Source organism: Gymnoscopelus microlampas, assembly GCF_963454915.1.
Source record: "Gymnoscopelus microlampas genome assembly, chromosome: 5".
Classification (NCBI taxonomy): domain Eukaryota; kingdom Metazoa; phylum Chordata; class Actinopteri; order Myctophiformes; family Myctophidae; genus Gymnoscopelus; species Gymnoscopelus microlampas.
The window spans coordinates 25,207,053-25,351,231 of record NC_139942.1 but is presented as its reverse complement, the minus strand read 5'-3'; the positions used below and the strand labels follow the sequence as shown (position 1 = coordinate 25,351,231).

Sequence of the window (144,179 nt, the reverse complement as noted above, 5' to 3'; positions counted from 1 at the left end):
TACACAGGACCTTAATGGAAACAAGCCCTGGGCTTATTTGGGTTATCCTTTTAGCATTCTTTTGTATAAATCTGTGCCATGCCTTTTTTTGGCAAACTGTTAATAAAGTATTCAATCAATCAATCAAAAAACCTGTCAAAAAAAGTTGGTATGGTAACACAAGTAAAGAAATGCAATAGGCTACTTACACTGCTTTACATCAGGGATTCTCAAACATTTCAGGCCGCGACCCCCCCAAATAATCCTATTTGAATTGAACTGGGGACCCCCCACCGGAATTGTACTGAAGGAGTTGAGGCATTACATTTAGTTTGACTCGGTTCCACAGATAATTATTGTGAAAATAGTTGCTCTACATCCTCACAACGGCGCCTCGCAAACGCAATTGGCGTTGTGAGCATGTAGATCAACTATTTTCACAGATTTCACATAAAATGTATACCTCTGCTGTCGGGCAGAAACCAGATAACTCCAAAATGTTAATTTTTCAGGAAATGACAGAAACAAAACAAAGTTGAGTTAGGATGTTTTGTTCATCATTGATAAGAACAGCTGAATGGACCTCCAAGCTCACAATGAGGTTGGAGGTCAACTCCACCCCCCTTTGGTGGAGTTAGCTGGTTTAGCAGAACGTTTGAGGATCCAATGGTGTTAGCTGGTTTTGTCAGAAGCGCTTTTTAATACTTTTCATTGGTTCAATATTTTTTAAACAACACACAGACGTAAAGGGTGTTCAATTCCTTGCCTTACCTTTACTTGACCAGCAGATGGCGCTCATTCACTAGGTCAGTTTCAAACATAAGGCCAATGTAGACCAGCCTAGCTAGTCCATTGTAAGTCCACTGATATTTATATTTTTTCAATAAACAAATTATGCAAGGTTTGATTAAAGACTGCAAGACAGATTTAAAGAGCTGTTTGCAAAGTAAGCTCTTAGATTTATTTATACCGGGCCCACCCAAAGTTTAGCTTTGACAGGTGAACATTACAGGTTGTCTCAAGTGGTGGAAATGTTGCAGAACAATCTATTCAGAATGCTTGTGTTATGGGTTACTATTTAGATACACTTGACATCTTTGTGTTACCAAGCTTGCTGATATCGTCTCTGTCGGGTGGAAACCTCATATGTCCAAAACTGTTACTTTTCAGGATTAAGATTCAAAAATAGCAAAAGTAGCAGATCTATAAGCTCAAAACACGTCGCTTCGTGCCGCGTATCAAGCTTGTAGATCTGTTACTTTTGATGCATTTGTGTGACGCTGTAGTATGACCAAGTAGGACATTAATTTACGAAAAAACACAAAAAGTAAAAAAAAATAGGTTTTCCGACAACAATGAAATACTTGCATTAGTTCCTAATTTGTGTGTTCTGCACGTAGTATGAGTCCCATTTTGTCTTTTGTTGTTTTTTGAATAATGACTTATTCTCTTCAAATACACTGAAATGACAGTTCAAATAGCCACACAATCAGTCTTGGTCAGGTCAGGGTACCTCCCACTTCCTCCCATAGTCCCTACAGACATAAGAAGTGTGTGTGTGTGTGTGTGTGTGTGTGTGTGTGTGTGTGTGTGTGTGTGTGTGTGTGTGCGTGCGTGCGTGCGTGCGTGCGTGCGTGCGTGCGTGCGTGCGTGCGTGCGTGCGTGCGTGCGCACGCGCACATCTACCTACATGTTTGTATGTGTGTGCAAGCCTTGTGCACCCGTGCATGCAACATTTGTGCTAGTGCATAATATGGACTTGTATGTGCACGGTCATTGGTGCATGTGTGCAACCACATGTGAAGATCTGATTGATGACGCCCCCAGCTACTCATCAAATCAAGAGGACAAACAACTATATCAGCAGCTAACATGAGGAAATCACCGTCATTTGCCATACCACAAGTCTTTCAGGATCCACCACCACTTCAATAGAGAGCTAAAGCCAAGTTTCCGTACTTTCAGATAAGGATAATAGGGCTGGGCAATTAACCAAAAATAAATCGAAACCACAATTTTGAACCTCTAACCGACTTAATCTTGCATGTAGGTTAATCAAATAATTGAGAAGCAGTGTTTTTGTGACAATGTTTTTAAATCTTATAAGTCTTATATCAACGAATCGATACGGAAAAATAGAACATTTCTAATATCATATAACCGACTAAATCGATGAGTCCACTTAAGCACTATTTTACATGGTTGTACAATGGTGACGTGAGGATCAAAGCCAATAAGCAGTGATAAAATGGTGCTTGAGGCTCTGGAGTTTGGACAAATATTGGTAATTTGGAAATACCAATAAATATTTTGTGAAGTAAACAGCTTTAAAGTTTTATTACATGTTTCTTACAGATTCAAGAGGACCGCTCTAAGATAGCATTTTAAAAAATAAATCATCAAACAACAAAACACATCAAACAATAAAAAGGTTTCTATTACTTCTGGTGAAACTTGTATGCTCTTGGGAGGAACAACATCTGGTGCCTTACTGCCTTTGCGTGTGACTCACAGGTTGTGTGAGTGTCCTCCCATTTCTTAAATTGCAGCGATTTGTGTTTGTATACAGGCTCTGGATCATTGGACTGGTCCCTTCTCTCAGTAGTCGGTTGCATTCTCTTTGAGTGGCCTCCTCTCTCCTCGCCTCCAGAGTAGGGAAGGAATAAGTTGTTCTGATATATGCTATGTATTAAAAATAAAATGTTCCTTAAACATTAAGACAAGTCCTTATTTCCATCGACTTATATCATTTGACGGCCTTGCTGCCTTGGCATTTGGCCTTTGTGCCCCAAAACAATACACAACACCAAAGGCCCCTAAACTGGTGAAATTCCAGGCTTGCCCTGTACTGAATAGGATTACAATTTGCTTGGAATCTCCAGCCACTTGCAGAATAATCTGAAGCATGACTTATAGCTGTGTGTATCGGTGGCTTCCTTGACCTTTTACCTTATTCAGTAGTGTTGATCAAATTACTCTACCCGCTCAGTTGCTGAGCACATACAGTATACTATCTTATTCTAAGGTTAGGTGTCCAAAATCAATCCAAGATACTTGAAAAATACTAGAAAGAATGTTTACTTTTGTATTGTCTATTTATCTTGCATGCCTTCTCTTATGTTCTCATTTTGTTTCTATCACTCTCATTCTGAAGCCTGATTTATTATCGTACAATGGAGTCACACACCGAAAATAGCCCATCTACAAGCTCGCAATGCAACACGTTTTGAGCTCAAAAGAGACCTGTTTTGTGGGGGGTTTTATGGCGCGTACAGTACCACATATTGTAGGCTTTGATGCCTGACAGTGTGTCCCGGGTTCGCTTGGGAATAGTTTAAGACTCTCATCAACCAGCCATGCACCACATCATCACCACTGCTTTGTGTTCTTGTAAAGCCTGAGCTCACACCAAATGTGACAGCATGCGACAATGTGAAAGGCAGTCATTCATTTCCAATTATAGCTGGGACTTGCTGTTGCAAATGTGAAAATGTAACGTGTTGTTAGCATGCATATCAGTTATTTTTGGAAAGCGTCACCCTCACACAATGGAGCGCTTAAAGACATAATGAAATGACTTTTTTGCTTGCTTCATTTTGAAGAGTTCCTCTGAAACTAAGGTGTGTTGTGCCTCAACCAATCACAAGCTCAGCCGACTGCCCTGTCCCCTCAGGCTATGGGATTGAGCCCATAGAGCAGGTGTTTGTGTGCAGCGCGAGGCAGAGAGAGAGGCATTGCTGAGGCACGTTTATGTTACTTCATTGCCTATTTCTCACCTCAGATGTTTTCAAACACATATTTTAATGTACTGTTTATGTTTAAAATGAGTGATGTTATCTTGAGTTAGATAAAGACAGCCCAAGACTGTCTCCCAGGTGCGTGTGGAAGAAGTTGAGCTATGGGAATCACACAGGTGAATGAAATCATGATGATTCATATTAATTCATGAGGCCTTGCAAATGTAATCATCATGAAAACGTTTGCGTTTGACAGGAACTAATTAAGATAAAACTTTAAGGGATTTTTATCATAAAAACACAAACAAATATTATAAGTATGTACATTTATAAGTATGTCCTCATTATAACTCAGTTATGCTCCAAAAGTGTGAAAAACATATTTTTCATTTCAATAGGTCTTGATGTCTTAGTAGGCCTATTTCTAGTAGGCCTAATGGCCATGGCTTTTTGAGAGGGTTCTTCCTTGTGCTGTCTTCCTCGAAAGCAGGAAATAAAACGTGACGGTCGGTTTGTTTGTGAAACAAGAGCCTCATGCTGTCTGTCTGTGAGCGTCCAAAACAGCGTCTGTGAATATCGCCATGTGGGAACGCGGTGAGAGGGTTTATGAAGGCCTCTTAAAGTGTCTTCACTGGCGTCCAATGGCGGTAATTTATCTCCTCTGCAATGTGAAGCTGCCTTACCTTCACTGAAGAAGAAACTAGCCCAACATCTGGAGCAGGTGTGTGTGTGTGTGTGTGTGTGTGTGTGTGTGTGTGTGTGTGTGTGTGTGTGTGTGTGTGTGTGTGAGACACTGTGTGTGTGTGGGGGCGTGGGCGTGTGCATGTGCGTGCGTGCATGCGTAGACCATTACGGTAAAAAACAAAAAACAAAACATGTAGCCTGGATTTATACTTATTTGTGCGCTGCTGTCGCACACCCAAAATAGCTGACCTACAAGCTCACAAACGGGCACGCAATTAAACTCAGTATAACCCTAGGGTTAAAATTGGCATTTATAAATGTTCCATCCCAAAATGTTGGTGTCCTCACAATTATAGCAATACAATATGTGAACACAGATGCATGGACGAACCTCTCTCCCGACACAGAGACGATACTTTCCCTCCTACACAGCTACAGTGTTTTACATTGAACAATCCCTCTCTCTCTCTCTCTCTCTCTCTTCCCCACACACTTTCTCTTTTACACACATTACACACGCAGGGACAAGACGTACTGTAAACACACGTCTGGCACTGCTGGTACTGGTGTGTGCATGTGTGTGTGTGCGTGTGTGTGTGAGAGAGAGAGAGGGAGGGGGCTAGTTAAGGATGATTTATATCCGGTCAGGGGATTCACAGGGCTGAATTCAGTTCAACTCTTTTCCCAGAGACACCGGAAGCTCTAGCTGCCTGCTACCAGGAATTCTCATCCCCCTCAAACACACACACACACACGCACACGCACACGCAAACTCACACTCACACTCACACTCACACACAGACAGACAGACAGACAGACACACACACACACACATGCGCACACTCACTCACTCACTCATGTAAGGACACACATTTCATGATTTGTTTCAGCCTTCTAATGCCTGATTTATACTATGGTTGTGCGGCGTCATGTTGCGCACCGAAAACAGCCGGTCTACAAGCATACAAAGCGGCGCAAGAGCTTGTAGATCGGAAATTCCCGGTGTGTGCGACACTAGTGGGCAACTCAGTATAAATCACCCCATAGTATAGCAGATGAGTGGAGCTGACCATCGGGGGGCAATGCAATGAAAGCCTGAACGTTTTCGCAATCATCAAGTACTATATGGTTGACCGGAGTCCCTCAGGGCTGTACGTTTTTCTATACTTTATGTTTTCTGTTATTGTGGGGAAAGCTTTCGCTGAAAATAGCCGATCGACAAGCTCACAACGTGTAACGCTGCAACGCGTTGTGAGCTTGTCGATCAGCTATTTTCCTGTAAAAACTTTCCCCACCATACCGATGCTGGGATTTAAGTGGTTAAAGTTAATTTTTCAGGCTATACTTTCCTGTGATGGACTATCTTGCCATACAATCACGTCCTAGTCCGGTTCTCTATAGATCAGTGGCTCTAAAAGTGGGGTTCGGGGACCACCAGCGGTCCTTGAAGGGTGTTTTGAATTTTAGTTGACCCTCCATGTGGTCCGAAGAGTCTCTATCTCTGACTGAGGGTGGTGAGTGATGGCTCAGTTGAGTGATGAGCTCGGAGAAAACGATGACGCCAGGCGGTAGGTATCACACGACAAGTTGCATCGTGTATCATATCGTGCACAGACGTCATCTGATAAAGTAGTTGATGTTGATGGTCATCAAGTGTAACAGCTAGTGTGTGCTTGCGCAGATGAGAGTGATTCAACACATGCACTGTATGTACTGGGTCAAGCAGATAAATGTCAGTCCTACAATCCTATAATCATAACAAAGGGGTTCCAGGGGGTTCCAGCTAAATTTGTAAATTTAGCATCAATATCAGTTGACGACCACTTTAACCCTATATGCATTGGCTATTTGAAAATAACTGATCTGCAATCTGTAGATCTGCCAATTTCATAAAATCATAAATTCTTTGGAAAAGGAATATCATTGAAACAGGAAACCCCCATACAAGTTTTGTATTTTTAACAACACAAATCCTGTATGGGGGTTCCCTGGCACAGAATATTTTTAGATGGGGGGTTCCGTGGCCAAACACATACATTTGATATCAAAAGGTTTGAGAACCACAGCTCTAGACGTTACTAAATATGAATTTTCTGCAACTTAACTGTTTGGACTTCAAACTGTTCAATTCATCAAAAACATTCTGCGTCAGTGGCTCAGGAGGTAGAACGGCCATCTTGGAATTGGAAGGTCCCCGGTTAGATCCCTGGCTCGATCTGCCTGGCTGCATGTCAAAGTGTCCTAGAGCAAGACGCAAGGCACCATCCACAGGTTGGTATCAGTACCTACATGTTGTTTTTGGCAACACCATCAGTGGTGGAAAAAGTACTCACATTTCTTACTTAGGTAAAAGTATCAATACTGGAATGTAGAAATACTCTGTTACAAGTAAAAGTCCGGAATTCAACATTTACTTAAGTACAAAAGTTCTGTTACTCAAGTTTTCAAATGTATAAAAATATTTTGAAAATAGCCGATCGACAAGCTCACAATGTGTCGCATTGCGGCACATTGTGAGCTTGTAGATCGGCTAGGCCTATTTTCAAATGGCCGAAATGTATATAGGGTTGAAGTGGTTAATGGATGTTTTGTAAAAAATAAAAACAAAAAGTAACTAGGAACCAAAGTTTGCAAATAATTGGAGTGGTTTATTGGAGTGGAGTAAAAGTATAATATTTGCCCTTGAGATGTAGCGGAGTAGAAGTAAAAGTATTGAAAATTTGAAATACTTTTAGTAAATGTACTTAGTTACTTTACACCTCTGAACACCATGGACATATTTGGTATTACCCAGGGGGCAAAGGGTACCCCCCTGCATTTGCCCTGCCATAAAAGGTTGGCCACCAGAAATAATATCTATGACCCAGTAGGATCACAACCTATATGGACAACCCGGTCAATCTTTTGCTGGAAATACAATATGGCCGCCTCAATATTGGCCCCTATCAGAAAATAGCTTTGGCGATAACTTTTAAACCAGATGGGCTAGAAATGCAAACTTGGTGTCTATTTCATGGTTTCAGAGCATGAGAAACTCAATGGAATACTTATTTTATATGATTAGGTGTGTCTGGACCTTTACTTTGCATATTTCCAAGATGGACGCCACCCGAAAATTAGTTTTACTATGACTTTTACAGTGACAGCTAACTGTTATGGCAAAAAGTCTGCTTTTTAAGCAATATGAACACATTTGGTCAGTTTGAGCTTTCATTTCTATGTTGTCAATATGGCTACAGTCATAAATAATGTATGGTATTACATTTTTGCTCAGATTCTATCTATAGTTGTGGAGATGATTGCAGTGAAAAATCTGAGAAAAAGCCCACAATGTATCTTATGTATCATTTTAATAAACTAACTACAATATAAACAGACACATGCACACTCCAAGACTTGCCAAAAACTTCAACTTTAGGGCTATACAAATTAACATAGTGGTATGCATTCAAGTAACATAACAAAATATAGACTACTTAGTGACAAACAGAGTAAAAGCGGATTTGAGGTTGCCTACAAAAGGTTCATTTTGACCTCTATGGTGCTGTCTTGCCTGCTTCTAAAGCCAATGATACTATGGTACAATGCTATTCACTGTCACTGTTGACACGTGTTGCACTGATCCTGCTGCATCGTGTCTCCAGTCCCTGGCAACGGCATCCTAAGTAGCATGGAATTTCCTTCTTTGCACAGGAACAGTTTTTCTGGCAGCCTTTGATACAGCTGCATGATATTGCCTTGTTCATTGACACTGGCCAGGCTGGCTCGGTAGATGCAAGGGGGACTGCATTGCTATCCAGGCGAGGCGTCCAGAGATGGCAGTCCTAGGAGAGCAGCTGCTGCTTTTTCAGGAATCATTGAATGGGCAACCAACTGCAGTCCTCTGGGCAACCTTCCTGGAGATGTCAGATATTCTCCAAAGGTTTATCTACTACGATCGGGAAGGTGACTGGACAGGACATCTCTGTGAATCAGCAAGAATGCTACCCTACCTCACTGCAGCAGGCCACTACAAGTAGGGGCAGCAATCTTTACCTCTGTATTTGGCTGAGATGAAGAAACTACCAGAAACAGCTTCAGAGGTACATGAAGCACTGATGGCAGGTGTATTTGTTGGCAGACGAGCAGATGGCAGCCACAACAGTGTTGCTCTTGACATGCTACTGGAGCAGACCTATAATGCTGATGCCAAGGAAGCAAGTGGTCTGGATGGATTACACTCAGCCCTGCTGCCCGGACAAAACGGGTCTACACAAAACCACTCACTGCAGCTGTCTCTGCAGAGCTCAAGTCTATGCTCCACCTCCACTCCTCCATCCCACACCATGAGTCTGGTCAGAGTCGTGTAACCCGGGATGCAGAGATGGTAGTAAAGGTCATGGCAGCAGTGGAGACTAACCCATTTACAGTGAGCACATCATCCATGATCAACATATCTACAGGACAGTGTGCTGATTCCACAGTCAAGGACGACTTGATGAGTGTGAAAGAACTGGGTCTGAAGGCACTATGTGAATCACTGTCCAGTGATCAGAAGAAGGCAAGCATAATGAAGCTTAACACTTTCCACACTCAAAACACAAAATCCAAAAAATCGAAGGGGAAAACCTCAGCACCTGGCAAGAGCAATGAAATTACTGCCCTCCTGCGCATGACCCAAATCATAGCCAGTGGTGGAGAACTCAACCTTGTTGACTTTATAGGCATCCACGAGTGCAGTGACTTCCCCCCCTTCCCTCTTCCAGGAAGATGGCAGGATGAGAACAGGTACCAAGGCAAGCCTTGTGAAGGTCCTGAAAGAGGAGACCAGAGTTGCATGCATCCCTGACCTGCCTACAGAAGACAGAAAAACAGCAGTAGTTATTGATGCCATGTATGCCATACGCCATTGGTCGTTCCTGAAAGGTGAAGCATTTGGAACAATCGCTGAACGATACCAACGTCTGCTGTTGAATGATGTGCCTGCTGGCACAGAGATCATTCACTTCTGTTGTGACCGGTACAGTGGACCTAGTCTTAAGACAGCTGAGCAAGAACACAGATATGCTCGACCAAAACCTTCCAAAGAATATGAAGTCAGTATGCATTACACAGCTCCAGATCCTCGGGAGTTTTTTGCTGTGTCAGCTAACAAGGCAAACCTATTGAGTTTCCTCTGTGACGAATGTTGTGAAAATGAGAAACTTAAGTCGGCCCTTGGTCCAACACATCTTTACCTGGATGGGGGGTTTAAAGAAGAGACAATGAGTGTGGTGATCAAGGAGGGGTCTATTGAAGATGTCCCTGCACTAGAATCCACACAACAGGAGGCTGATACAAGAATAATACTCCACACCCTGTACAGTGTCCAGAATGACAAAGTTGACAGAGTTGTCATCCATGCCAATGACACAGATATCATCATCATGTGCCTTTACTATAAAGCAACCCATCTCAGATGCCTTCCAGAGCTGTGGGTGAGAACAGAGCAAAATTCATACCTTCCTATCCATCAAATGGTATCAGCACTGGGGCTCGCACAGTGTCGTGCCCTGCCCTTTATCCATAGTTTAAGTGGCAGAGATACCACCAGCTATCCCTTCTTCACTGGGAAGAAGGCATGGTTCAAGGCCAGCATGTGTCTGGATCTCCCTGCACTTGAGGAGTTTGGTGAAAACTCTTCTGATTCCCTCTCAGATGATGTCATCAATCAGGCACAAGACCTCACAATTGCTGTATATACATCCAAAGCGGACCACCCGGAGGATTTTGACCTGAGTAAGCTTAGAGTGTACAAGTTCCTCAATGATAGATCAACCCTCTTAAAGCTGCTGCCCCTGACAGAGAATGCCTGCACCTGAGAAGAGCTGCTCTAGCAACCATAATAGATAAATGTGCACACATCGCCAAGCCGGATATTCCCTCTTTCGCAGAGTATGGATGGTCTCTCAGTGCTAGCAATGCAGTCCCCCTTGCATCTACCGAGCCAGCCTGGCCTGTGTCAACGAACAAGGCAATATCATGCAGCTGTATCAAAGGCTGCCAGAAAAACTGTTCCTGTGCAAAGAAGGAAATTCCATGCTACTTAGGATGCCGTTGCCAGGGACTGGAGACACGAAGCAGCAGGATCAGTGCAACACGTGACAACAGTGACAGTGAATAGCATTGTACCATAGTATCATTGGCTTTAGAAGCAGGCAAGACAGCACCATAGAGGTCAAAATGAACCTTTTGTAGGCAACCTCAAATCCGCTTTTACTCTGTTTGTCACTAAGTAGTCTATATTTTGTTATGTTAATTGAATGCAAACCACTATGTTAATTTGTATAGCCCTAAAGTTGAAGTTTTTGGCAAGTCTTGGAGTGTGCATGTGTCTGTTTATATTGTAGTTAGTTTATTAAAATGATACATAAGATACATTGTGGGCTTTTTCTCAGATGTTTCACTGCAATCATCCCCACAACCATAGATAGAATCTGAGCAAAAATGTAATATCATACATTATTTATGACTGCAGCCATATTGACAACATAGAAATGAAAGCTCAAACTGACCAAATGTGTTCATATTGCTTAAAAAGCAGACTTTTTGCCATAACAGTTAGCTGTCACTGTAAAGGTCATAGTAAAACTCATTTTCGGGTGGCGTCCATCTTGGAAATATGCAAAGTAAAGGTCCAGACACACCTAATCATAAAGATAAGTATTCCATTGAGTTTCTCATGCTCTGAAACCATGAAATAGACACCAAGTTTGCATTTCTAGCCCATCTGGTTCAAAAGTTATTGCCAAAGCTATTTTCAGATAGGGGCCAATATTGAGGCGGCCATATTGGATTTCCAGCAAAAAATTGACCGGGTTGTCCATATAGATTGTGATCCTAGAGGGTCATAGATATTATTTCTGGTGGCCAACCTTTTATGGCAGGGCAAATGCAGCACCCTAAAAAAAGGTGGGTTTTGCCCCCTGGGTATATGGCTGTAGCCTACATGTCCTCAGTGGAATGTCAAATCCAATCTTCTCATTGTACAGGAAAAAAATAAGGTAAGGTAAGGGGCACAACAGTGGTGTCAAAGCGTGTGTCAAAGCGTGCGTGCGTGCGTGCGTGCGTGCGTGCGTGTGCGCGCGCGCGCGCTGTTTACTTTTATAATAGTCTCTAAATACACACAACTGTTTCCACACATTTTATACAGCCTGGAGTTATGGTCCTTTGGGGAAATAAGACAGACATTTGCAGAAAGCTGGAAAACCATGCTGGGCTATTTGTTAGTGAATGACTTTACTGTTATTGTGGCAGAGTTATTACTCTTTTACAGCATCAAGCTGTTTTGTATGAAACCATTAAAAAAAAGTTAAGCAGAAAGAAAAATAAAATGACTGTCAACTATGGCTTCTGCTATTTTCTGTATCAGTTTCCATCATGTAAGCGACACTGCTTGATTGCAGCAAATGGGGGGAAAAAAGGCAATCTATGTGTTACAAACATGAAGTTCTTTACAGTTTTATAGCCTTTTAAAAATGTTTTACCCCATAACCACTTAAGGCATATACTGTGCCAAATGAGTATAGCAAAGATAGCAGATCTACAAGCTCACAATGCGTTGCATCGTGACACATTGTGAGCTTGTACTGTAAATCTGTAAATGCTGTAAATCATGCCTAGAATAGTGACCCCGAGGTTTATTTGAGTTTGTTTGACAATAAATGATGGTGGCTAAATCATACAGTTATGGCACACGAGTCGGGGGATTGCGGCACAATACAGTACAATTAATTACACATGTACTGTATGGTACTTACCTGATGGTAATGCTGGGCTTCTTGACAATGCAATTCCATATTTTCTGTTACAATGGTCGTCTGGTGGAAGTTTTATTGGGGTCGGGGGGGGGGGGCTAATCTGCCATGCTTGCATACAGTGTGTGTGGGACTTGTGCATGCGTTTGCGCGCATGCGAGTTTGTGCGTGTATGTGTATGTGTGTGTGTATTCATTTGCGAGTGCATGTCTGCATGTGTGGATATTGGTGCTCGCATCTGCATGAGGAAGTGTCTGTGTGTGTCCATTTGCTTGCATCTGTTTGTGTATCCATGTGTTTGCATTTATGTGTGTGTGTGTGTGTGTGTGTGTGTGTGTGTGTGCATGTGCGTGCGTGCATGTGAGTGAGTGTGTGTATCCACGGGGGGCCCATGGCTCCGATAGGGCCCTGGTCAGTGCTGCAGCTGTGTGTGTTTACACTGAAATGCTCCAGTGGTGATGGAGAAACAGGCAGGGTGGAGCTGTTAACCTCCATCTCACTACGTCTCTGTCGGGTGGAAACCTCATAAGTCCAAAGCTGTTACTTTTCAGGATAGAAATTCAAAAGCATCAAAAGCTTGCAGATCTGCTACTTTTGATGCTTTTGTGTGACGCTGTAGTATGATCAAGTAGGGCGTTAATTTACGAAAAAGCACAAAAAGTTAAAATATGGAGATAAGAGGTTTCTGCCTGACAGCAACGACTAGCTCTGTCTCTGTCTTTCTGTCTGTCTGAATATTTGTACTGTCTGTCTGTCAGTCTGTCTTGTTTTTCTTCCGTGTCTGCCTGTCTGCTTGTCTCTCGGTCACCTTTTTGCATTAATTATCCTCCGTGTAACTGCACACAAATATGAAATATTTCATTCTCTCTCTCACACACACACATGCACGTACACGCACGCACGCACACACACACACACACACACACACACACACATAGACACACACACACACACACACACACACACACTTTCATGCGCACCTTAACCACAAAACCCCTCGCTAGGTGCCGACAGGACCACACATAACGTTTCTCACACAAAATGTTTGGAATGCTATAAACATTTATTTCAGCCGAAAAGACGCGTGTGTGTGTGTGTGTGCGTGCGTGCGTGCGTGCGTGCGTGCGTGCGTGCGTGCGTGCGTGTGTGTGTGTGTGTGCGCGCGCACGTGCATAGTTTTTTTTTTGCTGTGAAAGAAGCAAAGTTTAACTATGCGTGAAGGCCACCAGATAGACGGAGATCAAACATGGCCAAATATTTTGGGTGTGTTGTCCATAAACCAGACAGTTTTATAGCCACAAAGGAGACTGAAGCCATCACAGCTTCAGTCCCTGTTTATCATTGACACATTTCTGCTCAAAATAAGTCCAGAGTGTTAAAGGCGGCAGGTAAAGTCTAAGGTCTAAATGGCATCCTAAATGTAAACTCTAATGTTAAGCTATTTTTTAAGGATTCTACCAGCTCATAGGAACAGTTTACATGCTACAGTATGTTATACACAGTACAAAATAAAAATCACACCCTGTGTGAAGGTAGCGGCGCCTTTGATACATTTTGTCATCGATATGTGTTTATAATGTGTTTATAGCCACGTGTCACGTGAAGCTTGACCAATCACTTTGTTGACGTACGCACCTGACCAATCAGAACGTTGACGCACACGGACAAAGTCAGGTATAGAGCAGGATCCGCTCTATACCTAAAGGTATAGAGCGGCTAGCGCCGCTAAAAATGTATCCACTTGTAACTCAAGAGCATAGATCAGAATGTTTGAATCAAGCTATATGCTTCGATTAAAAACAGGTATTTCTGGGTAGCCGGCCTTATCTACATGGAAATACAGTCTTGGTTGTGGTGATGTCTTGATGATTCGGTCAATACAAATAGAACCAAATCTCCTCTGTGTTGATTTATCCATTTGTAACTCTGAGAGTATACAAATGGAACCAAATGGACCCGTAAGTTCCAAGTTCATACTGAGGATTTGACTATGTAGGCCTACATACTGTGGAGCCATTTCAGTTGAAACCAGGCGGCAATAATTAGCCGCTGGAAATGAGGCCAATGCGCTACTGAAAACACTGCAGTTCACATTAATGGCCTAAAGAGGCCACCGTTTCCCCTCCTGCTGGTTTTAGAAGACGTTTCATGCCATTAAACTCAATGGGTATTTGACCGAACTTTAAGCTTGATTTCATTACCTTAGTGTAAACATTGTCGCTAGTTTATAGTCTTCTTTCAATTATCACGATATGCATTTAAAAATTGATGATAAAACAGGGTATGCTTTTGGGGCTTGTGATTGGGTTATACTGAGTGAAGACCCACCCCTCGCAACCTACCCACCAATAGCACACTGGTTGCATTTGCACTCACTGCCATGTTTCGCTGAACTCGTGGCTTCAAAGCGGGTCTGTAGAAGCCAATGGGTGACGTCATGGCTCCCTTCGTCCTTATTGTTTTCACAGTCTATGGTTGAAAGCGGCGGTTCCATGTGGTTCACTCACTGTGGTCCTGTGATACGGTATGTGTCCTTGATCTAGATAGCATCCTTCACCATAATTACAACATGAACTGCGGCCCCCGCCGCCCCAACCCCCCCACCCTCACCCGCCCCGTAACTCCATTTGAAATTAGCCTGAAGACATGATTGTCGCAAAGAATTAAAGACAATGAAAAAAAAATACAGAACAACTGAATGGAGGTGGGTTGGAGGGGGGGGAGAGAGAGAGAGAGAGAGAGAGAGAGAGAGAGAGAGAGAGAGAGAGAGAGAGAGAGAGAGAGAGAGAGAGAGAGAGAGAGAGAGAGAGAGAGAGAGAGAGAGAGAGAGAGAGAGAGAGAGAGAGAGAGAGAGAGAGAGAGAGAGAGACACAGAGAGAGAGAGAGAGAGACTGGCGCAGTGCCCATGCTTAACTGAAACCAGGATGAGAGATTACAGAGTGGGGCAAATGATGTGTACGCTTGCATACATCTGTGTGTGTGTGTGTGTGTGTGTGTGTGTGTGTGTGTGTGTGTGTGTGTGTGTGTGTGTGTGTGTGTGTGTGTGTGTGTGTGTGTCTGTGTCTGTGTGTGTGTGTGTGTGTGTGTGTGTGTGTGTGTGTGTGTGTGTGTGCGTGCGTGCGTCAGAGTAGCTCTGCCTAAAGTCTAAATACCTGCCTTGTCCAGAGAGATTCCTATTTGGCGGGATTCTGGTTTCCCACAACTGGCTGTGTGTGTGTGTGTGTGTGTGTGTGTGTGTGTGTGTGTGTGTGTGTGTGTGTGTGTGTGTGTGTGTGTGTGTGTGTGTGTGTGTGTGTGTGTGTGTGTGCAAGCGCCTGTCCCACCCATGTTCATGCTGCCAGCTAAAGTGCGGTACTCATCAGCTGACTTTCGGCCTCACACACACACACACACACACACACACACACACACACACACACACACACACACACACACACACACACACACACACGCAAGCGCACACATTCACTATAGACCTCACACAGCGAGCTTCAGCATAGCCAAGTTGCTTCCGATGGCTTACTCACACACACACACACACACACACACACACACACACACACACACACACACACACACACACACACACACACACACACACACACACACACACACACACACACACACACACACACACAGACAAACACACACAACTTGACACTGACAGTATGTGGATAGCGGCCAGTTCACAGGGAAGTGCTGAGGAATTTCTGGATTATAAACAGGGATGAGTGCGTGCGTGTGTGTGTGTGTGTGTGTGTGTGTGTGTGTGTGTGTGTGTGTGTGTGTGCGTGTGCGTGTGTGTGCGTGCGTGTGCGTGCGTGTGTGAGACTTAGTGACAGACCTCGTCTGGAGAATGAAAGAAGCCTGTATTCATCTGCCGAACAAACCACAAATTCTTTCTTCTTTCTCCTTGTCTTTCTGCCTACTACAGTTCTTTCCTTCCAAACATCTTCTGATTTCTGTCAGCCAGCCAGCCAGCCGGCAGGCCAACTTGCTAGCCAACCAGCCTGCCAGACATACAGACAGACAGACAGACAGACATACAGGCGGAAAGGCATACAGACAGACAGACAGACACATACACAGACACAAGGACAGTCAGTCCAAAAGAAAGAGGAACATCCACACAGCCATCAGCCAGGATGTTTTGCTGATTGTACTATGTTCAGTTTGGCATCAACTTTCTCAAAGTTCACTGACATGACGGTCAGTTCAGTGAGTGGACAGTGATGACATACTGTAGTATCCAAGAGGACACTCACACCAAGCTCCCCGTTTACTGGAACAAAAAACGGCCCAGTTTTTCACCCACAGCACAGAAGTCACATCAGCGGTTCTCGAACTTTGTCATTTCATTTCAAGGACCCCTATAACTCTTCAGTGTTACAGATCCGTAAAACAGTGGTTCCCAAACCTTTTCAAGTCAAGGACCCCCAAATTGTGTTCAAAAGAAATCTCAATTATTCAACATTTTTTAAACCCTTTCAAGATTTTTCAAATTTCTAAAATAGCAGATGTACAAGCTCATAGCACAGGCACATACTGCAGACATTCACCACCAGGCATGCCTGATGCTGAAACATTGTGTGAATAAGTGAATTCAATATTGGTGACTTATTTCTCAAAACAATAAATCTAAAACCTTCTATCATTTATTAATTAATTGATATACTTTTTAATCCTTTAGACTTAGTCAATTCAGTGTTCACACCTTCAACTGCTTGGTGAAAATTGAATCTTAGACATCAACTGTGTGTGTAAGTCCCAAATCATACACAACTACTTTTTTTTACGTTTTTTAGACCATTTCTTCCTCGAAAAGAGGGTTGGAAGACAGTCGACATATAATTACATGCTTTTGGAATGTTAGGAAGCTAAGGATTTTCTATTTTGCACTTAACCAAAACGTGATTTCAGCAACATCAGCCTAATTATGGTAGAACATTACATACAGAATACACACACATTAAACTCATATCACATGTGCAGTGGAGCCACACAATGGCCAACCACTTAAGCCTAATTTCTAAATTGTCGTACGGCGGTGTCACACGGCGAAAATAGCCGACCTATAAGCTCACAACGTGTCGCGGCGCGGCGCGTTGTGAGCTTGTAGATCGGCTATTTTCGAAGGACTTTTTAGGAAATGTTTGGGAATGTTTGAAAATGTTCACCCATAATGTCCAAAATTAGGGGCTCCAGGTTGAAAGTGTTTTTTAAAATGTAGGATGGATGCGTGATGCTAATGAACATTGTCACTTCAGTGAACAGTGGCTCAGGTGGTAGAGCAACTGTTGCCAAAATGGAAGGTTTCCCCCGGTTCGATCTCGGCTTCCCCTGGGTTAGCGTCTAAGTAGTCGCGGTATAAGTAGCCAAACAACTATATTCCACAATCTCCGAATGCAATATAGAGTCTGGAACTACACATCCCGAATGCCGAGAACGGAAGCTGTCATCTGAAATATCTTTACATTTTATTATAGTATGTCCATTTCTCATAAGCATCTAGCTATATGCTTTGTTTAATTTTAATTCATATTAGAACACATATGGACAACTGTAACGACGAAACGGAAGCGGGGAGAAGGCGCCAGATCCCCTTTATCCTGCAGACATTCAGAGCTTCCGTTGCTCCAGACTGTGATGGAAGCATTGGAAATTGAGGGAGGCAACACTGGCTCGTGAGACTATAGTGTCTATTAAGTGTCTATTAAGTGTCCTTGAGCAACGGTTTTCTCTGCCGTTGGTGTGTGAATGTACATTGTAAAGCGCTTTGGGTAAAGGCATTATACTATAGGCCTATAGGCACCATTGCTAGGAAAAGTCATTCACCAAACCCATGCTGATATCCATAATGTTTTTTTTTTTGTATGTTTTGATCAATGGCAGCCATCTTATCGTCTCTGTCGGGTGGACACCTCATATATCCAAAACTGTTACTTTTTAGGATTCAAACAGCAAAAGTAGCAGATCTACAAGCTCTAAGTGGATCTGCTACTTTTGAAGCTTTTGTGTGACACTGTAGGGCGTTAACTTATGGAAAAACACCATGAGATAAGAGGTTTTGTACCGGTACTGGCCAAGAACAAACGTATCTATCACCTTGTCAATGCGTTAGACCCCTGGGAGATGGACTGCGCAATACAGTAGCTACCATCAGCTCCCAATACTCACAGCATGCCCTATAGCTGTGCTATTCATATCCGCTGAGTTGTCGGTACCTGGGATCAAACACACATCCATGTGATCCAAAGGGGAGTGCTCTACCAACCCTGACCTGGTCTGAGCTGGACATTACTAACATGTACCAGACATTTTAATTACTGTCCATTCAACTTCTGTGCCTCAGAATTACTGTACTTAATTTTGTTGTCAAAACCATGTCAAATTTAGCTCAAGTATTCTTCAATTCTCCACATGTCACAGATAAACTGCAGTGTAGATCCTGACTGAAATTGGAGGGGAAGATGTGAAACTATAATTTTCGTCTTTGTGTGTGTGTGTGTGTGTGTGTGTGTGTGTGTGTGTGTGTGTGTGTGTGTGTGTGTGTGTGTGTGTGTGTGTGTGTGTGTGTGTGTGTGTGTGTGTGTGTGTGTGTGTGTGTGTGTGTGTGTGTGTGTGTGTGCGTGCAAGTTTTTTGTGTGTGTGTGTGTGTGTGTGTGTATGTCTGTGGCCTCTGTCTGTCTGACTTCATTGACTGTCTGGGAGGTCTAAAAAAACCACACTGGACACACACACACACACACACACACACACACACACACACACACACACACACACACACACACACACACACACACACACACACACACACACACACACACACACACACACACACACACACACACACACACACCGCAGACACCCAGAGAGATCACAAGGCCAGAGACTGTGGACAGACAGACTGCTGAACTCTGTGGTCAAAACACAGTGGAATCCTCCTTCCTCCTCCTCATTCCTTCCCTCTGTCCTTGCTTCCTTCTGCCCTTTCTTCAATCCTCACCTCCTTCCCGAAATCCTTCCTTGCTTTATTTCTAGCTTGTTTCTACTTATAAAATGGCATATTGTTAAGATGGAGACAATGTAGTTTTTTGTAATGTTTTTTTTTGTTTTGTTCGTTTTTTAATCATTTCATTTTCGTCACTTTCAACCTGGCATACCTAATTTGGGCATACGCTGTTTTGAAAAAAGGGCTTAAGTGGTTTGATCCATTTACTGTATGTGATGTGTGATGTAGCTGCAGCAGCATGCAGGTCACAAAAAAATAATGTCAAGTTATTGTTATGTCATTATTATTTGCTAATTGCTCATTTATTTGGTTCCTTCCGTACCTCCCAGCATAACACAACGTTCACATTCCACCTAGACACGCATCTGTGAAAGTAAAATGTGTGGTTTCACATGTATGCATGCAAGCACACACACACACACACTCACACACACACACACACACACACACATGCGCGCGCGCGCGCACGCGAAAGCAACGCATGCAATCACGCAAGCACAAACACACACATGCACGCACACACGCACACGCACACACCCACACACACACACACACACACACACACACACACACACACACACACACACACACACACACACACACACACACACACACACACACACACACACACACACACACACACACACATGCACAACTTCTATCCAGTACTTAACATAAATTGTGGTTGGTAAGAGCAGTTATTTAAGTTGCATATATTTCACTTCTAACGCAGGGAATTTCTCATGGAATGAGTAATGTAAAAGAAATCTCCCATGTTTTCATACAATAAAAAAACCACAAAATACCTCCTTTTACACCACTCCCTTTCATCCTTTCTTATTTTGAAAGTCTCTCATTTCTGTCTGTCTCTCTCTCTCTCTCGTTAGTGGGTGTCAGGCAAACTACCGTACTATACTATACCCCCGCTGTACGACTGAGTCGTACAATGAGCTGAAAACAGCAGATCTGCAAGCTGTGTGAGCTTGTAGATCGGCTTATTTCGGCATTCGACGCTGTTGCACACCGCAATATAAACCAGTAAAACAGTAGACAGATACACAAGCACACAAGGAATGCAGGGAAACAAACAGACTGGCAGACTGAGCCACAGACAGACAGACAGACAGACAGACAGACAGACAGACAGACAGACAGACAAAGAGACAGTGGTGGAAAGTAACTAAGTACATGTACTCAAATACTGTACTTAAGTACAATCCTGAGGTATTTTTTACTTTACTGGAGTATTTCCTGTTTTCAGCACTTTTACTTCTACTCCACTACACCTCAGAGGTAAATATTGTACTTTTACTCCACTACAATTATTTGAAGACTTTAGTTACTTTGCAGATAATTATTATTATATTATAAAATATACAGTAACCACTTCAGCCCTATTTTATACATAGGCTATTTTCAAACATTTGAGTACTTGACAGTAATTGATTACTGTTGGTACTTGAAGTATATTTTGATGCCAATACTTTTGTACTTTCACTCAAGTCAATTTTGAATTCCGGACTTTTACTACCAGAGTATTTCTGCATTGCAGTATCGATACTTTTACATAAGTCAAAAATTCTAGTACTTTTTCCACCACTGCAGAGAGACAGACACACAGACAGACAGATACTGTAGACAGACAGGCATGCATGCATGCAGGCAGCCTGTGCAGTGGCATGCCATCCCCTTGCGGCAGGGAGTTGCCCAGCTTTCCCCACACTGGCTCATCAAAAAGCCAACCCAGATATTTCCTGCCTCTGACACTAGCTTGGCTCTCGCGTCCGTTCCTCCCTCATGTTGGAGGGAAACAAGAAAAGAATTAGTTCAGCTGCGTTCCGCACAAACAGAATGAACTTCAAGGTCTGGTGACGGGATCATTAAGAATCTTTGGGAGAGAAAAAAAGAAAAGAAAGAAAGATATATTCATTTGTCAAACCCTCTGGAAAACATGTCTCCATCAGTGTTGTTTGGGTCAGTGACTCCTAACATTTTGCAGCTGGTGCTACAGAGGCTATTGGTGGACAAACCCCTCTGTTTTCACACATTCATTCCACTGAAACGCTAGCCGCAATGCTGCGAAACCTGGACAAATGAATGGGGCTGATTGTGTGGACCCGTAAGGGTCCATTTTGGTTTTCACTTGTACACGCTCTGGGTCCAATCAACACCGAGGATTTTACTCTGTGTTGTCTCAGGACCAGAAGCTAATTCACATGCTAAGTTCTCACATTCAAACGTTTACAAAAATGTACTGTAGGTTTCTTGTTGTTTTTGCCATTTAACCATTAATTAAAATCACATAGTATAAACAAGAATTATATGTAGACATCCATCCATCTGTCCATCTACACTACGTAATCAGTGATGACTATTTCACTGCTTGAATGTGAATACATTATTTGATCAAGCAAGCAGTCAATTGATCAAAGAACAAACCTACAAACACCGAATGAATGAATGAATGAATGAATGAATGAATGAATGAATGAATGAATGAATGAATGAATGAATGATGCCATTGTATGGTTAGAACAGGAATAGCTTCAGACACGGCTAATACATAGTAAACGTGAGCGGGGTCGGTACTTGGACTGCTCTAGCTTCTTTTCCCCATCTACACAAACTCTCTTTGCCGAAACGCGTTGGCGAATGTTCCCCCCATAGGGATGCTAGTTCAAGGAGACAGGTGTGTGTGTGTGTGTGTGTGTGTGTGTGTGTGTGTGTGTGTGTGTGTGTGTGTGTGTGTGTGTGTGTGTGTGTGTGTGTTTGTCTCTGTCATCGGTGGGCCATGGTGAACGGACCTGTTTAGGTTTCCATAGCAGCGGCGAGGGCCTCAAAGAGCACTGTGACCTGGAAGTGGCACACACACAACCGCAATGTGAGCGTAGTGTGTGTGTGTGTGTGTGTGTGTGTGTGTGCGCGTGTGCGTGTATGTGTGTATGTATTGCGTGTGTGTATACAGTACTGTATGTGCGTGACCACATTTGAATGCGTTTGTGCTCTGATGCCTACCTCCAGGCTCAGAGGGAGGCAGTGGTCTGGGGACTGGTGCCGACAAACACACACACCACACACGCACACACGCGCACGCACTCGCACTCGCACATGCACTCACACACCCTTAACTTGGCTTTGCTCTCTCCCTGGGTGGTCTGAGTTGTGAATGTTTATGATCTAAACCAAGCTAATCCAACTGGCTTGTTTCAGTGAATTGAGAATGATTTACTAGACACTGCTACAGGGCCCAGGCCAGCACGGACCAGGGAATCACAGCCCATCTCACGGCTCAGCTTCAAGTCATTCTGCTACAGTCTGTCTGTCTGTCTGTCTGTCTGGCCGATCTACAAGCGGCACTAAGTTCATATCTGGCCAATGTTTGTCTGCCCATGTGTAAAATTTTGGTTCTTAATTTTTTTCTTTCTATTTCTGTCTTGGTGCCTCACTGTTGAGCTTTCTCTCACTTTCTCTCTCTCTCTCTCTCTCTCTCTCTCTCTCTCTCTCTCTCTCCTCTCTCTCTCTCTCTCTCTTCTCTCTCTCTCTCTCTCTCTCTCTCTCTCTCTCTCTCTCTCTCTCTCTCTCTCTCTCTCTCTCTCTCTCTCTCTCTCTCTCTCTCTCTCTCTCTCTCCCTCTAAGTCGCTCTTATTTAACCCCAAGCTGATGTCTTTATTTGACGGATTGGCCGGGCTTTGGCGACGCAAAATACCAGGGATCAGTGGATTTGCAATTGGCTGTGAAGTCTTTCAGTCTTATTTCCATCTCCTTTCCTTTTTTCCCAATTCACACTAATTTCCCACAGAATGGACAAGGCCAATCTTGATAACCGATTTGATCTCTCTCTCTCTCTCTCTCTCTCTCTCTCTCTCTCTCTCTCTCTCTCTCTCTCTCTCTCTCTCTCTCTCTCTCTCTCTCTCTCTCTCTCCACCTCACACACACTTAAATGCTAATTCACTCCATTGCTTAAGAAATACTGACTCATGTAGAACTCTACTAACTGTACTAACAATAAATACTAACAATGAATACAATTAAAAAGGCCTGTGTGAGTCTTCCCCCTCAAAATACAACTTATACAGCATTCATTTTGTTTCACTATTATTGTGACACCTTATCTCAGAATTGTGTTTCCTTCTTCTTGAAATTGCCTACCTCACATATTTGTGACGAAAAAAACAAACTCTCAGACTCACATTCTGTGATATCAAGTCACAATTTTGTGGAGAGAAAATGAAATCTGAATGCAGAGATATACAGTTGGAATTTGCATGACAAAATACCCCCAAGTGGCAATTAACAAAAGCAGATGACTATGAGAAGATGATGAAGAAGATAAAGAAAGATAAAGATCATGACTTTCTCAGGACTATGAGAAGATGATGAAGAAGATAAAGATCATGACTTTCTCAAGACGATGAAGATGTGGTTGTTCACAGTAAGATTTAACCCTCATGGTTTCAAAGCTCATTGCATTTTAGAGCTTTTTGGTGGTCTTATAATGTCCAAGAACATTTTTTGCCACTAAATTATAATTGACAGAAGCCTTTGAAGAACAAATATTGCAAAAATATTTCAGGCTTTCAAGGGACTTATTAAAATATCTGCCATAATCTGCAAGATAGCGACATTGGTTTTATGTAGTGCAGGATTTGAATGCAAGGCACCAGCGTGCTTGCCAGGAGCAATTTTGGGTTTAGTGTCTTAATGACATTAATAACATTCATCAAATCACACAGATGCTGATTGTTCAAAATTTGTCAAGCGGGGAAAATAAACTGATTTGTACAAAATTCTAAATGGCAGAAAATCGAGTAGAGTATGCCAAAACGTAAGGTTGCTTGTTATATTGTCACCATGAGGCCAATGTAAGTGGATTTCATAACCTGAGTAGTGGATGAGACTTGGGCCTACAGTACTATGTGCCACATTTGGTCATTTTTTGTCTTGTGGTTTCTGACATCCAGATGCTTTTAGGATGATAATAATGATCCTTACAAAAAACACTAGAGTTCCAAAACCTGCAATGCTTGGACCCCTGAGAAAAAAAATAACTAAAATTCTTCCACAGTCAGCATCTTGACTAACAACCCATGCATATTTTTCTTCCTGCCAGACCCCAGATTTGAGTCATCAGTGACACCAATCAACAGAGGTCTTATTCTCCAGTGTAGTGATATGTGGAATGTCTCACTCACGTCACCCCGTTGTAAAGCAGCAGTGGAATAGTAATCTGCCTGAGTGCCGGTGGTATGGGCTGACTTTTATAGTAGCCTCCGCCTCACTGCCAGATCCCCCTGGATTTTTATGACGAGACAGGGATGCCACCTGCGCGCTGACAACACCTTGTAAACAGCATCGGGCAAACAGTGAGGAGAAACAGAGAGGAAATGTCAATGTTTAGTTGTTTTGGTTGGAGCGTAGAATATCTCATTGACAGTGCTTCTTTGAACGTTGGTTTAAAGATACATTTGAGTTCAAGATAAGTTTGGGTTTTGTGTAATTGTTTTTTTTTATGACACAACTCTAGATGTAACCACAAGTATATTACACACATTTTAACAATGTATTCATGTCCACATACGCACGCACGCACGCACGCACGCACGCACGCACGCACGCACGCACGTATGCACACACACACAGACACACAGACACACAGACACACACACAGACACAATGTACATGTACAGTATATGCATAGTGTAAATGCATACACTATGATGACAATATACGCAATTACACATGAACCCTGGTCTTCCGCTAGCCTAAAGGGGATTCCCCTTTGACCAGGGGGAAGATTGATATTAGTCTTTTTGGTCATCAGGCAGGCATAGACTATGAGCCAGTGGTTTTCAAAGTGGGGTTCGGGGACCCCCAGAGGTCCTTGGGGGTCACAAGCTAAATTTGTTAATACAGCATCATAATCATTTTAACCACTTTATCCATTTATATGTTGGCTATTCAAATGTAAAAAAAAAACTGAATTATTATTATTTTTAACACTATAATCTTCTCTTCTGGTGGTCCCTGGCACAAAACATTTTCAGATGGGGGTCCGTGGCCAAATATATATCAATTTAGGGGTCCTTGACATGAACAAGTTTGAGAAGCGCTGCGTGAGAGCCACTCTGCTACACAGATGCACTTCACAATAACCCCATGCCATAATCTCAGACTGTATAACAGGGGGAGAGAAAGGGGTTTTCAGTGACCGTGTCGCTGTGTGTATTTCATGTTAGCGGTGGATGGATTTAGTTTGTATCGTCGCTCGTCCAAACACACGGTGAGCTGGGTGGTCTAATGGACATTTACTCAGCAAGCGTTTCCACAGCCCAGACTCTCAATGGGAACTCTGTGTCAACTTGACCAGAGCGATTCCATTTGAGTGTCACTGAACTCTCACACAGCAACAATGTATAAATCAACAGAATAACAAGGTTTCTGAACGCGAGCCAGGAAATGTTAGCATGTCTCTCTTTCTCTTTCGCTCTCCCCTCTTCCCTGCTGTTCTTTCTCCTTCTCTATTCCTCATCTTTCTCCCTCAATTATAATTCCACCCCTCTGCTCCTTTTCTGGTGTTCCTCTCTCCCTCTCACCATTTTGATGCCACCTCTCTCTCTCTCTCTCTCTCTCTCTCTCTCTCTTCTCTCTCTAACTGTCTTCTGCCCCCACTCTCTCCTCCTGCCAATGTCTTGTTCACTCAGTCATTCTGTAGTCAAGTCAATACGCCAGGCAATCTCATCCTCTGTCCTCCCTCCATTTCTACATTTTCTCTCTCTCTCTCTCTCTCTCTCTCTCTCTCTCTCCCCCTCTCTCTCTCTCTCTCTGTCTCTTCCCTCCCTATACCTCTCTTACTTCCCTCTGTCCTTTCTTTCCCTTCTCCTCTCCTCGCTCTGTTATTGCAGGGTTCCACCGAGCAGCAGTGAGCAGTCAAGCTCATCTCCTGGCCAGAGCAAACAAAACTAAAGCCACATTCCCCGAGTTCAATTTGCTGTTACATCTCAGCTCTGTGAATTGGGAGTTTTCAAGCTTAATGTCTGGAGGAGAGGAGAGCCTGGGTGGCTGTCGGGTGCTAATCTGTTGCTGCACACACACAGGGCTCTGTGTGTGTGTGTGTGTGTGTGTGTGTGTGTGTGTGTGTGTGTGTGTGTGTGTGTGTGTGTGTGTGTGTGTGTGTGTGTGTGTGTGTGTGTGTGTGTGTGTGTGTGTGTGTGTGTGTGTGTGTGTGTGCGCGTGTGCGTGTGTGTGTGTTTGTGTTTGTGTGCGTGCCTGCATGCGTACATGTGTGCATGTTTGTGTGTGTGTGTGTACTGTGGCAAACCGAAACAGGGGAAACAGCTAAGTCAATCCAACACAGGGGACGGGTTCCCAAGTCCATGCTGGGGGAGGTCACAGGGGGGAGTATACAGTATTATCCAGTCCAGGTCTGTGGCCACAGGGTGCGTGGCACTGGTCACACCTGCAGCCCGGTCAGGCAATCAAGGGAGGTCTTTAAAACTCACCAGCTTCCAAGCATAATGGTGAGTCACTTTGAATGAGGGAGCAAGCCGGCAACACCGCTCTCACTTCCACGAAGAGGCTCACCTGGTTTCTCTCTCTCTCCCCATCAAGTCAAACTGAACTCCAACACTAGGGAAAGCCCAAAGCCACCGAGTCGCAAGTGAACAGAAAGGCTCAAGGACAGCGGAGCTCCTCTGAGTTAAGCATTGTCTAGTCTCGCGTAGCCAGACAACTATTACACAGTCTCCAAATGCTCTATATATGGAACTACACTAGCTCTGGTGGTCCATAGCGTTAACTATACACCCCCTGAAAGCCGAAAATCATCTTTCATCTGTTTGTCATTTACATTCACGAAAATATATCTTTATTTTTGAGCGGTGCAACCGCTCCTATAAGAGGGTTTAGGACCCATCCGTGGTGAAAGTTTTTCTTTCCGTCGTGAAAGTTTGTCTTTCGCTGTGACGCCATGCTGTGGAAAACACGCCCATAGGCTAAGCTTTGCAGGACGTGCTGTGATTGGCTAGCGAGACACATGATGAAATTAACTTCAAACTTCGCAGACGCGCTGTGATTGGCTAGCGAGATGCATGATGAAATTAATAATAATGTAAAAAAATCACACCCAGTGTGAAGTGGGCCACCGGCTTCGAATGCTATCAATGCATTGAATGGGAGATTATCACGTTTTATCAGACCATTGAATGGGCGAAGTAGGCGAGCTACCGTCTACCCCGCGATTTGTCAGACCATTCATTGGGCGTAATCAGGAGCTACTGACCTACCGACGGAGGCGGAGCAGTCCCCACAACAATATTTACGATTCTGTCCATATCGGCACATAACTCGAACGGCGCTGAGTAGGCACAGGCGAGCGTCGCACCGCTCCGGACGGCAACTCAGTCGCCTTAGCTCCTTCGGTGGCTCGTCGCGGGGCTCCAGCTCGCCTGAGACTGCGCGCCTCCGTCATGGTCCGAAACCGAAACAACCAAAACCAAAACCGAAACTGAAGTATTTAAGTCATCTCCGTCGGTAGGTCAGTAGCTCCTGATTACGCCCAATGAATGGTCTGATAAATCGCGGGGTAGACAGTAGGTCGCCTACTTCGCCCATTCAATGGTCTGATAGAACGTGATAATCTCCCATTCTATGCATTGATAGCATCCGAATCAGGTGAGTGGGCGGTGTGTGGTCATCACAACATGACTCACTTTAAAAAAAGGATAAATTACTTTTTTTAAAGTCCATACTGCTATTCATAGGGCTGCACATGTGTCATGTGTTTCGCTAGCCAATCACAGTCCTGAATTTGCAAAGTCAGCCAATCACATTACAGTAAGTGGTGATGACACTAGCTGTAATGTGATTGGCTGACTTTGCAAAAGTATCGATTTGCATTAACAATGGCAGGGTTAGGGGGTATACAAATCTTTTGGTCGGTGTCCAAAACTCACTTATAGGGGGCGGCTACACCGCCCCAAAAATGTAAGCACGTCACTTCGCAGCACGTGCTGTGATTGGCTACCGAGATGCATGATGAAATTAATAACTCATAAATATCACCGCTCACTTCACACTGGGTGTGATTTTTGAGCGGTGTAGCCGCTCCTCTAAGTGGGGTTGTTGAGCGGTGTAGCCGCTCCTATAAGTGGGGTTGGGACACCTCATTAGTACACCCTTCGCTGTACTGTGATTGGCTCATAATAGCACACCCCTCTACATTGGTACACCCCTAGCTGTACTGTGATTGGCTGACTCTATTGGCTGACTCTATTCAGCACTGTGATTGGCTAGCGAGACACATGATGAAATTAATAACCTATAAATAGGACTATGCACTTCAAAAAAACATTAAAAAAAAAAAAGTGAGCTTCCATCACTGTGATGACCACACCGCTCACTTCACACTGGGTGTGATATTTAAATATCTTTGTTTAATTCAAAAATTGTGGGAGTCTCCAGTCTGGCTCGAGAGAGTAAGCATCGGCTAAAGGCCAAAGACCCCAGACAGAAAGTCCCAAAAGTACGATCTTTTTTTGATTAGTGGGGTTATAGGGTTAAGCTTAGTTATAGTGTGCGCTGTTATAATGTGCACTTTTGAGCAAGGGGGTCCCCAACTAAATTTGTTGGTACAGCATCACAATAATTTTAACCACTTTTCCCATATTCTATACGTTGGCTATTGAAAAAAATGTCAGATAAACAAGCTTAGCTTGTACGTCTGCTATTTTTGAACATTTGTTTTAAAATGTTGAAAGTATTAAGACATTTATTTTACACAAATCTTCTCTTCTGGGGGTCCCTGGCACAAAACATGTTCAGATAGGGGTCCTCTGCTAAATACATATCAATTTGGGGGTCTTTGACAGGAAAAAGTTTGAGAACCACTGCCCTAGCTTTACACAGTACATGCATGCACATAGGCATGTTGCAATTTATCTACAAGAGCAACCTAAGAGTGAAATGTGAATAGGCAGAGCATGCGCTCTAGTCAATAAACATAAGTCCCATAAGTAGAGTGCCGAGAGAACAATGTAGTGCCTCAAAGAAGCTTGGATGCCATAAACAATGAACCTAGCATCTGTCTAAACAATATGCTATCTACACTAAATCACATTCTTCACATTTGTGGTCGAAAAAAAACAAATCTAAGAAACAAAACACAAGAACAAGTAATCATGTTCATGTGTGTATTTGTACAATATGTGTTTGTGAGTGAGAGAATGCAGAAAGATAGTGTGCGTGTGCGTGTGCGTGTGTGTGTGTGTGTGTGTGAGAGAGAGAGAGAGAGAGAGAGAGAGAGAGAGAGAGAGAGAGAGAGAGAGAGAGAGAGAGAGAGAGAGAGAGAGAGAGAGAGAGAGAGAGAGAGCGAGAGAGATACAAAAACGCCTGTTTCTGAAGCTTCAACTTGCTTCCAAAGTATATTTTTTAACCATTTGATGGTAATTTTAAATGACATAGCAAATAAACACCCATGAAATAATATTGGTAATTAATATTATGGGTCATTTTCGAAGGGGTTTGCGTCTAACTTGCGCATCAAAGGGTTAACAAACTCCCAATGATATTTGGGGAAACCAGTCATGAAGGACAATACATTATCTTTGACTGTATTTGAGTCAATACAAAAGGTGACTACTCAGTCTCCACTTAATATTGAATATTTAAGAAGTAATAATATGTTGTTGAATATGAGTAGGGGGTTCTATTCTATTCTTACACCACATGAAACCTTATTCAGTGGTGGAAAAAGAACTAATTTTTTTTGTGAGTAAAAGTATCAATACTATACTGCAAATACTCTGTTACAAGTAAAAGTCCGGAATTCAAAATGTACTTGAGTAAGAGTAGAACAATATTGGCATCAAAATACTTAAAGTACCAAAAGTAAAAGTACTCATCATGCAGAATGTCCCATTTCACAGGTTTCAAATGTATAAAATGTATACAAATCTTTTGAAAATATCAGATCTACAAGCTCACGTTGCGATGTGACGCGTTGTGAGCTTGTAGATCGGCTATTTTCAAATGGCCAAAATGTATACCGAGCTGAAGCGGTTAATGTATGTCTTGTAATAATAATCCAAATATAAACTAACTAGTAACTAAAAAGTGTTCAAATAATTGTAGTGGAGTAAAAATATAATATTTGTCTCTGAGATGAAGTGGAGTATAGAAGTCAAAGTACAGACAATTGGAAATACTCAAGTAAAGTAAAAATGCCTCAAAATTGTACTTAAGCACAGCACTTGAGTAAATGTACTTAGTTACTTTACACCACTGCTGAAGCCTAATACTTTAGATTAGCGGAGCAGATAAGTGCTACGATCTTTCAATTTATGATAAAAGCGTGAAAATTGGCGTGAGCAGTCTCCATGGGTCACTTGACAAGAATATTGTCTGAGCCATTTATAATTTCAAGATGGCGGCCATTTTTCAAGATGGCCGACACCTTAGTGGGCAGTTAAGTGATATGATGGTTTATTTGGTGATACAAGCATGAAAATTGGCATGAGCAGTCTCTGTGGGTCACTTGACAATGGGCCACCCACATCTATTTGAAATTTCAAGATGGCGGCCATTTTTCAAGATGGCCAACACTTTAGTGGAGCAATTAAGTTATATAATGGTTTATTTGGTGATACAAGCATGAACATTGGCATGAGCAGTCTCTCTGGGTCACTTGACAATAGGCCACCCACAGCTACTTCAAATTTCAAGATGGCGGCCATTTTTCAAGATGGCCAACACTTTAGGGGAGCAATGAAGTTATATAATGGTTTATTTTGTGATACAAGCATTACATTTGGCATGAGCAGTCTCTAAGGGTTGCTTGAGAAGAAAACACTCCCAGCCACTTGAAATTTCTATTTTCAAGATGGTCGCCCCCTGGATCCTCAAAAGATACATTTTCTCATAGAAATGTACGTTTTTTTTTCATTAAGGACGATTATTATTATTATTATTATTATGCTAAAACAGTTGTGTTGATTTGTTGATCATAGATAGATTAGATAAGAGTGAATATCTGCACTACCAGGGCACACTGGTGATATATCACTGCTGTTAAACCTCAGAGTGGGGTTCAATGTCAGCTAATTGAAAGTTAGTATCCCAAATGCTGTCTAATTTACCCCAAAACAGTTATATAGCCGCACCTGAATTGACAGGTTGTGCCAGCGCGGGAGAGCCGAGCCAAGGTTAATGGGGTTTTAATTAACCGGATGGTGTACAGATCGCATGGGATTTAAATAGCATTGGATGAACGATCGGACTAAGTGTTGGGTTAAGGCACAAACTTAGTTGTATCCCATACATCAAAGTGCTTGGTAAAAGGTGGTAAAAGGATAAACCCTCTGCCTCTGCCTATGCTGCAGACATGGCAGAAGCCATCATAACAGTTGTGAAAACTAACTGGGACAGATGTTTCATTTGTCAGCAGGTCACCAAGGAAAAACTCATTCAGCCAAGTTTATTCAACAGAGAGCACGATCGTACTGATCATGATACCATTGCAAGAAATGTTCCATTATTTCATAAGATCAATGCTCTGCCTATCTTACTTAGTCCAACCCGACTAGATGAAGGTGATGGCATAGAAAGCACATTGACAAGAAACAGAGCAACATATCATTCAAGCTGTTCAACAACACAGAGCTGGAAAGGGCCCAAAAGAGAGCATCGACATCTGCTGAAGACACTGAAGATACCAAAGATATCCATGTCAAGAGACTAAGAAGATCTAATGTATGACCGGTCCAGTGATGTCACAACTGTGAACGAGGCCAGGCTTGATCTCATTGCCAGAAAGCAAAGACGATATGACTTGATCCTGCCAACTCAAGCAGCACTCAAAGAGCATGCCAAACGTGCTTCTTATGAGGCTGGATACGTATGGGGACAGGCATTGAAGCGACCTCCACAAATGCCGAGCCCATCTGACTGGGGATGGGTGGAACAGGACGAGAAGTGGAAAGTCTTCTGGACTCCACTTCCACCTATTGCGGAGAGTTGTTGGGAGTTGACCAAATGTGGGTGCACCAAGGCATGTACTGGAAGGTGTAAGTGCTTCAGATATGGACCCAGTTTCACATGCCTATGTAATTGCCCCTGCTAGAACCTATTTGCATGTTTATTTTGCCAGAGTTATTCCCCGTTGTCCTCTGTGTTTTCAAGTGTAGGCCTATGGCTCGGCTTCCCCTCGCCACATCGGCGCATCATGTTTAACTTTGTATCTAGTCTATTACTGTGTAATTTTCAGTTGTTACTTTGTAACATTGCTTCCACTACCTTCCACTGCCATATCTAACAGTGAAGCACATTTTCAGTTTAGTTCCTTAGTATAGTTTGTCATGGTTCCGTGGCTATTGCCATTCAGTGTTAGCCATTGCTCATAATTTTGGAGCACTGTCCGTTCAGCACCACAACTGTGCTTATCAGCACCACAACTGTGTTAATTTATTCATCTTATTTGTTGTTTCCCCACCCCTTAGTATCTATTTTACACATGTAATGGCTGTTAGTTAAAAAAAAATATATATATATTATCCTCCCTTGTGACTGTTACCTTGTCGTGGTAAGGGAGCTTGTGTAAGCCTACCTCAGTGAACCCGGAGAGCTACAGTATGCCGGTGGGAGGCAACTCCTGACAGGTTTTACCAAACTGGACAGCTTGTGGGCGAGGAGTCAGACAAAACACAGTCAAACAACCTCTCTTGACAGAGCTTTTTGAGGAGCCCAATACATTTCTATGAGAAAAGGTATCATTTAAGGATCCACATGGCGGACGGCAGACATCTTGAAATTTCAAGTGGCTGTGGGCGGTTTCTTGTCAAATGACCTTTTGATACGGCTCATGGCAATTTTCATGCTTGTATCACCAACTAAATGATTTCTTAAGCTTAACTGCTCCACTAAGGTGGTGGCCATCTTGAAAAATGGCCGCCATTTTGAAATTTCAAGTAGCTGTGGGTGACTTATTGTCAAATGACCCACAGAGACTGCTCATGCCAATTTCCATACTTGTATCACCAAATGAACCATTATATAACTTAAATGCTCCACTAAAGTGTCGGCCATCTTGAAAAATGGCCGCCATCTTGAAATTTCAAGTAGCTGTGGGTGGCTTATTGTCAAGTGACCCACAGAGACTGCTCATGCCAATTTTCATGCTTGTATCATCAAATAAACCATCATATCACTTAACTGCCCACTAAGGTATCGGCCATCTTGAAAAATGGCCGCCATCTTGAAATTACAAATGGCTCAGACAATATTCTTGTCAAGTGACCCATGGAGACTGCTCATGCCAATTTTCACGCTTTTATCATCAACTGAAAGATTCTGCCAGAAAAAAGCATTTAGCCGCTCCACTAGATGTAGAAAGAACGCTGATACTAGAAGGAACCTAACCTGACGCTGTCAGGTTAGAAGGAACCATCATGTGGACGAACCGGAGCTGAGGTTCCTGCACGGACTTCTTTCACGGGACGCACACAGATGTCATCATACATGCTAACGGTCGCCTGTTGCATATAGACTCATACCTAAATAACTAAACAATAACCGAATACATTTCCTTACCGTATATTCCAGGACGTGCGTGTCTCACATAGAAACCCTGCTGCTGGCTCTCCATCTCCTGTTTGTCGAAGCAGCGGCTGCCGTTCAAGTGCTACTCGTTAGCATAAGTGCTAACAACACAAAGTACATGCGACCAGCAGCGCTGTCATCATTATTCACTGACAACAAGTGACCACAGGATCTGTGCACGTTGACAGGTAGGTTCTGACATTGGTTCTCTCAAAGTGGGCTCCGGGGACCCCCAGGGGTCCTTGAGGGAGTTCCAGGGGTCCCCAGCTAAATGATAGATTAGGCACCAAATGGACTCTTATGGGTCTATAACTCTGAGAGTGTACAAATGGAACCAAATGAACCCTAACGGGTCCATTTGGTTCCAGTTGTTCACTCTCAGAGTTAAATTGACATAGATTTTACAATATAAATTGCGGTCCAAGTGATAGAAATGCCATAAAATGGGGGTCTGTAGCCTAATGCATGTCAAACTGGGGGTCCTTGAAATTAAAATGGTTGAGAATCACTGCTAGAGCCGTAAAAAATCTTCTCTTATGGGGGTCCCTGGCATATCTTTGAAATGGGGGTCCGCGGGCTAATAAGTGTCAATTTGGGGGTCCTTGACATGAAAAAGTTTGAGAACCACTGGGTTATGATACTATAGTCATTCAATATGATGTTATACTCATATAGTCATTCAATATGATGTTATACTCATATAGTCATTCAATATGATGTTCTAATATAGTCATTATATTAGAACTACATTCAACTACATGAAATGTACTCACTCATGCAATATGCTGCTATAATAATAATATAATAGCCATTATATACTGTTGTAATAGTCATTCAATATGCTGTTCTAATATAATCATTATTTTAGAACTACAGTACGCAATATGGTACCATAATAATACAATAGTCATTAAATATTCTGTTCTAATATAATCACTATATTAGAACTACATTAAACTACACAACATGTTGTCATGCCATATGCTGCTATAATGATACTGATATATTTGCCAGCATTAGCCTATATATGGAGATCTCCATAAATGGAGACTATCAACTTGCAAAGTCGTCATAGATACCTGAACGCGTGTCATATATACGGAGTCTGACATCAGCAACTCTGCTCAGATCTCCATATATAGAGATAACCGTCACGTCCAGGACTGACGGCATAGTCCCATATTTGGGCATAACCGACATAGGCCGACCCATGAACCCTAACGGGTCCATTTGGTTCCAGTTGTTCACTCTCAGAGTTAAATTGACATAGATTTTACAATATAAATTGCGGTCCAAGTGATAGAAATGCCATAAAATGGGGGTCTGTAGCCTAATGCATGTCAAACTGGGGGTCCTTGAAATTAAAATGGTTGAGAATCACTGCTAGAGCCGTAAAAAATCTTCTCTTATGGGGGTCCCTGGCATATCTTTGAAATGGGGGTCCGCGGGCTAATAAGTGTCAATTTGGGGGTCCTTGACATGAAAAAGTTTGAGAACCACTGGGTTATGATACTATAGTCATTCAATATGATGTTATACTCATATAGTCATTCAATATGATGTTATACTCATATAGTCATTCAATATGATGTTATACTCATATAGTCATTCAATATGATGTTATACTCATATAGTCATTCAATATGATGTTATACTCATATAGTCATTCAATATGATGTTGTACTCATATAGTCATTCAATATGATGTTATACTCATATAGTCATTCAATATGATGTTATACTCATATAGTCATTCAATATGATGTTATACTCATATAGTCATTCAATAGGATGTTCTAATATAGTCATTATATTAGAACTACATTCAACTACATGAAATGTACTCACTCATGCAATATGCTGCTATAATAATAATAATATAATAGCCATTATATACTGTTGTAATAGTCATTCAATATGCTGTTCTAATATAATCATTATTTTAGAACTACAGTACGCAATATGGTACCATAATAATACAATAGTCATTAAATATTCTGTTCTAATATAATCACTATATTAGAACTACATTAAACTACACAACATGTTGTCATGCCATATGCTGCTATAATGATACTGATATATTTGCCAGCATTAGCCTATATATGGAGATCTCCATAAATGGAGACTATCAACTTGCAAAGTCGTCATAGATACCTGAACGCGTGTCATATATACGGAGTCTGACATCAGCAACTCTGCTCAGATCTCCATATATAGAGATAACCGTCACGTCCAGGACTGACGGCATAGTCCCATATTTGGGCATAACCGACATAGGCCGACCCATATATGGAGATGTCTGACACTACCTGACATCATCATAGGGGCATTAGGGCCACAGCTAGACAGTATAAAAGGCTCGATGTGCCTTAGTTGGACACAGTTCCAGCATCGACCCCGAGCAACATTAACGAACAGAGGAATCATTTGGCCATTTTTGTGTCTAGCACAACTCCAGTCTATACGCTACTTTGCTTTTATGCTTTATACACATGAGAACGATCTAAATGAATAAGCCTACTGGATTAGTTTTATATGAACATAATGTCGAGTGATCTGTAAACGGTCTCGTCTCGTGTATGATCCACATGACCACATAGCAGCAGGACAATGTCAACAACAGCACCAATGTCAACGTCTACAGCAGCTGCAGATCCACTGGCACCTACACCTACACCGTTGTTTAAGAACTGCTGGAGCTGTCGGATCCTCTCCGGAGGCGCTTTGCTTCTGTCCGCCGCATATGTGTACAGTGGAGCCCGCAAAGCGATGGTCCGAGGCGGCCCGACCACCGTGGGGACAGTGTTTCAGATTAGTTTCGCTTTGGCATTGGCTTCCTGGGGAATCGTTGTCATCGCAGACCCAGTAGGAAAATCACACAGGGCTGACGGGAAGACATGAAGATTAGAGTACATCATGAACTGAATAGATAGAACAACCACCAACAAACATCTTTGCAGCTGATTACAGGCCAAGCAGATTCAACACAATCTTGTTCCAGACTGACAGAATGGTGTCCTACAATGACTGTAAATAAACTATGCAATACCAAAAAACAACAACAAAAAAAAAAAACATTAACGAACAGAGAGAGAAGCATCAAGAGATTCCAGTCATAATCGATTCTATAGCCTGACACATATTCTCTTAAGGGCTTTCGGATTTGGACAACGAGCCAGCCGATTAAGGGTTTTTACAGATACAATATAGTCATTCTATTCTATTCAGCAGACAGACGTCATGGAGCTCCAGGCGGTGTTGATGGCAGCAGGTGGGGGTTCCAGGATGATGGACCTGACCTACAACACCCCCAAACCTCTGCTGCCGGTGGGCAACAAGCCTCTCATCTGGTACCCCCTGAACCTTCTGGAGAGAGTGGGCTTTGAAGGTGATTTTTCGCTGTTTTTGCACGACACTGTTGTACAACATATCGTTGCTGTTGGGCAGAAACCTCTTGTCTCCTTATTCTAGCTTTTTGTTTTTTCGTAAATTAATGCCCTATACTTTATCATACTACAGCATCACACAATAGCATACAAAATAGCAGATATTCAAGCTCGAAGCGATCTGCTACTTTTACTATTTTTTTATTTGAAACCTGAAAAGTATGGAGTTTTGGAGATACTGAATGAGGTTTCCACCTGGCAGAGAGGACATTATAAAATAGGGCTTAACTGGTTAATCACACTAATTGAGCAAAAAAAAAAAGCTTCTCAACTATTAATTAGTTGATACAGCCTTTTCTTCATAATACAATGCTATCAATACTACTACTACTACTGCTATTACTTATTCACTCTCGAGTCTCGACTGTCTGTCTCTCTGTTTCTCTCTCTCTCTCTGTATCTCTCTTTTCATTCCATCTGTAATATTTTCTGGGTTTGATTCAGTGGTTTGGTGTTGTGTGTTTGCCAAATTGTCTTTGTTCTTCGTGTCAGTGGTACTGAAACTTCTCAGTGATTGGTAAGGCCACCTGAGGGACCATTTGTGTCCATTTTCTTTTCTCTCTGGAGGTACATTTGGAAGGAATTGAGTAGCTAGGTGCCCCTGTCAATTAGACTGTTAAAGCGTTGTGCGTGCGTGCGTGCGTGCGTGGTGCGTGCGTGCGTGCGTGCCTGTGTGATTGTGTGTGTGTTTGTGTGTGGATTTACACCCCGGTCTAAATCATGTAATAATAGCACAATGTGCATTCGGTCCACAAATGACTAGCCTGTAAAGGGATTTGATACAATGGGCTTGCTTGCCAGTAAACAGGACTGTTTATTAGAGCAGCCCGTAGGTCCGCCTAGACCTAAAGAAAAGCTACCTTCCTATACATTATCATCATGTGTGGCCAGCAGTTTACTGTGTGCAGCCAACTAGCCAAAGCCCTGCAATTAGATTTTACAAGGCTGACACAGCCATAGTGAGCTAAATGCCCAGGAGGAGACACATTTTTATACAGACAAGGGTAATTAAAGCAGTTTTTTTTTTGCTGTTTTTTCTTTTTTGGATTTGTTAAATGTTTTGGCCATTTTTGGGGAGGTAATGCCAGTGCCAACATAATGAAAGGCTGGTCTACACAGTAAACTTCTTCTCAGCATAAAATTGTATCCATTTGTAACTCTGCGTGTGAACAAATGTAACCAAATGGACCTGTAAGGGTTAAGTTAAGTTGACACTTACACTGAGTATTTTTTATTTTGTATGTTCTGATGACGTAGGATTGTGGCTACATTGCATATAGTCAAAAAAAGAGTTCTGTGCCATTTTGTAAACGCACAGCAACAGTACGCATACAGTATGTTTTTATTAGCAGCTTGGCTTCATTATCAGCTTTGCCAAATATGCTAGTCTCCCTCATTTTAGCATTTTTTTCCTGATAGCTCTGTCACTGCTGGGCACACATGTGTTCAATCTACAATCCATACGTTTTAGGAACTCAGGTCTCCCACGTGGGAAACCAAATATTTACCACTCATATACAAGGGGGAATCCCCCCCCCCTAGTCAGGGGAGATATTGGTTTATGAGCTTCAGGCAGTACTATTTGTCAACCAGTGGGTGTCCTATCCAACACCAGGGTCTAAATGTCTCATTAGAAGAGTAGGAGGCCTTATCCAACCACTGCAGATGTGCTGATCATGTTGTTACTCTACCATACAGATTGGTTAACTAGACCCTATAATATATACTTCATTGACCCGGGGTCCCCAGGGGTCTATATTTGGTCCCCTCCTTTTTCCCTCTACTCCAAATCTCTCTGTTGAAAATGGCCGATCTACAATCTCCACTTCACATTATGTTCATGTAAGTGGTCCTTACTAAAGTTTGTTATAAGATGCCACCATTTCTGTCTACTCACTCTGTGAGAGGAGAGCTGTGGACTGTTCAGAAACCTGCCTACTGTGATCATCATCGATAGGCAGGTTTGGTAATGTCAAACAAGATTTCAAATTCATATTTTTTATTAAGCCATTCAATCCAGGAACGCATCTCTGTCATTTTTAGATTACCTTTGGCTATTTTTGAAAAATAAATCATGAAAATGTGTACAAATCTTAACTTAAATCTTTGCTTCTGGGGGTCCCTGGAACATAATATTTTGAGATGGTTGGATAAGGCCTCCTACTCGTCACAATGAGACATTTAGACCCTGGTGTTGGATAGGACACCTACTGGTTGACAAGTAGTACTGCCTGAAGCTCATAACCACTGATATTATAGCAACATACGTTTTTTTTTTTTTTTTAACTGTCAGGCTTTAGAAGCCTTTTGTAGAATCAACCAGAAGCAAAGATTTGAGTTACAAATGTTCACTTTAGAAAAATAAATTGTAGATCTACAAGCTTGTAGCGCGGCACTCAGTGCTCATGTGGTTAATGTTTTTTTTTGTGGTCTCTCCAGAGGTGATAGTAATCACCACTAAGGAGGTGCAGAAGATGATGAGCACAGACCCCAAGATGAAGCTGGACGTGAAGATGAAGCTGGACGTGGTGTGCATCCAGGACGACGCAGACATGGGCACCGCAGACGCTCTGCGGCACATCCAGCAGAAGATCAAGGTGTGTGTGTGTGTGTGTGTGTAGCAGGGTGGCTCAGAGCTTCTGCCCCGGCCAAAGGGGGGATTCCCTGTTAGGCTAGCATGGTTCCCAAACACTAGGTCACTGAGACCCATGTTTGGGTCGTGGAACGATTTTTATGGGTTGTGAGTAAATCATTATTTAAAAAAAAAAAAAAAAAAAAAGAATTATCCATAAATTGAAAAAGTATTTTAAGAACTGTAGTGAAAATAGCCGATCTACAGTACAAGCTCACACCACGTCGCATTGCAAGTTTGGGTTCCGGGGAGACAACAAAATAGCAGAAAAAGTTTGGGAACAAAATGGGCTAGTGGATAAGATGTTTGGCTTGTTTGATGTTGGTGCCCCTTTAAAAATGAATTGCTGAACTGTATGCCGGTACAGGAATTCCAGACAGTCTCAGGCAGATAAGGCCCTTGCACACAGAGTCCAATATCTTCGCACGAACCCCCCCCCCCCCCAAAAAAACATCTATCTATCCATATATTAACAAAATCTCTGTGTGTGTGATCTTGAGAACAAACCGATCGACTTCAAACTCGCCTTGCCTTTCGCCGGTGACCCATGTGAGTGAGAAGTCGGTCGGATCAGCGTCTCTCTGAAAAATATCGATATATCCGCAAATGCATATGGAATACCTGATGTCATTAACACATTGACTGCCATCGGCTAATCTCAGAACGTCCATCGTAGTGCCAAGCAATTTCTTACCTTTTTTGTTTTTTTGATTCCGTCATAGGCCCCGCTAAATCCGTTTAAAATCCGCGTTCATTTGGTTCGACACAAACACGGGACCCGACCGAACAAAACGCTGAAAACCGTGCGGCGATCCGACACTGCATTCTGGAGAACGAGAGGAAAACGCTAAAATGGTGGATGCGGTGAGAAAAACAACAAGCCAGAGATAATGGCGTCCAAAGTTGACCGCTAGACAGGAAACGGAGGCGGGAGAAAAACCGGAAACAGTATTATTTCGTTTCCGGTCCGCCCACTTCGAGACCGGAAGTGCAAAAAAAATCCGGAATCTGCACCTGCACGATTTAACATGGGAAAACTACGGGACTACGGGCTACGGGAACGGCAGTTAACGGTTGGATTTAACGGCCCGTAGGACTACGGGCCTGGCAGTGGATGTGTTAATATGACGTCATTGTACATGATAGACTGGCCTGAACTCCATATTTGGGCATTCCTGACACGGAACTACATATATGGGCATAAAAGGGACAGACAGACAGATACAGAAATCTTCATACATGAGCATGAATGGGAAACAGACAGATAGACAGGTGGGGCATGCATTTCTAACTTGCATCGTTCCCAACTTGCATTGTTCCCAAGTATTTTTCAAGTACAGTAGGCCCGTGCCCACTGGGCACTGCCATCGGGCAAGTGGTTGCAATGGTACATACTGTAATACGGCACCTAGGAAGAAAGCCTTCATGTAGAGCGTCAGTGTGTGTCCGGCTGTCTGTCCGTGTGTCCGGGGATAATTCATTAATCTCACGAATCACTGGATTCACGAGATGAGTGGACTTCCCATCGCTGGACTGATCAGCGCCACATTTCTTATGCATGCTGCCAGTAGGCCAAGGAAGTAAATCCCTTCATATTGTTCACATATTGCGAATATTCATTTTTGTGTGAACGTTTTTCACATGTTATGAATTCATGATCTCACACCCAGTCCCACCGATCCACCCATCAGCCTTTCCCAAATATGGTGTTCCATACTGTAAAAAAAATATGACCTCAGAGAACCACAGGGAAACCACGGCATTATTTCAGCCAAAGCAAGCTAGAGCCCTGCATTTTTTAGAGGCGTTACAAACTGACTGAGCAATAAATTAAAAAGATAAGCCCAGTATACTCACATTATTACATTTTTGACAAAATTACTTATGACAGGCTTAGTTTTTGGGGGTTTCTGAACACTCCATGTTCTATGATAAACTAACCTTTTTTTCTCCCCCAATGGTGTTTATTCCAAGTTGAACACGGCTGGAAATTGTGGTGAATGAATCACTAGTGCTCTAATATCGGTTGAATCAAAAGATAATCATAATAATCTATGAAGTGTTAAAAAAAAACGCATCATCAGCTGGAACTGATCACTTGCCATTTTGGAAGGATATGTGCCATGGGGAAAGGGTGCGATTTCTTTTGGATGACGCAGACCAGTGCACACCAAATTGGATGTGCTTTCGTTGTCCGTCAAATTAAAAACAAAACAAAAACGCACCAGACTCTGTATAAATACCTATTGTAGAACACTGGCTCTTAATGTGGGGTTTCGGGGACTCCCAGGGATTGTTGAGGGCGTTAATAGCGTTTTTTTGGCTATTAAAAAATAGCAGATATACAAGCTCATAGCGCGGCACCGAGTGCCGCGCTATGAGCTTGTAGATCTGCTATTTTTGAAAAATCGTGAAAATGTGTGCAAATATTTGAATATATATATTTTTTAAACATTTGTAACTCAAATCTTTGCTTCTGGGGGTCCCTGGAACAAAATATTTCACAAATGTTCGGTTTAAAAAAAATATATATTCAATGATTTGCACAAATGTTCAAGATTTTATATAGCAGATCTACAAGCTCATAGTGTGGCACGATTTTAAATAGCAGATCTACAAGCTCATAGTGTGGCACGATTTTAAATAGCAGATCTACAAGCTCATAGTGTGGCACGCCAAGTTCAGGCTGAGCCGGTGCATCTGAGGAGCAGGAGGACTAGTCGATAGGAAGAAGGACATGGATCAATGTCAATACATTTTCATCAGGTCATGGTGAGATGTTATCAGGATTGGTTTGCACAAAGCAGTGGGTGTGGGTTTGTGGTGTGGGGGTTTTCTATGGTGTCCAAGTCCTTTCTTTTCATTGAATTTAGATTTCCCCAGACGTATCAGTAGGTAGTGGTGTAGCCATTTACGTAGCTAGGTCCCCGGTTGAATGACGTGGACCCGAAAGAGTCTGTAACTAATGGAGTGTGCAAATGGAACCGAAATGACCCTTACAGCATGATGTGGTTCCATTTGTACACTGTCGGGGTTACATTAACAGTTAAGATTCACTGCTATAGAATATCCTAGCAGTGGAACAGTGGTCAACCAGGGGTGCAGCTTGAGAGGCGATGCCAGGAAAACTCAATCTGCTCCCATCTGCACAACAGCTTTGCTTACTTTCAGTGAGGTCATTTGTTTTTTATTTGGTATTCTCCTTCTTTTTTTTTTTTTTTAAGGAAGGGATAGTCTACAGTGAGGCGGTCATTATTGGAAAATAAACCCACCGGCATGTCAAGGTTTATTTTCCAATAACGACAGCCTCACTGTACATTATCACGCTTATTACACGGTTACACGGCTTCCGCTTCCATTGCAGCGCAAGAAACACGGGGCTGAACACCAGTCTGTTATTGAGAACAGCTATCGGGAAATAACAGATTTCTTGCTGTTTCAGGAAATAACAGATTTATAGCAGGTTATAGCAGGTTATTATTAGACAAATGCTAGGTTCATTGTTTACCTGCTATTCTATAGTTTCAATGTACAGATTGTTATTTTGATAGTAATTATTTAGACTGATGCCATTTTCTTGGTTTATTGAGGCACTACACTGTCTCTGCATTTGATGTACCTTGCTTATTATAAGTCGCTCCGATTAAGAGCATCTGCTAAATGCCTAAATTGTAAACAGACTGTGTGATGCCTCTATTGGCCAATTAGAATCCAGTATTCAACAAAGCAGTATAACACGTTTTGATGTTAATGCTATTGAAAGTGTTTTTTTTTAATTATGTTTATGTATCTAACTTTCATCACTGTGGGACGAACGTGTATTTCCAAAACCGTCTAAATGAAAAGATTAGAACAACGAAAAGCGGTGTTCCATTGTATTATAGTGTGTGTTATCTGGTTAGTGCACGTTATACTAGAACTAGCACGTGCACAGATCTATTTTCGGTGCGCGACCACCGCATACAGTTAACAACAACTCAGGCTTAAGAGAGTATAAAGAGAGAAGGCAAAGTGAGAATAGTGATTGTCAGGAGAGATGGAGGGAGCGTGAAAGAAATAAATGGATGGAGGGGGGGGGGCTGGTGGGGGCGGGGGGGGGGGGGTGTTGGAGGGTTAGAGAGAGAGAGAGGGAGTGACGGAGAGATCCTGTGTGCCGCAGCGCCATCACTGATCCGTGCCTTCCCCTCCCTGGACGGCAGAAGAAGCCGAAGTGCCTCATTTCACCTGCCGAAAACACACCACACATACTGTAGCACGCATGCACACACACACACACACACACACACACACACACACACACACACACACACACACACACACACACACACACACACACACACACACACACACACACACACACACACACACTCACACACAATCTTCCCTACACCGCTGCCGCCAGACCCCCGTCTTGTCCTGCCTGCTGCCTGCTCAACCTTCCATCCCACGCTCCATGTTTCCATCCATCCATCCATCTCTTTCTCTCCTTCTCTCGCTCCCTCCCTCTCTCCCTCCCTCCATCCGTCTCTTTCTCTAAACAGATGAGGTCATGGTGGAGGGCCTATAGCCAGCCTCCTGCCAGTCAGTTTAAACCGGCGTGCACCATTTACACTCATCCTGCACATCTGTTTGCATGTGTGCGTGCGCGCGCACACGCACGCACACACGCACACACACACACACACACACACACACACACACACACACACACACACACACACACACACACACACACACACACACACACACACACACATATGCGTGCGTGCGTGCATATGTGTGTGTGTGTGTGTGTGTACCAGTCTATAGAACGGACCAGTGATACTCACCCCAGAGCGATGTGCGTGCGTACACAGTGTGTGTACAGTACAGTATGTGTTTTTGTGTGTTTGTACGGGTGTGTGCACAGCCAGTCAAAGGAGCGCACCATTGATAACAACCAACCAGAAGGAAGCATTCAGCGGCTTTGGGCCCTGGATGACATACTGTACAGTACAGGACATGGGGGGAATTTAGAGTTGTGTGCGTGAGTGTGCACGTGCAGATAGGTTGTTAACGGCAGATTGCTCTTTTTCGTTCTTTGCTTGAGGTCAAAACGATACTTTAAACCAGTGGTTAAAGTACCATTATACTACGTTGTTGTATCCAAGCCGGATCACAATCGATTGATTTATCATTAAAATAAGCATGTGCTGAAAATGCACACGGCCGCGATTTGCCTTTAAGATTTTCAAGTGGGCCCTGATCCAGAAAAGGTTGAAAACCACCGTGTTAATCATGCCGAGTCCCTCAGGGCTCTATACTAGTATCGTTTCTGTTTTCTGTTGTCGTGGGGAAAGCTTCCGCTGAAAATAGTCGTTCGATAAGCTCACATTGGTCACAACGCGTTGTGAGCTTATCGATTTAGCTATTTTCTGCTAAAGCTTTCCCCACAATACAGATGCTAGGGTTTAACACATTCAAGCCTGGGACGCAACTACAAAAGTCCTCTGAATCCTAACAGTTTTCTGAAAAACGTATGTTGCTAACAGTGGTTCTCAAACTTTTTCATGTCAAGGACCCTCAAAATGATATGTATTTGGCTGCCGACCCCGATTTAAAAAAAATGTGTTCTAAGGACCCCCCAGAAGCAAAGATTTGAGTTAAAAATGTTCGCTTGAAAAAATATATATATTCAAAGATTTTGCACAAATGTTCAAGATTTTAAAAAAATGGCAGATGTACAAGCTCATAGCGTGGCACCGAGTGCCGCGCTATGAGCTTGTAGATCTGCTATTTTTGAATAGCCAAAGTATAAAATAATGGATATAGCTCAAATCTAAAATGACACAGATGCGTTCCCGGATTGAATGGGTAAAGTGGTCGAACAACTTTTGGCCTGTTTTCTAAAAAGCAAATATAGCCGATCTTAACAAGATCACAATGCGATGACGGGTACCACATGGGACAAGTGAGCACAGCCACGTACCACACAGGACGGCGAGTCCCTCGTTCAATACCCGGCTGGCTGGACCATTTGCTACATGTTACTACCCCTCCTCTCTCTCTCTTGTGTTTCCTGTCTCTCTCCATCATATATCTATCAAATAGAGGCGCCGAAAAAAAGCCCAAGAAATAACAACGCCCAGCAGAGTGACGGAAAAGACCAAGCATAAACTAGCAGTAGCACCAGCTTAAAGGAGTAGTTCACCCAAAGAATTACCTATTTCTTACCGCCAGTTATCAAATTATTGGCTTAGGAATGCGATAAAAACTTCTTCTTCATCTTCAGGAATTCAATGCTTCATGGGGTGTGTAATTGATAGAAAATAAGTCATTTATTTGGTGAACTACTCCTTTAAGTTTATCAGGACTCCAAAATTGATAAAAAGTTTAGTTTGTAGCACTTTTTAACCGCACTCTAACTGTTACTCTATTGGGAATTTTAACAACCCTTGTCTACAATTTCTTAATTTGTATAGTAGTGCTAGTGTATATCGTGTATGGACCAATAATGGGGATTTTAAAACTTATGCTAAAAAATTACACCCTGTGTGAAGGTAGCGGCGCCTTTGATACATTTTGTCATCGATATGTGTTTATAATGTGTTTATAGCCATATGTCACGTGAAGCTTGACCAATCAGAACGTTGACGCACACGGACAAAGTCAGGTATAGAGCAGCTAGCGCCGCTAAAAATAACTCAACATAGTACCCTTAATACTGTAATAACACTTACTTATACTTATTAAATATTTGTTGTTACATTAATTCGTTTAATTTCCTCAACATTCAGCTGCAGTGACGACAATAAAGAGATCATCACAAATAACAACAGTAGCAAGTAGAAGGTAAAGAAATTACATTAATCATACTGTAGCACATTGGTTCTCAAAATGGGGTCCGGGGACCCCCAGGGTTCCTTGGGGGGGTCCCTAGCAAAAATCGTGAAAATTAGTGCAAACATTTTGAATATATATATTTTTTAAAGCGAACATTTGTTACTCAAATCTTTGCTCCTGGGGGTCCCAAAATATTTGAGATGGGGGTCCGCAGCCAGATACATGTCATTTTGGGGGTCCTTGACATGGAAAAGTTTGAGAATCACTGCTGTAGCATACTGAGGTTCTTGCGGGTGCTGTGTGCATGGGTCTAAATTCTAAATATATCTAAATATATCCATTTAAGTGTGTGCGCACTGCGCAGAGTATGATGTGTAAAATATCTATATATACTGTGTGCTTTGTTGACATCCATAACATGGATATATGGATGTATGTTTGCACATGAATCTTTTAACCCATTAAGACATGAGGCGATTCTTAAAAAAAATCTAAATCCTAACAGTTTTTGGAAAAAAATATAGAAAAAATAAAATCACTATTTTTCAAAAAATATTTTTGAATAGCCAAAGAAATCTAAAATGACACAGATGCGTTCCAGGTCTTAAACAACCTAGCATGGCCATATGAGTTCAAACTGTAAATGTTTAAGTTGAGATACACACTCACTCTCGTGTTACTATAGTTGTGAGGACATCAATTTTTTTCAGTTTTAGGACGGCAATTATTTTTTAAATACATTTTTTTAAAAGATAATTTTGGGGGCTTTGTACCATTTTATTTATAGTCTTCATTAGAGACAGACAGGAAACAGGCAGAGAGATGGGGAGAGACATGCAGCAAAGATCGTCGGAAACGGGACTTGAACCCGCGATGGCTGTCAAGACTACACCGGAGCCCATGGTGCCCGGACTGCTACGCCAGCCGTCCCGGCCTGGGCGGCAATTTTATGAATGATTTTTTTAACTCTATTTGAACCGAAAATAGTTGATCTACAAGCTCACAACACGTCACGTTGCAACACGTTGAGAGCTGGTCCATCGGCTATTTGTTTTCTGTCCGTATGAAATCAGGCATAACAAAAACCCTAACCTCTAAATGCCTAGTCCTAATCCTAACCCCAACGTGAATCTTTTCCTGATTGTAAGCCTAAAAGAAAAGAAAAAAGATATACTTGTGGAGACATTTGGCCCTCACAAGAATAGTAATACACACACACACACACACACACACACACACACACACACACACACACACACACACACACACACACACACACACACACACACACACACACACACGTACACACACAGAAGGGGGACCAGCTCCAGCATGCTCCCATTGAGAATGCTTGGGTTCCTAATCCTTTGAGCAGCCGGCTAGATTAGAGGCATTGAGTTACACACACACTCCAACGTACACACACTGTAGGGTGATGAGTGAAGAACCCGAGCAATAGCCTGCCAAATCCCTGTGTGGAGATCACTCAAACAAACTGTCACACACACACACACACACACACACACACACACACACACACACACACACACACACACACACACACACGTTTGTATTACTGTACTTGCGAGGACGTCAACATTTTAGGATGGCATTGAAAATAGCCGAAAATGTGCATTTATAAATGAGGTATAACTCTTAACCCCAACCCTAAATCTAACCTCTTAATGTCTAATCCTAACAATGACCCCAACCTGGATCTTTTACTGATTGTATATTCTAAAACTCTGTTTTTTAAAAACCATAAAACAAACAATCATTTCCCTTGTGAGGGCCAGGAAAATTCTCCTCGCAAAGTCTATTTATAAACATTTTACTATGCTTGTGGGGACATATTGTCCTCACAAGTAAAGTAATACAAGTATGCACACGCACACACACACACACACACACACACACACACACACACACACACACACACACACACACACACACACACACACACACGGATACAAACGCACACACGGATACAAACGCACGCACGCATGCCACTTTACACAAATACCCTCCCACAAAGGGATTTGGTGTAACCTATCAAACAAAATACTTACAGGAATTGGTGTGGAGTCTGGGTGTGTTTAGTGGGTCATTTTCCCCTCTAGCCTTTTATTCAGGAGAAAGATTAACAACCGCATTGCTGTGGGGTTTGCCTCAGTCATCAGCTACGGTGACGTTACAATGAAAAAATGGATATGCCCCGAATAATAACTTGCATCTTTCCCCATAAGGGCTTAACTGTTGAATGGAGTGGTTTACATGGACTGTATTGTCTTGCCGTGACTGCTTAAGTCCCTTTGACGTTTTCATTGTCAACCAGGTTTGATCAGCTGGCGTCTTGAGTCGGCGTGGGCTAAAAGAGTAGGTGCACGTGTTTTCAGCAAGCCCAAGAGAAGCCACTAGAACACATGAGCTCACACACGCCCATTCGAAAATAGCCGATCTACAAGCTCACAACGCGTCGATAAGTTGTAAGCTTGAAGATCTTCTATTTATTTATTTTTAATCATGAAAAGAGTGTTTTTCGAAACATTTTAAATACACAAATCTTGTATGGGGGTCCCTGGGCACACAATATTTTCAGATGGGGATCCGCGGACAAATGCATATGCATTTGGGGGTCCTTGAAAAGTTTGAGATCCAACAGGTTTAAACAACATTAGGAAGGTAGCCCAAATAAGCAACTACACATAAGAAACAAGCCCCAAAAAAACTCAACCCGCAAGCCGCAACTACCAATATTTACAAGCAACTTTACAGAAAAAACAAGTCCAACTTGGCAACCCTGGCTTTCAGATTCTCGGATTGAAAAGTGCGTCCAGAGCTGTTCGCCGCTCAAACATTGAAGCCGTTAAGACAAAGAGCGTTTTGGCAGAGCAGGACTGAGAGATCCAACACAAGCTATTTCATGTGAGCGGGACACAGGAGATGCGGTTGAATGAAGACAAGACCCATGCCTTCTCTTTTCCCTCTCTCTGGTACCCCCCTTCCCTTTCTACTCTCTTTCTTTCTGCCTTTTCCTCTAATGTCCTTTGGTGAGGTCCCTGATTCTGGCATAGCCATGATACAGTAGCGTTACACTTTAACCACACACACCCAGAGCATCCCTATTCTTGGCATGTCATAAATCGACCAATCAGGGAACCCATTCGGTAAAAAAAAAGAAGAAAAAAAAAACAATGCCTTTGTTTTTGCCAATGGGGGCACAACCTCCTTTTTTGCATTAAACAGGAACTTGGGTTTGGCTCCTTCCGGGTGCTCCTTTGTTAATTCCTGCTAACAACAACATTGCATGTTTAAAGCAGTAGTGCTGACAGATTCTGCTGTGAGGAGAATCTGTCTTCAGAGATTAATAATAGACACATTCGGTAAAATAGTCTTTAAGCTTCACCGTAAATATATGATCTACAAGCTTGGCTATTTTTGGCAAAGAGATTTGATTGTAGAGGGATAAAAAGGAGGGGCCCAAGTACAGACCCCTGGGTAATCCCGGTGGGATTTAAGGGGTTAAGGACATGTCTTACTTTAAGACAAGGGGTTAGCTGTTACAGGTCCAGTGTCCGTCGTGTGGATCAAATGTGTGACTTTTCAGCTAAGTTCAGATCTTTATTGTCCCACATGGGAAATGTGGCGGTCTAACGGTCTGTAGAAACCAATGGAACAATAGACGGGATGAAAACTAAAATAAAAACGATAGATAATCAGCTATAAACAGTTAAAACAAATGAATACAGTTAACAGACAATCCATAAAAACGCTACCCTAAAAACAAGAACCAAAATGTGATATAAGGAACTATATGTGGAAAGTGCTGATGGAGGCCTTGGGCAGTGTGCAAATAACGTTTCTTTATTGTACATTTCGTTGCTGTCAGGCGGAGACATGGTTTAAAGCCAAATAAAGTCCCCAATCTGTGATTTGTGAAACCATCGGCACAATATGTAGACTTATGTTTTGTTCATATTTATCTAAACCTATTATGTTCTACATTCCAGTTGAAGAAATTGCAGATTGAGGCTTTAACCTTTTTGCTTTTATGAAATATCCGAGACCATTTAGGGTTCTTTTGGACGATGCCTCTGAACACTGTATGCTATAGCTAGTTTGACCAATTCAAACACTCTTTAATCTTATCCATTGCTAGTGTGAACACTTCAATCACTCTTTCATCTTATCTTCAAAAGCTGGAAATAGCAGACCTACAAGCGCACAGTGAGCTTGTAGATCGTCTATTTTCGGTGCGCGACATGATTCCATTGAAGACTTCTGTGGAATCCAAGCGACTGAAATCAGTCGTGGCGACTGAGAACTTAAATCCACGTGGAAAACTCATATCTCCATATTTCAACGTTTTTTGTTTTCATTTTGTAAATCAATGCCTTACCTCATCATACAAGAGTGTCGCACAAAAAGTAGTGAAAACAGCAGATCTACAAGCTCACAACGCGTTGTGAGCTTGTAGATCGGCTGTTTTCACTATTTTTTTTTATGTTCTTAAAATGTATAATAAAAAATGAACGGCTTTGGGACATACAAGGTTCCCACACGACAGCGCCGCTATAAGAAAGGAGTGTTTGTACGCATTGCACCTGGTCATTGCAACCTCTGTCCTGCAGAGAGCAGCTGACATTCCTCATTAAGGGGGCGGTTTGGATTATTGGCACTTCTCCTCGCCCTCTGCCAGGACTCCCCAAAGCTAAAGATTAATGTGGACCGCTGCTCACCGGTTAATCTATGCCAATCACCGTAAACTGCTTTGCTTGATCTGGTTTTGTTTCTTATAACTTTGAGGTTTTTGCCGAAGCAAAACGATCAGTGATCGGACACTCTCCTATTAGAGCTCTAGCTCTAATAGCTCTATATTCTGATAGTACTCATCGACATAGAGTGTTTGTTCAGTAACATGGGTCTCCCTGTCTCTCCTGCTCTTTATTTATTTCTTTTTGGGGGTGTCCCTCTCCAGCTCTTCATTAAACAGAACATTTCGGGGTGCCAATTCTATCCAATCCGGAGAGAGAACTCATGCAGGATACAGATTAAAGGAGAATTCTGGACTACGTTTTTCTTACCTATATATTTATATTTATAAGATATTACTATATCCTAGGAGGTGTTTGTGTGAGATGCGCCACTCTGGAAGTCTCGCAAACCGAGATTTCGCCTTTGATCAGTTTGTAAACACTACGGTGGCCCATTTGGGACAAAAACACTGTGGACAGTTTTTTGTCATTAGGAAAGTCAGATATGGACAAAAAATTATGTATAAAATCGCGATAAAAATACACGATCTAGCGCATGGACCGTCCGCTTGGGTTTTTTAGCTGCGGTGGACTCGGGATGGAGTTATGACATTTTTTCTACTGTACCACTCGTCCTAGGATATATAAGATTACGATTTTTCGCCAGAATACGGATACCTTTCAACCACATGAACCCGAAGTGGGGGCCACCAGGGGTCGCCGGTGGGGGGGCTAATTGGAAATGAGAGAAAATAATAATAATATATTGTTGCTGTCGGGCAGAAACCTCTTATCTCCATGTTTTAACTTTTTGAGTTTTTTTATTAATGCCTGAAGCGACGCGTTTTGAGCTTGTAGATCTGATACTTTTGATGCTTTTGAATTTGAATCCTGAAAAGTAACAGTTTTGGACTACTAATACTGTATGAGGTTTCCACTCAACAGAGACGATATATACGTATTGATAAAATTAAATCATTGTCTCAAAAATGATCAGAAAATATTAGAAAATAGTGATCTTCAAGCTCACAAGCTTTCAGATCTGCTATTTTCACATTTTCATTCTTTATTGTTATAATGTGTTGGGTGTCATTAAAGTCAATGGGGGGGTCTGCAGCCAAAGGCTATAGTTAGTTCAGGGGTCCTTGGCATGGAAACGTTTGGGAACCCCTGCCCTAGCGTCCCTATTGTTGGCATGCTATAATAATAGGCGAATATTAAGCAAAATAATAGCCTATCTACACGGCAGACTCACAACTTGTGGTTATTTCACGCACAACGTTATGAGAGGTCAGAAAGAGGTTACTTAGTTGACACAGAGATTCCATGCAACCTGCAGCTGTAAACAGTAGTTATTATGGATCGGTGTCATCTACCACCGGAATGTGCAAGAGTAAACTCCTATTTGACAGCAGAGAGAGACCACACGCATGTGTTTTTGGGTGTCCTCGTTGTGTGCATACGTGTAACTGTGTGTGTGTGTGTGTGTGTGTGGGTATGTATGTATGTGTGTGGTCCTGACCTGTCCAGCAGAGATCATGGCTGTTGAAAGGCCAGAGTGTCTCTGTCAGTTGACCCTCCAGCTGACTCCACTCTGCTGTCGCCTTTGTGTGTGTGTGTGTGTGTGTGTGTGTGTGTGTGTGCGTGCGCGCGACTGTGCGTGCGACTGTGTGCGCGTGTGTGAGTGTGTGCGCGGGCTCACGAGACTGCATGCGCTGGTTGCATATCTGCTATATCTCTGAATGTGCCCATGTGTTTACGTGTGAACGTGTGCGCGTGAGTGAGTATGCGCGCACGTGAAACAAGACAAGAGGCAGAGAGAGAGAGAGATGCTGGGGTTTGCCAGTGTCAGTTGATCTGATGCAGAACACCTCCCCAGTTGTACCGTGACAGCTTCCTGTCGCCTGGTTAGCAGAGAGTAGACCAGGCTAATGCTGGGGGGGGGTTTAACCCCCCCCACAGGTCAACCTGCGCCCCATCCTCCATCACCCATTAAACCTATCACATGTTCTTCACATCACCCTCCTCCTCCTCCTTCAAATATTAGTTACGATGTAAGGCAGTGGTTCTGAAACGTTTGTGAACATTTTTAACTCAAATCTTTGCTTCTGGGAGTCCCTGCAACCAAATATTTTACAAGATGCTCCCCTTAAAAATATATATATTCAAAGATTTGCACACATTTTCACGATTGTTCAAAGATAGCAGATATACAGTACAAGCTCATAGCGCGGCACTCGGTGCCGCGCTATGAGCTTGTATATCTGCTATTTTTGAATAGCCAAAGAAATCTAAAATGACAGAGATGCATTCCCGGATTGAGTGGGTTAATTTCAAGGACCCCCCATTACTCTGAGAGCGTACAAATGGAACCAAACGGACCCCGGAAAGGTCAGACCTCTGAGGGTCCATTTTGCATAACTGAGGGTCCCTGGACCCCCGCTTTGAATCAGAATCACTTTTATCGTCACATCACAGTTTACAGGTGTAAAAAATAGTGGGCCGAAATATTTTTTTGTGCAAGCCCCCATCGTTTATGTTGTTTCCAGAAAGACACGGGAAAAAATAAGAGGGAGGGATCAAGGGGAAAAAGAAAGAAAGATAAAAAACAACAACAACAAAGGTATCTAGATATATGTACACATAGCATATCCATCTGGAGAACAACTGATGAAAGGAATAGTTCCATTGCACCTTTTTCTTCACATAGATGTGTGTGTGTGTGTGTGTGTGTGTGTGTGTGTGCATTTATTCATACATACATACACACACACACACACACACACACAGACTGTACAGGACGTCCTACTATCTTTTTCTTCTTCTTTCACTCCTTGCCTATTTGAATTCAGCCTTCTGGGGTTAACATTCTGCTAAAAATAGCCGATCTACAAGCTCACAGTGCTTTTCGTTGCAACATGTTAGCATCTATCTGCTGCTTTCGGCAGATATTTAGTGTAGAGCGAAAACAGGAAGGCTTAAGTGGCTAGCCTCTGCCCTTGCTCCCTCTGTTCCCTCTGATCCCTTCCTTACTATCTGGCCTCCTTCCTTCCACCTTTCCATCTTTCTTTCCATCTTTCTTTCCTTCTTTCCTTCCTTCGTTCCTTCTCCCTCTCAGTCTCGGGGGAAAGGTTGTCTCTGTCATTGGGGCTGCTGGTGCTAATGGTGGGATTAGTCTGTCTGCTGACAGCGCACGTCACTGGACAGCCAAATGGACACCCCACACACACACACACACACACACACACACACACACACACACACACACACACACACACACACACACACACACACACACACACACACACACACACACACACACACACACACACACACACACACACACACTTCAGCACATCAATGGAGGCTAGTTAGTAAAATGACTGATGGAGGTTTAGCTCTAGTCTAATTCTGGGTGTAGTGTAAGCGATATCTCAATGGAATTCCCATTATTCTCCTACATGGGCCCAAACGGTCCTTTGGCCTCCATGTTATTACATAGCTGGGATACTGAGAATAGCTGAAGCTATAATGAAGATGGTCCTGGCAGGGTGGGCCGAGGTGTGTGTGTTGTTGAGAGTTTGAACCAGTGTTGCCAGACTTTTGTTTGTTAGACCAGTGGCTCTCAAATGTTTTCATGTCAAGGACCCCCGATATTATACGTATTTGGCCGCGGCACAAAGTGAGCTTGCATATCTGCTATTTTTGAATAGCCAAAGTATAAAATAATGGTAAAAGAATTAAGTGGTTAAAATGATTGTGATGCTATATTAACTACTTTTGCTAGGGACCCCCCTGGAACCCACCCCAAGGACCCCTGGGGTTCTCCGGTGATATATATATATAGCTAAAAAAAATCTAAAATGACAAAAAACGCAACCCGCTATTTGCAACTACCAATATTTGCAAGCGACTTTGCAGGAAAGCAAGTCCAATGTCGCTTATAATAAGTGGACATGGCAACACACTTCCGGCTGTGTCCCCAAAATGTCTTGCAAACAGTGGGAAAGATTATTTGAAGCATACTGACCTCTGTGTCCTCATTAAAACCTGGCGTCCCTATTTTCAGCATGTCATTATAGGCAAACATTTAACCACTTGAACTTTTGTGTCCCTATTCTGGGTGTGTCATAATAGGTGAACATTCGGAAAAGATTGGCGGACATAATACATTCGAGCCCGCAGGCTTGTGTGCTTGTAGATCGGCTATTATTGGCGAAGAGATTTGGTGTAGATGTGATGCGTTGTGAGCTTGTACTTCATACAGTGAAGTATAAAATAGGACTAAAGTGGTTAAATGATTTAGCCGAGTCATCCCCGTTCTCTGATATAATGGCTCTTATGTTTGCACCAGGCTATTTGAAGTAGACTTGGAGACCGATATATCTTCGTAAGGTTTACAGCATTAGTATCATTTAAAGTATGTTTGAATTATCTCCACAGACACTGTAGACAGTGTCCTAAAGTGCTCACATTGTTGTCAAAACAAGTTAAAATGAAGGCCTCAAGTGACACTCCTAGCTTGTCTCTAGAACCCTACATTCACAAAGTCATTTTGTCTTCCTCGATGAGACGACAGACTAATCCGTTAACAAGTCGTTTCAATTGTGCAAGTTCATTTTGGCATCACGACTACACAATTGCTTTTGTTAGATCTAAGTAATAGACAATACCACACAGTTTGGTTCGGCTTTGTTTATGTTCAAAGCGCTAACACGCTAATAGCGTGTTTGTGTGTGCTTGTAGTTTTTCATGCACTATAACATCTTTAGTGTTAATTTAACTCTGCAAGTGTAAAAATGTACCCTCACTGGTCCATTTCCAAATCAAGGCTTCCCATACCAGTGTTAGTTCTGTGTGTTAACCAAATCTTCCATACAGTACAAAAGGGGCCACTGCCAACGCCCCGGCCAGCCATTTAACAATGACCTTTGACATTAGCTACAGTAGGGAGGGGAACGTCCGTGGCGTCTTAAAACAGCTATCTGTTGGCCATGTGTGTGCTCATACTATACAGCCCGTCTCAGTGTGTGTGTGTGTGTGTGTAATGTATGCCATAAACATAGCATGTGTGTCGTGTGTGCGCGCTGCATGCAGAAGCAGCAGCACACAGATGGGTGTCACGGCCTAGCTAGCAGCGCCAGCCAGCCGAAGCGGGGCTCGGGGATGTGGGTGTTTTGGGGCCCCTGGCTCCAGGCCTTCTCCCCCAATGAGCCATGGAGACTGTACAGAACCAACTCCCCCCCCCCCCCCCCCCCCCTTTACTCTCCACCTCATGTCTTTTTCCATTACTCTCCATCGCTTCTCCCTCCCATGTCCTCCTCCCCTCCCATGGTAGCGCTCTCGCTTTCCATCTCCCACCTCAGCACTGATAATGAAGTCACCTGGAGTGTGGAACCCCAAGGACCCCACAAGGTACTGTAGGGTGTGGAGTAGGGATGGATCATGGAAAATTACATGTCACGATTACTGTGGCCCAAGTAATTCATATTAACGATATTATTGTGATAATCAAAATATGCTTAAAACTCGCTCTCTAGCCACTTGCACCTCAGCATCCCTATTCTGGGGGGAGCGTTCGCCCAACAATAGTAGTTCGGCTATTTTTGGGGAAGACATTTGGTGTAGAGTGAAAAAAGAGCGTATGAGCAAGTGTGCTTTTTACACATCCGTTTTTACTTTTAAGTATAGAGGGTTTAAGTGGTAACAAATATGCAGCTCAGCAAAATAATTTGATCCCAGTGTCAATTCAGATCCCAATTTCACAATACATTTAAATCTCTGTGATACAATTATTGTGAGAGTTTTCTTTATCACGATAAACGATAATAACGATTAAACATAAAAATGTTAAATCGAAAAATATCGGTATCGGTTTTTAAAAAATAAAATAATGCACTTTAATAATAAATATGGCAGTGTCATAATGACACTTTTTTGACAAGTTGAAGTCATTCTCTTATTTTGCACAGAGAATGTTTACATTTGGAAAGCCTTGTTGCATTTATGAATGCATCCAGTGGGGCATCACAATAAAATATGTGTTCGTTCCACAACAGGAGATATGTGATGTTGTTTACTGACATTAGTTTTGCTGAAAAAAAGTCTTATGTCCTTGAGAGATGGGACCCTCGATGCAGAGGCTTTAGGGTAGAAGGGCGTGAGGCCGCAGCCAGTGTTGCCAGACTCTGTGAGAGAAACAAGCAACCAGGTCTTGGAAAACCAGCTCAAAACAAGCGACTATGGGCAACGTGAGCACTTTAACATATACATTAGGGGTGTCACGATTCACTTACCTCACGATTCGATTCAAAATCGATTCCTAGGGTGCCGATTCGATTAAAATTGCGATTCTGCGATTAATTGATATTCGATTCGATTCTGCGATTTATTGCGATTTTCTAGGGTGCCGATTCGATTAAAATTGCGATTCTGCGATTTATTGCGATTTTCTAGGGTGCCGATTCGATTAAAATTGCGATTCTGCGATTTATTGCGATTTTCTAGGGTGCCGATTCGATTAAAATTGCGATTCTGCGATTAATTGATATTCGATTCTGCGATTTATTGCGATTTTATTAAAAAAAAAAAAAAATTAAAAAAAAAAAATATATATATATTTTTTTAAAAATCGATTTTAATATTTTGAATCGATTTTTAAAATCGTGGCATTAAGAATCGCGATTTATTCATGAATCGATTTTTTTTGACAGCCCTAATATACATCAGCTATTTGAATATATTTTCAAATAAAATATTGCGGGGAAATTATAATAAGCAGATCTGGCAACCCTGGCCGCAGCAGGGCTGGACAATGGGGAGGTCGGGATTCCTGGAGGTAAAAGGTTTGAGGTGGTGGGTGGGAGAGGTAGAAGGGGGGAGTGAGTGGGAGGTAACAGACATGGGAGCAGCAGATGGGAAGCAGACACGCTCTCAAAACAGAAACAATGACAAAGCCACATAGGATTTATTAAGGGCTTGATACTGTATACTCCGTTGCGCACCGGTCTCATGCACCTCAAAATAGCCGATCTACAAGCTCAACAGCACGCCTGCTATGCGTCGTCAGTTTGTAGATCTTGCTTTTATCCAGCCGCGCAACGGAATATAAATCCAGCTGCTTTAAAAGGTTTAGCAAACTTAAACCCCTACCTGCGTGTGCGTGTGCGTGTGCGTGTTTGATTTGTACGCAAACAAGGCTAAACTTGGAATCAGAAGAGCTAAGGGTTTGTCAAGTAGGTTCATGCCTGACTCTAGTCTCCCCCTCAATCTACTCTCCCACCTTTTTCTTCATCTCTCTCTCTCTCTCTCTCTCTCTTTGTCTCTCTATCTATCCCCCCATCATAAGCTCATTTCTGTTGTGACTGTCGTTAGGCAACACAGCCCATGCCTCTTCACGCATGAGAGCCTTCCTGTGGAACGTCACCATTGTTCTCGTGTGTTCATATTTACTCAGACTGTATGCATACCGGCACGACTGACAGACGCATCCATATGTTTATATGTTGTTGCCACTTTTTGTATTGCTGCTATTTTGGACAGGGCTCCATGGATCTAGCATCTCAACGGGATTTACCTGTATAAATACAAGTCTAATAATCCACACATTGCAAACATAAAGCATAACGCTGCACCTTCTTTTTCTGACTTTCTGTGTGATGTTTTCGACGTGCACTGTAAGTGGTACACGTGTACTGTTCATGGGTGTCTGTGTGTGTTTACTCTCATTGGTTTTAGCATTGGTTGAGGGAAGCCACACTTTTTGGATGTTCCCACGTTGGCAATGAATTAATCTTCACAGCTATAAAATAATCGCAGTTATGACTATATTAATCAAGCAAAAACATTGAAAATGTGGGTTTTTGAAGCAATGCAATAAGCATAACTTTTACCATGTGTCTGTCAGCATTGCATCAACACAGTGTACCCAAATGTGTGCACTCTGCACATAACTTCAAACCCAAACGGGTTGAGCTCTAAACAAGAAGTCAGATATATGCGACGTATTTGTAAAGTGGATAGTCACTTGATGTCATGTTTACACTTTGAGTTGAGATCAAAATGAAACCGCTGGTTATGACTCAAATATAGCCCTTTTCTCATACATGTAATAACAGAGAACTTGAACCGCTTTTGACTTTTCAACCTGGCATCCCTATTTTGGGCATGTCATCATTATAGGCTAAAATAGGCTAAAATAGTTACAAATAGTTCAGAAATAGTGGATAAGCTCACAATGCACCGTGAGCTTGTAGACGGCTAATTTCGTCACAAAACGTGACAAAATATAAAATAGGGTTTAAGTCATTAAACTAAAAAATATAACCTAAATATTAAAATTTTCTTTGGTTTGGTCAAAAAAAAAAGATTTCTCCTCAATACAGCTCTTTCTCTCTCTCTCTCTCTCTCTCTCCCTCCAGACGGATGTGCTGGTGGTCAGCTGTGACCTGATCACGGACGCAGCGCTCCATGAGGTGGTGGATCTGTTCAGAGCCCACAACGCCACCCTGTCCATGCTCATGAGCAAGGCACACGAGTTCACAGAGACAGTTCCTGGTCAGATGGGCAAGAAGAAGTCAGGTAAAAAACAGTCTTCTGGTTGATGGTGTCAACTCATTAGATTGTTGCATCAAAGCAGTATAGCAGAGTTGGGCGATTACACTGCTGGGCCATATGGACAAAATGAAATATCACAACCTTTTACAAAATACCTTCATATCAATGTTGTGACAATAATATCATATTATAACTATGTACATTTTTCTATGAGCATATTTTTTGCTATTTTTGAAAATAAAAATAAAGAAAGAAAAACATTTATTGATATAAAAGTTTTGAAACTTTTTGCAATTTTTTTAAAGTGTATAGGGTTTAAATGATTAAAACCATGAAAAGACTACACTTATGCCATATCACAATATTATGATATCCAAAATCCTAGGTGATATCTTAGTCTCATATCACAATATCAAATCAATATAGTATAATATCCCTGGTTAGCGACTATCTTTAATGTAGCTGTGCAACCGTTTCTAATTCTGTTTTTGTGTTCTCTCCCATGATGCAGCACTGTTATAGGAGATGAGATGTTAACAGTTTCTAACGCTGTGTGTGTGTGTGTGTGTGTGTGTGTGTGTGTGTGTGTGTGTGTGTGTGTGTGTGTGTGTGTGTGTGTGTGTGTGTGTGTGTGTGTGTGTGTGTGTGTGTGTGTGTGTGTGTTTCCTCCCATGCAGCGGAGCAGAGGGACTTTGTGGGTGTGGACGAGTCAGGGAAGAGGCTGCTGTTCATGGCCAACGAGGCTGACCTGGAGGACGGCCTGGTCATCAGAAAGTCCATCCTCAGGAAGTAAGTCAGGAACGTAACAATCCATTTTAACACTGGTTCTCAAACCTTTTCAAAATCAAGGACCCCCAAAATGTACTTGGCCATGGACCCCCATCTGAAAATATATTGTGCCAGGGACACACCCATACAAGATTTGTGTGTTAAAAATATTCCAAATTCATCCAAATTGTTCACGATTTTCAAGTGGCCCATGAATAGGTTTTAAAATGGCTAAACTAATTTTGATGCTATATTAACTACTTTTGCTGGGCACGCCCTGGAACCCCCTCATGGACCCCTGGGGGTCCCCGGACACACTTTGAGAACCACTGCATTATAACATTGATCATTTTAAAATTACTATAATCTATTACTATGTGAATTATAATTCACTATGAGTCTAATCTTTATTATTGTTATAAAGCATTATAAGTATTAACGAGTACTTACAACTATAATTATACAGTGTTATAAGCTAATTATAATGCATTATAAGTACTAGACCGATGGCCAACTTGGGAATGATTCATGTCCGGACCGATGCAAGTTGGGAATGCATGCCCCACCCAGTTACTGTATGTAATATCTGTTATACCCATTGTCAGAGTACATGTTGTCTGTCTGTGTCCCTTTTATGCCCATATATGGAGTTCTGTGTCAGGCATGCCCAAATATGGAGTCTAGGCCAGTCTATGACATCATATTGATGACATCAACGTACTCCATATATGGGAATTTTGGGGAGATCCGTTGATCCAACCGACTTCCCTCTCTCACACCCTCGAGTACTCGCCGATGTGCATGCCGAGTTTGAAGTGACCTCTTACGCCTCATACGGAAGTATGATCACATCTCCCAGATTCTTGCCTCCCTCCACTGGCTCCCTGTTTGTTACAGGATTCAGTTTAAGATCTTAATGTTTGCTTTAAGTCTTTAAATGGGTTGGCACCAATGTACATATCAGAGCTTCTACCCAATGGCCCTACAAGGGTCTTGAGGTCTACTGACCAGTCACTTCTTAAGGTCCCAACAACAAGGCTGAAGGTGGTATAGATCATTGGTATACAGTAGATCATTTTCCGCTGTAGCGCCCAAACTGTGGAATGATCTTCCAACCCATGTTAGAGCGTCTCAAACCTTGCCTGCCGAGAAGTACAAGAGAGTTTTCAAACGTGATTTAACGTTTGAAAACTTGCGTGTACTTGGCTTTCGATGATTCAGACTGAGAGTTGCTGTTTCCACTAGGCAATGTGTCTATTGCGCCCTCTATGTGTCCCCCCCCCCTGTTTATTGTGTATTGTTTTCCTCTTAGTATATATTTTTTGTACATCACTGGGGTTCAACGCTGTTGTTTTAAATGTGCTTTATAAATAAAGTGGATTGGATTGGAAGTTGTCTGTCCCCAAAAAACGTCAGACTCGACGCTGGGCACGGCACTCCCCCGGGTCCTCAGCGACACGCTGACTTTGAAGTCGGTCGGTCGAGCGGTTCTCAAGATGCGTGAACTACAGGCGAACACACAGACAGAGATTTTTTTTGTGCATTTATACTGTAGTGGAATATTTATAATGCGTCACAGACATGGACTTCATATGAAGTGTTACCTTGTTGTTTTTCTAGATAGTTTAAATGCCAATAATAAAATGATATTTCTTTCCACATTGGATAGAAAAGGAGGAGACACAGGCCAGCTGTTTAGTTCATAGCCTCTCATGTGCATATAGCTCAGTCTGTACAAACATATCACGCAATGATGGAATGGAGGTGTCACAACTCATTAGAGACACACTTTATCACTAACTCACAAGAGGGGAAATAGCACATGCAGTATGTGGCTATATGTGGAACTGTTGCACTACACTGTGAAACGAGCGTGTCCAAATGTAACCAAATGGACCCGCAAGGGTCCACTATGTTACATTTGTACACTCTCGGAGTTGCAAATGGACAGATTAACCCATTCAATCCAGGAACATCTGTGTCATTTTAGATTTTAGTTATAACCATTATTTTATACTTCGGCTATTTTTGTTTTAAATATTGAACATTTGTGCAAATCTTTTTTTTTTACTCAAATCTTTGTGTCTGGGGGTCCCTGGAACAAAATATTTCGAGTTTGGGCTCGCGGCCAAATACATATCATTTTTGGAGGTCCTTGACATGAAAAAGATTTAGAACCGCTGATGCCCCCAGAGGCAAAGATTTGAGTTACAAATGTTCGCTTTAGAAAATACATATATTCAAAGATTTGCACACATTTCCAAGATTTAAAAGAAAATAGCAGATCTACAAGCTCATAGCGCGACACTCAGTGCCACGCTATGAGCTTGTAGACCTGCTATTTTTCAATAGCCAAAGAAATCTAAAATGACACAGATGCGTTCCTGGTCTTAAAGGGTTAACACTGAGGACTTTACAGTGTAGCTAAAATGGTAAACCCACATGTAGCATATCTGAAGATGTTAGCATACCTCCATTTCTATTGATGTCATGAAAAAACAATAAAAAACTAAGTGCTAGATTAAAGTCGATAAACGTTTAAGCATGAAGTAAGTTGACTACAAAATCAAAGTGTCGTATACAAATCACAGAGAAAACTCAACCAAATGAAATGATTGAGAAATACATCATCTGCATGCTTTTAGATGAACTAGTGAGGCCAGTTTGTGTTTTTCTGCTGGTCTTTTTGATTGATTGAGTGATTTATTGATGTTTTTATTGACAAAAGGAAAAGAAAAGGAATACATATTCATTTGGGGGGTCCTTGACATGAAAATGTTTCACAACCACTGATCTAAACAACATTAGACAGCAAGCCCAAATAAGCAACTACACTTTAGAAACAAGCCCCCAAAAAAACGCAACCCGCAACCACTAATATTTACAAATGACTTTGCAGAAAAACAAGCCCAAGGTTGCTTATAATAAGCGGACATGGCAACACTGGTCCTCAGCCCTACTACCTCTGTCTTATCCACTAACACAGGACCTGCTGCCCAAGCTTACAGCTTATTAAGCCTCAGATATACGTTGTTGTGTGTCGGTGTCCTGCTCAGTAAATAGCAGATCTACAAGCGTCACGATCTGCTATTTACGGCATGCAGCACCAACGTGCAACCAAAATCAGGCTTTAGCCAGTAGCTCATGTTTTTTTTCTTTCTTTCTTTTTACTTCCTCCCCCTTTCTTTTCTACCTTTTTACATGAGTGGGATTTTCTTTCTCTTTCTTTCCAGAGGCTTTAGTTAGTGTGTATAGTGTTGAGGTGGTGGGAGGTTGTGTGCACAGCACACACCCACACTTGGATTGGGTGCCTCTCTTGTTGGGTCTAAGCTCCTTTTTAAGCCCTTGCATCTGTGTACCATGCATGCTATCTCAGGTCTGGGTTCAGACACTGTTTAGCCTGTTCTTGTGAAATGGACCTTCGTGCAACACAAGGACACTCAACTCAACTCAAATGGATCAGTAAGGGTCCGTTTGGTTCCATTTTATACACTCTGTGAGTTCCAAATGGATAAATGAATACTGAGGATTTCACTGTGAAGACTTTGAGAATAGAATTGTATAGAGAGCTGTGATCTGAAAACTCTTCTGCAGAAAATATCAGATCAGCTTTTTTCTTTACAAAAGCTTTCCCCACAATAACCGAAAACAGAAAAGACACTAGTGTAGAGCCCTGAGGGACTCTGCTCAACCATATGGGTTTTTTAAAGTGGTTAAGTAGTTACTGTATGAGCCCTGGGTCATAATTGGTCAGTCATTTCATTGGGTGTTAGTTCTATGCCAGCAATGAGAAATAAATAAGGTGTTTTTTGGGAGTGCCTTTTCGGGTGGTATGATGATTACTTGGACGGGTGTTATAACTGATAGTTTGACTAAATCTGGATGTTTGGGGCTGGGTTTTAAATACTGCCCTCTAAACTCTAAAAGTGTGTGTGTGTGTGTGTGTGTGTGTGTGTGTGTGTGTGTGTGTGTGTGTGTGTGTGTGTGTGTGTGTGTGTGTGTGTGTGTGTGTGTGTGTGTGTGTGTGTGTGTGTGTGTGTGTGTGTGTATGCGTGCGTGCCCCGGTGGTTTGGATCCCAGTAACAGTCAGAACGCTCTCCGTTCTCTCTTAAGAGTCTTTGGGTTCTACGGTCTCTCAAGTCCAGCGTATACGTGGGAGAGCGAGTGTTTTGGGAGCTCGTAAATACTTCAGGGAGCCAGAGGAGCCACTGTAAATTCTGGCCCTATAAGAGAAAGGAGCTGAAGCAGCTGCTATATAGCATGCTTCTCCATACACAGGGAAATCCTGCACACACACACACACACACATAACACGCAAACACATTATGGCGGCACGGCGAAATGAGGTGCGCGGCGACCGAGAAACCCACTCCGACACACACACACACACACCCATCCTCACACATTGTCACAGCGTTATGGCAACATATCGAGCTTACGGTTAAACATTCACGGGCTTACAGTGAAAGACTTATAGCCCGCCGGCTGCCTCTCACCATTTATACACACACATGCCAGACAGGGCACATTAAACTGTCACAGAGAAATCGCTCGATATATTTATAGTTCATAGTGGTAACATAGTAGAATCCAGTATTTTTTTCGGCAAACTTTGATCGTTGATTTGATACCGGGCTTGACCGACTAGTAGTGTACTTAGCTTCAATAAATGTACATGTCTTTGAAGTTTTGCGCATCGCAAACCATTACAGCTGAGGAGGGCCCCTCCTGGATAAGAATGTATGCGTGGAGAGAGACACACTCTCTCACACACACACACACACACACACACACACACACACACACACACACACACACACACACACACACACACACACACACACACACACACACACTACACATTATCGTCCCCTTGCATGGTGAGCAGTCTGGATTTGTTCTAAATGTACACATTGTCTTGGGACTTAGTGTGTTAGACTAAGCAGCCTGCTCAGTCTTGTGACATCCGTCCCCAAAGCTTTTTTTTTCACCCTTCAGAAAGGAGCCCTCAGCCTCAGCCCTTTAAGCTCAGTAGGTTTTCCTTTTTGCATCTTGTGAGTTGTGACCCCTTAAAATGAATGGACGCCTTAAGACTCTTCCCTCGTTAGTTCTCATTGTCCCTCGCGTTATCTATTGGTGTGTTTCTTAAAGACACAGACACACAAAAAAAGTTTGATGCATTTTAAGAAAAACAAGACTAAATGCCCTACCTTGCACCAGACCTATATAGGCGGGTACGCAACACGCACACACACTGAAACCCATCCGAATTCAACATATCGCTCATGTAAACAAAATAAGTAAGTAAGCAGGTTTATTGTCGGTATCAGCCGAGAATTTGTTGATGCTTTTGTGTGACGCTGTAGTATGATAAAAAAGCTCAAAACACTGCAGGATGATAAAGTAGGGCATTAATTTACAAAAAACAGAAATATTAGAATATGGAGATAAGTGGTTTCTGCCCGAGAGCAACGATATATTTGAATATGGAATAATCGCTGACAGCCCAACTCAACAATACAGCTGTAGCAGTTCCTTCCTATCCATTTCGGGGCTGACTCACCTACATTACCTTGCAGTCATGCATGAATAGGTGGTATAAATTAACTGATTACTAAGTGATTATTACGTTGACATGTCAGGATATCACAGTTGTCTCTTGGACTTGAACCCGTTTAGACCTGAGGCCCATTCTAAAAACGCCTTCTAAATCCTGAGCTAAGTTTTCTGAAAAACCTAGCTATATCAACAGCTAATGTGACACAGTGGAGTTCCCGGCTCGAAATGTATAACAATGTATACACATCCAGAAAGCCGAGAACCGAAGCTGTCATCTGTTTACGTTGTCTTTTACGTTCATGAAATATAAACATATTTACATTTTATTTTTGAATTCATTTCTGCTAAGCAGCAAGCTATATAGGCTTCTATTAATTTGATTTATAATAGGACAAATTTGCGCGACTGTAAAGACGAAACAGAAGCGGGGAGGAGGCGTCACATACACTTTATCCCCTGATCATTTTCAGAGAATGCCTCCTGTAATGTCCTGTAACGACCACATGCCCCAAATAATGCCAGCAGCAGCAGTATGGCCATCGTGGAGGGTGGTCCGCCTCCTGTTTCCACTTGATGTTTAAGGTTAAGGTGAGCGGAGAGCTTTCGTTTCCCTCCCATCTGCTGACATCATTATATCATGCTAGTAAAGCTTCTCCCGTAGATGGTTGCATGCTTTCACTCCGTGCAATGAGCAGAACCGGCTTTTCCTCTGCAGAAAATTGTTCGCGTCTCATGATCCAACTTTTGCAGAATCCATCATTTAAATAACAGTGTGTCAGGTGCAGGCACACTTGGCTCTTAAAGGAAATGGGAGATGACACTCTGATTTATGTTATGCCCAAAACACACCCATGACTAACTCAGAGACTTAAATGCAACCCCTTTGCGTCTTGCAGCCTCACTTTACGCCCAGATTATCCACTGTCTAAATGGCAAAATTGGAGTTGGACTATAGCCCCCAAGGCACAGCTTTAGACCATGCACCACCTTGTGCATAGATCTTCCACCTAAACAGTCTAAAAGCCCCGCTCACAGCCCTGCTTACACCTAACTGGAAATTGGCCTAAGGTCGGTGCTATATAGATGAACAGCCATCGGGTCACTAAAATCGGTACAGTGTTGGAAGCTGCCCCTTACATCATGAAATCCGTCATAGGATCACCAAAATCAGAAGGGGACATTGTCTGGGGAGCATCATGGAGGTGCACAATGAATTCCATGGAAATCCACCTGGTAGGTGGAGGTTTTGTTTGGAAATAAAGTGGTGGACGGACGGATGGACCGACCAACATGCATGGCCATCCTTAGAGCCCCCCGCTAGTAGTCTTGCGAGCGACACTGTTGCCTCCAACAATTTTCATATGCTTCCGTCATACAGTCTGGAGGACGGAAGCTCTGAAAATGATCAGTGGATAAAGTGTACTGTATGTGACGCCTCCTCCCCGCTTCCGTTTTGTCTTTACAGTCATGCAAATTAGTCCTAATATAAATCAAAATAATAGAAGCCTACTGTATATAGCTCGTTTTGTTTAGCAGAAATGGAAATTCTAAAATAAAATGTAAAGATATATTTTTTATATATTGTCATGTACGGAAATGTCGAACAGGTGACAGCCTCCGTTCTGGGCTTTCAGAGTGGGTAGTTCCAGACTCTATACATACAGCATTTGGAGATTGTGGAATAGTTGTCTGGCTACGCGAGACTACCCCCCTAGCACATGATAAAAATGTAGTTTTATGTACAGGAAATGAAAGAGGCCCTGGGGGGCTTTCCAGTCACTGTCTGTACAAAACCAGACAACAAATCAAGTTGAGATATTAACGTAATGTCATGTCATGTCAGGAATCAGACGTCCATTAAGACACTCCTCTATTCAATCATCTTGTCCTTCGTCCTTCTCTCCTTCCAAACAGCCAGCCAGTCCACCCAAATACCCCAGCGTACATACAGCCATGTATAGCTCAAACCGTAGCCCTGCATTGGATTGCCCCCTTGTTCTATCCCCTACTAGTTTCCACAAGTTTGAGGTGTGTCAGCTCACAACATTCAACACATGTGAGAGTGTTTGACCCAGGAATCGATTAAACAGTGTGAAGAACCCGGGCAGACTCTTCCCTCGTACATTCCAGCTTAGCTTTCCACACCCTCTCACACGCGACCTGGCCATGGGCCCATTTGTTGTGTGATAAAAAAACTTATACTAAGGACTTACGACTTCTTTTGTAAACTCGTGAAATTTCAGATAAAAACGGATGGATGTGAAGGATAATACTACAGTGTCACAGAAGAGTAGCAGAAATAGGGTTAGGGTTAGACTCACAGCGTGTCGCACTGCAACAATTCATTCATTTTTGAAAAAGTGAATGTGGTTAAATCTGTCTGTGGGTTTTATAAATATTTAACCAATGAAAAGTATTAACAAGAGCATCGGATCCATTGTAACACAAGTTATTTTTTCCATTTCCTGACAAGCAAGAGTTTTGGACAGATTTCCACCTGGCAGCGACGACATACTGTATACACACACACGCACACGCGGGCGCGCGCACACACACACACACACACACACACACACACACACACACACACACACACACACACACACACACACACACACACACACACACACAGGCACGCACTATAGTTGAACTTAGAACAAAGACTAAAACCTCAAAATGTTTTAGTATTTAAAATCTTTTCTACTGTCTCAATCGCAACAAAACACTGGTGCTTTTTCAAGAGGATGAAAGAACTTCTAGACAATGATAATCAGATCAGATTTAAAAGGACCAGAACATACCCTTCAACCACACATACACTTAATTATAAAAAGACAAAAACAAAATAAGGACATTTTAAAAGCAGTTCTCTCTACATTAACCCATTAAGACCGGGAACGCATCTGTATCATTTTTAAATTTCTTTGGCTATTCAAAAATAGCAGATCTACAAGCTTGTTTGTGATAAATCTTGACAATTTGTGCAAATCTGAATACATATATACGTATTTTTTTAAAGCAAACATTTGTAACTCAAATCTTTCCTTCTGGGGATTCTACACATGTCTTCTAAATCCTACATTTTTTTGAAAAACATATGTTTCTATATCAGTGGTTCTCAAGGACCCCCAAAATTATATGTATTTGGCCACGGACCCCCCCCCCCCATCTTGTTTTGTTCCAGAGACCCCCAGAAGCAAAGATTTGAGTTAAAATGTTTGCTTTAAAAATATACATATTCAAAGATTTGACACATTTTCACGATTTTGTTTAAAAAATAGCCAAAGAAATCTTAAAATGACACAGATGCGTTCCCGGATTGTATGGGTTAAGTTATTTCGGTGAAGACCGTTGCATGTGTCAGTTGCATGTGTCTGGGGGTCTCCCTCTGTGTCCAATTAAAACGCACCGCTGGCTGCGCACACATTCCAGGTCTGGTGGAAATAGCCCCGGTGCATTGTGGGAAAAACCAGGTGGGAGTTCTGTGTGTTCCCTAATAGCGGTGGTTCTCAAAGTTGGGGGTCCAGCGACCCTCAGGGTTCCTTGAGGGGGGGGGTTCAAATGGAACCCTTACAGGTCTGTAACTCTGCGAGTGTGTACACTCTCAGAGTTATGGGGGTCTTTGAATATTAAAAAGGTTGGAGAACCACCGCCCTATAGGAAGCCGAGGCAGCGCGGCACTCGTTCTCCAGGCCTTCATATCTGGCCAAGCACTGCTTCTTTGTTTCATTCATTCATTCATTTGATTTATTAGTTGTTTCTTCATGCCAACCCGTATTGATTTCTTTTCTTGGAGTGGAACCAAACCTCTGGTTGATTTGCCAGGCTGGTTTTGGCTGACAGAAGTTTTCCGCTGGTGGAGGCAAAACTTTTTTTTGCAGACTGATTGTTAATCGCTTTAAGTCTTTTTCCCTTGGCACTTTGGTCCCCGTACAACTTTTTGATATTCGGTGGTAGGAAGTTACAAGGAAAACACACACAACCACACAGAAGGAAAAATCAATGATGTCACGGTGCAAGGATGCAAAACGTGGTGGTGTTATGTTTGGGTACAAGTATCACACTATCCCTCTCGTTCCATATTAGGGCAAGCGTGCCGTGCGGCTCGCCCAGGATCAGTGGAGCGTTTTCTTTTAATGCAATTCAATATGCGTTTATGTGACTTTATGTGGCCCGCGGAAGAAATCAACAGCTTTAAGCAGCAAGATGCAAAACAAAAGGAATCCCACAGAGTCTGCTCTAGAGGGAACTGAATGCCATAGATAATGGCTAAGCTCTATTAAGCCTCTATTTGGAAACCAGACTAATGAGGACCAAGTCATTCAGCTGCACTTGAGTCATGTTCCGTGGTGTTTTTTTTTGTTGCTGTAATTAAATAAGACATTACACTCCATGTGTGTTTGAGAGAGAGAAAGAGAGAGAGAGAGTGGTGTGACTCATCTCCCACTGTGGACTTTAGTAGTACTTTAGTAGTAAGTCATTAAGTCGTTGGTTGAGTCATTCCTTAGCCCGAGGAGCTTCGTAAATTCCTCCTCCTTTCTGCGCCGAGCTCTACATCGACTCTACAACCGCCACACATGATAGTGTTGTTGGACGGGAAAGCAAGACAGTTTTCATTTCCTGGCAGAAATGCCAAGGTTCTTTTGCAGATGATGTAAATGCAGAAAATATTTATGCTCCAGGAGCCGGGTCGGAGATTTAAATGCGTTACATGAGCGGAGTAAGCTCATGTTCAAATGTTTTATATACAGGAAACCCTAATATATAATTCTAAAGGAGTTTCTAGCCAGTTGAATGCTACGTAAATTGTTCTTTCCTCCAAAAGTATGTGAATAGAGACACACTGCAGCCATTTTGCTCAATTGAGTGTTTCAATCTCACGTGCAGCAAAATGCGTGTGCGTTCTAGTCCAGCAGAACGTAGCAGTTCTTGTAGTCGAGGGCCCATCTTTTCCTGATTCCTGAAGCGACTTACACATTTCTAAAGATGTGTTCATTTATCCTTTTGCAACGTACGGGTCCATTTGGTTCCATTTGAACACACTCTCAGAGTTAAGTTAACACTCAGGATTTTGTAAACGCAAACTCAAACAGGTAGACGCACTCAAACGTGTACTGTACGAACGTGCATGCATGTTGCACAGGCATACAGACAAATACTGTTGAGGCGTGCACGCGTCGCACACACACACACACACACACACACACACACACACACACACACACACCTTGCTACTGGCCTGCTATCCCTGGATATCTCGCCTGGTTGCCCACAGGTGGCAGCAATGATGTCACATGTTTGGTGTTCCCGTTAATTCTACCTTTAACCCTCTACACATAAACACACACGCACACATGCACATAAACACACACACACACACACACACACACACACACACACACACACACACACACACACACACACACACACAGACGTAGTCAGGATATGCTAACATATGAGCTGTTGCGTGAAGAAGCACATTGGGACCACATGTGGAGTTTCACACAGTCACTATGTGTGTGTGTGTGTGTGTGTGTGTGTGTGTGTGTTCTGGAGGGGGGGGTCATCTACTGGTTGGTAGGTTAGACACATGTCCTCTTTATGCTGTTTAATAGTAGGGCTTACAGTCATCATAATTCACCGCAGATTTGTTTACACACACACACACACACGCACACACACACACACACACACACACACACACACACACACACACACACACACACGCAGAGTGTGATTTATTGCTTTCAGCATCTGGTTGTGAAATCTGCGTGACCAAACACTCCTCCTGAGTCACTCTCAATGTTTCATAGTACATTCTGCAGGCAGGACCCAGGACCAGAGTGGAGGGACAGAGAGAGGAGAGGAGAGGAGAGGAGAGGAACGGGGGGGCGGGGGTAAGCAAAGGGACGGACCGCATTGAAAAGGGAGGGAGAAGAGGTGGAGAGACAAAGAAATATGTGGGCGTGAGAGTTTTGATGATGTACAGTAGACCCCAAAAATCGCCCATCTACGGCTAAAATAGCCGCTTGTAGATCTGCGATTTCCGGCGCGCAACACTGTCGTGCGCCGAAGTACAAATCGGGCTTGAAAGAAGAAAGATGGCAGGGGGAGGGGGAGACGGGGTGTTTGTTTATTGCAGCCTAAAAAAGATGAGATGGTTTGCGTTGGCTCTCGCTTCATAAATGTCACTTTTTTTAACACACCACAGGTTGTTAGAGCTCTGCTCTGCGTGTCCGGCGTGCGCGCGCACACACACACACACACACACACACACACACACACACACACACACACACACACACACACACACACGTGCTTGAATGTGCGTGCATTTGTCCTGTGTCCGTGTTGGAGATGGTGGAGGCAGTAGTTCTAGCGGGTGGTGGGGTGGGGGTGTGTGACATGTACCATGTACCATGTCGCCAGAGGACAGAAGACAGATGTCACCGCTCTGTGACTTTTATGTGGGCCCTGAGCCGTCTCTTGCCTTTTATGACATGGTCTTGAGGAGGAGCAGTCCACCCTCGAGTGGGTGGAAATGAGAAGCAAACCGTGAAACTGTGTGTGATGAAAATAATTGTCTTTGTGAAGCTTTTTCGCCGTAATTGCCCTTTGTAGCGAAACGGGCAAAAAAACAAATGTTCCCCAGAAGTAGCAGTATGAAGGCAACCACACTAATGAATGTTGTTGCCTCTGGCTTTGATACAAACATGCTGATCTTCCTTTTTTGTGTTTTTTGCTTAGCTTTTAGTATTCTATTGGCTGCACTTTTGGTTAGTAAGTGGTGAGTTAGCACTCCAACGGAGGGTTTTTGTTTCGTTTTAGGATCACTGTGTCCGTCCGTCCCCATCCGTCTTTGTCTATCCGTCTATCCATCTGTCTGTCCACTTTAGTCTTCAAACAAGGTATCTTGAAGATTACCTGTCTAGACCAGTGTTCTAGAACTTGTACATGTCAAGGACCCCCAAATTGATATGTATTTGGCCACGGACACCCCACCTAAAAATGTTTGGTGCCAGGGACCCCCAGATGAGAAGATTTGTGTAAAAAAAAAAGAAGAGCAAAATTCATCAAAAACAAACATTTTTAAAACATTTTCAAAAATAGCAGATGTACAAGCTTGCATTGCGGCACAAAGTGACGCTCCCATTGGTGTCACTTAGCCCCGTCCACTTTGTCCTCATTGGCCAGTACTAGGTCCCCTAGTGGGGCTTTTTATGGTGGCCTTTCCTTTCTTTATTGATGCTCTGTACAGTGTAGAGAGAGGAAACAGGGAGAGAGAGTCGGGGAGTGACATGCAGCAAACAGAAGGTCCCAGGTTCCATCCCCGGAATGTGTCCGTGAGCAAGACACGCTGAATTTCCCCCTCAGGATCATATATATAATATATATGTTGCTGTATATTATTATTATTAAATGGATGAATGAATTATCTGTCTTATTGATGGAAAACTCAATAAGACCACCTGTCCAAAACTGTTGCCTTTCAGTTAAAATATGGAGGTTTCTGCCCGACAGCAACGATATATTAATGTATATTATTATTATTAGATGGTTGAATGAATGATCTGTCTTATGTACTGTAGACTGTTGTTACTCATTCTCTCTCGCTGGTTCTCTCTCTCTCTCACCAGACATCCAAGATATCACATCAAAACAGGTCTAGTGGACGCTCATCTCTACTGCCTGCGCAAGTCAGTGGTGGACTTCCTCACAGAGAACAAGTGAGTGTTCTCAGAACATTATTACATAAACCAAAAGACTGAGCATGCACGCACGTACGTACGCACACACACACACACACACACAAACACAATTGAAAATTAACCTATTCAATCTGGGAACGCATCTGTGTCATTTTAGAGTTCTTTGGCTATTAAAAATAGCAGATCTACAAGCTCATAGCGCAGCACTGAGTGCTGCGCTATGAGCTTGTACATCTGCTATTTTGTTTTAATCGTGAAAATGTGTGCAGATCTTTGAATATATATATTTTTAAAGCGAACATTTGTAAATCAAATCTTTGCTTCTGGGGGGTCCTTGGAACAACATATTTTGAGATGGGGGGTCCGCAGCCAAATACATATCTAATAATGTTTTCAAAATCCTAACCGTATGTTCCTATATCAATGGTGTTCCAACCTTTCCATGTACCAAGGACCACCCAAAATGACATGTATTTGGCCCGGACCCCCATCTCAAAATATGTTGTTCCAGGGACCCCCAGAAGCACAGATCGGAGTTAAACATGTTCACTTTAAAACATATTTACTGTATATATACCTATTCAAAGATTTGCACACATTTTTCACGATTAAAAAAAAATAGCAGATCTACAAGCTCATAGCGCGGCAAAAATGACACGGATGCGTTCCCGGTGTTAATGGATGAAACCAAAGAACTGCACACACACACACACACACACACACACACACACACACACACACACACACACACACACACACACACACACACACACACACACACACACACTTGAAAATTAACACACATTCATTGGCGAGTCTGTGAGCTGCACAAGGCTTTGAAGGGTCATTTTAGCAGGGTATTGTAGCGAGGTGTTAATTTGTTTTACTATGTGTCACCAGGCAGGCTGTAAGGCCTTTAGCCCCTTCAGACAGACGCTGACAGGGGGACAACCTCAGGTACTAGCCAGCCTATTATATAAACATCCATGCTGATCACTGTTTAGGCGCTCCATCACTACACAAGGGCATGCCGCCTTACCCCTTATGCCTAAATCTTTAAGGCATTGTGTTACTATTTTGAAAAACATTTAATTTATTTTTTAACATTAACGCTTTGTGAGCTTGTAGATCGGCTATTTGAACTACTTTAAAACGTTTTTCAAAATAGTAAAAAATGCCAAAAGAAAGTTAACGCAGGCATAACGCAAGATAGACGCCTATTTTCACAAAATAACATAGCAAAAAATAGCCGATCTACAACCTTAGAACAGATCGGCTATTTTTGGTGAAGAGATTTACTGAAGACAGAAAAAAGTGGTCCAAGTATAGAGCCAACTCAGGTCCAGTTTACCAAGTCTCAAGGGTTTAAGTGGTTAACCACTTAAGCTCTATACTTCTTCAAGCACTTCACGCTCACAACACAGCTTGTGAGCTTGTAGATCAGCATTTTTTTTGCTATAAAATAAAAATAAAAATGGATATGCAGTTTGACAAAGTTTGACAAATCTTTACTTATTTGCCCAAAATAGGGACGCCAGGGGTCAATGTGGTTAACAAACATATTTGTATTACATTGTTAAACTGCGATATAATCAAACATAAATATCAAATGCATGTATTTAATGTAGTCTGACCAGAATTGGAACATATACCCCAGAACATACCCCCCCCATCAGCAAATACAACCCTGTCTGTATTGACAGGTAACGCTAAAACTAACCCTAAAAATGAAATATTTAACAAAATTCAGAAATAGCAAAAGCAACAGATCTACAAGCTCAAAACGCATCGTGCAGCGTTTCAAGCTTGCAGATCTGCTACTTTTGATGCTTTTGTGTGACGCTGTAGTATGAATAAAGTAGTAGGGTGTTCATTTACGAAAAAAACACAAAAAGTTAACATATAAAGATAAGAGGTTTCTGCCCGACAACAACGATTATTTTGTATTATGCGAGATCCACTTCCTTGGCCTACTGGCTACAACAAATGTGGTGCTGATGGGTCCAGTGATTTGCAAGATTAACCACCGTCACACAGACAGACCGCCAGACAGACAGACATCTACAACCTCATAGCGCTTGTATATCTGCTATTTTTGAATAGCCAAAGTATAAAAGGTTTTGTGATGCTATATTAACACATTTTGCTGGGGACCCCCTGGAACCCCCCCAAGGACCCCACTTTGAAAACCAATGCCGTAGGAGTCACGCCAAAACTTATTTGCTTTTACCCCCCCCCCCCACCCCAAACAAAAGATTGGGTCCAGAAAACGTTATTGCCCGAGGTAAAAACCTATTTTATCGTTTGATAGAGGATGTAATTTGACCAACACTTGGAGAAAGCCCACAGCCAGGAGATCATGCTCACTCACAGACACACAGTAAAGCCTGATTTATTCATAGTTTGTCATATGGGCGGTGTATTAAATATATGGCCATTTATACTTAGTAGCGCGGCGGTGTCTCGCACTGAAAACAGTGGATCTACAAGCTCATAATGCGTCACACTGCGATGGCGTTGTGAGCTTGTAGATTGGGGGGTTCATGCTTTTTTTTTTGTGTGTGCACGACACGGCGCTCAACCAAATATAAATCAGCCATTAGGCATAACACGCACAGCCCACCGTCATCTACAACAGCTTTTCCATCAAAACCATATGCAGCTGTCCTCTTCCTCCCAAAAATGTCTCCTCCTTCACATCGTTGCTGTCGGCCAGGAACCTCTTATCTCCACGCTTCGACTTTTCCTGTTTTTATTTGTTGTTAATCAACACCCTACTTTGTCGCACTGCAGTATAATCGCACGAAAGGGGCAAGAATATCAGATCTACAAGCTCACGTCGTGTCGCCCATGCGACGCGTTGTGAGCTTGTAGATCGGCTGTTTTTGCTCATTTAGGCGTTTTTTTAAGTGAAAGGGAAAAGTAACAGTTGTGGACATACAAGGTTTCCACCTGACAGCGACGATATCTTAAATATTGAAGAATTCAATGTGCACACGCACACGCACAAGCACACGCAAACACACACACACACACACACACACACACACACACACACACACACACACACACACACACACACACACACACACACACACACACACACACACACACACACACACACACACACCCACGCCCACACACTCACACCCTCACATGCACTTACACACCCACCCACACACACACACACACACACACCCGTGCGCTCGCAGGCCGATATAAATGTTATTTTATCAGATCAGCAAAACACTCTCACCCCGCCCCCCCCCATCCCCATCCCCCGACCTTGCACATCATCCTTCATGTTTTCTTGACTTATTCTTTTAACTCAATTCAGCTCTTCTATTGAGCTTTTTTTGTTTTTTCTTCCATTACTCTTCACAACTCTTTCTCGGTTCCTTTCTATCTCTCTCTCTCTCATTCTCTCTCTCTCTCTCTCTCTCTCTCTCTCTCTCTCATTCTCTCTCTCTCTCTCTCTCTCTCTCTCTCTCTCTCTCTCTCTCTCTCTCTCTTCAGCCACTGGGGCGCTCAAGGAGAAAAAATGGACAGAGTAACTGTTGTTTGGCTCTCTTCATTCAGATGGAAATTACAAAATCTCCCCTTAAAAAGAAAAGCAAGAATGAGCGAGCGAGGCAGCGGAGAGGAAGCAGAGCACAGTGCAGAGAGAGAGAGAGAGAGAGGGAGAGAGAGAGAGGGAGGTGGAAGGCAAAGAAAGGGAGGAAAGGAAGGAAATAAATAAAGTCTTTGTTTACATAGGGAGTGTAAAAACACCATTCGCTTTTATCCACTTTCCTTTATTCCCCGAGGAAAAACAAAAACGACTGTGCTATTGCAATTATGACTGGGTAACACTTGTTTATTGAACATTATTATTGGCCCCGGTTATAATACAATAATGATGTCTATGATCCGTCATGCTGTATTATCTGTGTGAACCTGTGCCGATTTACAGTCTGCTTACATACCAGTTTTATGATGTTTTATTAATGGTTTATTAACTGAACACACTGCATGACATCTCATTGCACCAGGTCTATCTCTTCAACCTGTGGAGAGTCGCCATCCCTCATCTTATTATAGGCCAGTGTAGGTTCTTAACGTGGGCGTCCGGGGGGCCCCCAGGGGTCCTTGATGGGGTTCCAGGGGGGGTCCTCCCCGGCTAGAAGATTGACTGATTGTTAGGAACCAAATGGAACCCTTGCGGGGCTCTGTAACCCTGAGAATGAACAGATTAGTTCCATTTGTACACCGTCAGCAAAACCGTCAGTAAAAAGTACATGTACTCAAGTACTGTACTTAAGTACAATTTTGAGGTATTTTGCATTTACTTGAGTATTTCCAATTGTCAATACTTTTACTTCTACTAGTTCATTTGTAGATTTTAATTATTATTACAAAACATACATTAACCACTTCAGCCCTATATATTCTTTGGCTGTTTGAACATAGCCGGCCTACAAGCTCACAAGCGACGCGTTGTGAGCTTGTAGATCTGCTATTTCCAAAAGATTTTTTACACATGACGAACTTGTGAAATAGGACATACTGCATAATGAGTACTTTTACTTTGGTACATTAAGTACATTTTGTGCATTGCGAGATGTAGATTGCTGTTTTTGCTATCTCTGTGCAAAGCTGATGTACCATGAAGTATCACTGTATCGTTGTTGTCGGGCAGAAACCTCTTGTTCTCCATGTTATTTGAACTTTTTGTGTTTTTTCGTAAATGAATGCCCTACTTGATCATACTACAGAGTCACTCACAAGCATCAAAAGCCGCGTTTAAAGCTTGTAGATGCTACTTTTGCTACTTTTTAATTTGAATCCGGAAAAGTACGCTTTGGACATATGTGGTTTCCACCCGACAGAGACGATATAATAGGGCTTAAGTGGTTGATCCACAGTCATTTATTTAGCTGATTATACAAAAAATTGTTTGAAAATGTTTGCGCTGATTTGTTGATATATAATAAATAGAACTATCCAAAAAAATATCTCCTCGATTATTCAATGAATCTAAAAAGTAATCTATAGAATAAGCGCCAAGAAAATAATGTCTAGTTGCAGTCCTACAATGTTTTCTTTTCTCTCTCTCTCTCAGGTCCATTTCTTCCATCCGTGGGGAGCTGCTTCCATATCTAGTGAGGAAACAGTTCTCTAAAAGCGCCAACGACCACACCACCAAAGATGACACCGCCGAGCAGAACCAGAAGAACAAAGATGGTAACACGCACGCACGCACGCACGCACGCACGCACGCACGCACACACGCACGCACGCACACGCACACACGCACTAGGGTTGCCAACCGTCCCTTGAAATAAGGAATCGTCCTTAACCCAATAAAACCAGGAACGTATCTGTTTAACCACCTAAACCGTTATTTTATACTTTGGCTATTCAAAAAGGATTTAGAAAACATTTTTATATATGTATTTAGCCACGGACCCCCATCTCAAAATATTTTGTTCCAGGGACCCTCTCCCCCCCCCCCCCCCCCCCCAGCAGAATTTTAAAAAATTGCAGATATACAGGCTGAATAGGCTGAAGAGTGAAGAAATAGGTCTTGAGCTGTGCTTTAAAGTAACTTTTCAGGATTTTCAGGATTTAAATAAAAAAATAGCAGATGTAGCAGATGGAGTAGGGGTTAATTTACGAAAAAAAAACGAAAAAAGTTAAAATATGGAGATAAGAGGTTTCTGCCCGACAACAACGATATAACACAGGGGCATATTACATATGTGGCGTCACATTGAATTGTCAATATGTGTCCGTTTGAAGTCCAACTGTGTGTGTGTGTGTGTGTGTGTGTGTGTGTGTGTGTGTGTGTGTTTGTGTGTGTGTGTGTGTGTGTGTGTGTTATTATTCCCCCCCAGAGTTCCAGATCTTGTCGTGTGAGGATGAGCCCTGGCAGAAGCTGGCCCAGGAGCGTTCGTGTTGGAACGACCACCGCGGGGACATGAGCGAGGCGTACCACGGCGGCAGGCTGCGCTGCTACGTGCACATCATGGAGCAGGGCCTCTGCTACCGCGTCAACACGCTGGCCGCCTACATAGAGGCCAACCGACTGGTGAGAAGAACATCCAACATGAGCTTGTAGATCTGCTATTTTCAAATAGCCGATGTATAAAGTAGGGCTAAAGTGGTTAATGTAGGTTTAATAATATAATAAATATAATTTATACCTGCGAAGTAACTAGTAACTACAGTTATCAAATAATTGTAGTGGAGTGGTACAATATTTGCCTATATTTGCGATGTAGTGGAGTAGAAGTAAAAGTATTGAAAATTGGAAATACTCCAGTAAATAAAAAATACCTCAAAATTGTACTTAAGTACAGTACTTGAGTAAATGTACTTAGTTACTTTCTACCACTGGTTACGGGTCCAGTGTTTCCCCTTGTACTTCTATGCCTGAAACCCCAAGCTAGAGTCCAGCGCGGGACTGTTTTCTTAATCTCGCTTTTCTGACCACGCCCGCACATGCCCACAATGATTTAATTTCTGACCGCCCGCAGTTCATTTCTGACGGCCGCTCCTGCCCGCAAACAAAACGTTTAGTGTCATTTAGTCCCGCATAGTACCGTAGTAACATTATTACCGTCCAGTCCTGTATACGCCTGCAATATTTCCTTTGAGATCCAAAAACATAGTGAGCGGTCCGTGCGCGAGAGAGGGGCCGTTTATTTGTTAGGAAGTTGCTAACAGAGAGAGGGAGAGAGTTTGTGTGACGGACATATGGCACTATGACAAGCTGCGCACGGTGCGCAGTGTGAGAACGAACACGAGAGAGAGAGAGAGAGAGAGACTCCGCGAAGCAGTAGGGGAAATTACGTTCTCCTCTGAATGTCCATAAGATTCATATCTCATTAACATGCATGACACATGCTCCAGGTGCTCTATATCTGGTTTATTGCGGGACGGTGCAGAATTTCGCGTGGCCCGCAGGTTTTATTTTAATTATTATTTTAATTACAACAAAATCTGTGTTGAAAAAACAACATTCCAGCGGATGGTTATATTGAAAGCTGTGACCCATAGAAAAGTGTCACAACTAGGGGGAGATGTTTCACAAGAGACAATTCAGAATAAAGCCCAATTCATACTTTGTCGCACAACGAAAATATCACACATAAAATCTTGTGTCGTAATAATGATTTACTTACAAATTCAGCGTAGGCACTCATATTTAAACGCATATAGGGGAGACACTGAGGTCCCTTTGGTTGGTGTGTACACTCCCAGAGTTACAAATGGGTAAATGAACAGGATTTATTTAACTGTGTCTTAATGCATAAGCATAATAATTCCTTCTCTTCTCTTCTCTCCTTTCCTGCCCTCCATCAGGCTCCTAAACTGTTTGAGGACCCAGCAGTCCATCCGTCTGCTGTCATCTCTGAGAAGAGTCTGGTGAGAACAACATTTTGGTTTGACTCTACACAATAACACTCTAATAAAAGCCTCACTTTCAAGGTCTTCTCAACAGAGGGTGGAGGTTGTGTTTCCTTTACAGTTTAAATATCAGTACCATTGTTTTTGAAGGCCAGGTAATAATTCATAATAGTAATTTCAAATGCGCTTATAAGGTTTCATAACACTTTACACGTTATAACTGTTTATAATTATGCAACAAAGACAACTTGTAGTTATAATGTGCTTACAGTATATATGTGCTTGTAATGCCATGTGACCAGCACTTATAATACTTAATAAACCTTGTTATAAGGTGTTATGCATAATCATAAACATTTATAATGAGTGTTCTGAAGCCTTATAAATGTGATTGGAATGCATTATAGACCTGACCTTTAAGTGCTGTAAAGTGTTGCCATAATTGCCATATTGGTACATACTACTGTATGACAGTGTAAATATAAATGTAGCGTCACAATTATTTGAATTATTTGAACCACTTTAACCATATGTTATAAAATTTAGCAGATATACAAGCTCATAGCTATGAGCTTGTAGATCTGCCATTTTTGAAAAATCCCACAAAATATTTTTGAGGTGGGGGGCCAAATACATATCATTTTGGGGGTCCTTGACTTGAAAAAGTTTGAGAACCACTGCTGTATGATATCCTATGGCGATGATGATGTTGTGTGTCCCTCCAGGTTGGTTCAGACAGCATCATTGGAGCGTTCTGTCAGGTGGCAGACAGGACGTCCATAAAGAGGTCCACTGTCGGACACTCCACCACCGTGAAAGAGAAGGTCAAAGTCACCAACTCCATCATCATGCACGGAGTCACCATCGAGGAGGGGTGAGGACGCTCGTGCACGCTGCTTTGTCAAATCTTCAGCGTTTAATATGACCCGAGGGGTGTACAAACCGTTGCAAGAAACCTTTTATATCATTATTTGATTATTTATTTTTAGATCGTGAAAATAGCCAATCTACAAGCTCATAGGGAGACCCCTTTTATTGAACAAACACTCTATAGCAATGCTTACTATCATAATACAGAGCTACAACACTTATTATGACAAAAATGAAATCTCACTTACCCTGACTTTCATATTTTTTATTGAGATTCAGAAAGCATAGAGGCGGGGGTGGCTTAGGGAGGAACAGACCAAACACACCGACGGCATTCAATCCCAAACCAGCTATAAGATGCATGTTTCTGTGGAGAGTGGGTGTGCGCAGATGCGTGTCAATTGTGTCATAGCAGTAGAACAGTGGATCACTTTATTGAGCAAAACCTTTTTTGCTCGGTCGAAAAAGGTGGCATTGATGAGCGGCATTCCACTAGTCTATATTGTAATCGAGGAGGCCAGGTTGCTTTGCATTAAAACTCCTGGTCGCCCAGAGCACTCAAATGCGAGGTGTGCCTAGTATGCCATAGAACTGCATGGCAGCTCAAAAAACACTTTCTGTGGACCCTTTCCTACCTCTCTAGTCGTATTTACTTGCACATAAATTACAATGGTAAACTATCAGTATATAAGAATTAAAAAATCTGTTTTTTTTTTCATTCGTATATACTGCTTAACTTTATTTTATCCAGCACCCAGCCTAGTAGGTCTGGGTGGTGCGTGTCTTTTAGCTGTTTACCAGCTTCTCTCTCAACATTAACTATCAATCATTTTGTCTCTCAATCATGAAAACAAAAACTTGTTTGTTAAAAGGTTAAAGCTCTATATTCTGATAGGTTCCATTGTTATATGAGTGTTTGTTACCGGGGTCTCCCCGTATCTCCAGCGCTTTAATAAACAGGGTTTGCCAATTTCAGCCAATCGGGAGAGAGTACCCATTTATCATTCTTTTTTTATTTATCATTTTTTATTTTTTTATTTTTAACTCCTGTAGTGTGAGCCCAGCTTTAGGCAGTAACCCATGCTGCCACATGTGCTTCTGTGTGTCCATGTGTGCATTAGTGCGTGTGCGTGTGCACGGGCGTGCATACCCGTGCGCGCGCGCGTGTGTGTGTGTTTGTGTGTGTGTGTCTTGTATGTGGCGGGGTTACTTGGGTCTTGTTCTCTGTGTTGTGAGGGGTCAAACTCAGCGCCCCGGGCTGACAATGTGTCTATTGGTGTGTGGCCAGCCAGAGACTAGCTCCAAACAAACACACGCATATCTGCTCAAATACACAGCAATGCACATAACAAACCCACATTCATTTCATTTGACTGCAAAGCCCAGCGCTGCAGTTCAAATGATTCTCATATTAACATGATGCGCAGTGTTTTAGCATCATGCCTTAACCGTAGTATGACGAATAGTGGTAAAAATAGGGTTATGTGTCGTACCATGGAGTTTACACGAAGTGAGCCTTTTAGAGGTGCTGTTTTTGAAAGTTTCGGCTGTAAATGTCTAAGAAACCTGTTCTTTCAGACATCTGCCATGCCCTTTATTGTGGGTATTTTTCGGATTGATTTACACAGCAGTAGTGAGCAGTTTCCCAGTTTTGTCACATAAAAAAAAGGTTGTAATTTAAACTGGAAACCTTTCAGTCACTTTTGGGTGAGTATGAATCTACCTTAAGTCATAAAAGTCTTGATAAGAGGCTCGACTATAACACACATTCACCTTCTCTCGCTTTCCAACCTTTTCTTTTGTCTCTTTCATTTATATTTGTTGATTGGAGTTCCCCAATGGGGTCTATACTACGTCCCCTCCTTTTGCTTCCCTCTACACCAAATATCTTCGCCGGAAACAGACCACTATTTTGCCTGATGTTAAGCTCCAGAATGGAGACGCTAGGGTTCATAAACATGTTCTCTCTCTCTCTCTCTCTCTCTCTCTCTCTCTCTCTCTCTCTCCATCCATCTCTGTTAAGCCCCTCAGGGACCCCATCCAACCAGCATGACGTTGCTGTCGGGTGGAAACCTCATATGTCCAAAACTGTTACTTTCAGGATTGAAAAAAATAAATAAAACAGAAGATCTTTGCTATTCGCTTTGAGCTTGTAGATCTGCAATCTTTTGCTATTTTTGCTACTTTTGCTGTACTATGACGAAGTAAGGCATTAATTTACCTCCCCAAAAAAGTTAGAATATGTAGATAAGAGGTTTCTGCCAGACAGCAACGATGATGAGGACCCTCGTCATGCCTGTATCGGTGTTGCACATAAAGGCAACGGAAGAGTCTTGAACAAGGGGGGTAGAGGCTGGGAGGGGAGTGGGGGATGTATGGGGGCAAGCTAGCCAGTAAGAAAAAAGTAAAAAAAGAAATAGCAATTCTTTCTTTTCTTTTCTTTTCTTTGAGGACATAAGAAGGAAGGGAGAAAGGAAGGAAAAGCAAGAAAAGAAAGAAAAGCAAGAAAGAGGCAGAATGAGGGGATTAGCAGATCCCGGCCATGTCGCAGAAGCCTCTCGCATTTCTGGACTCTTTTGTTTGGAACCTGGCGAGAGCCTTGTTGACAAAGCGCTGCGTGTTTGGGATGGGATGGGGGGCAACTGTGGTAGGGGTCAACTTAGGGAAGAGGGGGGGGCATAGGAGGTGTTGGGGTGAGGTGTGTGTGTGTGTGTGTGTGTGTGTGTGTGTGTGTGTGTGTGTGTGTGTGTGTGTGTGTGTGTGTGTGTGAACGTGTGAACGTGTGTGTGAGGGGAGGGGGTGGTCACAGCAAGGAGGAGTCCTGGTGTTAGTAATTAGTGGTGTTTCAGCTTGGAGGCTTCTTTGGTGGTCTCTCTCTCTCTCTCTCTCTCTCTCTCTCTCTCTCTCTCTCTCTCTCTCTCTCTCTCTCTCTCTCTCTCTCTCTCTCTCTCTCTCTCTCTCTCTCTCTCTCTCTCTCTCTCTCTCTCTCTCTCTCTCTCTCTCTCTCTCTCTCTCTCTCTCTCTCTCTCTCTCTCTCTCTTTCTGTGTTACAAAACTCTTGCAACTTGTAATCTCCCAACTACTACCACTACCACCTAGTCAGTCAGGCACACATGCACGCCACACACACACACACACACACACACACACACACACACACACACACACACACACACACACACACAGTCTGCTCTCGCTCTCTCCCAACAACCATAACCACCTGAATTGCATGGACCAATGCAAACGTGTGTGTGTGTGTGTGTGTGTGTGTGTGAGAGGTGTGGAGGGCCAAGCATGTGTGCGTCATTGCCTGGACGAGACATACGTGTTCTCCCATGGCTTCCCCAAGCTACACACACACACACACACACACACACACACACACACACACACACACAGCTCTCCCTGGCTGTCACACACAGGACCGTCTGTGTCTCTTCTCCAAGAATTTTATGGTGTGTGTGTGTGTGTGTGTGTGTGTGTGTGTGTGTGTGTGTGTGTGTGTGTGTGTGTGTGTGTGTGTGTGTGTGTGTGTGTGTGTGTGTGTGTGTGTGTGTGTGTGGCGGCTTGGCACTGCCAGCCCAGGTGGGACCATGGCACAAGGTGAATGCCCTCTAACACATGCACATACTCTCACACACACACACACACACACACACACACACACACACACACACACACACACACACACACACACACACATACAGCATGGGTCTTAGTTCTTTAATATGTATGCTAATAAGGTATCATTACATTCATTTGAGAGCCGTAGTGTGAGGGCCAGAGACGCAACGCAGCATTGTGACTGGAAGGTTGCCGGTTTGATTCCCCCGGACCGGGAGGGCTAAAGCAAAAATTCTGGAGTCATGGCAACTGAATGAACGTCCCTGCGGTCAATAATGTGCCCTTGAGCAGGGCACTCAACTCCCACAGCTGCTCCAGGGGGGAGCTGCTCAGTGGCCAACCATGGAAGATTGCGGTCGCGCTGGGCAACTCCCAAGACTGAATGTGCATAACTGTGTTGAGTGTTGAGCAGGGCGTCACTGAAAAAGAACATACCCACTGTGTGTGTGTGTGTGTGTGTGTGTGTGTGTGTGTGTGTGTGTGTGTGTGTGTGTGTGTGTGTGTGTGTGTGTGTGTGTGTGTGTGTGTGTGTGTGTGACTGTGTGTGTGTGACTGTGTGTGTGTGCAGGCCTTAGCTGAAGGGGGAATGGACAGAATATGGACCATAAACATGTTCTTACCTTCCAGCAGGCATCATTGAACCGCAAACAGGAAAAAAAAGTGGGGAAATAATGTTTAGCACTGCCAACGCCACCACAGCAAAACATTTAACTCCTGCCGTGTTCAAGCTTTCACCAGCTGGTTCCAAGCTCTGGTACCCGAACAGAGCCACAGGCTTCTTCCGACCATTCCGAGTCCCCAGATGACAGGATTAGTTTTATGTTTTTATTACTTTTTATTCTTAATGTTTGAGTCCTGAGCTGAAAAGGGGTTTTGAGAACACAGAAAAAAGGGAATTTGTTCATATAGACATGAAAGCTCAGTTTCAGGCAACTTTTATTGGTTTGAAATCCAGAGCCAGGAAACCCTACACATTGATCATATTCACACAGCGGACATTTTACTCTTATGGTGTACATGTTATTCCCAAGGCAAAAACACACAAAACAAATGAGATTTTATTTAGCTTTAATCCATGTATTCCATCCACCATGGCTTGCCAAGTTGGACTGCACGCTTGTCGATGTGTGAGGCCTTGAGGCTCGCCCGTGCGAACCGCAAGGCGAGTGCGTGCCTGCGATGAGCAGCCAGTGTCGGTGCACCTGCCTTGTTGTCAAGCGATTTTTAAAAGTCATTCATTTGTTATAAATCCTTGGAACATACGCAGGACGTTGAGTGAACCAAAACGAGCACTCCCCAATTTTCTTTCCTTGAGAAAAGCTCACACGCTAGTCGCCGGGGGGTGAGAGTATGATGTAAGAGCAAAATGGCCACTGTGTGAATATGATCAATATATGTTTTTTCATGGTCAACCGTCAATTACAGAACTGTAATTGTGTGTGTGTGTGTGTGTGTGTGTGTGTGTGTGTGTGTGTGTGTGTGTGTGTGTGTGTGTGTGTGTGTGTGTGTGTGTGTGTGTGTGTGTGTGTGTGTGTGCGTGTGCGCGCGCATTTTCAGGTGTAATATCCAAGGCAGTGTGATCTGTAGCAACGCTGTTATCGGTAGAGGAGCAGACCTTAAATACTGTCTGGTGGGAAATGGTCAACGCATAGAGCCAGAGGGTAAGACACACACACGTACACACACACACACACACACACACACACACACACACACACACACACACACACACACACACACACACACACACACACACACACACACACACACACACACACAGTGTGTGTCCTTTGCTCAGGATACAATATAAAGATTGAGATCCAATCTGTCATCACTCTTATTTGGCTAAATTGGCTTGTCTCTAATTTGCCTTCTTTTATTATTAAAAACAAATATGTGTTATTTCATAAGCAATATCCTGACCACAAGGAAATATTGTTTATACAGTTTAACAATAAACTTTCTTGTTTATTGTGTTCTGGGTAGCTCAGTCGGTAGAGCACTCGCCCATGGTTCTGGGTTTGAAACCCGGGCAGTGTTAACTCAGCGTATGAGTAAGTACTGGGAGCCCATGGTAGGTGTTGTGCTCCACCTCAGCAGTCCATCTCCCAGGGGTCTAGCTTATTGAAAAGGGATTAGTCACCCTCGTTCTCACCTCACAGTACTACCAACAATAAGCCTCCTACTTATTGTCCAAAATGACATCAGTGCTCTGAAACATAATAAATACACAATAAATAAAAAAAACACACACTCAAATGGAACAATATATTACTAAATTACTCCAAGAGTCCCTTTCTGCATTATTTTCTGTAAAAAAAAGTTTTCATATGCTGATACCGATATATACTGTCGCAGACCTATGATAGACCAAATTCGACCGATAATATCTGCCGACCATTACATCATCAGTCAGCAGATTTTAGACCGATATATTGAACGGGCTCTAAAATCTTTTTTTATTCCCAAATATTAAAATATATCCCTGAAAAGAAAACTATAAACTTAATGACTTCATTTCTCTGCTCTTGCAGATGATGTTTTGCAGTGTTTTTTTATGTCAGTGTAGACGTTCTTCCTGCATCAGGCCAGTTGTGTCATTGACACCCCATTTGCTCTTTTTTCCACATAAACTGACTGACCACAAAACAAATACCTCAACTGTATTAAGTCACCTTACCACATCCCATCTTTCTCCTCCCCCTCACTTCCAGTATTAAATGTTGTTTACTATGTTTGGAACAAGCTGACTTTTCTGTGTTATCCATAACTCCACTTGACCTGAAATATCGAAAGCATTCCTGTACTAAGAGGGGCCTAACGGACCAACAGGCGAAGGGTGATATGTACACAGTAAAATCATCAGTGTTTGATTCATCCATTTGTAACTCAAGAGAGTCTGCAAATGTAACCAAATGGACATTTGTACCACATGAACCCTAGCGTCCTTATTTTTTTCTCTGAACACTCACCATCAGAAATTGGTAAATTAGGGAATAATGGTTAGGGCATGATAAGGGCATAGTTTTACTGAGGTTACGTTTAGGAATAAGGTTGGGTTTAGGCATAGTTTTACTGAGGTTAAGTTTAGGAATAAGGTTAGGTTTAGGCATAGTTTTACTGAGGTTACGTTGAGGAATAAGGTTAGGTTTAGGCATAGTTTTCCTGAGGTTACGTTTAGGAATAATGTTAGGTTTAGGCATAGTTTTACTGAGGTTACGTTTTGGAGTAAGGTTAAGTTTAGGCATAGTTTTACTTATGTTATGTTTAGGAATAAGGTTAGGTTTAGGCATAGTTTTACTGCGGTTACGTTTAGGAGTAAGGTTAGGGTTAGGCATAGTTTTACTTATGTTATGTTTAGGAATAAGGTTAGGTTTAGGCATAGTTTTACTGAGGTTACGTTTAGGAGTATAAGGTTAAGTTTAGGCATAGTTTTACTTATGTTACGTTTAGGAATAAGGTTAGGTTTAGGCATAGTTTTTCTGAGGTTACGTTTAGGAGTAAGGTTAGGTTTAGGCATAGTTTTACTGAGGTTACGTTTAGGAATAACTGGTACAGACCTTTCCAAGGCCAACAATTCTGTTCTCATTGTGTGTTCGAATCTGCCTTTTTGCAGCATGTGTTCACCTTCTTGCAGTCCTTGATCTCTCCTAGCATTAAGCTGTGTGCCGTTTTATGGCGCAGAAATGCTTTTCCAAAGATAATTGAGCCATTTTGTGTCCCCAGACAGATTCGACTGAATGCATACTGTACATGCAAGCACTTTCAACCACATGCATACCCGCAAACACATTACAGCCGAATGCACGCAAACACTTAGAACCAAATGCACACACACACACAAACACATTCAACATATACGCACTACGGGGTAGCGCACGCTGGCCCGATGAGATCCCTTTAATGGACAGGATATGTTTTCCCCCAGGCTGCGAGTCAAATAATGTGCTAATCTATGTGTGTGGCTTGTGTTTGCGTGTGCCAAGCGTTTCTAGCTTACTAGGAGACTTTCTTAATTCAGAACTCTGTCCGATAGAGATTTGTTCCATTTTTTTTCTCCCTTAATCCTCTTGTCCCTAGACCTGGCTGTGGTGTGTGTGTGCATGCGCATGTGTGTGAGTGAGTGTGTGTGTGTGTGTGTGTGTGTGTGTGTGTGTGTGTGTGTGTGTGTGTGTGTGTGTGTGTGTGTGTGTGTGTGTGTGTGTGTGTGTGTGTGTGTGTGTGTGTGTGTGTGTGTGTGTGCGGCGCGCGCATGCATGTGTGTGTGCGTGCGTGCGTGTGCACGCTCACGTTGGAGGTGGCTTGAGGCTGCTGCTGTTGAATTCCGGGTGGTCCTGTTCTGGCCCTGCTCTCTAACCTCTCCATCAAAGTGACACGCACACACACACACACACACACACTCACACACACACACACACACACACACACACACACACGCACACACACAGAAAACCAGAGAGAGAGAGAGCTGAGCTCCCAGACCGAGCAGGCTAATTGAGTGAACAACAGGCAGCTCCAAGTGCTACCAACAGGACGACAGGAGAGATCAAGCTAACCCCCCCTCCCCTCAAAAAAAATGTATCAAAACATTACAACATTCACTCGGAACTTGTCTTTAAACCCCCGAGGGCGAGCGCCAAGGAGCGCAACCGTGTAGTCACACACCAAGCAAACCTCAGGCTCCACTCTGTTACTGACGGGACACCACGTTAACACTAAATTAACACTCCCTAGCACCGTGTTAACACTGTCTGCCCCTAGCCTCTCTCTTCCACACTCCCTCTCTCTACCGTTTTAACACTGTCTGCCCCTAGCCTCTCTCTTCCACACTCCCTCTCTCTACCGTTTTAACACTGTCTGCCCCTAGCCTCTCTCTTCCACACTCCCTCTCTCTACCGTTTTAACACTGTCTGCCCCTAGCCTCTCTCTTCCACACTCCCTAGCTCTACCGTTTTTAACACTGTCTGCCCCTAGCCTCTCTCTACCGTTTTTAACACTCTCTGGCCCTGGCCTCTCTCTACAGTTTTAACATTGTCTCCCCCTATAGCCTCTCTCTTCCGCGCTCCCTCTCTCTGCTTCAGTACGCCTTAGACTTGGAGCACCACATGGACTGAATCAAAGCGTCCGCACAGAAATCAAATTCATAAAAAATAAACACATTCAAAAGCAGATGACAGAAAAATGTACTGTCCACACAGTGAACCCCTTAGTGTTAATTTAACTCAGAGGAGTGTACAAATGGAACCACATGGACCCGTACGGGTCCATGTGGTTCCATTTGCGCACTCCTACAGTTAAATTAACACTGAGAATTTTACCGTCTGTCTACCTGTGTGTGACGTATAACTGCAGTACTATATAATATCGTCTCTGTCGGGTGGAAACCTCATGTGTCCAGAACTGTTACTTTTCAGGATTCAAATTCAAAAGCATCAAAAGTAGCAGATCTACGAGCTCAAAACGCGGTGCGGAGCGACGCGTTTTGAGCTTGTCGATCTGCTACTTTTGCTGTTTGAATCCTGAAAAGTAACAGAACCTTTTTTGTGACTCCGTAGTATGATGAAGTAGGGCCTTTAATTTACGACAAAAGCTCAAAAAGTTAAAATATGGAGATAAGAGGTTTCTGCCCGACAGCAACGATATAATAAGTCTGTCTTTAACTCCGTCATAGTGGCTGGTGTTGGGGAGTATTAACAGGGCATGCTGTCTCACTCTCCACACCAGCCCAGCAGCACACTGACCCAACACTGCTAAAGGCATTACACTCCCCCTGTACTGTTAGCAGCTACAGACCACCCTGACAGCTAACCACACACACACACACACACACACACACACACACACCCAGTGACGTCTGTCTGTCAGGTGTTGATATTTGAAAGATACAGACTGCCCCTCTGGGTGCTTTGATAAACAGACACACACACGCACTCATTCATACGTACAATGTGAATACACCGACCTGCAAATACTTTTGTGTAGACACACACACATACACACACACATACACACACACACACATACACACACCTACACACACACACACATACACACACACGCGCACAGACGCACACACACGCGCCCACACACACACACACACACACACACACACACACACACACACACTGTACTCTGACTGTCTTCTCTCCTGGAGAATATACCATGTGCTGCTTTACGGTGTTCCATGCTCCGCTCCTCTCCTCCTCTCCTCTCTCTTCTCATCCACTCTCCTCTCCCAGGACTCCCTCTTTCCCAGGTGTTTCGCCGTGGTTTTGAGGTTATTAGGTTAAGGCAGTGGTTCCCAAACAGTGGGTCGCGGACCCATTTTTATAACCCATAAAAAAGAAATGTGTGAAAATAGCAGATCGAGTAGTGAAATTATCAGATCTACAAGCTCACAACCCATCGCATCGCGACGGGTTGTGAGCTTGTAGATTGGCTATTTTTGCAAATTTCTCTTTTGGGACACGGACCAAAACAGTTTGGGCAGCACTTGGTTAAGGCATATTTTCTGTGAGGTTAGGTTTTAGGCATATAACCAACCACGCCCACCTGGGCGAAACACCAAAGAAAGAGGGAGTCCCTCCTCTCCCCTCTACTATACTCTACTCTCCTCTCCCGTCTCCTCTCCTCTCCCATGCTTCATTCCTCCCCTCTAAACAATGGAGGCCAGAACCAGGTCTTTGTAGTGGATTCCTTCACACCAGAATCTGTCTGTGTGGACGCAACATTAATCAGTCCCACCACAGTTTACTTTGGATGTGCGCTAATGCTTGCCGACGGAGGGACGGTAAGGAGTAGAAGCTCCTTGTGTTGAGCAGGCTGGGGTGAACGTGAAGGAGAGAGAAAGAGGGAGATTAAGTGGGATAGGGGCTGGCCATCTAAATTCTGGTAGCATCTTTTCCTTTTCTTTTTGTCAGGTTTGAATCAGTGTTCATTTTGACGGCAGATTTTGATGTAGTTTTTGTCTTGTTTTAGTCTTTTGAATAAAATTACATTAAGTTTTAGTCATCTGAAATGCTTTAGTTTTAGTCTAGTTTTGGTCGACTAAATCTATAGTTGATTTGGTCGTCAAAAATCTATTTTGGCAGCCCTTGATGGCGTCGTAATGCCTGATTTGTAGACTGGCTACCGAAAATAGCCGATATACAAGCTCATAACGCGTCGCAGACGTGCGCAACCAAGCATAAAATGACTTGTCTTAGTTCTACTGGATCTCTTCTCCACTAGTCCCACCCTAACATTTCAGTCTAGACATTTAGTCTCGTCAATATATTTAGTCATAGTTTCAGTCAACGAAATGAACACTGGTTTGAATGCTCGTAATGTTGACCTTGGTTTTGCTGCACTTCAAAAACAGGTACTGCTTGGGATTTCTAGAAAATATTAGATCTTCAAGTTCACAACACGTTGTGAGCTTGTACATCTGCTATTCATGAAAGTTTTGAACATTTTGTTGGAAAAACCTTGAAACTCATATGAGAAACTCATACCACATAAGACATGCCCAAAGTAGGGATGGCAGGTTTAAAGTGGTCACTTCAAAGGCTTGGCGTACTCAACAAAAAAAAGGATGAACCATAGGAATGAACTGTCTTTGACCAGTAACATAGAACTTTAAAAGATGAACCGCACTCACAAGTTGAACGTCTCTTGAGGTTGTTTTATTTTTTATTTACAGCAGCAGTTTGAAAGTGGTAAAGTGTTTTGAAGTGTGCCAAATGTGTGAGGACAGCTGTTATGGACAGTGACGTCCACAAGGTCCAGAAGAGGAAAGCGTTTTGATTGCTTTTCCGTATAACCTCCATCTTTCAAAGTACATGGCGACACATTTGCGCTTTGACGGTGGTGCCAATAAGCAAATGAATTGTGTCCTTGCATCCAGTCGGCCTCCAGCCGCGGTGGATTCGAACCCCCTAAATGCTGCGGTGGTGGGGGCGGGTACTTTACCGCTGCGCCATCCGAGCGCCTCGTACACTCTGTAATATCATGACTAAACCAACGTCAGCAGCACGTGCATGTGGGCGACCCATGCCTCACTATAATGCATGTAATGTTGTGCAACATCTCTCAGTGGGTCTGGTCTTTAACCCATTCAATCCAGGAACGCATAGCTGTGTCATTTTAGATTTTTAGCTATAAGCATTATTTTATACTTTGGGCTATTTAAAAATAGCTGATATACAAGCTCGATCTGCAATTTTATTTTGAAAAATCGTTAAACTTTGTGCAAATCTTTATATATATTTTTAACGTGAACATTTGTAACTCAAATCTTTGCTTATGGGGATTCTACAAAATATCAAACGTTTTTTTTTTTTTTTTTTAAACGTATGTTGCTATAATATCAGTGGACCACCCAAAATGATATGTGTTTGGCTGCGGCCCCCCCATCTAAAATATTTTGTTCCAGGGACCCCCAGAAGCAAAGATTTGAGTTAAAAATGTATATATATATATTCAAAGATTTGCAGACATTTTCACAATTTTCTTTTTACAAAAATAGCAGATCTACAAGCTCATAGCACGGCACTCGGTGCCGCGCTATGAGCTTGTAGATCTGCTATTTTTTGAATAGCCAAATAAATCTTAAAATGACACAGATCGATGCGTTCCCAGTCTTAATGTGTTAAGATGCAGGATCAGTGCCCAGATACCTGTCAAACTACTTCTCTAGACTGAGTGATGCCCACGGGCGTAACACCAGAAGGAGCTCACCTGACCTCGTTCCCCCAAAATTTGGCTCAAACGTGGAGGGAAATGCATTCTAACTATGCTGCCACCAAAATGTGGAATTCCCTACCAAAACCCATTCTCCCGGGATCTTGACTCCCTACCCACACTCAAGACCAACCTACAATTGAGAATAGTTTTAACCCCTTGAAAACTTTGGTCGTAGCATCCTCTGCCCCCCCCCCACCCCCACCCCTCCTTTCTCTGTAAATATACCTTTTGATGTTACTGAGTTTTCTACCAATATGTATTGTATGTATGTATGTATGTATTATTATGTATTACTTAGTACAATGGACCACAATGGAAACATTTTGTGTTGTCCTTTCAGCATAACCTTTGACTACTACCTGTTCTGCTAACAAATTTGTTAATAAAGTATTCAATCGGCCCAGACGGCTGGCGTAGCGGTCCGGGCACCTAGGCTCAATGTAGCGCGTTGCAGGTTGGAGTCCCGATTCCAACGGCCTTTCCTGCGCGTCACTCCCTATCTCTCTCTCTCCCTATTTCCTGTCAAACTACTGTCCTATCAATAAAGGCATAAAAGCCCAAAAATAAATCTTTTAAAAGAAAAAAAAGTATCAATCAATCAATCTAACTCTCCCTCTCTCTCTCTCTCTCTCTCTCTCTCTCTCTCTCGCTCCTCTCTTGCTGTGGTCCAGTTGAGAGGACCAATGAGGTGATTGTTGGGACTGACCAGCTGATGGAGATCTAGGCCTAATGAAGGATACCAGGCGTCATCTCTCTGACCACCACACCACTGATGGACAGGCAGGCTGGCCAATCAGGAATTTATAGCTGTGGTTTGACACACCCACACGTTGCGCTCATAGGATTTTTTTTCTTTTTAAAATAAAAGCAGTTGTATTTAAGTGGAATTTGTTTCATTCGTGTTTGTCTGATAGTTTTACTAAGTTGCATTTATCCATTTGTAACGGAGAATGTACAAATGTGACCAAATGGACTCCATGGTTACATTTATACATTCCCAGAGTTAAATTAACACTCAGGAGTTCACAATCTAAAGTTCCTTATTAATCAGCATTTACATTTTTTGACTAGCTGACAACGCGTCGGTACACACCAACTTGACAACTTGTAGATTAGCGCAAGCGAGTCCCTCACGCTGAACGTTAATTACGTAAATACTAAAAAGCCTACTCTCATGTGTAGCCTAATGAGAATAAGAAGTGAGATTACAAAGTTGTTGTTTTTTTTGTTTTTGTTTTTAAGATATTTTTTCGTTGACAATATTCTAACTTTTTGTCGTAAAGTAACGCCCTACTTCAGGGGTTTTCAACTGAATGTGAACCAGGGACCCCCACCCTGATTAAGAATCAACCTGGGGACCACTGTTGTGTTGGGTGGGTGAGATTATAGCTAAGATTAGTGCTTTGCTAACACTTGCTATTATATGCATGCATCCCATGATACATCCCACTGTTTCTCAACCAGTGGTCCATGGGCTACACAGACACATGCAATTATATGGCCACATTTCCTAATAATGATGACGCCATCAGGCAATCCGGTACACTTCCCCTTCTTGAGATTCTAACTCCCTTTTCTGTGGAATTTCTTGACCTCCGACTTCCCAGACACTGACAAAATTGACGTGTCATCATAGGTCACCAGGTCGATAATTGTTCCATGAAAAAAACATATTGCAACATGGTCAGGGACCACATGCAATACCTTCAGGGACCACAAGTGGTCCACGGACCACCTGTTGACAACCCCTGCCCTACTTGATCATACTACAGCGTCACACAGAAGCATCAAAAGTAGCAGATCCAGATCTGCTACTTCTGATGCTTTTGAATTAGAATCCTGAAAAGTAACAGTTTTGGACATAGACGAAAGAGACTTATTTGAGAGAGAGTTATTTTCTAACATTTTTGAAAGATTTTGAGATTTTTTTTTACAATAATGGCATGGCTAAAATAGGAATGCCAGGTTAAATGTGGATAAACTGTGAATTTGAATTTAAAAGACCAAAAATACGTACTTTTCATTTATTTCTCCTCTACTTCTCATTCCAACCCCCCCTCACGCCCCTGGACCCCCCCGGCCCCCCCGGTCCACCACTTTGAAACCCACTGAGCTAAACAACCTACACAGTGCTAACTAACAATAGATGGAATTATCCTGCACCGTTGTGAGTGGGAGGTGTACACACACACACACACACATGTGCGTGCGTGCGTATGTATGTTTACGCGCGCACGACACGCAGCTGTGAAGACCAGAGACGATGAGAGAGAAGGAGGTGTGTGTGTGTGGGGTGGGAGGTGGGGGGGGACCACAATGGCGTGGGGGTTAAGTTTATTTGTACACAAAAAAGAAAAAATGGTGTGTGTGTGTGTGTGTAGGCCCCGGACCACCCAGCTTGATCCTGTATCAGTTAACACCAACCACCCCACCCACACACACTCACACACCCAAGAAACAGAGAGACCTAGTCGACTAGCACCCGCCGCTTTCCTCCTCTTTTTTCCCCCTAATTCTTCCCGTTCTCTCTCTCCCCCTCTCCCCCCTCTCTCTCTCGCTCTCTTTGCTGTCAGTAGATTTATTGCATTCCTTCACCAGAGCATTTCTTAAATTACAGGTTTGAAGTTCCTTAGTCACGAAGGAACAGGACGAGGACAGCATGGCTTGGGGTGGGGTGAGGGGAGGGGAGGGGAGGGGGGTCCTTGAGTTGTATGTGTGTGTGTGTGTGTGTGTGTGTGTGTGTGTGTGTGTGTGTGTGTGTGTGTGTCATTTACTGTCCTCTGTTTCCTATTGTGTCTTGTGGTCCTTGCAGGAGTCATTTAGACTGTCTCTGGTGGCCTGATTATGATGTCGCTCTGTGTGTGTGTGTGTGTGTGTGTGTGTGTATTACTATACTTGTGAGGACCGAATGTCCCCAAGAGTATAGTAGAATTTTAGAAACAAGACATTGTGAGGACTATTTTCCTGGGGCTCGCAAGAAAAAAAATGTGTTTTATGGTTAAATAAGATTTGGGGAATTTTAGGCTTACAATTAGGGAAAACGTCTCGGATAGGGGTTAGGATTGGAGCTATGCTCGATTTATACTCATAGTCACATGCCGGTGTTGCACACCGGGAAATAGCTGATCTAAAAGCGTTTAGATTTTTTTTGACCGTGGACTTCCCCATCTCAAAATATTTTGTTCCAGGGACCCCCAGAAGCAAAGATTTGAGTTAAAAATGTATATATAGGATATATTCAAAGATCAATTTTTAATGCGGTCCTAAAATGTCCACACGAGTATAGTAATTCAAACACGTGTGTGTGTGAGCTTATGTGTGAGAGAATGAGCACGATCACGATGCCTTGCTCTGTCTTCCGTCTTTCCTTTTGATGCCTTTGTTATTCCAGCATTCGTTTCGGCGGACATGTTTTTGCCATTAGCCCTTTAACAACAATAAGAACTATGGGCTATCGCACGTCTTGAGGGCTTCTTCTCTGTGTGGAAATCCGAGCCATTCATCTTCTTTCATTAGCCCTTTCATTACCCACTGGCAGGGGGAGAGGACACTGTAATATCATCCAGAATTATACGTCCCGAGCTCAGAAGTGATGTTTTAATCTATAACATCCCTTTGTTATGGCTCTAGATTATACTGTATTGCAGTAGTTCTTTAAACCGTTTTAATTTCAAGGACCCCCGTAACTCTGAGAATGTACAAATGGAACCAAATGCCACCCATCCATTTTAACCCCCTCCTCAAGGAACCATGAGGGTCCCTGGATGCCACTGATGTTTATTGGTCAATATCAGGGATGTCTTTCAACTACAGGCCAAAAAATGGGTTGCAGGGACTGTTAACCCATTAAATCCGGGAACGCATCTCTGTTATTTTAGATTTCTTTGGCTATTCAAAAATAGCAGATCTACAAGCTCATGAGCTTTCAGATCTGCTAATTTTTTTATCGAGAAAATCTGTGCAAATCTTTGAATATATATTTTTAAAGAGAATATTTGTAAAATATTTTGTTCCCGGGACCTCCAGAAGCAAAGAATTGAGTTAAAGATGTTTCCAAAAATATATGTATTCAAAGAATTGCACAAATGTTCCAAGATTTTTAAAAAATAGCAGATTTACAAGCTTGTAGCGCGCTATGAGCTTGTAGATCTGCTAAAATCGTGAAAATGTGTTCAAATCTTTGAATATATATTCTACAAATGTTTTCTAAATCCTAACAGTTTTTTTTTAAAAACCTATGTTGCTATATCAGTGGTTCTCAAACATTTTCATGTCAAGGACCACCCAAAATGATATGTATTTGGCCGTGGACCCCCATCTCAAAATATTTTGTTCCAGGGACCCCCAGAAGCAAAGACTTGAGAGCAAATTTTCCACGATTTTTCAAAAATAGCAGATCTACAAGTTCATAGCGCGGCACATGGTGCCATGCTATGAACTTGTAAATCTGCTATTTATGAACAGCCAAAGAAATCTAAAATGACAGAGATGCGTTCCCGAATTGAACGGCTTAACGGTGGTCCCAACATGCAGAAGAAAGAAGCTTGCAGTGATGTTTTCATTAGCCTGGCACCCAGAGCACAAATATGGTTCTTGAACCGAGGTCCTGAGCAGAAAAATACCCGGTGACCCTTCATTGTCCAACGAGTCCTTTCGTCTTCAGTACAGAATGCTCTCCTCCTCTTGCATTGTTTAGACTGTGGCTTCAAATGCTCAGTGTTGATTCAACTCAGAATGTACAGAATGTTCTGTATTTTAGATATTTCATTTGTCTTTTTCCCCGACCAGATGCTGCGTTTGCACATTCACCTTAACCACTTAAACCCCAGCATCGGTATTGTGGGGAAAGCTTTCGCTGAAAATAGCAGATCAACAAGGTCACAACACAATGCGTTGCGTTGTGAGCTTGTCGATCAGCTATTTTCAGCGAAAGCTTTCCCCACAATAACAGAAAACTGAAAAGACACAATTATTGAGCCCTGAGGGACTTCGATTTAATCTTTACACCATAGATGAATGTTCCTTTTCCATCAGTTAAACAAAGCATGTAATTTACAGCTTTATTTGGCACAATATAGACAAGTCATTCTAGTCCAGCATGTTGACGTTGTGTTCGAGATGATTAGCAGCACTGTTGACCTTGTCAACAGTGAATATATCGTCTCTGTCGGGCGGAAACCTCATAAACTGATGCTTTTCCGGATTCAAAACAAAAAGATGCCAAAAGTAGCAGATCTACAAGCTCAAAAAGCGTTGCTTCGCGCCGTGCTTCGAGCTTGCAGATCTGCTACTTTTGATGCTTTTGTGTGACGCTGTAGTGGTTACTCAATACCGCCACCTCTGGCAGGGTCAGGTTAGTATAATCAAGTAGGGCGTTAATTTCCCCAAAAAACACAAAAAGTTAAAATATGGGCCCGGACGTTTCGCGTAACCGTCTGGGCACCTAGGCTGGTAATCCAGCCTGACAGCGTGTCGTGAGTTCGACTACCTTTGCTGCGTGTCACCCCCCCATCTCTCTCCCCATTTCCTGTCAATCAACTGTTCCTATCAATAAAGGCGTAAAGGTGTCTGCCCGACAGCAACGATATGCTTTAGAGGAACAGTTATCGCCATATATTTCTCCTCCCTGATCTCAGCTCGTTGGGCTGGTACCATTTCTGTCTCAGAGGTGTGCTGTGGGTAGTTTGAAAATGTACACGTCAATGATATCAACAGGGATGTCAAATCTGACTTGCTCGTTTTAGAGTCACAAGAACCTGTTTAGTCGGCAGTGAGTGAGTCTGGCGGGGTTTTTTACACAGCTCACTGTAGAGACACAGAACACTTATAGGTTAATTTCAAAATATATTTTGTAAAAAATAAGTGTTAAATAGCTTTATATTCTGATAGTTATCATTAGTTGGGGTCATTGACAGGGATCTCCCTGTCTCTCCAGCTCTTTAGTAAACAGAAAAAAAAATTTCAGCTCAGGATAAAGATTTGATCAGGAGAGAACTCATACAGGATACAGAATGAACAAGTGAAATTGTAAGTGATGACACAAAGAAATGAGAAGACAGAATTTAATCTGGAAAACTATAAAAGTGAAGCTGATGAATGGGAACTCTCTCCTGATTGGCTGAAATTGGCAACCCATCTGAAAATGTAGTAACACCCTATGGCAATGATTAATATCACAATATAGAGCTTTAACCTTTTAAAAGTCTTAGTTTTAACCAAAAAATATCACTTACCCTACCTGATGTTGATGCCTACACTCAGCTAGCCAAGTGTACCTTTAACCATTTAAGTCCTATACTTTGTTGTATGACGAATAGCGAAGATTGACAAGCTTGGACTTTTTCAAAATTTGGATTTCATTATTTATTTATCTTTTTAATATATGGTATATATTAGGAAATGTGTGGACATTTCCACCTATACTGACATGCCCAAATAGGGACGCCAGGTTGAAAGTGGTTTCAACCGCCTGGCTCTTAAACTTGAGGACTAAATGTCTCACTCGCCTCCCGTGTTGAGAAATGTTTTCAAAATGGCCGTCGTTGTTCGATATTGTCTCTTATGGGTGGAAACCTCATATGTCCAAAACGGTTACTTTTCAGGATTCAACTTCAAAAACAGCCAAAGTAGCAGATCTACAAGTTCAAAACGCGTCAAGCTTGTCGATCTGGTATGATGCCTTTGTGTGACACTGTAGTATGATCAAGTAGGAAGGGGGGGGAAACACAACAAGTTAGAACATAGAGATGAGAGGTTTCTGCCCGACAACAACGGTATGCCCATGTTCTTTGTCTCGGCTCTGTTAACCTTTTAACAGCCACAGACTCTGACCTTTCCCCCCAAACGGTTGATGAGATCTGGCAGCAGGGTGTGTTTGGGTAAAGGTTTGTATATTTATACAAAGACCCCAGAGCCCCCTCAATACTACGCCACCATGGCTGGGCCTGTGCATGTGTATGTGTGTGCAAGTGTATGTGTGCGGGCGTGCGTGTATATATGTGTGTGTGTGTGTGTGTGCATGTGTGTGTCCTTTGTTAAACCTAGGTCTAACTAACTAATCAATGCTCAGCTTGACACCCGTGTGTGTGTGTGTGTGTGTGTGTGTGTGTGTGTGTGTGTGTGTGTGTGTGTGTGTGTGTGTGTGTGTGTGTGTGTGTGTGTGTGTGTGTGTGTCACAGTCTTTTGGACTGCAACTCATGAGTAGATGGTCTGGCTCATCAAGTGGTAGCTTGGGAGTTTTTTCAACTAATTGGGAATTTCAGACACATTTCCGAAGTCTGGAAAGAAAAATCCCCCCCCCCCAGGTGATGCGAAGAGAGAGAGAGGGAAAATAAATAAATCCTAACCCACTGACCGAGTTAATCAATAAAGTACTTCAAAGAAGGGACTTTTGAATTCAGAGATTGTCATCAGAAGTTGAGGCGTTCCTGGCAGCTAGAACACGTCTCCTGGCAAACCCAGCTATGGATGCTGGCATGCTGATGAATGGAGATGGACTCCCACACAAGCAGTAGGGGTGGGGGGGGGGGTTAACCCATTAAGACCTGAAGCCGATTGTACAAATGCCTTCTAAATCAGTAGTTATCAAACTTTTTGGGGCCAGGGAATAGATTATAAATAATTGCTAATCCCTAGTTTAATAAAATAATGCATTCATTATCTAACCCAGTTTGGGGCATGTCATAATAAATAAGCAAAAAGGAAAAAAAGGGAAATTAAGACGCGCTGTGAGCTTGTAGATCGGCTTAAGTGGTTAATCGATTTTTGAAATATATAAAATAAATGTAAACATACATTTTAAACACGCTTCTCGAGAATAATTGCTAAGAAAATAATCGCCAGTTGCAGACCTAGATGCTCTGTCAACCTTATTATTGCTACAGCGCTAAGAAGTCTGTAAGTGCTACTTGGGAACTTATCTTTGTCTGGTGACATACTAGCATTTCTTGTATTGTGTGTGTGTGTGTGTGTGTGTGTGTGTGTGTGTGTGTGTGTGTGTGTGTGTGTTCAAGATGCCTCTGTCTGCAGGGTAAATCATGAGCCCATAGAAGCTGATATCTGTGTGGAACAGCTCCCAGAGGCTGGTCTCTCCTGCTGCTCTTCGCTGTGGAGAGCCTTCGACACCAGTGTGTTTCAAAGTCTTTTATGGGGCCTATAGGGTTGGGACTGGGAAGATTAAAATGGGTCTTCCAAAAGGAACCCAGACGACTGCTAGGCTTCAATATATTTTCTTTTCTTGCTTTTTCTTTCCTTTTTTTAATCAGCTATTTGTTCTTTTTTTCATGTTCTCTCCATTTTAAGCCCCAATACATGCTCCCGCCAACGTAAAGGGAGGTGATATAACTACGAATTAGCATCATTCAGAACTTCTGATGGGCGCTCTCAGAACTTTTTTTCTCATAACTCGTGCACCTTCAGACGACTCTCCAAACTATAGCTCAGAAAGCCTGTCCGAACCGGAAGTTTCGAAAAATAGCAAAAGTAGCAGATCGACAAGCTCAAAACCTGTCGCTTCACGCCGCGTTTCAAGCTTTTAGATCTGCTACTTTAGATGCTTTTGTACACACTACACATTTTCAGATGGGCGTCCGTGGCCAAATACATATCATTTTGGGGGTCCTTGGCACGAAGTCGTTTGAGAACTACTGATTTTAGAAGGCATTTGTAGAACCGGCCTCAGGTCTTAATGGGTATATTACAGTACTTGAGTAAATGTACTTGGTTACTTTCCACCAGTGGTTGCTAGTGCAGTGACGGAGAACTCAGCCCTGCTGTCATCCCGCCCGGCCAAGCCGGAGGCATGGCAGAGGAATGGAACCCCCAACCCCAGTCTATGTGGTGGGGAGCAGGAACTTTACCCCAGTGGTTCTCAAACTTTTTCATATGAAGGACTCCCAAATTCATATGTATTTGGCCGCGGACCCCCATCTGAAAATGTTTTGTGCCAGGGACCCCCCCCCCCCCCCCCCTGCCAGAAGAGAAGATTTGTGTAAAAAATTAAATCAAGATTATATAAAAATGTCAAAACACTTCCGCTATTTTTCTGAATGAAAAAAATAGCAGATGTACAAGCTCATACACATAAATGGATAGAGTGGTGAAAATGATTGTGATGCTATAATAACTACTTTTCCTGGGGACTTTTTCCCTGTGGGTACCACCTGAATACCACCTGAATGGGTACCACCTGAATAATTGAATCCTTCTGTGTTATTATTGTATTATATCGTTGCTGTCGTTTTTTGTTTAGTAAATGAATGACCTACTTCAATGTACAACATTTTTGCGCAAAAGTATTGAAAATAGCCAATCTACTGTACAAGCTCACAAGGCGTTGCTAGATGGGCTATTTTTGCTATTTCTGAAAATTCTGAAAGTGGTTAAATCTGTCTGTTTTCATAAATATTTACCCAGTTAAAAGTAATAAGAGCTCGTGACTAAAAAATAACTAATTTGGATCCATTTTCCATTTCCGGAAAAGTAACAGTTTTTGACATACAAGATTTCCACCGACAGCCACTTATAGTCCTGTATATCTGTAATACTTATTATGTGGAGCCGTGCAATGTGTTCTTAATATTACCCCCTCCAAATCCCTCCAGAATCATCTAAAGTAGATTTTGTAGGTCAGGCACATAAAAAAAGGGTTTTGTTTGAGCATTGTTTGCCCCTCTGAGAAAAAGTTTGAGAACGAGTATTACATACATACGCCTCAAATTAAACAAGTCTAACTGTGACATAACAAAATGCCACGCATGACTGAAGTGCAAGAATTTTCCGCAATCTGGCCAGAGTTTTTTTTCCATAATAATTGGGGTAAAACATCCACTAATACACAATACACAATTGGCTGAACGATAACCAACTCTCCCGTGACATTCTGGCGACTATAAAGACAGATTATTAGCTCAGAGTACATACACAGACACACAGATACACAGATAGAAGGCGTGCGGTGCTGTGCAGTGCAGGCTGCATGAGGGAATGGGGGTTGGCTGTGTAGCTGGGTGGCTTCGTGGCTCCAGGGCTGATCGTGGGTGAGCGAAAAAGGAGAGAGAGAGACAGCAGGCCACCCAAGTGGCAGTCAGTCAGAAAACCTGTGTGTGTTTGCTGCTGACCCTTACACATTAGCACAACACTTCCTCAATTTGTCTTCTGTGTTCTCCGGCCACAAATGAATTTCCTCTCCCTCTTCCCCCCCTCTTTTTTTTCTTCGACACACACACCACCTTTCATGATACCCCCCCCCCCCCCACAACCCACAACACCCCCCCCCCCCCCGCTCCTCATCTGCTGTTCAAACTTTTGAACACACACATTCACAACCTCTTTTTGCTAGCTCGACAGATCGAACACTCGCTTATGCTACTTAGCTAACAAAGAGTTTGTATGGAGACAGAGATCTCATGTATAGTTTAACAACCTCAGTGACATGCCTCTCACCCTCTCTCTCTCACACACACACACACACACACACACACACACACACACACACACACACACACACACACACACACACACACGCAAATGTTAACTCAGACAATCAGACATCATTCTCTATCACTTGCAGAGGCCCTGATCTAGACTGACAAACTTTGGCTGTATGGCCGGGCCAGATCCTGTATTTTCCATTTAAACCAAGGAAGAACATGCCGCTTCCAAATTTCAAATAAGTAAATGTTTCCAAAATCTACACACTGTGTGATGTGAAGTGGTGTTGTACAAAAAGCTCCTTGTTAAAACGATCTGGATTAACCGTACAAAGGCAAATTGGTTAAATGTTCCAAGGGATTTAAAGACAGACTTCTGTGGTTATTTATTTCACAGTTGCTTTACAGTGCTGTAATCTGAATGCTGTATTAAACTTTTTTATTCCCCCTTAAGACTGTTCCATTCTATTATATTCCATTCCATTCTGTTCTGTTCTGTATCCAGTGTATAGAGGAGAGACACATACAAGAACTGTAAATGACTCTTAGTTGTTCCCTTTTAGACATTGGGAAACAGATTAGCAAGATTCTTTTCAGGCAAGTTTTGCATTGTTTGTTACTTTGTTAAACCGGGTTGAAAAATGGCCATTTATTTAGCATTTTAATTTAATAGAATAAATACATGTTTTTAAAAAAAAAAGATAACGAAAAGGTTTGCTTTCATCTATAAGAAACTGTTTGAGAACCTCCATAGCCAGAATTCATGTTTAGTTTCTCAAAAGACATCAATTATGACCATGAAACATAGCTTTTAGGCCGGAGCTTTCATAAATGTTTATAAGATTGCGCAACAAATTACAATGATGTAGAGTTGTTTTTTAAAGCTATGCATTTAAGCTATTAGATACATTTACATTCACCCGTGTACAACTCTTGAGAGTGTACAAATGGAACCAAATGGACCCTTATTAAGGGTCCATTTGGTTCCATTTGTACACTTCTCAGAGTTAAAGGAACACTGAGGATTTTACAGTGCACAGGGGGGGAATGAGCAATGGAGTTGTGGACTTTGTCTCCCTAGCTAAACTAAACTATAGGTCTGAGTTTGTATTACCACCTGCCGGCTATACGTCTGACAATACCTCTGTTACAACCACACAAACAAAGACTCTAAGAAAAGTGTGTTTCTCTCTCATTCTCTGTGTTTTTTGTGTGTTTTTCCCCCCTTAAAGGCAACCATTCATTACGATGACAAAGGAGTAAAGAAATGCATTATCATAATTAATCTTGTGTGAGACTGTGGGTGGCAGCTCCTGCTCTCCTCAGACAGACTGACAGAGAAGAGGCGTCCATGGACACATTTTGGGGTTTTCACTGAGAAACTTTTCTTTTGCAGATTTGTTTTGCACATTTTTAAGTCTCTATTTAATATGTCCATCAAAAGATATTCAGAAAATATTCATATTTTTTACCATTCGTAGCCACTTGAACCCTAGCATCCTCTAGGGGGAACGTTCGCCAAAAATAGAAGATCTACAAGCTCACAATGCACTGCAACGTGACACATTGTATAAGCCAATTTTGGTGAAGAAATTGGGTGCATAAGGGAAAAAAGAGCAGACCAAGGACAGAGGCAACCCCGGTCAACTAAGTAGTTTACTAGTACAGAGTATAGAGGTTTTTTTGCGGGTAATTCAGAGACCTTTCTTTGAGATTTCACCCATGCATAACCTAATGTAGAACATTTCTAACATCAAATAGTCTAACTTAGCACACATGTTTGAAAATATTATCACCAGACATTTTATTTGTTGTCTCTATTGAAGGACCAATTCACCCATTTTCAACCAATCTTCATTCGATGTGTCCGCAGTAATGCTCATTATAAGATGGTACCCTTTCTGTCTACTCAGTTCATGTCTCAGAGGAGGGCTGTGGACAGTTCAGAATCTGCCTACCAATGACATCATCGGTTGGCAGGTTTGGTCATTTCAAACAAGATTTCAAGCTTTTTTTTTTATAACAATGGATTCTATTTCAGCATGTTAACTTTCCAGGGAAAGAAAGGCTGTCGTTTCTATTAGCTTGGAATCCCCATCGATGATGTCATTGTTAACCAGGTCTCTGAGTCTGAACTGTCCGTAGCCCCACCACCGAGACGCAGAATGAGTGAGTAGACAGAAATGGTGCCATGAGCATTAGTAAGGACCAATTATGTGAACATAAGGTTGAAAATGTTCAATTTCAAATATACGTAGCTGCAAGATGGGGATTCAGTGAATCAAGCCAACAATGACTGTTGGAAGTTTTACACTCATAATGGCCAAATCTGTGTCTGACTCTGGCCACACCTTGTTCAATTATGTCAGTTTTGATAAGCTTGGTAAGATTTGGTATGAATCGGACCGGCGGTTTAGAAGGATATGTCAAAAGATTGTTTTAAAAAAGTTTCAAAGTGGCATTGGTAGTTCTTGAGGCATATTTGTAGACTGAGGATAGACGGATGTCTGAAGCAAGTTTCATGTAAATCTGACTCATGGCATTTTAGGAGTTATAACTTTTCAAAGTTAAACACTTTGACCTTTAATTATAGGGCTGCCATCAGGCCCGGTAGGGTTCATATTGTTGTGCCTTTCAAGTAATGCACACAACTTCAAAAGTGAAAATGTCTCTACATACAGTATACCATCTCATGTGAATTTGCAAAACAATAAAATTGCACTTAAAGGAGTGCTGCTTTCCCATTTCCTTAACTGTGATATTCCCCTGTAGGAACGTATTAATGTATTTATTTGGACACAGACCATCAAGGTACTTTGAATGCTGGTGAACTCACCAGTAATACTATAGGTTCAGTCTCTTTTAATGCCCGTTAGCATTAAAAAGTAATCAACTCTTCCCTTTTACAGTCTGTCGAGGGGGGAAGAAATCCCAATATGTAAAAAACATAGCATGACTCACCATGACAGACTGCCAAGAATATCAAGTAGATATGTATATTTGGTTTAATGACAGTGTAAAAAGACATAATTCAAGAATCCACAAGTGTATATTATCATTTATTCAATATTATTCTATCAGCACTCATGGATTTGATGTCATAGGCTAAGATGTGAGGCTTAGTTAATGCCACAGTGCTGGAGCTGCGGTCCACTTTGAGTACAAAGAGTTAAAAGATAATGAAAGGTTTGTTGAAAGAGGTGGGTTTTTAAAAGCAACCGCTCGTATTCCAGACATACTCTGGTGTGTAAGCCTCGCTTTAATTTTTAATTCAACCCATTAATTTGTCTATTATACAGGCTCCAAGTGTGGTTATAATTACCCGGCGTGATCAAACAATATTTTTGAAGTATCATTTTAACCCCAAGAGTCTGAGTTTCGCCACACTTCTATGTCCCAATGTCACCTTGCAGATGATTTATCGCAGTAACCTTAGTGAACTCGAGCCCATTAGAACGTCTTGCCTCCCTCTTTCCTTCTCTTACGTTCTCTCTCTCTCTCTGACCCCCCAAAACCCCCTTCGCCCGCCCTTCACTTTATCCCATATGAGAAAAGAGAAGAAATGCAGCCGTGGCTGGGTCCCACAGCCTTGCTTTACGATAAATAAACACAGGCTGGGCTTGAACCCTGGGTGGCTGGGCCGTGGTGTGACGGCTGAGTGCCAGAGCGGTTCCGTAGCTCTGCCTATAGCACATACAGAACCCTGGACAGCCAGCCAGGCATGCATGGACGGATGGATGGATGGAACCACTGGGGAGAACTGGAATGAAGGGGGTGCAAGGGGGGTAAGGAGAGAGTGAGAAAGAGGGATAAATGGAGTGAAGAGGAGAAAGAGAGAGAGGGCGCAGCAAAAGCAGATATGAAAGAATGCCGAAGAGTGGAAAACAAATAGAAGTGGGATGGGGGGACTGGAGAGAAGAAGGGATTCATGGCTGAGATAAAAAAGATGGAGGGAGAGAATCGGGTGTAAGAAGTAGGCTATGTGGATGACGGGAAAGAGAGGGAGGGGGTAGTGAGGAAGAGGAGAGGGGAGCGAGGGAGCGGGACGGTTTATGTTTGGAGGTCGGGGCGTACGGTTGTGATGGCAGATATCTGGACAGCGCATGGTCATCTCGCATGGTTTATTTATCCAAGGCCTCCAGACCAGGCCTCAGACCTCCCTGAGTTTGTTAGGCTTGAAGGGGGCCCCTACCACACAGCCCAATTCCTCACATTCCACATTAGCTCCCATTTCCAGCTGCCTGCTTCCCTCTACCACCCAGCCCAGACCAGCCAAGCCCGGGCAAACTATGCCCAGTTCCAGCAAACTGGAGCAACAAACCAGCCACTGCCACCCCAGAAACATGAGCGCATATAAGCACATGCGAGCACTCAAGACAGATGGTTGAGAATGAATCTGTTTTGTAGGGATATTGCCCAACTTATGCTCCATCGTATGACAGTGTCGCGCGGAAAATAGATGACCTACAAGCTCACACAATGCGTACGACTAAGTATACGTCAGGGATATCACGGAAACGTACAACAGTGAGTAGAGGTCATTGCAGCAGGAAGTGCGCTGTAATCCAATTGCTGAATCTACGTCCGCAGTACAAAGTAAAATCCTCAGCGTTACTTTAAATCTGAATGGGTGCAGAATGTAACTAAATTGACTATGTTACTGTGTAGGTGAATGATATGTGTTTATGTTAAGCCCATGTCAAGACACCAGAGTCAAACAGTGAGTCGAAATAACTCGGGTAAATGTTTTACATTTTGTCATTTCGCACACACATGCACAGAATCGTACAGTGGGGGGCCTCGCGCTGGGGGCCAGTGTTGGTTAGCTGACATGTGTAGGGTATTTCATAACTGTATTGGCCATGAAGCTAGCAAAAGACCCACTTTACTCGACACGAAAACAAAATGGCAACCATGTGACAGCCTCTGTAGCCTACACAGACAAAGACTGAGGAGGGTCAATTCAAGGAGAGACAGTAATACAATTTTCTCATGACAATTATGCAAGAGACACTGCACACTGTCAAACTTATGTATGGTTTATTAAAAACTCATCAAATATTATTTCATTATATTATAAACAGACCCATAACCTTTGTGTACATTTGTTTTCAGTAATAAACTATGCTATAACAAAAAATATGGTCAAGTGTCAGTTTGCTTGTAACTGCTACTACTCCCTTTTCACTGCAGCCATATTGCAGATATGTAGCAGAGCATTTGCCAACATGCACCCTCACTATGTTTGTCCTTAATTGAATGCAACCTCAATTAGTAAAACCATTGGTAGCACCTGTTTAGGATGTAACATTGCACTATTGAGTCAATATGGCTGCCTTGAAAAGGGTCTATTTAGGCCTACCCTAATCTGAGTTCCCAGAAGTTTTCGCCAGCTCTCTCATACAAACGGGAGGGCAGAGGAACTTCTGGACCAAAACCCCTGTATTTGGCATGTAACTTACGCTCAGAATCTGAGCGGACACGCCTCTGCATGTGGATCCCGCCCCCTTTTCTTCCTTGGCTATTGATTTGAATCAGAACGCAGTGGCCGCGCCCCTGCTGTCCAGGCTTTGAGCCGAAGTCTCCCAGACTAGGCCTATCCTAAACATAAAATTCTGTTCTCCATATCCTGATATATAACGTACCTCACAATAATTTCTCACCTTTCCCCAACTCATTCCCCTGAGGGAGTTGTGCTTATAAACAAAGTAAGTACATGCATCAATGATACTGTTGTCTACATCAGTTGATCTAAAACTTTTTCATGCCAGACAAGGACCCCCCAAATGAATAATGTATTTGGCCACTGACCCCCATTTCAAAATATGTTGAAAGGACCCCATACGAGATATGTGTAAAAAAAAAGAAAATCAAAATCTTTCCCTTTTTTTCAAGATTTTTTGAAAATCTACAAGCTCACAACACGTCACATCACACTGTGTTGTGAGCTTGCAGAGCTGCTATTTTCAAAAAGCCTATGTATATATGGTTAAAGCAGTTAAACTGATTTTTATGTTATATTAACTCATTTTGTTTTGGACAGCCTGGAACCCCCTCAAGGACCCCTGGGACTTTGAGAACCACTGATCAACATAATATAATACTCATGTGCCTGTTTCAGTCTCTCCCTCTTGCTGTGCTGTATAAACTGTATTGATACAGATAACCTCACAACAAGTTGTAACAGAAATAAAACATGGAGCAACTATTATAGCCGTCAGTGAGACACCTATATTCAAATTACTTTAGTGTCTCAGATTGCATCTTCGGGCTTAATTTAAAGGGCCTAGAACTGACAGTAGACACCTGGCAAATAGCCTACTGCATAGCACTGTTGGTAGGTTATTTTTGAAGGTAAAATTGTGTGACACACAGACCTACTCTGGACGGTAGGCCTACAGCAGTGGTTCTTCCAGGGGGGTCCCCAGCAAAATGAGGAACACTAGCTTTATAACCACTTTAACCCTAGTTTACACTTCGGCTATTTGGAAATAGCCGGTCTACAAGGCCACAACGCAATGCAATGCGAAACCTTTTTTCAGGCCCGGACTGCTGGCATAGCGGTCCGGGTACCTAGGCTCCAAAGTAGCCCGATAGCGCGTTGCGGGTTCGAGTCCCGATTCCCGACGGCCTTTGCTGCATGTCACCCCATCTCTCTCCCCATTTCCTGTCAAGATATCCTATCCTATCACTAAAGGCATAAAAGCATGTAAATGTTCAACATTTTTGAATAATGTTGACCATTCTTAACACATCTCTTATGGGGGTCCTTGGCACAACATTTTTTCAGATGAGGGGTGTGCAGGCAAATACATATACATTTTGAGGATCACTGGTCTAGTAAGAGATAGATACCTTTATTGATCCTGTGGGGAAGATTCAGGTGCCAGAGACCGAACTGCAGTAAAAAGTTACAGATACAGTGTAAAGAAGTACAATAGGTACAGAAGAATAACATCACAATAAAGACACCCACAAGCAAATAGGAATAACGTATACAAATTGCACACCAGCAGATTGAGCCATCAAAAACAGTGTGAAAAAAACTGTTATGGCAAAAGCTACGGAATAGTGATGCACTTTAATTTGAGCTTTTATGGTTTGATATTTGTTAGGGAATTTAGTTCTTTTTTTCAATGGTTTTGTATTTTGTAAATTCAAGTGACGTGCTGCGTGCGAAAATGTGTTATATCATTTATTGGTGTTATGTAATTTATTGGACTATTTTTTGTTGTTGTCCAAAACAAGTGTTTCATTAAGTTGTGATTTGACTTGTTCATATCTTTTACCAAAATCTAATCACATCAAATCATCAAGACACTTCCAACCTCTTTTTTCTTTATCTGTGAAACTACAAAGTAAAATCCTCAGTGCTGATCTAACTTTGAGGCTGTCAAGCTGGACCCGTGAGGGACGGGACCCTGCCCCACATTGCTGTAGGAGGGGGGGACTCCGAGAAACCTTTCCATCTCAGACGTGGTTTCAGATTAAACCCCGCTCTGAAGCCTTGAACTCATGCATGGCAAAACATGGAAGCTCTCCAAAAAGGTTTAGCTGGTAGATAGTGCAGGTTTCACGTAGAACCATGTTGTTCCTTCAGAATCTGAAATGATTTGAAAGAACCTTTTGAGGGAAGCTCTAGGGCTAGTGGTTCTCAAAGTGGACCCTTAGAGATCTGTAACTCTTAAGAGTGTACAAATGGAACCAAATGGACCTGTACAGATTCCATTTGTACACTCTTAAGAGTTTTGGGGGTTCTTGATATTAGAACTATTTGAGAACCACTTCATAAGGGGATACAAAAAAACATTAAACATGTCTTTCTGAGTCCTTTTTTCTGCTGCTCTGCTCAAAGCCTTTTCGCTATAGAAGAGGTGACGCTACAGCTGTTGGTGCAAAAAAAAATACCGCACACCCATATAGTGGGCTAAACACAAATGGATATGCACACCACACATGCACACTTCACAGCTGCCTGACAAACTGGACTCAGCAAAATCTGAGATGAGGGCAAAGTTGGTGTTTTGCAGTGTAAAGAATTGGTGATATAATAAGCCTACCAGTGGTTCTCAAAGTGTGGTCCAGGGACACCCCCAGGTGTCCATGAGGGGGTTCCAGGAGGGGTCCCGAGGCAAAATGTAGAAGAGTTGAAATTTAAACACTTGAGCCCTATTTTGTTTTTAGGCTATTCTAAATAAATAGTCGATCTGCAACCTCACAACATCTAGCAATGCAACTTGTGAGCTTGTAGATCTGCCATTTAAAAAAAAGATTGACACATATTTTCTTATGGTTGTCCCTCGCACAAAATCTTTTTCCAATGGGGGTCCGCTGCCATATCAGTTTGAGGGGTTCTCTACAAGTCTACATGAAAACGTTTGACCACTGATAACAACTGACAACTCTATGGTAAGGTAAGGTGTCCTTGTAGCAAGTCGGTTTGCTATTTTTTTTTAAATAACTTAATTTTAGTTTTTAATAAAGTAGAAAATCAGATGCAGAAGATATGTGTTTGGGGTCTGAATGATTGTTACAATTTACTTTCAATGTAGGCCTAATTGCTGCCTCAAATAAATAAATAAACATAATATTGTTGTTGCTTTAATCAGCCATAACTGCAGTTTCTAGCATGCTAAACACCCCAAACTTGGTAGGTGCTCTTAGACGGCCAATAGAGTACAGAAGTCCTGACGTCTCGTTCATCCCCTGGGTCGTATAGTATTTACTCTATAGAGAATAACATTGGGTCATCTTAGAATCGTCTCTAAGCCGTCATCTAAGAATTGTGGTCCAAAAATAAACAAACTGTCTTGGCAATATTGTCAGGGAGGTGGCTCTGTATTGTTTATGATAGTCAGTCTCTCATATTTGATACAGTCTGTTTCTGGCGAAAATGTATCTAATTCGGCGGAAGTAACATTAGCGTTTGCTCACCGTCAGTTCATGTTTCATAATCCATATGAGTCAATTTGTTTATTTTTGGAACACAGTTCTTATTTGATGCAATATTAAAGACGTCTATGTGAATTCAGAATGGGGGGAAAAAACGCAACCCAGGTAGGATGCGGAAATTACGTCAGACTTCGGTGCTCTATTGCTTAAGCCCCGCACCCTCTGTGTTCCTAGTGGCTGGGGTTTAAACAGCCATAACTCCAGTTTCTAGCATGCTAAACACCCCAAACTTGGTAGGTGCTCTTAGACGACCAATAGGGACAGCCTGTAATTGCTTAAGCCCCACCCCCTCTGTGTTCCTATTGGCTGGGCTTTAAACAGCCAAAACTACAGTTCCCAGCATGCTAAACACCCCAAACTTGGTAGGTGCTCTTAGACATACAATTGGGACATGCTGTAATTGCTTAAGCCCCGCCCCATCTATGTTCCTATTGGCTGGGCTTTAAACAGCCATAACTCCAGTTCTCAACATGCTAAACGCCCCACACTTGGTAGGTGCTTTTAGACGGCCAATAGGGACAGGCAGACCGACATTGCTGTACCGCCTGAATACCACTGGATGACCTACCTTCAAGTAGCGCTGTTGAGCAGCCTTGAAATGAATGGACATGGATTTAACATTGTTCCACTAGTTCGTAGCTTAAAGAAATTAACTCATAAAAGGCAAAGCTCACTACACACTGGGTGTGATTTTTAGCGGCGCTAGCCGCTCTATACCTTTAGGTATAGAGCGGATCCTGCTCTATACCTGACTTTGTCCGTGTTCACCGTCAACGTTCTGATTGGTCAGACCCGTCAGCGTTCTGATTGGTCAGACCCTCTATACCTGTAGGTATAGAGCGGATCCTGCTCTATACCTGACTTTGTCCGTGTTCACCGTCAACGTTCTGATTGGTCAGACCCGTCAACGTTCTGATTGGTCAGACCCGTCAACAAAGTGATTGGTCAAGCTTCACGTGACACATGGCTATAAACACATTATAAACACATATCGATGACAAAATGTATCAAAGGCGCCGCTACCTTCACACAGGGTGTGATTTTTTTATTTTTTATATACCGGTAAATGATAACTAGCTCAAGTAAAAAAAAAAAAAAGTGTGGGAGTTTGTGTTGCTGTTCTTAGCAATAGATGGCATGTGTTATTTTCTCCTTACAAACTGAAAGGATAAAGCTCAGTTTATACTTGTTATATGGTGTTGTGAGCTATTTAATAGGTCGGCTATAATATTTTCGATGCGCACGAGCAGCACCGTCGTGCAACGAAGTATAAATCGTGCTTACAAGCCAGGCCACTGGGAATAATGTGCAGAGAGCAAACTGTGTGTGTGTGTGTGTGTGTGTGTGTGTGTGTGTGTGTGTGTGTGTGTGTGTGTGTGTGTGTGTGTGTGTGTGCATGTGCATGCACGCACGCGCGTGTAAGTGTGTGTGTGTGTGTGTGTGTGTGTGTGTGTGTGTGTGTGTGTGTGTGTGTGTGTGTGTGTGTGTGTGTGTGCTGAGTTTATTGAAAGAGTTCCTCTCTCCCTCCCCCCCACCCCTCCTCCTTCCAGCCCAGGCAGCAGAGCGGCAGCCTGGGTGGTCTCCCTCTCTCTCGCTCTCTCTCTCCCTCTCTCGCTCTCTCTCTCTCCACTTTGGTGAGCTGTTGCTTAGCAGCTAATAATAGGCGATGTTTGCAAAGTAATTTGCCTCTTCCTTGGCCAATGGGAGCCGGAGCACTTTTCCATCAAACCTCCCTTTTCAGGATTTGCCGAGAGGCGAACTTCTCCATAATGTTATTACCGCTCCAGACCAGGACTGTTAGGTAGTTAGACTTGACACGAACAGAGAGAGAGAACTCACGACCACCACCAGAACAGAGAGAGAGACAGAGAGAGAGAGAACTCACGACCACCGCCACCACCAAGACCCAGCTAGGGCTGCTCTCTGTCTGAGACGTTTGTTTTATATAAGCCATCGGGACGGATGAAGATCGAAGGATTTATACGGATTTGGGCGCATGATGTTGGGATGGAGTTCCGAGACTCGTTTGGCTCAACGGAAGATTAGAACATATTCGTGGGACTTTTCTTCTCCGGCGGCGCTGGATGCGCTCCTCGCGTTCCATGTTGGATTATTATTACGGTCGCCTTTTGTGATCAATCTGCATCGTCTCTCCGTCGCTTCGCTCCCCTCTCGTCTGGACCACCATGGCCTCGGATCATCGCGGGGTCCCGGGGGGGTCCGGGGGCTTTGGAGGTGGTTTACCCCCGAGTTATACGCGTTCCTCCCAGCCGCCTGCCAATAACCCAGACCTGCTCCGAAGACCCAGTTATTGCCACGCTGCTTTCGCACTTAAACACATTTCAAAGGTGATCATCATACGAACAAACAACGCTTTGCAGTTTTTAAAGTGACATGTGAATTGTATGAAAGCGGCTCCATTCAGCTGATCTGTGTGAATGGACCTTTATAGACGAATATCTAGACTGAATCGTGAAAGCGATGGTGCATGTGTAGCCTTGGATCAAGACTATCGTAGACCTATGTTATCGAGTCTGACTTTTACTTTAGTATCTATGATACAAATGTCAAAATCGATTAAAAAAAATACATCTATGATAGTGTTGTTGATCCAGGGCTAGTGCATGTGTAGATAGATCTAGGGGTCGGCTGCTACAAGCGTGGGGTTTTGACAGTGTGTGGGGTAGTACTAGGCTATTATAAAACACTATTACAAACAAGTTTGCTATTTTGTTTGCTTGTTTTGTTTGCTGTTCGTTTTAAGTTGGAAGGCGATCCCATTATGGGACAGTGGATCGCCTTACAACTTAAAACGAACAGCAAACAAAATAGCCAACTTGTTTGTAATAATGTTAAACTCCATTCATTGTAGAAAAAGCTCCAGTGAGAGCTATTCTTCTGTTGTGTTGTGTGAATTCCCCCCGCACTCACTGCAGTGTGTATTCTGTGACTCTGTGCGCGCACACGGGGTTGTGTTTTGGAGATGCGGTGGGTCTTGTAAAGGAATTCATTGATTGAGTTTGATCTGACGGTGCATCTGTGGACGGACCGCCCGGACTCTCCGGGACGTGCTTCAGCACAGCCAGAGAGACGAACCAAAACACACTGTCTGTCTGCTCTCTGCACAATGGCTCAGTCTGACAGAATCATACAACAAGTCATTATGAAATGTCAACGCCAGAGAGTTGAGAGTAGACATGGTGTTTCTTGTTCTAACTCTAACCTACTTAGCAAGCGATTGTGAAAAAATAACAGAAACACTGTGCTTCACGTTCACGAAGCCGTATTCTTGTTTATAGTCGATATTAGACTGAATAAGGCTAAATGTTCACAAGTTGACACCCTAGAGCCAGCATAGACTACTTTTTTCTACTGGTTTCAACTGTTAGAATACAAGCAGTAGACCTACAGTATATCTGTGTTTATAAACATAGGCTACCTTATTGTTTGTGGTTTGACATTCTGTTAATACCGAATGGAAAACCACTTTTAATGTGTCAAGAGGAGTAATAGTTTAGAGATATTTATGGCCTAATAGTTAAAGGATTTCATGATGACAACAGCAAAAGCCAAAGTCTGCTGCAAGAGGACAGGCCTTGTTTTTATTCCCATGGCTGTCTTTCTAGCTTTAAGCCTACTGTTGATGACTAATGATAGTGAACAGTTATTCATAACAACCTTTGGTGTTATTAATGGTGGGCCTGGCAGATATTGGCACCATTTTAAGTGGGTAAGTGTACTGAGATGCTGTGAGAGAGCCAGTCCAGGGTGTGACATGAGTCTCAGTGGTGAGGGTATAGCAGGACCAGCATGGACTGGTTTTTGAGTAACTCTGAATCTATAGCTTATGGTATATAGGCTATCAGTACATAACAAATTGTGTCATGGGTCATACCCACTGTTTTCATAAATGTGCAATGGAATTAAGCATAGGCCTCCAGTAATAATACACCTCTGCTGGTATTCTTTGGACATCGCCATTGAGTCTGCACACCACATAGTAGTTCATTTTATATTTATACAATAGATGCGTATGGGACAATCATACCAACAACGGATGAAAGTAATGAGACATGTCTTTATAAGCAACATTTTTTTGCGATGCATTAATACCATAGAAATGATATGGGTAATAACACTGCTCTCCTCTTGCCCTCTGTCCTGCCCGTCCTCCAGGGCAAGGCCGTCGGTCAGAAGGCTCCTCTGTGGATCCGGGCGAGGTTCCAGGCCCTCCTCTTCTCTCTGGGCTGCCACATCCAGAGACACTGTGGCAAGGTGCTGTTTATCGGACTCTTGGTGTTCGGTGCACTGTCGGTGGGACTGCGCGTCGCAGCCATCGAAACGGACATAGAACAGCTATGGGTGGAAGGTGAGTTTCATGTTTATCTTCACGCTGTGGCAAGAGAGCGAGTGTGTGTGTGTGTGTGTGTGTGTGTGTGTGTGTGTGTGTGTGTGTGTGTGTGTGTGTGTGTGTGTGATCTGTCATGATCATTTTGTGGTGGAAGTTGTCTTGTGGATGTTATTGTCATAAAACATATGGTAGAGTTTATACATTTTTTACATCACTTGTGTTACATGCACATACAAGCCATTGGAGCGTGTATCCCTCAGGTATAAGCAGTGTCACTGGAAGCTAAGCAGCAGTGAGGCTGAGTTTTTGTCTCAAGTTGGGAATTGTCCCTCAAGTTGAGTGTTTCTCTATTGATTTTTTTAGGGACGTATCACTTTTTGTTTTGTTTTTAAGTTGAGTTTGAATGACAGCAGTGGGTGGTGGAGAGAGGCAGGGTGGCCATGTTAGTGTCACCTCTGTGCCATGGGAGGGCACGCAGTGTCCATTGACTTAACAGGTTGACTGAATGAATGCATAACAGCTTAAGATGTTTCAGGATTCTGAGGGGCTGTTTCCCCAGGTATGTCTCATATTTGTCTGGTTGGAGATGCACATAACCCTATATACCTTGTTGGTCTATACTTTGCCCCCTCCTTTTTTCCCTCTACACCAAACCGCTTCTCCAAACATTGTGACGTGTGAGCCTATTGGCCTATTATGACATGCCCAGAATAGGGATGCTAGGGGTTGATCTGGTTAATAGTAGGTGACATTTTCAGAGCATCATAAAGACCACAAAGCTCCTTGCTATCAATTCATTTAATTAACTTGTGTTGTGGATGAGTTGATGTTTGTGATCTGAAAAGGCGTACATGTATATGTACATCATCTTTGTTCTGTTCAGTTTGATTTTTATAGCTGTATAATTTGCCTGACTCCTGGGAAATACAAAGCTTTCTCCGACACCACTACACAACATAACACAATCTCTCTGCCTGTCATTACCGCTGTGTGTGTGTGTGTGTGTGTGTGTGTGTGTGTGTGTGTGTGTGTGTGTGTGTGTGTGTGTGTGTGTGTGTGTGTGTGTGTGTGTGTGTGTGTGTGTGTGTGTGTGTGTGTCTGTCTGTAAGTCCCCATTGCTCACAAATCTTTTTCCCTCTGTATTTGACATCTTTCCTTCCCCATCCTTAAGGTTATCTGTACATTTTCGGGGGCAGAGGCTGCTTTATTTGGTTTTTCACACTGGCCAAATTCCTTTTAAACCCCCCAGGCTTTCAGTGCCGGGCTGATCCCCGCAGCAGATGGGCTCTGTGAATGGTTAGCCATCTTTGAGGGCCCTGACCCCCCCCACCCCACCCCGTACCCCCCCTCCCCCTCAGCTCCCTGTGTGGTCCCTAACTATTCTTGGATTCCATTCAACAAGAGGCAAGCAGGCAGGCAGCCCCCCCCTCCTCTACCTACCCCTCCTCCTCCTCCTTTCCTTACAAGAGAAAAAAATATATAAGTGAATGCAGCTGAAGTTTACCCACCTGTTTTGCACGCTCTAAAAGTGCCACAGCAGTTGGGTGAACATAAACAGACTATAGGGATTTTTAAGCCCACCAAGTCACCAGGGTGCTGGTGGGGGACCAACTCCCACAGGAGAATAACCCTGGCTGATGGTAGTGTTAGAAATGTTTTCACACACTGCTCTTGATGTGCCTGGGCTTTCCTGACTTTCTGATTAGGCAAAACTCAATAAATAAAATACTCATTAAAGTCCTTAACCACTTAAGCCCCATATACTTTGCCATACAACACATTGGGAAAATAGCCAATCTAGATCTATTTTCACTATTTCTGAAAATAAATAAAAAGTTAACAAATTAAATATTTTTTTTCCCAAGATAGGGACTTCACAATTAATGTAGTTATGGTAGGCTTTCCAATGTCTGACAGATACAAGAAAGTACTGCAAAAAAACAACACACAATGGAAGTTAGGAATCGCAGCAGTCTCCATGCTTTTGCCACAGTTACATTTATGCTTGGCATCGTCGGTCCGGGTCGGCTACCTCGCGAGCTAATTGGTAGAGCGCTTAAAAGGGCGATGTTTAGATGTTTACGTGCCAGTTGTTTTGCTTGCTGTGGGATTGAGAGAGCTGAACTGATGGTGCTGAAAAGGAGCGCTGTGCCTTTAAGAGGCCGTGGCCCGTGTTTCTAAAGTTTCTGCCTGCCTTGTTTCCACCAATAGCCCATTGACAAAGCTGCTAGGGCCTCAATGGAGAGTAAAGTGGTCGGTAACAAGGAGAGGTTAGTTCTCACACACAAGCCCGCTGTTATACTTGGTCGTACCACAGTCTCGCACGCCTGAAAAAAAAAATAGCTGATCTACAAGGTCTCACAACACGTTGCGTTTGAGCTTGTGGATCTGCTGTGTTCATGTGTGCGTGACACTGTTGAATGACAGAGTTTAAATTAGGCAATGCGTGCGCACAAACACACACACACACACTCAAACTTGCAAGCTCTGTCTCCGAAGGGAGGGAAGATATGTTCTCTAATGGGACAGTTGAGCTCATAGCTCAGATCAGCAGATGTACAGAGATGAGATGAGACACATACATGATGTATCAAATATCAATTTGAATTATTTTCTGTGCTGTCAGTTTCATGTTTTTTACGACGCTAGCAGTGAGATGAGTCTTCTTTGTACACCACGAGAACTAATGGAGCCTAATCCACACGTCTCTGCATCAGCCTCTTAATAATGTTGTCACTGTAGGCCTGGCGAGGCTGCTGATAAGGCAGTAGTCTAATGGTGTCCTTTATGAATACAACTGGCATGCTGTAGCTCTGGGTTGACTGTGTGTGTGTGTGTGTGTGTGTGTGTGTGTGTGTGTGTGTGTGTGTGTGTGTGTGTGTGTGTGTGTGTGTGTGTGTGTGTGTGTATTGGGGCATCATATTGCATCATCATAAAACAGGCACACTTGTCGTCTTTGCCACCTTTGGTGGCAGCTTGCCTGTCTGCCTGAATATCCTGCTGGGCAGCTGTCTGTCTGCTTTATCTGTGAAGTCAACCCACCTGGACTTTGTCTAATTGCTTCTTCCCTCCTAAAGCGCCAGTATGCTGAGCACAGCAACAAGCTGGGGGGTCATTCTCATTAGTGTCGGATAGTAAGTCCCTAGTTTGATGTGACGGCTCCTAATAGTTAGGATGTGTGAATGCAACGGACACATTTCAGATAATATCTGAAATGGGCAAATGTGTAGTGACCAAACATAGCCCAATGGAGGGGGTCTAAGTTATATGAATAATTACGGTCAATGAGTTATGATATATATCGTTGCTGTTTGGCAGAAACCTTTTTATTTCCATATTAAACCTTTTTATGTTTTTTTTTCATTGATTAATGCCCTACTTAGTCATACCACAGTGTCATGCAAAAACGGCGCTTCTACAAGCTCACAATGTGACACGAGGTTGTAGATCTGCTATTTTTTTTAAACATTTTGAAAGTGGTTAAGCTTGTCTGTGGGTTTTATACGTAAGCATAATAACAAGCATAATAAGCAATGAAAAATAGGTACAAGACCTTGCGACTAAATAATAACTGCATTTTATTTGACCTATAGCATAGCAACATAGGTTCCATTTCCTGAAAAGTAGAACTGTTGGACAGACTAAGGTTTCCACCCAAACAGCGACAATGTGTTTGATAGCTGGGCTCTACAGCTTGGCTGTGGAGCGAGTGGAGAAACAGTAGGATTACCCCCCCCCCCCCTCCGGCACACCTGTGTAGCTAGGTGTGCATGTGAGAGGTGTTGTGTGAAAACTATCTGTGTTTAGTCTGACAAGGGGATTAAGGACCATTGTTGGCTCACTGCTGAGCTACCGAGGGGAGAGGCTTGACACAGAGAGACTCCAATTCCTCAATGTTCGTTGAATCGTTACCTTTAAAATGTTTCTCGGCCAGCCTCATTTTGAGAGCTGCTGTTTCTTCTCTCTAGTATACTCTCGTCTAGTTTTATTTATGCATTTATTTATTTATTTGTGTGTGTGTGTGTGTGTGTGTGTGTGTGTGTGTGTGTGTGTGTGTGTGTGTGTGTGTGTGTGTGTGTGTGTGTGTGTGTGTGTGTGTGTGTGTGTGTGTGTGTGTGTGTGTAAATGTTAACCCTGGAGCCAAGTGGACAAAATCAGAAAATAGTACTAGATAAAATAAATAATGCCTGGATATGTAAATATTAGTATAGCCTACACAAATGCATGATGCGTAGAATTTATTTTTCTTTTAGTAGTCAGTGACAAGTTTAACCACTTTTCTTATATTTTGTAATGTATACTATATACTATTGTATACATTGCCCAAAATAGCGGACGCTGGGCAGGTTTAAAGTGGTTACAGAGTGTGAGAGTTGGTGTGAGCCATGCAACATGTGAGCCAGCCTGTATTGTCCACAGTGAGAAAGGAGAAGGTTAATAAAACGAGGTATAGTAGTGGGTGGTGAGAAGAGGAGGCCATTGGGGGTTGGGAAAGGAACTGCGTTGAAAGTTTAAGGTCTAGTTGACACTTTAATATTTTCTCTTTGGTCTCTCTATAAAAACAAAACAAAAAATATCAAGTGAGGTGCTGCCTCTAGCCCAATTTATACTTTGTCATGCGCCAATGTCCCGTGGCAAAACTAGCAGATCTATAAGCTCACAACGCGGCGCATCCGTGTTGCGTTGTGAGCTTATAGATCTGTTATTTTCGGCTTACCACACTGATATATAATGGAGCATACATTCATCATTCTCTCTTTCTTTCTTTGGAAAAGGTGATGAGAAAGTGATCACTCGCTCGACTGCAAAATCTGTGTTCAACATCAATTGCGAATAATCAGACATGAAATATGTACACCATTGTATCCTGTAGTCCGTTTCAGTATGTTGTATGTGTAAGTCGGACCAAATGGTCAAGCTTTTTTTCTTTCCTCCCCTCCAGCTACTGAAATGATTCCCGCTCTCTCATAAAGGTCCACTTCTGAGTAGCTTGTTTAAGAGAGAAAGAGAGAGAGGGGGGGGGGACTACATGTACAAGTGGCGGTGTTTACTCTTACATTAACTAAACTCATCCTTCTTGGCAGAGTTTGGGTGAGGCATGAAAGACGTGTACACACAGTCAAGCTGTCCAAATACTGGTGCAGTGAGACAGGGCCTATCTGGAGAGCAGGCCCACCACATGTCCCATAAAGAGGCCATGTAGCGAGAGAGAGGGGGGGTTAAAAGACCATACACACAACATAGCAGGAGTGAAGTCCAATTTATACTTTGTCATATGACGGTGTTGTTTTCGGTAATCGACGGCGTCGTACGACAAAAATAATCTAAATTATAATATAAATTAGGCTTCAGTCAGTGTATATAGGGGACAGTGAAGAGTAGGTACATTCCAAAACTCCACACCAAGCCAAAACTTTAGCCAGCCTAGTAGCCAGCTCGCCAAGTAAACACCAAAGGCCTTTCCCAGAGAGACTCGAGATAGAGAAAGCAAATTTCGAGAGTAAGAACAGCAAGCATGACTGATAGAACAGAGAGAGAGAGCAAGGGAGACAGAGAGAGCGCACAAGTGGGTTCGTTCGCGCAAACAAGCTAGCGCACATGTGGCATTTCAGCGTTTTGGAGCGGCTCTCTCCAAACAAACCTGTGCGCAGCAGCAGCAGGTAAATGCTATAATTCATGGGAGCGCACACAGCGGCCCAGTTCAGACAGAGAAAGGGAGCTCTATGAGGCATTATTGGAGGTGAACAGCGCGCGGCAGTGCCCCAGCTACATAAATAAACTCCCAGCGCTCAGGGCCCAGGACCTCACCGGTAGAGAGAACAAACAAGTCCAGAGTCAACCTGGGTCACTTCTAAATGTTTATTTCAACTCCCCCGCTCTCCTTCACCCTCCTTTCCTCCATGCAAGTCTCTCGTTCCATCGCCTCTCTCCACTCACCACCGCCCGCCCCACACCCCCCCCCCATCTCCGACCCCTCTCCAATAGACGGACCACCCCCCAACAAATAAACACACATGGAACAGCTACAGACTCGCATGTATAAATGACACATTGCGTTAGCATGCGCGTTATTAAAAACACACACAAGCACGCATACTGATGTTGAGAAAACATAGCTGTCTGTCTGATTTAGCTGTTGACTTTGCAAGATACTTTGTTTGTAATACAAAAGCATTTGTAATGTGTTTTCTTCGGTCCGAGGAGAGTTTACAATGACATGGTGAAACATGTTGTATAAACATTTATTTTAGATATTTTTCCAAGATGGTCTATAACAGCCCCCGAAAATGGTCGATATCTTAAAAAAAAAAAGGTTGCAAATCAAGTGCAAACTGGACAATGAAGACTGGACTGATATCTCTCTGCTCAGCTCCTTTTCTGTCCCAACTGAACAGTAACCTTTGTCTTTGGTCTATGTGAAATAAAGAGACACCAGTCACCTTAGGGTTTGGATCATTTGCCTCCCTCTTTACACCATATAAAATGTAGAGGGAGATAAAGAGGCAGAGGCAGAGAGAGAGGGAGAGAAACAACATTTTCTTGGTACTTGGGAGGGGGGAAAAAAAGAAGTGGTCCTTGGGCTCAATAAATTCATTTCTCGTCTGAATGAGACCAGCAACGTGGAAAAATTTTGCCTTTCAGGCGGGGATGAATGTATGTTTCAACCACACATTAAGGAGCATTAGCGGTCAGTGGAGTGTCTAATGTGACTATTTTTCACAGTGGCCAACACTGCCCATGATTAGCATAATTAGCAGAGGCAAGTCTATACATATGGAAATAGAAAGTGCCTAAATGCCAACCCCGGTGGAAATTTATGTGTGGTAGCTAACACCACTGGCACATCTGAATAGATTGTAACTGAAACTGATTTTTCATGTGGTTTTTCGTAACTGTTCTTAAGGTTTTACCTCTTTTGGGTTGCTGTAGATTACATTTTTTAAGGCAGTGCTTTGAGATTGATGTGATTCTTGTTATTTTTTTGTGGTGTTTTCCCAAATTCCTGCATGATTATGTTTTTTTCCCTCTTAAATTCAGTGTAATGTGCAACCTTCCTTGAATACTGATGAATACACACGCACACAGCCGCACATGCACGCACACCCACACACACACACACACACACACACACACACACACATGCTCACTGTATTTCTATAGGTAAAGATAGCAAAACACCAGCCTCCTCCCTCCCGCCCCCAACCCTCACCCCTGCCCGACTCTGGCATTGTCTTACACGCTGGGAAAGTTTTGGTCCATTTGCTTTTGTTGTGAAAGAAAAAAAGTTCCCTCTTTATTTTATTCCCTGTTTGTTGGGGAAACATCTGAAAGAAATTGAAGGGTTGAATGACAAAGAGGGTTGCATTCATTCTGGGGCTGCTCTCCCATCTGCTGGCTGCGGCCCGCCTAGGAGGTGCCCTGGCAAGGGAATGCCACAGGGCCAGGCTTCATGAACCAAAAGAGGGTTTTTGCAGGCCTGTTTCTGTGGTTCCCAATACAGTATGACAAGAGCATTGAGATGTTATTACTAATCTGGGTTCCCCTGAGAACGTATTTCTCATTTTATTCCCCCTTGCTGAAAAGGTTTAATCGGTTATTTGTGAACAGACCTGGCCATGGAGGGTAGGGCATGGCGTCACCAGGCGTGTGTGTGTGTGTGTGTGTGTGTGTGTGTGTGTGTGTGTGTGGGTGTGGGTGTGGGTGCACACTGTGGGGGGTCGTGGAGACATATGTCTTTCTGCCCTTGTGCATGGCACAAACCTAAATATTTTGTATTTTGTTTTTACAATTTCACGTTGGCTGAAACTAGACGAATGTAGCTTAGAGCTTCAGGGTAGAAGTATGGCTTGGCTTTGTGTAGCGGGTACAAAGTGACACATAGCAGTATGGCTTTGTGTAGCAACAAGTGATGTAGCTGTGTGGTTTGTGAAGCTACAACTAACAAGTGACGTAGCATAGCAGTGTGGCTCTCTGTGTAGCAGGTACAAGCATACGTCTCAGTCCTCTTGGTGGTGGTTCTTCCTCCGTAGCAACATGAGGCTTTTCAGAGGCCCCCCCTAATCCAGCTAATCTACAGCACTACACTTTGAAGGTGGCCTGGACTGACCCAGCATGGCCTGGTACTGGGGTTGGACAACACAGAGTAGAATAGCCATGGTCTGGGGACTGGACAATACTGGACAATGCAACTGGGCAGAATAGAATAGAAGATAATAGAACAGAGCCAAGTGTGTTAACCAAAATACCTTGAATGTGGCCTGGGCTGGCCTAGAACTATTTGCCAGTGTAACAGGAAGAAAAAAAAGAAAAACCCAGAACGGAACAGAACAGCACTAATCTGGAGCACAACACTTCAAAGGTGGCCCAGGCTAACACTTTGGGAGCCAGATGTGAGAAGCCACATATTTCACTGGTGTAAAGGCTTCCTATGACTGTCAGGCCTTTGGTTATGGGTGGGGGCCGGGGTCTGGGGGCGTGGTCTTTTGGATGGAGGCGTCTGGTGGAGAGGAAATGGTTTGAGATTGGAACAGACAGGGTCCAGTGGTGAGCGGACACACACACACACACACACACACACACACACACGCATGCACGCACGCACGCGCGCGCGCACACACACACACACACACACACACACACACACACACACACACACACACACACACACACACACACACACACCTGGTTTTGCCCACTTTGCCCATGTTGTAACCGACTCTGAAACAAGTTAGACAAAAGATACATGATACCTCAAAAGCTCTGAAATGCTTTTCCATTTTGCTTTGCTGCCTTGATGTACTATGGCAAAAGACTACTGCTAAGAAAGTATTGTAATATTCTGTTTGTCACCTCTATACCATCAGCCAACGGTTCTTTCCCATAAACTCGCCAAGCTAAGATGTTCATAGAGGCATGGAGACGATGAGATATATTGATGTACTTAAAATGCAATGAATTCAATTAAATCAGGTCTATTTAAGTGTTTATTTCTGAGAATGTCATGTATCCTATAAGTCAAGCCTTTGCTCCAGTCGTGAATTTACTCCACTGGGGTTTTAAAACCTCTGCTTCCACACTCAACGTTTTCTTCCTCTGCGAGAGCAACATTTCCAGGAACTGTCTCTTTAAGGCTGTGTGTAGTAGAGTAGACTGAAGCGAGAGAGCGAGAGAGATTAAAAGAAAGAGAGAGAGAGAGAGAACAAAGATTAAAAGAAAGAGAGAAAGGGATGGTGAGAAACTAAGAGATTGAAAGAGAGAGAGAGAGAGAGAGAGAAAAACAACTAGTGAGGACTGGTGTTCCATGTGGTGTTCTCAGTTCATGTGGACAGAGCAGAGCAGAGCTTGGGTCTTGAAGAAGGGTGGTTGGGGCCGGACTCAGGGGCTGAGGAGGGAAGGAGAAAGAGAGCGAGCTAGCTGGCTGCCTGGGTGGTCCAGATGGGAGGAACGAGACACAAATAGCTATAATTTACTTCAGGAGGCCTGTAATTACAGAGCCAGAGTCTCCCCGAGCCACCCAGTTCCTGTTGGGATCAAAACCCCACGCTGTAGAAGTGAACATACGAAACGTCAAAAAAGGTTTAACAGACGTCAGAGAGGTTCTCTCGCAACGATACCCCCCCCCCCCCCCCCCCAAAAAAAAGAAAAGGGGTTCCGTTTTGTAGTAGCGTTTTTTTTTTGTGATTTCAAATCCCTGTGGTGGGGAACTTTAGCGGAGTGGCGAGGAACTGTTTATATAAGCAGCGTTTTTACATTGAATCAAATTCCTCATGCGTGTAATGCACTTTATGAGTAAAGCTAGCAAGCCCTAACAGTTTGACCAGGTGCAACGTTTTGCAGTGTTAAAAGGCTATATGTTGTGCCAGTAGTAAAAGAACGGAACACATTTATTCTCTCAATAGAATGGGTCATTTCCTCATCTGCAAGCCAAAGAGACAAATAGGAAGTTAAACTTAAGTTGGGACATGAACTAGCGCCTTTCCCTTTGAAATGTGTGTGGTGGGGGAATGTATTTGGAATGGCTTGGCTGTAGTAAGAGCATGTATAGCTTGTTTGCTGCTTGCAGCCTTGGCATGGAAGCTTCTCTCATGTTTGGAAAAATTCTTCCTCGACTTCAAAAACGCATGCGGGGCCCGAGGCACCAAGAACATCTATCAACTAGCAGTAAAATTCCCTTTTCTCTTTTTTTCTTTCTCTTTTTTTTTAGTGGTATTATCGTTTTGTGATGCACAGACCCAAAGAGCCACCCCGAAATAACTTGATATTCCCGAGCCCCGTGCGGGTTAATTAAATTCTTGAAAAGGGAAACCCTCTGAGACTTGTGCCGTGTCTCCGAGGCGCAAAGTTCCAACCTGATCTCACACTTCCATGGCGTGGGCTGCATAGTTTGTTTTTTCTCCTCTCCCCATCAATTACAGGAGCCTGCTCCAGGCTGGGGGGAGGTGTGGAGCGAGAGAGGGAAGGGAAAAGAGGGAGAGAGAGAGAGAGAGGGAGAGAGACACACAGAGAGAGGCAGGGGCTACCTATTGTATGTAAGAATGGCCAAGGACAGGAACATGAAAGGTGAAGATGGGGTAAATGTATGGGGAAATCGGTGAAAGTGAGAGGAAGACAACAGAAAAGACTAAAGCCTGGATTTGTACTTAGTTGCACGCTGGTGTCATACAACGAAAATAGCGGCCAGTGGTGGAAAAAGAGTACTTACATTCTTTACTTAAGTAAAAGTATCAATACGGCAATATAGAAATACTCCGGAATTCTTGAGTAAAAGTACAAAAGTATTGGTATCAAAATGTACTTAAAGTACCAAAAGTAAAAGTACTAAAATATTTGAAAATAGCAGATCTACAAGCTCACAACGCGTCGCAATGAGACGCGTTGTGAGCTTGTAGATCGGCTTTAGAAGTACTGAGAATTGGAAATACTCCAGTAAAGTAAAAATTCCTCATGTACAGTACTTGAGTAAATGTACTTAGTTACTTCACATCACTGATAGCGGCTACAATTGGATATTTTCGGTACGCGACACGACGTGCGCTATACAAAGCATAAATCCGTCATTGGAGAATGAAGTGATCATGACAGTGGAGGAAGCCCTCACCTCTCTCTCTCTCTCTGTCTCTCTCTCTCTCTGGGGTTGTCATGTAGCAGGACAGTGAGAGGGGTAGACGGGCCCTCTGTGATCCAGCGCGGCATGTTTCATGTCCGCTTGGCAGAGCCACAGATCCCCCGGCTGGCAAACTCTTTTCAGGGCAGCCTCCTGTAATTAGGGGGCTGGACTCTACCGCACCACAGAACCTCTCTCTCTCTCTCTCTCTCTCTCTCTCTCCCTCTCTCTCTCTCCCCCCCCCCCCCCCCCACACACACACACACAACTCTTCTCTCCATCCTCTTATTCTCCTCTATTCTGTTTATTTTTGCTCTCTTCTGAGTTACTTCCTAATATACTTACTTTCTCTCTAATGCTCTCCTTTACTCTCGCTGGCATTTGATTTCTTCCTCAAAAAATGCTCTTTCTCTCTCTCCCCCCCTCTCTCTCCCAGGGCTTTGATGCCTTTCATTCCCAACTTGTGCATACCACATCAACAGCATCGGCGGTCCCTGTTCCCCCTCGTCCAACCCTGCCCCATTTCGCTCTTTCTCTGATACTTGCTCTATCTCTCTCATTCTAGATCTCCCCCTCTCTCATTCGTAAACGAATGAATAATTCTCAAGAAGAGTCACCCTCTTCTCTTCTCTTCTCTTCTCTTCTCTTCTCTTCTCTTCTCTTCTCTTCTCTTCTCTTCTCTTCTCTTCTCTTCTCTTCTCTTCTCTTCTCTTCTCTTCTCTTCTCTTCTCTTCTCTGGTGACTGGCATGAATGGTACTTAGCTTTTGTTCTACTCGTTGACACACATTAAAGTTAGGACACATTATGAGCAAGTGTAGACGGCTGCTTTTTTGTTTTTATATTCCAAATGTATCCAACTAATATTGTGCCCATATCAGCAGCCCTGTGTGTAAAGTGGTGACGACTGGCTTTTTTTCTGGGGGCATCAGAGAGTTGGTTTCCCTCACTAACGGGGCACATCTGTTTCACAGAGGGAGCCAATGAGAAGCTGTATTAGTCATTTCTCTTGGCCAGACCCTTTACTTGTGTGAAGTGCCTTCAAACCCCAACGCTGGCGAGGCCCGAGGGCGTTGGCCGATATCTGTGTGTTCTTGTAATAAGTGCACGCGCGGGCAACACACTTTATAGGGTCCAAGTGCTTGCGATTGTGTAACTCTTTGGTGTCTATGCGGTGGTGGTATACACGTCTGTGAGTTGGTGTGTGTCCGTGCGTAATCCCTGCGAAAACTCCCTGAAATCTACACACACACACACACACACACACACACACACACACACACACACACACGTTTTGATTCATGAATGTTTTATTCATTATCCTTCCCCAGCTGGCAGTCGGGTGAGTCAGGAGCTTCGCTACACCAAGGAGAAGCAGGGCGAGGAGTCCGTGTTCACCTCACAGATGCTCATCCAGACCCCCAAGGAGGAGGGCACCAACATCCTGACGCAGGAGGCGCTGCTGGTTCACATGGACGCCGCCCTGTCCGCCAGCAAGGTCCAAGTGTCGCTGTTTGGAAAGTAAGTCAACACACAATGACATGCATGGGAATAGGGCGGTGATCACCTGAAGCCTGATTTAAGCCTCAGTTATACTTAAATTGTGTGCTGGTGTCGTGCTCAGTAAACAGCAGATCTACAAGCATGTGAGCTTGTATATCTGCTGTGTACGGCATGCAACAGCAGCGTGCAACTAAGTATAAATCAGGCTACATTTACGTCATTGTACGACGGTTTCACATGCCAAAAAAAAGCTAATCTACAAGTTGCAATGCATTGCACCGCAACATGTTGTGATCTTTTAGATCGTCTGTTTTCGGTTTGCGTGAGAAGAGAAAAGAAAGGAGATGCTTTGTGATGGAGGATAGATGAGATATCTGTGGGGAAGGAGTTATTCTGTGAATACAAAATGATTTAGTAAACAAAGCTGACGAAATGGATGCCTTTTTATCAGGTCGTCAATTTAACCCAAGTGGAAGTGGAAGTACCTGTATTGTTGCTTGCTGAACTTTATGTTTTCTGTCCATAGATCGTGGGATCTCAATAAAATATGCTACAAATCAGGAGTCCCTATCATAGAAAACGTCATGATTGAAAGGGTAAGTCGATGTCTTTGATCTCGTGTAATATCTCCAGCAATAATATGGATTTAGGATGATCATATTGTCAGTTCCTCACTGATGTCTCCCACTTGTTTCCTGCACCACCAGATGATTGACAAGCTGTTCCCCTGTATGATAATCACCCCATTGGACTGTTTCTGGGAGGGGGCCAAGCTACAGGGAGGCTCCGCCTACTTACCGTAAGTCTTGGAATATTTAACACCAACAGAAATCATTTCTAGAGTCAGACGGGTCAGTAGTCCTGTCAGAGGTCAGTTCTGATGAACTTTCTTTCTCGCCGTGTGTGCCTGCGTCAGACGGCACACTGGCCGGTACGGTCTGTACTTGTTGGAAATGGAAACAGGTATATGTGGTGCGTTAGTATGTCAAAGTCGGGGCTGTGGCTGACAGCCACAGTCACACAGTTTCTCCTCGGAGGCAATGGGGGGACATAGTGACAGCAAAACCAAAAGAGAGAAAGTGAGGGAGAGGAGAGAGGAGGGGGGGGGGTGGCTAGTTGCAACAGCTACTGGGTGGTGTGGGGCTGGTAGAATGGGGTGGGGGGGGGGCGGGGAGGTGGTGGAGGGGGGTGGCAGGGGAGCCCTTTGGGTCAGACAATGGTAAGCATTCTTTCAGTTTACGAGTGAGTGTCCATCAGTGCGGGGGCCCCGGAGGACGAAGAGAGGAGGTGGAGGATGAGGAGGAGGAGGAGGGGGTGGGGCGGCGCGGGCGGGCCGGGCCGGGGGGGTGGAAGGGGGTTGGGGCGGTGGGGGCACCCGGCTTTGTCAGCTCCCGGCTAACACTCGGCATTCTCATGGTAATGCCCCAGGGCTCCCCGGCTCCCAAGTTGTCCAACAAATAAAATGGGCAGCATTCAAGTCTCAAGTCCCGAGAGAGAGAGAGAGAGAGAGAGAGAGAGAGAGAGATGCTACAAGACAGTTAACAGTGGAGTTTGGGGGTATTTAGGCATTTGAGCATTCCAGCCCCCCCCCTTTTCTTCTTTTTGCGACTTGGTTCTTGAGATATTGAGCCACTGAAAGAGATGTTTTTCTTTTTTCTAGTCCCCAGAAGTGATATTTCAATTGAGTGCTTACTGCTTAGCTTATAACAAAAAAAAAATCTATATTTTTCAGCTTCAAAGTTGCTTGTTTTCGTTCCAGAGAAGTTGCTCGCCGGATTTTGTTTTTGTGTTTGGAGTTGAGAAATGTCTGTTATTGCCCGATGGGCCTCCGCTCAGAGAAACAAACATTGTTTTTCTTAGTATCTCCCTCGAGCTTTTATCTCATATGGAGTAAGAGGGTGCGTGACAATCACCCCCCCGCCCCCCACCTCCATAAGTATCCCTCTAAATCACTGAGTGTTGATATTTTTGGTCCTTGTTGTTGTTTATTTGTCATCCTTTTCCCCCACTTCCCCCATCAGCTTTCACAGTTGAAGGGAGCTCAGGGTGGTCAGGGCGGCCAGTATCCCTCTCGCCAGCTTCCGCCTCACTTCAGCCTTGGTTTTAAATACAAAAACGTGTGAGGGAGATAGAGGGAGGTAGAGAGAGAGAGAGAGAGAGAGAGAGAGAGAGAGAGAGAGAGAGAGAGAACTTGGGAGAACAAAGAGCAGCAATCTATGGAAAAACAAAAGGGCTCAGGCCCAGTTCACTCAAGCAAACACAAGCTGATAAAGGAGAGTGTCTTTGCGAGAGGCTGGTATGTGGGAATAGCAGAGGAGGTCTCTTCATGAACCTTTTGGAGGACGATTGTGCCCAGAGTTGGGACGTTTTGGGACATTCTTTTTATTCCTCTCTCGCCCCCCTCCCTTTCATTCTTTCACTGCATGAAACTCTTTCACAGGTGCTCTCAACAAGTCATTTCACCTCGATTCAGTCTTAAAAATCGCACTTTCCTCAAGTCAACGCAAAAAAACAAGACTGCCAATAGCGTAAGAACCTTTTGTTGTTTCTGTCCTTCTGTGTCCTTCAATGTTAAGGGACTCTAGAGTCTAGATGCAAGGCTTGGTGATCCAGTGGTTGTCTTATCCACATGGGCCTGTAGAAAACGACGGAGGAGCGAGATATCTGTATGTTGCCCGTGTATTAAGGTCTTTACATGGTTCCCCCACCGCTAGCATTACCAAGTCCACCTCCGCTACAGGCAAAGCTGTCAACTGACACCCGAAAACCCTAACCCAACACGCCACATAATTGGCCGCTGCATGGAGCAAATGATAAATTTAGCCTGAGGAGAGGGAGGAGAGTGGCAGAGGCGAGGCCGCGGCCGAAAGCCTCAGGATTAGCTTCTTTGTCAAAGCTTCCTGTGAACATCTCACTACTGAACAGTGTGCGATAGATGCCAGTGGACCATAACGGTACACACACACACACGCACACACGCACGGCACGTACGTACACTCATTGCTGCTAGCTAGCTAGCTCGCCACACATGCAAAACAGCGATACATCCCAACATCACCCTGACACCACCTCCCATGTTTTATGACTTCCCTTCCTCTCACTCCCAGCATCTCCTCTCTTCTTCTGTCAATTTCTCCTTCCATCCTTCCCGTCTTGCCTACGTTTCCCCGTTCCTCTTCTATACCTTTCTTCCCTCCCTCCCTCTGTTCTGCTCCCCCTCCTTATCAAGACGTTTTGGGAGGCAGAGGTAATCGTTATGACTCGATGCAGGGCGTTGAGGAATGGGAGTGAGCCGGCTGCCGCCGCGCCTTTTCCTTTGGCATTGTAGCGGCGTGAAACAGGATAATAAACGCTATTTTATCCAGCATCTGCAGCCTTGCCTCCTGCCTAGACGGCACACACACGCACAGACGGAGAACTGAATTGAACAAACGTTTGCAGAAGCTCAAAAACCAGTGTGGGTGCAAGGGCACACGCACACATGCTAGCTATAAATGGAAAGATTTCAGGTTACGGTGTTGTTGCCTGTGTACAGTTTCATTCTATGGGGTATGTTTGCATTGAACGCGTGCTCCTCTCTCCTCACAGTGGCATGCCAGACATCCAGTGGATGAACCTTGACCCGGTCAAACTGATGGAGGAGCTGAGTCAGTTCACCTCCCTGGAGGGATTCAAGGAGATGCTGGACAAAGCTCAGGTGGGCCATGCCTACATGAACAGGCCTTGTCTGGACCCCTCGGACCCCGACTGCCCCATCACTGCACCCAACCAGGAGCTGGGAGAGGTGAGTCTGAGCGTGCGCGAGCGCACACACACACACACACACACACACACACACACACACACACACACACACACACACACACACACACACACACACAGAGTTATCTGAGAGCTGTCCTCTTATAGCGTCCATGTCTCTGTGTCTGTCCCCAGAGTCCTGACATCTCTGGGCGTCTCCAGGGAGGTTGCCATGGTTTCAGCAGGAAGTTCATGCACTGGCAGGAGGAGCTGATCCTAGGAGGACGGGTCAAGAGCAGCCAAGACACTCTGCTGAGGTGTGTTTTTATTTCCTTGTCCCCATGAGAGAAATAGTTGTTTTACATTTCCAGAGTCAGAGTCGATCTAGAAGCGGGCTATCGGCTATCTTTGGCTTTAGTTTTACAGTTAAAAATGGCTGCCGTGTTAAGTGGTCAGATGGGTGGACCGCAAACACCCGAATCCAGAAAAAGGTTGGGAAGCGCTGCTGTGGTAGCACGACGTTGGGTGGGGGGGGGGGGGGGTAATGATCGATGGATGAGAAAGGGCAGGAGGGCAGATCACTGGCAACCAGGGAGGCCGGCTAGTCAGTCAGCCAGTCAGCCAGCAAGCCACCGTGCCTGTGGAATCCGTGTAACCCCTAATAACCCGACAGACACATGCTAGGAATGCCTCGTACCGAGAGGGATCAGTTTCCTCCTTGACCCCGGACCAGGATAGGCCAATTAAAGATGATTGACAGCCATATAAAGCCCCTCCCACTGCCACACATTTGTTGTTGCGGGCAGCAGAGAAAATGGGGAGCCCTTATCTCTGAAAATAACTGGGGGTAAACAGGAGTAGAAATACATCTACAATACAGACATGTACTGAAGTGTTTCAATTGAGGACTTTTGAAACACGAATAAAAATAAAAAGTTTATTCCCTTTAAAAAAATCCGGTTTCTTTCTCTTTTCATTGAAACGACGTCGACTCAAATCCACATTTCACCAAAGCAATCCCAAGGGTCCCAATAAAACGTGCTCCAGAGTTTAGGCTTTTCTCTACACGGCTTCAACGAGATTTAAAACCACAGCCAAAATGAAAGGAGTGACAGCGCTGGGTCCGTGCCCAGATCACGACCCGCACACATCCCTGCAAAAGCCCCTGGAGGAAAGAGCGTCCAGCCCCACACACACACACACACACACCTTCACTCCGAGATGGTGATTTATGATGATCTGGTTCAACATTTTAGAATAGCGCCGCTGCGCAGGTTGCGTGCCAAGCTGACCCGAGGACAGTCCTCCAGACTTAGATAACACCTGCTTTTATAGCAGTTTAGGCAGACGGGCAGTGAAACAAATGGGCTGAAATCCCAGACGACGGACTTGACTTTGAGTAGTTGTAGCAGACACGCACACACAGAAAGACAGAGGGGGGAGAGAGAGAGAGAGAGAGAGAAACACACTGTGTCTGTCTCTGTTTGTCACAAAACAGGCACCTGCTTTTAGCCACTCAGGGAAAGACATTTCATTTAAAAGGTTTACGCGAGGACAAGAGGTTCTTGACAATCGGGCTGGATGCTTCAGAGAGAGACAGAGAGAGAGAGAGAGAGAAAGACAGAGCAGCTCAGGGGAAGTGAGCATGTCAGTATTTCTCGGCTTGGCACAGGAATGTGTAAACCAATGTTTCAGGAAGCAACTTGACTCTCTCTAGCGTGTTTCCCGATGCTAACGTGATGTGTGTGTGTGTGCCCTTGTGCAGCGCCGAAGCTCTCCAGACCATGTTCCTGCTGATGAGCCCCAAGCAGCTCTATGAGCACTTTAAAGATGACTACGAGATCCACGATATTAACTGGAACGAAGACAAAGCCACCGCCATCCTCGAGTCCTGGCAGAGGAAGTTTGTGGAGGTATGCACACACTATGCACGCACATTTTAAACGCAGAAACCCACGTTTTGGGGAGGATATTTGTTGTAGACTAGAGAGGAGAACGGGACAGGATGGGGGAGTTGGAAATGGAGGAGGTATTTCCATGTCCTCATGCAGACTTGTTTTACTTTGGGAGACACACACACACACACACACACACACACACACACACACACACACACACACACACACACTTGCCCCACAATGTCTGAATTCCATCAATCCTCATCTGCCTTGTAAAGGGAATCGCAGGGCAGTTCAGGGCAGAGTGTGTGTGTGTGTGTGTGTGTGTGTGTGTGTGTGTGTGTGTGTGTGTGTGTGTGTGTGTGTGTGTGTGTGTGTGTGTGTGTGTGTGTGTGTGTGTGTGTGTGTGTGTGTGTGTGTGTGTGCGTGCGTGGGGTGTGTGTGTGTGTGTGTGTGTGTGTGTGTGTGTGTGTGTGTGTGTGTGTGGCGCAGGTCGTGTGTGTGTGTGTGTGTGTGTGTGTGTGTGTGTGTGTGTGGCGCAGGTCAGCGGTCCCTTTCTGTCAGAGCCCTAGTTATAGGAACAAGCTGTTGCCATGATAGCTGACACCGACCACAGAGCGAGAGGACAGGGTGACCGAGGGAGGTAGAGAGGGAGGTGAGGAAGTGAGGGCAAGTAGGGGGGATAGAGAGAGAGAGAGAGAGAGAGCGAGAGAGAGAGAGAGAGAAAGGAACCGACAGACGGGGAGAGATACCCCACCCTTCTGTCAGAGAACAGGGGCACATAGATTAGCACATGATAGTGAATGATGACATGACATGAGTATAGGTGAGTGAGAGTGCGATAGGGAAGGTGCGTGCGTGTGTGCGTGCGTGCGTGCGTGCGTGCGTGTGTGTGTGTGTGAGAGAGAGAGAGAGGCAGTGGTCCATTCATGGTGTGGAGTAGAGAGAGAGAGAGGGAGAGAGAGAGGGAGAGAGAGAGGGAGAGCGAGCCATGTGATCTCATCCCTTTCACCTTTGCCCTCATGACCTCTGGCATCTGTGCTCATTACTCCTCAGTTGTCACATACACACACACACACTGGCACACTTTTGCACACACACACACACACACACACACACACACACACACACACACACACACACACACACACACACACACACACACACACACACACACACACACACACACACACACACACACAGAAGCACATTTCATAGACACACAGGGTGCTTTTACTGTTACAGGGCCTAAAAATATGGGGTTATGGGCATTCCAGAAGATACGAGAAACGTATTTGTGCATGGCTGTCAGGGAGTGTCTCTGCATGCGAGAGCGTGAGTGCGTGCGCGGCTGCGCACGTATGTGTGTGTGTGTGTGTGTGTGTGAGAGAAAGAGAGAATAATGTGACTGTCTGTCGGAGAGAAAAACAAGAGTGCGTTTGAAATGGACACAAATGGACACACATTAGACCAATTCCTAGACTGTTCCAAACGGCCCCCCTGACTGCTGACTGATCTCCACCCATTAGGTGGTCCACCACAGCGTACCGGACAACTCCAGCCAGTCCATCCACGCCTTCTCCACCACCACCCTCAACGACATCATGAAGTCCTTCTCCGATGTCAGTGTCATCAGAGTGGCTGGTGGCTACCTTCTCATGGTGAGTGAGAGGACCATTTTTTTATCAGTGTTTGCCCGTGGACCCCCCCCCCCCCCCATTTTGTGCCAAAGACTCCATGAGACAAGATTTGTGTAAAGAAAAAAAAGCCAATCTATAAGCTCACAACGGGCCGCGATGCGATTTCAAATAGCCGAAGCATAAAATGCTCAATTGTTTAAAGTGTTCCTCATTTTGCTTGGGACCCCCTGGAACCCCCTCAGGGATAGCCTCGCGTGGCCCGGACAATATCACACTGCGTGGATATTAAATGCAATGCCATTTTGGTCTCTGTAAGCCTAACGCTCCAAATGCAAAGGATTCAAAAGAATCTCGGTCTGTACATCATTGAAGTTGTTTGTGGTGGTGTCATGCCGTAATACTTGATGTACTTATTTGTAATAATCCCTTTTCCATATGGATGTCGTCCCCTCTCCTCTACTCTTAGCTTGCCTATGCGTGCGTCACCATGCTCAGGTGGGACTGCGCAAAGTCCCAGGGCGGCGTGGGGCTGGCAGGAGTTCTGCTGGTCGCTTTGTCTGTGGCCGCAGGCCTGGGTCTCTGCTCCATGCTGGGCCTTTCCTTCAATGCTGCCACCACACAGGTACAAAACAACAAGTGTCTGCTTTCATGTCAGTAGTTCCTACTAGTAGTAATAGAGGCTGTAATTCTAAGCTCCGGGAGCTTCAAACGTAAGTTCTAGTCCTTAATGCCCGGGTGGGTGCTGATGTGTTTTCTGTTCCAGGTGCTTCCTTTCCTGGCGTTGGGGATCGGTGTGGATGATATGTTCCTATTGGCTCATTCCTTCACCGAGGCTGGGAGCAACATCCCCTTCAAGGTGCCTTTAAGATCTCTTCTCTTCTCTTCTCTTCTCTTCTCTTCTCTTCTCTTCTCTTCTCTTCTCTTCTCTTCTCTTCTCTTCTCTTCTCTTCTCTTCTCTTCTCTTCTCTTCTCTTCTCTTCTCTTCTCTTCTCTTCTCTTCTCTTCTCTTCTCTTCTCTTCTCTTCTTTTCTCTTCTCTTCTCTCCTCCTTAACCTGTGTGCATGTTTATTTTCAGGAGCGTACAGGAGACTGTTTGCGCCGTACAGGCACCAGCGTGGCTCTGACGTCTCTCAACAACATGATCGCTTTCTTCATGGCCGCTCTCGTCCCCATTCCCGCCCTGCGAGCTTTCTCTCTGCAGGTAGGCGAGCGCGCGCGCGCACACACACACACACACACACACACACACACACACACACACACACACACACACACAAACACAAACACACCGAGAAGCCTGCGGCTCTCCTGTGAAAATTAAAGAGACAACTTCAGAGGGGTGACATTTATTCAGAGGAGGGAAAGCCTTTGTTCCTTGTTTTATTGCTGCTGTACCTACAGAGACGTGTTTGTGTGTGTGTACGTGCGTGTGTGTGTGTGTTTGCGCACGTTTGTGTGTGTGTGTGCGTGTGAGTGTAATGTGGAATAATCAGAGCAAGGAGAGAGATGAAGAGATAGAGGCAGAGAAAGGGAGAGAGAGAAGGAGGGAGGGAGGAAGAGTGGATCAGTATATCACTGCAGCGAAGCAAAGTTTTTCTGTGATCTGTGTAACTGACTGTGGGTGGTCTGACACACACACACACACACACACACACACACACACACACACACACACACACACACACACACACACACACACACACACACACACACACAGTGGAAACCACAACCAGTTAGAATGTCAGCTCCAGGGCCCGGGTTGGGTGGAGGAGGTGGTGGTTGCTGCTCAGACTCATCCACCCACTATAGGAGCCCCTCCCTTACCTTCCTTCTTTTCTTTATTGGCACCATCTCCTTTTGGGTACCCCCCCCCCCTCCCCCTCTCTCTCGCTCTCTTTTTACCCACCATGGCTCCCTCGCTTTTTTCGGGCCCAGCTTGCTTACTGTTCCTGGCTGGTGATTTAGAGTCGAGGCTTTTCTTCTGCTGTCTGGGCCGCGGTCCGAGGCACTAAAACAGCAAGGGAGCTCTCTCGCCCCAGCTGAGAGAGAGAGAGAGAGAGAGAGAGAGAGAGAGAGACATGGGGCAGCTGTACATCTGCACAGAGCAAGGAGGGGAAGAGGGGGGCGTCACTGTGACATCATCGGAACATTGTTTCACTGTCTACTTCTTGTTTCTCTCTCTCTCTCTCTCTCTCTCTCTCTCTCTCTCTCTCGCTCTCCCAGGCGGCCATCATTGTGGTGTTCAACTTCGCCATGGTGCTGCTCATCTTCCCGGCCATCCTCAGCCTGGACCTGCACCGGCGCGAGGACAAGCGTCTGGACGTGCTGTGCTGCCTGTACAGCCCGTGCGCCGACCGCGTCATCCACCTCTCCCCGCACGAGCTCTCCTCCTCCTCCTCCGACGCCAACTCCTCCTCCTCTTCCTCCGCCGAGCACTCGCCGCCGCCGCGGCAGCACGCGGCCGCCGCCTCCACGGCGACGCACCACCACCACCACCAGTACGCCACCGGCTCCACCATCACCACCAGCACCCACATCACCACCACGGTGCAGGCCTTCACGCAGTGCGACGCGGCGGGCCAGCACATCGTCACCATCCTGCCGCCCACCTCCCAGATCTCCACCAGCCCTCCCTCCATCGTCCTGTCCTCCCCTCCGCCGCCGCCGCAAGGTAAACACAGAGGAAAGGGAGCTGACGCCCCTATAGCTGTGAAAGTCTGGTATTCACACCCAAATGTGAAAAGCACTGTCCGGTGTTGATGCCTATTTTGCCAGAAGTCCAAACTTTTTACTTTCCATTAAGACCGGGAAGACATCTGTGTCATTTTGATTTTGAAAGTGTTTGAAAAATGTTGAGTAATTTTGAATTACGAAACAGTTTGAGAACTACTGATTTAGAGGGCATTTGTAGAATCGACCTCAGGTCTTTATGGGTTAAGTACAAGAAGTAATACCGTACAAATGATACGTTCAGTACCGAACATAAAGGTAATCATTATGCAGAATGACTAATTTTAAAGTTTTACAATTGTAACTCGGTCCGTTTCACTAAGAACCGAGGGTCTAAGTGGTTAAACTCCTTTTCCGTGTGTTTCTCCTCCGCAGCCGTGACCCCGTCTCCTCCTCCCACCACCACCACCTCGGCGGGGGGCGACCCCTACGGCTCCCAGCTCTTCGCGCCCACCTCCAGCTCCACGCGGGACCTGCTGGCCCAGGTGGACGACTCCTCCAAGGCCGGCGGCGGGCGCGAGTGCGTGCCGCTGCCCTTCCTGCGCTGGAACCTGGCCAGCTTCGCCCGCGAGAAGTACGCGCCGCTGCTCCTCAAGCCCGAGAGCAAGGCGGCGGTGGTGGTCCTCTTCCTGGGCCTGCTGGGCCTCAGCCTCTACGGCACCACCATGGTGCACGACGGCCTCTACCTGACCGACATCGTGCCGCGCGACACCAAGGAGTACGACTTCATCGACGCGCAGTTCAAGTACTTCTCCTTCTACAACATGTACCTGGTGACCATGGACGGCTTCGACTACGCCCGCTCGCAGCGGCTGCTGGTGCAGCTGCACAACGCCTTCACCTCGGTGCGCTCGGTGGTCCGCGACGAGGACCACAAGCTGCCGCGCATGTGGCTGCACTACTTCCAGGACTGGCTCAGAGGTAGGCCTCCCCCCTCCAGTGTGTGTGTGTGTGTGTGTGTGTGTGTGTGTGTGTGTGTGTGTGTGTGTGTGTGTGTGTGTGTGTGTGTGTTTAGAACTCAGTCTTAGCCCCTGAGGCTTTTCTTTTTGAATGATGTCAGAATCCTCTAGATTGACTGACAGAGGGCTCTTTCATGTTTACCTTCTTCTAAGGACAGGGGCGTGTGTGTGTGATTTGTGGGTGTGTGTGTGTGTGTGTGTGTGTGTGTGTGTGTGTGTGTGTGCGTGTGCGTGTGCGTGTGCGTGTGCGTGTGCGTGCGTGTGCGTGTGAGGGGTGAGTGAAAGTTCAGCCATGCTATCCGCCCTCATCCACCTGGGCTCAGGCTGGCAAGGTATAGAGGGTGGAGGTCATAGGTTATCTGTCTGTGTGTGTGTGTGTGTGTGTGTGTGTGTGTGTGTGTGTGTGTGTGTGTGTGTGGGTGGGTGTGTGTTTGCCCTCAGGCGAGGATCTGTCAGAGAGCCCATTCAAGAGGAAGTAATAGCTAACAGGTCAATCAGAACCATTCCTCTCAATCAGAGCCAGTGGAGGGTTTACACTCCTTTACATGAAAAGAACCGTCACATTAATTTTAAATGTCACTTAAAACAGATTTTATCAATAAGATAAAATGTCATGGATGGACGGATAACTAACGATGTATCTCATACTGTAGAAACTAGGAACATGTTTTATTATTGACTTGACATAATTATGCTTAAAAAAAACGAAAGGCCACTTTTTTTATCTTTAAAACAGCATGTGTATATCTTTGGAACTATAAAAACATACACGCCAATAGATTAGGCTTGAGGTTGCATGCTTTGGACTGAACTCATAATCGCCCCCCCTTGCCTTAAGGCAGATGGGGGCTTCTTAAACTTTCTCAACCCAAGACCCAATGAGAAACATAATCTCTCATAGTTGAAAAGACCCCACCCTCAGGGAATGTGCGAGTGTACGTTGTGTATCAGCCTGAAAGCCATCTGCACAGTGTTGATTTGTCCATGTGTAACGGCCGGGTCCATTTGGTAACACACTCTCACTACTGTTTTTTAATCAGATTTGCTTCTGATTCCAAAAGATACACAGAACGAGGTTGATGTGACATTAAATTACTCATGAATTAATAATGCATAATACATTTAATTAATTGTTTTACTTCCTCCTCCTCCTCTCTTTCTCTCTCCTTCGCATATTCTACCTTCTCTGCTGTCTTCTACTTGTCTTTTATGCTCTTTCTGTCATCCCTTTTTTCCTGAGCAGCGTCCTCTCGTTGTTGATGTCTGTTATTACAGCACGTGTGCGCGCGCGCGCGCACGTGTGTGTGTGTGTGTGTGTGTGTGTGTGTGTGTGTGTGTCTGGGTGTGCGTGTGCGCGTGTGTGTGCGTGTGTGTGTGTATGGAAACGACAATGTCAAAAGCCAAACTTTGTAATATAACAAACTACAAAGGCTTTTGGTTAACTTTACTCAGCCCACACACATTGACGAGTCACCAGCACTGAGACACAGAATGCTTTGCTGCATGTTTATGTGTTTAAGTGTCGGTGCGTGACTATGTGCATTGTGGGTATTTGAGTGTGTGCGTGTGAGCTCTTCCATTAAACTGAGAGCCCGTCCCCCCTCTTATTTTACAACGGTTGTTTGTTTGTGGCACACAGGGCTTCAGGTGGCGTTTGATGCCGACTGGCAGGCAGGCAGGATAACGCACGACAGCTACCGCAACGGCACCGAGGACGGAGTGCTGGCCTATAAGCTGCTCATCCAGACCGGCTCCAAGAAAGATCCTTTCAACTACAGCCAGGTATGCTATAACAACAACATGCAAAGACTCCATTTACCATACAGTATATCAGCCTGGTTTAACGTTGAAGCAGATGACACATTGGGATATTGTATATTAGGAATGGAAGAACGTTTTTTTCTTTCTTTTTTATGTTAACACAAATCTGAACAGCCCAGAAACAACTCTGCAACATCTAATCGCTCCGTTCCGTTCTCCCTCCTGTAGCTTACGTCTCGCCGGCTTGTGGATGCCGAGGGCCTGGTTCCTCCGGAGGTCTTCTACATCTACCTGACGGTGTGGGTCAGCAATGACCCCCTGGGGTACGCAGCCTCCCAGGCCAACTTCTACCCCCACCCCAGAGAGTGGATCCACGACAAATATGACACCACAGGGGAAAACCTACGCAGTGAGTTGCTTTATATTGGCAGTTGCATCGCTTCGATGTTATGTTCTCTCCTATAACTTTTCACATCT

At 43.6% G+C, this 144,179-nt stretch overlaps 2 protein-coding genes across 3 annotated transcripts in view; both read left to right on the top strand.

Moving 5' to 3' along the window:
• Positions 1-33,653: 33,653 nt before the first annotated feature.
• On the top strand, positions 33,654-95,522 carry eif2b3 (eukaryotic translation initiation factor 2B, subunit 3 gamma). 2 transcript variants are annotated; one of them, XM_084058783.1, is made up of 12 exons: positions 33,654-33,964; positions 37,011-37,167; positions 39,665-39,822; positions 59,854-60,013; positions 60,667-60,778; positions 73,954-74,043; positions 79,127-79,248; positions 79,902-80,095; positions 81,373-81,435; positions 82,143-82,291; positions 87,469-87,572; positions 95,307-95,522. In XM_084058783.1, the coding sequence occupies exons 2-12, from the start codon at positions 37,020-37,022 to the stop codon at positions 95,357-95,359; spliced, it is 1,353 nt and encodes a 450-aa protein (XP_083914909.1). In that variant the 5' UTR covers positions 33,654-33,964; positions 37,011-37,019; the 3' UTR covers positions 95,360-95,522. The 2 variants fall into 2 exon arrangements, with proteins under 2 accessions (XP_083914909.1, XP_083914908.1); XM_084058782.1 differs by having other exon boundaries at positions 37,008-37,167.
• Positions 95,523-115,809: 20,287 nt separating this feature from the next.
• Positions 115,810-144,179, top strand: part of ptch2 (patched 2) — a 42,285-nt gene continuing 13,915 nt past the window's right edge. The window contains exons 1-16 of the mRNA XM_084058781.1: positions 115,810-116,365; positions 118,194-118,386; positions 130,802-130,991; positions 131,500-131,569; positions 131,681-131,772; positions 134,562-134,757; positions 134,910-135,031; positions 136,480-136,627; positions 138,142-138,273; positions 138,719-138,874; positions 139,016-139,108; positions 139,328-139,453; positions 140,476-140,923; positions 141,358-141,903; positions 143,581-143,723; positions 143,931-144,111. Of these exons, the coding sequence (XP_083914907.1) occupies positions 116,204-116,365; positions 118,194-118,386; positions 130,802-130,991; positions 131,500-131,569; positions 131,681-131,772; positions 134,562-134,757; positions 134,910-135,031; positions 136,480-136,627; positions 138,142-138,273; positions 138,719-138,874; positions 139,016-139,108; positions 139,328-139,453; positions 140,476-140,923; positions 141,358-141,903; positions 143,581-143,723; positions 143,931-144,111 (2,998 nt within the window). The 5' untranslated portion in view covers positions 115,810-116,203. The remainder of the gene's footprint in view (positions 116,366-118,193; positions 118,387-130,801; positions 130,992-131,499; positions 131,570-131,680; positions 131,773-134,561; positions 134,758-134,909; positions 135,032-136,479; positions 136,628-138,141; positions 138,274-138,718; positions 138,875-139,015; positions 139,109-139,327; positions 139,454-140,475; positions 140,924-141,357; positions 141,904-143,580; positions 143,724-143,930; positions 144,112-144,179) is intronic.

Bases quoted from the DNA above. Each gene is read 5' to 3' on its own strand.
- eif2b3 (XM_084058783.1), top strand. From the start codon at position 37,020: ATGGAGCTCCAGGCGGTGTTGATGGCAGCAGGTGGGGGTTCCAGGATG. The intron at 60,014-60,666 runs GTAAAAAACAGT...CCTCCCATGCAG, and splicing joins GATGGGCAAGAAGAAGTCAG to CGGAGCAGAGGGACTTTGTG. The intron at 80,096-81,372 runs GTGAGAAGAACA...GCCCTCCATCAG, and splicing joins ACATAGAGGCCAACCGACTG to GCTCCTAAACTGTTTGAGGA.